We start from the raw sequence: 143,095 nt of genomic DNA on the forward strand, positions 1-143,095 counted from the left end.
CCGTACGCACCTTTTTCCTGGAGATGAGCTCAGCAGAGGCCGCCATATACCTTCTGACCTACATGCTCCTGCCAGAGGACTTACTCCTCGCGTTTGCCAACAAAAAAGACCAGAACGTCTGCTACAGGCTGCTTCGTTCCGTGTTTCGCGACTTCTGGGGAGGCCTAGCAACACGTCTGTCCCTGGCGGTAAGACACACCGGTGACGCCCTGTTCATCACTGAAGTCATCCTGGAGACGCTGAAGGATTCGCTCTCGCGTCTGGACGCTGACCACCGCCCATCAGTTTCTGTGAACAAAGTAGCGAAGGTGATGAAAACATTGACAGAGACTCTGGATGTCACTGGCGTGGCTGAGTTGGATGCCCTGGACAGCATGAATGTCCGAAGCCTGTACAAGAACCTTATTGAGGTGGGGATATTTCGAAGAGGCTATGAGAAAAACAACACTAACAACTCTGACAAAGGCAGTGGTGAATGCACTACAAGCTTGCGGATTCCAAGGGATGGCCTTGTGCCGCCTTCGTACTGTCAGGGGACTTACAAGTTTCTGAATTACGCCACGTTTGGCGTGTCTGTCGCTCGCGAGGTGATCAGGATGCTGGGAGACCCATTTGCAGAGGCGATGGGTCAAAGTGGTGGTTCACGAGGAAACGCCAGCTCGGTCAGGTCCTGCTTTGCCGGGATCGTCGCGTTTCTAAGATCTCACTCGGAGCCCGTCGAGTCGGATCAAAGCGAAGTTCTTCTGGACGAAGTGGTCTCGTGGGCGAGTGGCGTCCAGGTGGCGTTCGCTGCCAGCGAAACTGAGCGAGCCAGAGAGCCGAAGGAAGTGGTGGAGCCGGCCATGCTGCAGACGCTCTTCGCACGTTACTGCTACCATTTGTGTGCGCAGGCCGATGATCCTTTCTCTACGGATGACGAAGCAAGATGGTCAGACATTAAATGCAACGCTGCAGTTATGAATGTGCCGTCGTTTACGGCGCTGTTTAACTGCAGGCAAGGCCAGCTTCTCTTCACGGCTGAACATTGTTCCGTGCTGTGAGCGACTGCACGCTGTCGATTTTTTTTTTACGGGTTATTGTTCATAACCTCCATGCTGGAGAGCATTTCTGTGATTTTACCATCGTAGTTTTCATCATACTGCCGGCGCCATTTTGGTGCAACAATCGGTTAATTTTCTTGTTTATTCGGTAATAAGCCAGTTTCTGGAACGTGACCCGGTATTCAAATATTCAAATGGTAGAAGGCGTTGGGTTTATTTGCAGCCAGTGCTAATTTGGGTTGGTGTGATTTTATATACTATTAAGTTATTGTACCACTCATTGTGTTCTCGAGCTTGTGAAAGTTCACTTTATTTTATGAAGCAATGCACATGAAGCTTAAAATAGAGCGCTGTACTCGTGTTCGTGTTTTGTATTGAGCAAGCGACGCCTGTTCAGCGTGAAAAATGCTGTAGCGGCAGGCTATTAACAGTCGCTACATGAAGAAATGTGTAGCGGCCACAGAGAACAATAGTAGAGGAGACAGTTGTCTATTCTGTCTCCGTCTCTTCTTGTGTCATTATTTGTTGCCGTTGTTTTCTCGTGTTGAATCAAAACACTTAACTAGGGGTCTAGCTATCACAATCTATATTCCAGAGTCCTGTTGCTGCGTGCGGTGTAGATGATTAGGATAGAAAGTAGTGCACCGCACGGGCTTGGGCCGGCCCGAAAGCCCGGGCCCGACCCGGCCCGCGTGTCGGGCCGGGCCGGGACATGATTTGTTTTGCCGGGCCTGGGCCGGGCCTGGGCCTGAAGCTGCGGGCCCGGGCCGGGCTCGGGCTTAAAGCTGCGGACCGAGCCGAGCTTGGGTCCGTACAGAAACGGCTGACGTCCGACTTTTCATTCACTGTTGCAGAGTGAAGTACACAACTGCGGCATTGGAGCAGCGACACGGATGAGCTATGGGTTGTAGTACGCGCCGAGAAAAAAAAACTAAGCTTTATTCATTGACTTATTTATTTCCTTATTTCCACGCCGCGATGGCTTAGTGGTCAAGACGCGGGATTACTGAGCCGGGGAACCAGGGTTTGCTCCTAGCCTCGGCGGCTGCATTTCTGTTGAGATGGCAAGCATGACAGACATGTACTTTGTAGTATCATTGCTCGTTGAAGAAACCCAGGTGGTCGAAGTGATCCGGAGCCCTCTGCTTAGGTGTCTCTCACAGCCTGACTCCCCTTGGGCCCTTAAGCCCCCAAAACGTAGCTTCTATTTTAGAGCTATATTTTTCTGTTGTGAGAAAATTCACGAACTAAAGTGTGCTTGGTTTTCTTTTTGATCTGCTGACCGGAACGTCTCGTAAATGAAATAGCCACAAAAGCTCGCGAGAGTTTACAAATCTCGTCTCATAACCACATCTATCTCTCCTCGCTTCTTCAGCATGGTTGTCATGATAAGTGTTTTGCGCTGTAAGTTATCACGTGGTTTTCGCGTTATCTTCTGCTACACCAGTAAGAGTATAAAATTCAACCGGTCTTAATTGGCCATTGATCGTTCGTAATCTTAAAACATACCTGTACACTATTAGAAATACATTCGGGAAGAACGTAATACTATAGGATGCTTAATTATAGTAATCGAACACACACCATTAAATACTCAAGCCTTTTTCTGTTTGTTTCTGCTGAAAGGCGACCAGTTCGGCTATGAGTTTAACCTGTGAGATCGCGTTCACTAAAAAAATGTCATCCCACTGCTTGCTAAGCAGCTTTAATGTTTATACTTCGCGGGTGGCAAAATATAACTGATTAAAATCATGAGGGAATGCAAAGTCGTCTCTTACGCGCGTATGCAGCCCTTTTTATTTGGCTCTCGGAACTTCCGAGTTTAAATTTGCCCACTTACACGAGACCACTGTTCAAAAGACGGGCCTGGCAAGCACTATCACTTCCTTCTGGGTTAAAGAGAACCAACTTTATTCAAGCCAAACTGCGGTTTCAGAACCGTTGTCGGCCAGTTCCTTATCAATGTAGTAGCAGTGTACTTGCACAGAGTGAGCAGTACGAGGTCTGTTAGAAAAGTATCCGACCTTTGGCCGTAGAAAAAAACTTGCATAACTGGAGCGTTACAAACCTAGTCACCTTCAAAGTAGTCTACTTGGGACTCCACACACTTCTCCCAGCGGTGCTGCCATTTTGGGAAATATTCCGAAAAGGCCCCTTTCGGAATGGAGTTTAGCTCAGCTGTCGTTGCAGCCATAATGTTCTTCCTTGTCTGAAATCGCGCTTCTTTCAATGGCCTTTTGATTCTGGGAACCAGCCAGAAATCGCAGGGACCATATCAGGAGAGTAAGGAGTGTGTTGAAGTACAGGAGTCTGGTTTTTCGCCAAAAAAGTCTGAATCAAGTGCGAGGAATGTGCGGGAGCATTGTCGTGATGGGTGCGCCACTTTACTGTTGACCTCAACTCCGGGTTCTTGGGCCGCACAGCATCACGTAGGCAACAAAGGACATCCCTGTAGCACTCTTTGGTCATTGTTTGACCCTGTGGAGTGCGTACTCGTGGTCTGCCACACAAAGGGTGCCAAAGAAAGCAGTCAGCATCACTTTCACATTGCTGCGCACTTCGCGGGCCTTCTGAAGTCTTGGTGACGTGGAATGCTTCCACTGTGACGACTGGGATCTGGTTTCCGGGTCGTACCTGTACACCCAAGACTCGTCACCAGTTATTATGATGTTGATTAAGTCGGGGTCACTGTTTGCGGAATCCAGCATGTCCTGTGAGACTTCAACACGAAGCTGCTTTTGCTCCACCGTGAGCAGCTTCGGCACGAATTTCGCCGCAACTCTCTCCATGGCCAAATCTTCGGTGATAATAAAATGTGCGGAAAAATTGCTCATGTCCACCTCTTCCTCAATTTCTCGGATAGTCACGCGACGGTCCCGCATCACCACAGCGTTCAATTCGGCAATGACCTGGTCATTTCGGCATGTTGATGGCCGACCGGAGTGTGGCTCGCTCTCCACCGATGTGCGGCCATCTTTAAATCAATTGTACCACTGCTTAATCTGTGTGCTACTCATAGCATCTTCACCGAAAGCCGTCTGAATATTCCGAATGGTTTCCACTTGGCTGTCGCTCAGTTCATGGCAAAATTTGATGGAGTAGCGCTGCTCCTGTCACTCCGCATTTTCCTTGCAATAAAAAACCGACGAGAGCACTGCGCACCGCCTCACTCAAATGCTGCTTCCTAGCGACTAGCTCTGACCCCAGAACGCAAGTTTTGGCGGTGGAGTGGGCTGACAAAGTCGTCGAGGGCTATGTACTCTCGACCACTTAACGCGACCTCTTGCCAAGCTCTTCCCGGCGAATAAAATGTTTTACAATCAATCCCAGCGACTGACGCTATCGGCAGGCGGGAAAAAAATCGTGCATGCGCACGAAGGTTCAAGGTCACGTGATGCAAGCGCGCTTGTTTCATATCCATCAGGTGTTCGCAAAAAAAAAATAGACGGATACTTTTCTAACAGACCTCGTATACCTCAAGCGTTACTGTGAAACGGGCCCGGCCGGGCCGGGCTCGCTAAAGCGATAATTTAGCGGGCCTGGGCCGGACCCAGGCTTGAAGCCGTGGGCTTGGGCCGGGCTCGTGCTTCAGGTCTCGGGCCCGGTCCGGGCTCGGGCCTGAGATTGAGGCCCGTGCAGTGCTCTAATAGAAAGTCCTTTCTAGCTTTAAATAGGGCTATTTTGACCTGAGGCGAAGTGAACCGGTACTACAGGTACTGCTCGTTTATTGCACGACATAACCGAAAAGAACGGTTACACTGCCATCGCTATAGAACGACGTGCCTACAAAGATCAATATTCAAATGTCGCTACGGTGGAAGAATTGGCGGAAGAATACTTGCGAGGCCAACCACACCAGCAGCTAACAACACAGGCATAAGCGATTGAATTTTCCTTATGGCGAAATTGGGCGGATATGTTTGGGTGGATGGTTGGTGGCGCTGTCGGAGCAGGTAGGTGAAGTTTACTCTAAACAGAAAAGTATGAAGGGAGTAAAGTTGTCCTCTTGCGCACACCCTTTTTTAAAAAGGAGTGCGCTAGAGTACACGTTACTCCCTTTTTAGTCCCATATAGGTGTATTTCTGTTTAGAGTGTAGGGAGGTGCTTGCTGGTGATGCCTTTGAAGAGCAGCCGACTTCCTTAATGGGCCTTGTGGGGGGAGGCGGAAGGTTATTTGATGGTGGGTGCCGCTTCAGGAGGGTAAAGCTGGGTGGTTCGCCGATGAATAACGCCGCTGGAGGGTGAACTATGGTCGAACTAGGCGGAGATGTTTCGGTGATGGGTGTGACGCTACTGGAGGGTGTAGTTGGAGTGGGGAGGTGATGCTGGTGTTGCTTTTCAAGGGCAGCGGGCTCTCCTAGTGCGTCTTTGAATATCAGCGTCTCTGAATATCAAAACATGAATATCAGTTTGAGAGTAGTATTAGCTGATGAAGAAGACGACGTGCAATGCATAGAGCGAGAGTGCGCTGCAGTTTAGCGCGAGGCGTGACCGGCTGCGGCGATAGCCTAGTGCTCTCGCGAAGTGGCCAGCTAAGATAATATTTTCGCACCGCAGTGGCTTTGAATCACAGTCACGGCAATATTTATTTCATCTATTAAGATTTTGTACCGGGTTTACCCATCGGAATAATGCTTTAGCTATATTAGAAAGATAAATTCTTAACTCCTTAATATTTGCCTGAATATATCGGTGACTGAAAACACTGGAGCAGCTGTGCCAAAAATTCGCATTTACAGTATGGTTATCGTCGAGCGATTACTTTTCTTCGAGTGATTCAGCAGGCTGGGACTTTAGCGGGCAAATAAAAGATGTAGCTCTCTCTGTCTCCTCTGTTATTGTTCAGAAGTTTAATGGCAGACAGCTACATTGAAGGATCGTGCTCCTCTTCTCTTTTCAAATACGTTTTTTAACAGCCTCTGTTTTTGACTTTTGCTAATAAGGTCTCCACTGGGAGCTTTTCAGTATAAGTGCGGTAATGCAAGTCGCAAAATGTTGCGAATGGTTGAAATTAGCTCGAGACCTGACGAAAAAAAAGCGTCTCCAGGGTCGCCTCCAGGTCTATAGGAGGCTTAGACCAGGCAACGCGGACGTTTTCACGCTTTTTGAACTACACTGGCCTCGACTCGCGGCTTAGAGTGGCCGAGGAGATATTCATCTTTCCAGCCGACCTCTTTGTCCTTGCAATCGGTAAAGGTATCTATCTCATAGTCCTCTTCTTCTTTGTGTGCCAGGTGGCGGGGAAAGAACTTTTGCTACCTTGCTAATCATCAGCATCATTTTTGCACTCACGTTCTCACGAGCCGCTGGCCTCTGGAACACAGAAGAAGCAATCCAGGCGCGAGCGTGCTTGACGTTGTCGTTCCAAGTGCTAGACGGCCTCCCCTTCTAGGACGAGTAGCATACCCGACTCCACGACCCAGCGAGGACTCTGTGCTCCCGGCTGAGCCATTCTGTCTCCGGGAGAAGCTCCTGCAAAAGGCAAGACCACCAGGCTTCGGCTCCTGCCAGCCTAGTTTTTCTTTCTTGCGCGCACCTTGAATCTTCATCGGGGTTTCGGCGCAAAATCGGTCACTGCCGCAGGGTCACCCCACGCTTAGCAAGCTCACGAATTGCGGTATACTCCTGGCTAGATTAAGGATTTTGCTTCACTTTGCAGAAGCGTGTACACGATGCGTGGTCGAGCGACTGATGGAGGACGGCAGCGCCCTCCAGGTAAACCCGACAGTCGTTCTCAAGTCTCGGCGACGCCTGAGGAGACCGGCCAGTCTCTGGACGGAAACCTCCCTGCACCATGCTCGAGGGCACAAGACGCCGTGGTGAGCACCACGGACCTGCCGTCGGTCATCAAGCAGCCTCCGCTTGGGAAGAGGGCCTCCCAGAGTAGTCTTCTCCAGGGCAAAGGAATACTCAAGTCTGGCACCAGCTTTCCGACAAAGGAAGAAGCCTCGCAGAAACAAGGCTCCGTTGCTGAGGTCAAAACGGCCGTGAGCGGTATGTAAGGACCATTTTTACGCGTACGTCCGGGATTCTATGTCGTAGGAGGTTGCGTTATGCGCCGGCTAGTACCCGCAGACACTTGAGGCGTAGAGCGGGAAGCTCAAGCTTACTTTCCTTGAGGCTCTAATGCAACTGGTAGGTACGACCAACAGCGCAGTGCTAAGCGATCCCTAACAGCCTGATTTCGCTGCTGGGTGCCTCAGTGACCAAGGCGTTGTCGATGCCGGTTATGGCTTACTGTAAAGGAAGCGAGCCTTCTTCTGGTTGCTCCTCGCAGCCAGTCCACTCGGCCTAAGCCGGCCACAAACCCGAGGTTGGTGGTCCTTTAGCGGCCTCTACAGGCGTATTTGAAAGCAAATGGCCTCAATGCTGTCATCTGCCTTGAATCAGCATTGAGGAAAGCGGTAACCAATTGCGTGCGTTTCGAGTGGCGCGCGATCATTTATTTTAAATTGGTCGTCTTGTGAGTGGGAAATCATAACATTGGCTATCGAGGCCGAACCGTTTTGGAGGCCAGCATCAAATGGCAACAAGTGCTAAGGAAGAAGGCAGGTGCTGACGATCACGTAACAGCAGATCTCTTGAAGGATAGGGGGGGGGGGGGATTGTGCCAAAAAAACTAACCACTCTATATATGCAATGCCTTATGTCCTCGAGCGTACCACAATCTTGGAAGAACGCTAAAGTTATCTTAATTCATAAGAAAGGAGGCGTCAAGGACTTGAAAAATTACAGACGGATCAGATTACTGTTTGTTGCCTTCAAGGTATTTACTAAGGTAATCGCTAATAGCGTCAGGACAACCTCAGACTTCAATCAAGCAAATGATCAGGCAGAATTTCAGCAATAGACCATATTCACACTATTAGTCAGGTGGTAGATAAATACGCAGAATATAACCAACCCCTATATATAGCGTTCATTAATCACGAGGAGCATTTGACTCAGTGGGAACCTCAGCAGTCATGCAGGCGCTGCGGAACTGTAGAAGAGTGTTATGTGAAAATACCAGAAAATATCTATAACGACTGCACAGCTACCATTGTCCTTCATAAAGTCAGTAGTAAAATTTAAATAAGGAAGGGTGTCAGGCAGGCAGACAGATGTAGCCAATGCTATTCACCGCCTGTTTGCAGGAGGTGTTCCGAGACCTGGAATGGGAACAGTTGGGGATAAAAGTTAATGGAGAATACCTAAGTAATTTGCGATTCGCTAATTACATTGCCTTGCTATGACACTCAAGAGATGAGCTGCAAAGCATGACAAATGAGTTAGGCAGGCAGAGCAGAACGGTGGGGCTAAAAATTAACATGCAGAAAACCAAAGTAATATTTACCAGTCACGCAAGGGAACAGCAGTTTACAGTTGGTAGCCAGGTGCTGGAACTGGTAAGGGAATACATCTACTTAGTGCAAGTAGTGGCCGCTGATCTGGATCATGAGAGGGAAATAACTAGAAGAATAAGAATAGGGTGGAGCATATAGGAGAATATATGGCAGATTCTCTCAGATCATTAATCGCAGTTTACCAGTATCCCTCAAAAGAAAAGTATACAACAGCTGCATCTTACCTGTACTCACCTATGGGGCAGGAACGCGGAGGCTAACAAGGAGGTTTCAGCTTAAGTTAAGGACAACGCAGCGAATGTGCAAAGAAAAATGATAGGTGTAACGTAAAGGGGACCGGAAGCAGGCAGAATGGGTGAGGGAACGAACGCATGTTAATGACATCCCAGTCGAAATCAAGAGAAAGAAGTGGGCTTGGGCAGGGCATGTAATGCGAAGGCAAGAAGCGGCTGGTCTTTAAGGGTAACGGAGTGGATTCGCAGAAAAGGCGAGCGTAGCAGGGGCCGGCAGAAAGTTAGTTGGGCGGATGAGATCAAGAAGTTTGCGGGGATACGGGTGCCGCAGCTGGCAAAAGACAGGGTAAGTTGGAGGGACATGGGAGAGGCCTTTGCTCTGCAGTGGGTGTAGTCAGGCTGATGATGATGATGATCAAATGGCGGAGGGGCAGCTGACATTCTAGATAAGGGCGTTCATAGAGCGCTTATCAGACAGAGAGAAATAATTGTGTACGCAGATGTCATGCAAGGGTTCGCGTTCATTAGAAAGTAATAGGTGCAGTCTTCTGGAACAGTGAGCAAATGATGCAAGAGGGTACCCCAAGAAGAGGTCGCATGGTACTGACGGCTAGTCTACGCCTCTCTGCCAGGCTTGTTGCGGAGAAGTGAGTGGTTGTGTTGTGTTGACCCCAAGACATTTTCAGTGTATTTGTACACGTTTGGGTATCGAGCCGCTAAAGTTTGAGACGTGGTGAATTAGGGTCCTGTTGCGTTCTCTGCTGGATGATTTTAGTTGGTGCCGAGTATTCTTATTTGTCAAGATCAGAAAAGCGCTGTCGTGAGGTCGCCTGTATTTCGAGCATACAGCTGCAAAGCGTGGGACAGGTGCATTCGAGTGTTCGTATTTGTAAGTTTGCCTGCTGCCTTGTGAGTGAGCACGTTCTTAGCTTTCGCTCGATTTCCTGTGGCCGCAAATCTCCTTACCCTTTACGTTGAGATACTTGGACGTTCTGGCATATTGGGTGTGACATGTAATCTGGAAAACGAAGAACCAGCGACCTTGCAGTAGCAGGGGATATCACGAGCAGTTAAACGTAGATCAAAACGCCAGAAAGCAAGGTTAGCATATATATATATATGAATTTGACTTGACAGGGGGCGGCGCGGCTGTCTCATAAGGAGGCTAACTATTTCCTTGTTCACATTTGAGTTTGCTCATAAAAGTGACAGACTCACTGTATGGCACCGTGCGCAGCTAACGGCACCATCGAAGGTCCTTCCGATGGTCGTTATACTTGCACTGGACGCATCTGTTGCCTTTCAGAGCCCGCCAGGAAGACCTCCCTGCCGTCTTGCCTGCCGGCGGAACCAGCGAGGCGTCTCTCCTTTGCAGACGAGACCTCTGATCAGCGGCCCAACCGGGGGAAGCTCGAGACCGTCCAGCTGTACTCTGTTCATGCGGCCCCGGTTACCTCCACAGGAAGCAAAGAGAAGGCGATTGAGGCCAGTTTTTAAGAATTTGCAGTCCAGAGCGCTTGCTGTATGGGGTCTGCGCACATCAGGAACTCTTAAGTAGCGAAGAGTTGAAAGCGGCCACTCCCTTTGTCCTGGCGGGATTTCAGGCTCTGGGGATGCTGAACAAGTCACATTGCATGATCCTGCAGGAAGTCAGGGGCCTGTATACGTTTTACAATTGTTGTACGCTTCTTCAAGTATCCGGTGACGTGCAACCCAGGAAGGATATTTTTATCCTATTTGGATTCCTTTGGCGTTGCCCAAATGGGGACTGCTAGTGTGGCGTGGACTAAGCCGAAATGAAGGCTGATAAGTATCGAATAGATATAAGTCGAAAGTGCGTCACTAGTACGGCATAACGGTCAGCGTCACCTGTTAAGAGGTCATGCTGTGGGAGGAGGAGGAAAAACGTAATTTCGTCAAAAGCACGTGTAGATAGTTCCGTGCTAGATGGCAATTAGTCCTAGACCGGCGGCGACCTGGGCCGCCCACTCCTTCTGTGCGGAACTGGACGGCCGGGTCTAAGCTGGCCAACACAGCCGCCCACTTCTCAAGAGAAGGATCTTGCAGCAGAGCCACAGTGGGAGGCTCTTTCTTGCATTCCCACGAGATATGATCATAAGTCGCCAGGACCCTACGCGATTTAGACTCCGGCTTCACCTCTTGCGGATATATTATGCTGAGCATATAAGGACTGAGGAAAGATCTTGTCTGGAGTCTTCTCCAAACACACTCCTGCTTCTTGATCAATGCCTTATCCGGCAGCGGGAAAACCCTCCGGCTCAATTTGTAGGGATTTGTAATCTCATGGAAGGACACCAGCCCATTTCTTGCTAACCCTACCTGAACCGTGGGAGGGGTTCACGGGGCCATGCATGTATGAGGTGGTCGCGGTGACAACCAAGGATTTTAATCGCTCATGTTACCCGTGAACAATTATCTGCTCACACTTCTAATTCAGCAGAAAGCCTTAAGCAGACGACATAAATAGGTCATTTAGAAGAACTTTTTGTTGGGCTAGGTAGTGCATGTTGTAGCGTGTTGTTTAGCGCTAGTCCTGTGTGGTCCTCTCTTGTGTTCGTCTTGGTTGCGTTACTGTTCTTTTCTTACACAATAGGTCATGTGACCAGCTTAAATGTATGACTTGGTCATCAGTTACGTTCACGTGCTAATTACATAATTACATGCGAGGAGAGCGTTCCGCGCACAGCGAACCTTTAACAGCTTGCGCCGTAAGGAATAATGGCTGAATCATACTTGTCCTCCGGTCTGTTTCTCGCACCAGGAGAGGAACGAACGGGAATCTCTGCCCGAGGCGACCGTAGCGCCGCCAGCGGCAATAGTTGCCTCCGCACCGGTGCAGCCAGTCGGTAGAGGCAAGCGGGTGTCCATCGATCCCGTCCACATTGTCAACATCGTCACCCCGGAGATCACCTCGTCGCCGACGTCCGAGTCGCCCGAAACGCTGAGGACCCTGCCGCTGATGCGCCCTCCATCCGGCAGGGGTACTCCTGCGGCGACTCCGAGACATACGTGTGAGGAGACTAGTTCGAGCCCTTATGAATCCGAAGTTTCTTTTTGTATTTTCGAGGTTTAGAAGATGGCACCGAATAGCTTATGACAAAGAGTTAATGGATAGTTCTTTGGGTACCAAGTGTATTCTAAGAGTTTGGCAGTGGTTCAACTCTGCCAAACCGAGTTTCACGTAGCGAGAACTACATAAGCATGATTAAGCATGGTTTATCTTTGGTACACCTTTTATTGTTTTTTAATCCCCCTTCATAGCCGCTTATCCGTGTCCATCAATTCAAGGTCAAATGTCAAGGTCAAAGGTGAAGATCAAAGTTCGAGGTCAAAGGGGGTCAAATAAGTAGACCACACATGGCTAGGTATATGTGCATAGCAACACTAGCCATGACTTATCCCAAGGTCGTTTCAAGGTAATTCAGAGGCTCACGGCGAAATGCGTCCCAGCTATAGTAGTGTAGCTCTCGCCGCAAAAAAGGAAACATGGCCGGAAACGCGAAATGTCAGGCTGGGAGATGAGATTACGAATTCGCTGGAACATTGTACTCTAGGCTGGCACAGGCTATAGGATTAATTAGAAATGAACGCTAGATGCGTTTAGTGCTTGCAGTGGACGCATCACCCGGCCGATGGAAATTATGAAGCTTCCTGCCTTTTTAACCTCGAATCAGTCCCTATCATCGAATCAGTCAGTGTGCCGTGCGTGTTCTCGCCACCCTCTGCAAATTATGTGGAAATTCTCGCACATACGTGGCAGGATGACCCGAGTGCATTACTGGACAACCAGTGCTTCAATTTGGGGCTTTTCTTGCACGAAACGAGAGAAGCACGGACAGGAAATGTGAACGAACGTATATTCAAGAAAGGCAAAATCCTTCATGAGTTGGAAAACCTATACTGCACCACCTCGCCCAGCCTCAAGCCCGGCAGGGCGCTCTCCGCCAGATCAACGTGGGGCGTATGTCTAAAGGCGGCATATACCACGAGAGCCTTCGCTGCATTCCGCACGTTTATTATGACCGAGAACAATCTGAACAGCATTGTCTTAGTGTAGTAAGTTGGCAGTTTTAGGTTTTTACCACAGAGCTAAATATGGAGGGCCGACTCCTCCAAGAGTACGCCACTAGTGCTTCGTCGTTTGGAGCTTCGTAGCGGGCCCTCTTGATGGCTGGGCGATGGAATCGAGGTTGGGTTACTCTAAGCTTCCTGTAAGCTTGGCAGAAGTTGCGTAGTACATTGCGACCTGTATATATGTTATTATGTTAATATGTAAATAGATTTATTGCCAGTGTACCTCTCCCCCTGACCTTTCTACTATCCCCTCACCTCTTTCATTTCACTTCTGCACACTGCCCGCTATCCTTTATTTCCGCTGACCCAGCTGAGGTGCTTCCAGCAGCGACGGCAGATGCCGGGGCACCTAGCAACAATCTTTTTCCTTCCATTTATCATGTATAATAAAACCACTTACTACTACTACTACAACTACTACTACTACTACTACTACTAGTATACTACTACTACTACTACTACTACTACTACTACTACTACTACTACTACTACTACTACTACTACTACTACTACTATACCGCACCCGAAGGTCTGCCACCTTCTAACGCGCTTTGTCGTTGTGGCACGCTACGCTTGCGCAGATGCACCAGCGGCCACAGGCCACCAGGAGAAGTCGTCGACCTCGTCCTCCAGACGCTCTGATCCGGCTGACCAAGAGAACTCGTTCGCCGGCGCTCGTAGTGCACGCAACTGGAGCGGCAGAAAGTGGCCTCAGAACGCCAGCAACGTCTCGGCCGCGGGACCCTCGGGGACCAGTACCGCGGAATACAGTGAACGACCATCGCAGCGTGTGCAGAAAGCCATGCTCGACGACACCAACTCATCCGTTGGCAGGCGAGACCAACGAAGCTTTGTGCACACCGTGAGTGCTTCCTCCGAAAATAACCGAGTAGTGCGCGTTGTACTGTACAACAAAAATATGACAAAACATGAATGTTTCAGGGCTTGTGCGGACTGCATATGCATAGGGAACAACAGGGGCCACCATGTTTGAATCAGAAAGGCGCAAATGGGACGAGGAGAAGGAACGTGAAGCAACAGGACAGGCGCCAACTATCAACTGAGACTTATTGCACCTGTTCATTGATAGTTGGCGCCTGTCCTGTTGCTTCACGTTACTTCTTGCCCTCGTCCCATGTGCGCCTGTTTCAAACATGGCTAGGAACGAACTAGCCCAAACCAAAGTGCTTCTAGAACACGGGTCACACCGGCATGTTTACTAAGTCTCTAACTTATGATCTTATTGCTGACTTGAGTCAGGCACGGCATGGTTTTATCTTTATAGGTTGCTATCACTCATTATCGTAATGAGAGCTTTACTAGTTCTTGCCTTGCCGCCGCGGTGGCTCAGTGGCTATGGTGCTCGGCTGCCGTCCCGAAAGACGCGGGTTCGATCCCGGCCGCGGCGGTTGAATTTCTTTGGAGGAGAAATTCGAGGCCCGTGTACTGTGCGATGTCAGTGCACGTTATAGAACCCCAGGTGGTCGAAATTTCCGGAGCCCTCCACTACGGCGTCTCTCACAGCCTTAGTAGCTTTGGGACGTTAAACCCCATAAACGAACAAACAAACCTAGTTCTTGCCATCCTCATGCTCATTACTATGAAGGCATCATCATCATCAGCCGAATTAAGTTTGTTTCATTAAAAATACCTCTCCGACTGATCTCATATCTCCAGGTGACTTCCTGCTGCTCCCTGCGACATGTTTTTTCGTGATTACCCATAGAGATCATAAGTGTCGCTATTCGATTCGGCGTAAACTTTAACGACGGACATTAGCTTTGTGCAGAACGAGGTCTGGTAAGAAATGGCTCACTATCTGCGGTCTTTCTTATTCGACTAGGAGCCGACCGAGCACGGACTACTCACCGATCGACAACCGCTACTGTCGACGACGCTGGTGGCCGTGCAAAAGCCCCGCTACCCGCGGCTGCTGGCGGTGGGTGTGCTCGTGGTCGTGGCCACTCTGGCCGTGGCGATTGTGTCGCTGCTCATAAGAAACCGCGCTGTGGTGCCCGTGCTCACCAGGACCGCCGTGTGCGCCACCGACGACTGCTTAGAGCACGCTCGCCATCTGGTCGCCAGGCTGAACACTTCGGCGAACCCTTGCCACGGTGCGTCTGGACATTGGACGTGTTCTCGAAGGATTGTAGCGTCGGCCATCACATACGAAATCGGTATCACGATACAATCGTGCATTTGAGGACTGTGGAAACCTCGTGACTAATACACGTGAATGCAGTTGGAATCACTTTGTCTGAAATCACTGCAGGTATGCGCAACACAGAGTTGCCTGGTGAAGTCTCATACCAGAGTACAAAGCACTAATAGTACGGTGGTGTATACAGGGTAGGGTAGCGAGAGAACAGGATTAGTGCCGATTTTAGTACCGAAGCAGTGGCCTTGTGGTAGGGCATCCTCCTCGCATTCGAGAGGTGCCGGGTTCGATCCCCAGTGCCGCCGGGTACCCACCGGTTTTCTAATGGGGGCAAGATTTCCCCCGGCCAGATGCTCTGCTTTTCTGGAGTGAAATGCTTGGGAAAAGGGTCCTGGACCACAGTTGCCTTGACGGATCAGAGATAAGTTCCCCCGTCAAGCAACCCTAAATCCGCCCCGTACGGTAGAAGCCCAACCTGAGGCCAGCAAGCTCTCTGGCTACTGCTACTGTACTACTGGCAAGCTCTTTCAAGATCCGGAAGGCCTGATTAAGAAACGCCAAGGCATGAAAGCCTATAACCATAAAGATATGAGAGATGGAAGAACTGTCAAAGCTTATCATTAAGCACAAGATAAACGACGTTAGGAAGCGTAATACGGGGAGTATGTAGCAGCCTCTAAAGAAGGAAGGTAGCTTAAAAGCCTTAGCTTTCAGTATAACGGACTGGATTCCAAAAGAAGTAAACGTATTAGGAGGCTGCAGAAAGTTAGTGGGCTGATATAAGAGGAAGTTAGTCATTGTCGGAAATCACATTTACGCCCATAGAGACAAAGATTGCGGTATCAGCATCAATACGGAGGAGACAGTTATACAAGCGATTGAATCCTGCACAGATCTATACGGTAGCTGAAATATTCAGCAGGCTAATGAAGAAGCCAGGGATGTGGACAAATTGGGCATCCTGTCAGGAACGAAATGGAAAGCAAAGAAAGCCTTACATGCAATGCAAGGAGGGAAAGTGCTTGGTGACGGATAGCAGCAGTTATTTTGTGGGATACTTGGGACATTGTGCTAAATACAACTTGTCACGTTGTATACGCAGTGTCTTAACGACTTTGAGAGTACCGGAATCTTCAAAGATCGTTTATATCATTATAAATTGTCAAAGGGGTCGTCAAGGGCTTAATAAAATGCAGGTAAATCAGTTTACTGTCTCCTGGACCTTAAATTTTAGTGAACCAGTGAACCAGACTGGATTTCAGAAATGCTGTGCATATTCACGCCATCAGTGAAGGGATAGAGAAATCTGGAGAATATACAACCAACCTTTATGTTATTCAGCTTTCAGACTACTGTAAAGCACTTGACTCAGTCGAAACCGCAGAAGTGATGCAGGCACTGCGCAATCAGTGTGTAGGAGAAACCGATGTAAAGGTATACTGGAGAATATCTATGGCGGCTGCACAACGACAGTAGTTCACAGGGTATAAGCGATGGCTAACAAGGAGGCGCGATTTCTCCTATACTGTTAAACGCGTTTTTACAGGAGATATTGAGAGAAATGTATTGGAAAAACAGGGGATGAAAACTAACGGGGAGTACCTTAGCAGTCTCCGATGTGCTATTGGCATTCGCTTGCTATGTAACCTGAAGTTGGAATTTCAAAGAGTGATCGTGGACTTAGACAGGATGAGCAGAGCGGTGGGTCTAAAAATTAATGTGAAGAAATCTAAAGCAATGTACAGCAGCCAGCGAAGTTTTGTAAGTGGTAAGGGAGTACATCGACTTGAAGCAGGTAGTGACCTGATATCCGGAACACGAGAGAGTAATAATACGAATGGGGCGCAGTGCATTCTCACAGGAGTGCCTCAAGAGGAAAATGAATAACAGCTGTATCTTACCGCCATAAGGTATGACAGAAGCCAACAGCCACAGAAACCAAGGGGCACAGGGGATTTTTTTTAAGTTTTTTTTTTTAATTTTGTGGTGCTGATCAATTTAGAATATTACTGAATATGTTATCGTTTAAAGATAACTGATTAGAAAAGCAGAAGAAAAAACAACCACCTGCCGCCGGTGGGATCCGAACCCACGACCTCCGAATTACGCGTCCGGTGCTCTACCTCTGAGCTACGGCGACGGCTGTCAATTCTTCTGCTTTCGGGGGTATTTATGTTTACAAGTAACCTAACCTTGAGAGTGTTCATCAGCGCCACCCACGTTCACAAGCGGCGGACGTAGAACGTCCTGAGTTACCGCAGGTGTGACGTAGAACGTCATCGAACGGAGAGGGTGGAAGCTGCGTGAGAACCCTCTTATGCTTCCTAAGGCGTCAAGGCTGCCAGAATCGAGGCCCTCGCTAAGCAATTAAGCAAACAAGGGAAGGGGATGAGGGCTCGTTATAAATATGACAGAAGCCAACAGCCACAGAAACCAAGGGGCACAGGGGATTTTTTTAAAGTTTTTTTTTTAATTTTGTGGTGCTGATCAATTTAGAATATTACTGAATATGTTATCGTTTAAAGATAACTGATTAGAGAAGCAGAAGAAAAAACAACCACCTGCCGCCGGTGGGATCCCAACCCACGACCTCCGAATTACGCGTCCGGTGCTCTACCTCTGAGCTACGGCGACGGCTGTCAATTCTGCTTTCGGGGGTATTTATGTTTACAAGTAACCTAACCTTGAGAGTGTTCATCAGCGCCACCCACGTTCACAAGCGGCGGACGTAGAACGTCCTGAGTTACCGCAGGTTTGACGTAGAACGTCATCGAACGGAGAGGGTGGAAGCGGCGTGAGAACCCTCTTATGCTTCCTAAGCCGTCAGGCTGCCAGAATCGAGGCCCTCGCTAAGCAATTAAGCAAACAAGGGAAGGGGATGAGGGGCTCGTTATAAATATGACAGAAGCCAACAGCCACAGAAACAAAGGGGCACAGGGGATTTTTTTTAAAGTTTTTTTTTAATTTTGTGGTGCTGATCAATTTAGAATATTACTGAATATGTTATCGTTTACAGATAACTGATTAGAAAAGCAGAAGAAAAAACAACCACCTGCCGCCGGTGGGATCCGAACCCTGTTGGCTTCTGTCATATTTATAACGAGCCCCTCATCCCCTTCCCTTGTTTGCTTAATTGCTTAGCGAGGGCCTCGATTCTGGCAGCCTTGACGCCTTAGGAAGCATAAGAGGGTTCTCACGCAGCTTCCACCCTCTCCGTTCGATGACGTTCTACGTCACACCTGCGGTAACTCAGGACGTTCTACGTCCGCCGCTTGTGAACGTGGGTGGCGCTGATGAACACTCTCAAGGTTAGGTTACTTGTAAACATAAATACCCCCGAAAGCAGAAGAATTGACAGCCGTCGCCGTAGCTCAGAGGTAGAGCACCGGACGCGTAATTCGGAGGTCGTGGGTTCGGATCCCACCGGCGGCAGGTGGTTGTTTTTTCTTCTGCTTTTCTAATCAGTTATCTTTAAACGATAACATATTCAGTAATATTCTAAATTGATCCGCACCACAAAATTAAAAAAAAAAACTTTAAAAAAATCCCCTGTGCCCCTTGGTTTCTGTGGCTGTTGGCTTCTGTCATATTTATAACGAGCCCCTCATCCCCTTCCCTTGTTTGCTTAATTGCTTAGCGAGGGCCTCGATTCTGGCAGCCTTGACGCCTTAGGAAGCATAAGAGGGTTCTCACGCAGCTTCCACCCTCTCCGTTCGATGACGTTCTACGTCACACCTGCGGTAACTCAGGACGTTCTACGTCCGCCGCTTGTGAACGTGGGTGGCGCTGATGAACACTCTCAAGGTTAGGTTACTTGTAAACATAAATACCCCCGAAAGCAGAAGAATTGACAGCCGTCGCCGTAGCTCAGAGGTAGAGCACCGGACGCGTAATTCGGAGGTCGTGGGTTCGGATCCCACCGGCGGCAGGTGGTTGTTTTTTCTTCTGCTTTTCTAATCAGTTATCTTTAAACGATAACATATTCAGTAATATTCTAAATTGATCAGCACCACAAAATTAAAAAAAAAAACTTAAAAAAAAATCCCCTGTGCCCCTTGGTTTCTGTGGCTGTTGGCTTCTGTCATATTTATAACGAGCCCCTCATGCCCTTCCCTTGTTTGCTTAATCGCCATAAGGTATGGCTGAGAAATGTGGAGGCTAACGAAAAGGATTGAACTTGTATTGCGGACAGCGCAGCGAGCTAAGGAAAGGAAAATGATAGGTTTAACACTAAGAGACAGGAAGAAAGCAGACTGGTCAAGCTTTATTCAACTGCGCCGGACAGCATGCAGGACACAGAAAAAGAAGATAAAAATACGGCGCTGAACTTGCAACCGTACTTACAACACGTGTCAATGTGTACCATGGTTTGGTTATAAAGAATATTTTTTTCGTAGTGACCATGAGAGATGTTGCTGAGGCCTTCCGTATTATCTGGAAAATTTACGGATGCGTTAGCAAATTATATATAGTTTTGTGTGCAAGCTTCCAAAGGCCATGCTTCACAAAGGATAGCATGTTAGGAGAGTACAACACGTGCGTTTGAGCGGCTTTGTATTTTTATTTTTTATTCAGCGGATCTATGTGTGACAATGCACATGTGCGACGGCTTTATGCGTGCATAAATTGACTTGCTTACTTGGAATAAAATCCGTTATAAGTTAAGCGCCGTGTTTGTCTTTTTGTTATAAGCCCTGGCTTCCAGCGCTGTTGAAAACATGGTCGTTATTGATTACCAACTAGCCCAGTCTGCGGTTCTTCTAAAGAAGAGTGAGTCAGGGAACAAGCCCGAGTTAATGACATCCTAGTCGATTTTTAATTTAAGTTAGAAAGAGCAGCAACCAAAAAATGAAAGAACGAAAAACATGACGTTTCAGACCCTACTCGGTTGCTTCATCAGCTCCTACTCTAGGCGAGTTGCAGCACGACATCCGATATGCGATATCAGTGCTCGTCATATTCAGCGCTTAGTCTATGTGTTGGTTCGGAACTTAACCCCACCCCCACCCCCACATCCCCCAGTTGAGAATAAGATGACTGAGGGAGGGAACATGTGCCCAGCCTGGTGACCAAGATATTGAAGTTGCTTATCTACGCGATATTCCATCATCATCATCATCAGCCTGACTACACCCACTGCAGAGCAAAGGCCTCTCCCATGTCTCTCCAATTAGTCCTTTGCCAGTTGCGGCCACCGTAACCCCGCAAACTTCTTAATCTCATCCGGCCACCTAACTTTCTGCCTTCCCCTGCTACGCTTGCCTTCTCTTAGAATCCACTCCGTTACCCTTAAGGACCAGCGGTTATCTTGCCTTCGCGTTACATGTCCTGCCAAAGCCCATTTCTTCCTCTTGATTTCAACTAGGATATCATTAACCCGGGTTTGTTCCCTCACCAACTCTGCCCTGCTCCGATCTCGTAATGTTACACCTATCATTTTTCTGTCCATTGCTCGTTGCGTTGTCCTTAACTTAAGCTGAACCCTCTTTGTTAGCCTCCACGTTTCTTCCCCATAGGTGAGGACCGGTAAGATACAGCTGTTGTATACTTTTCTCTGGAGGGATACTGGCAAACTGCGATTCATGATCTGAGAGAACCTGCCATATGGGCTCCACCCAATTCTTATTCTATGCCATGGTTGCCACTAAGTGTCCAGAAAGGACTGCATCCAATGGCGTCTTCGGTGGAAAGTTGTGGCGCAACCTTGCGTTGGTCACATGGCTCGTCTTTGTTGCGGCGCAGACTTCCACGCTTACGTGTGTGGCAAGGGACCTGCTGTAGACGCCGACGTTCGACCGGCGATCCGGACAGCCCGCCAGCAGGGTCGGGAGCTGGTCCTGGCGCTCAGCCACGCCCGCTTCGCGCTTTTCGCGAAGCACCGCTCGACAGCCGCCTTCAACGCGCTGAAGACGCTGGACGCCTGCACGGGCAGGGACGTCGACCAGTCCCCCGAGAACCTGGCAGCCTTCATGAGAGACCGCGGACTGCGCTGGCCCGATGCCCCCGGCATCCCAGCAAAAGTAAGCGCGACCCACTGGCCTCTCTTCTTTGTTTCTTTGTCTCTTCTTTGTAAGCGCTTCGTCCTGTGTGTTCGTCCCTTTTCCGTGTTTTTATAGCGCTCATCAATTCCTTCAAGTATGTATTTCCAACTAGCCCCAGTAGTAGCTCTTTTGTCTCTTCTTTGTCCTCACATTTCTTGACGGGCGGAGTAATGCCACACCTCAAGCCACAAGTGTCCTAAAATCTACGAAATCAACGAAGGGTAAAACTGACTTTTCGGGAAATATCGACTATGATTAACTTTTGCATTAAGGAAGCAAGCACTAGCGTTTACTCAAGCGTAGCCATACGGCTACAAAGCTCCGGACCAAGACGAGTTATCAACTATGAATTGTTTCTCAAAGCTGTATAGCTTCGCTTTGCAGCCGTATGACTGCTCTTGGTAACCTTCCAGATTCAAGCGTAACAAGGACAGCACACAGAAAGAACAACGGGACATGCGCTATACTTGCAACACTTTATTCATTTCAGAAAGAGCTGCTTAAGCCAAGGGGAAGGGTAGAAACAAGTGACTGCTCATGCGCGCGTTCTCGAAGGCGGCAAATGGGGGAACGCAGGTGAATCAGCGAAAAGTAAAAAATATCTAAAAAATTGGCAGCAGCTTAGCTCGGCTATGGCAGGATATACGTAGCGAAAGCAGGCATGTGACACAGCTGGCGAAGCGAGCGGAGGCGAGCCCAACGACGATGGATGGATGGAAAAAACTTTATTGTCAATAAATTGGTGTTCTTGACCCTTACGGGTCACTGGGCGCCGTGGTCGATCCTTGGTCCAGGATGCCGCACTTGACTGCTGCCATTGTGGCTCGGCGCACAAGGAATCGTTGCGCTTCCTCGTCCTCGCTGGCCAGCAAGTGCTCCCACTGCATCACACTCGGGTTGTTTATTCTTGGCTCTAAGTCTGCCTTAGGGCAGGTCCATGTGATATGTTCTAGTGTAGGTTTACCCTGACACCACGGACATTCGTCTGCATATTGTGTAGGGAAAATCTTGTGTAGTTTGTGAAGGTGTGGGTAGGTACCGGTTTGTAGTCTGCGCCAGTCTACCGCCTCCTCTTTGGTGAGCCTTTTGTGTGGGGCTGGGTAGCGTTTCCGCTGACCCCTGTAATGATCGAGTATATCTGAGTACGTGGGGGTAACTGGGTCAAAGGTGCCTGTGGTGCAAAGTGGTGAGTCTGCTCGGTTGACGTATCCTCGAGCTAACTCGTCTGCTGCCACGTTGCCCCTCATCCCCTCATGTCCCAGAACCCACACTATACTATGTTTAGTGTTTTTGTGTCTTCTCGTCGTGTGTAGAATATGATTGGCGATGCTGTCGATCCTGCCTCTTGTGTAGTTTCTACATGCTTGTTTGGAGTCCGTCACTATAGTGAGGCTGTGTCCTGTTGCGTTCCCGTGCGATATTGCGAGAGCAATGGCGGCTTCTTCAGCTGCTTCTATGTTTGGGTTGTTTATCGTTGCGCTGGTTATTTCTTGCCCTCCTTCGGCTGCTACAACGGCGATTGTTTTGCGTTGGTATCGGTACTTTGCTGCGTCCGTGTAGACTACGTTGGGATTGTCGCTGAGTTCCCTGGTGAGTGCTCGGACTCTGGCTTGTCGTCTTTCATGATGTAAATTCGGATCCATGTGTCGTGGTATTGGTCTTACCCGGATGTTGTTTCTGTCTTCATTATTAATCTGTTCCTTGTCTCTTTGTGTACCTAGAGGTACCTAGAGGTACCTAGAGGTTGGGTACCTAGAGGTACCCAACGACGAGGCAAGCGGTGTGACGTCATACAAAACGGCGGCGCGGCGCGCGGTGTGACGTCATGCCAGATGGCGCGGCGAGCGCGCGGCGTCCGCCAGCGGCGGCGGTTGCTAGGCGACAGCTCAATGTCGGTCTCTGTGCCTCCTCGGAGCACCGCCACAGCGAAATCACAAGTTCGTTGCCAAAGTAGCTTTCGCTACAAAACTTGCATTCTTTCTCGTGCATCATGATGGAAGGGATACTAACACATGCATTCCCACTCTTTCTAATTTGGTGCGCCTGTACACATTGGCATCTTGGCAAGATGCCTATGCGTGATTACTCCTTTATTAGAACCATGCCTCACCAGTAGGATTCCCCTAAAATTTAACCAGTATTAATTTTAGTTTGTATAGCTTTTCGGGCTACGTCTAAGCTCGAAATTTAATACGGTCTATGGTGTAGGACAACGACCGGCAGAAATACACGAATCAGGATCCTTCGTTCAAACACAGTTTACGCGATGTCTAATGAATGTTGGGAGGCAAGGCCTGGGCATGGCTGTTAGTGATCATTGAAGGGGAACAGCGCAACAGTGGCTGGACATAGACAAGATAAACGCTGTCTACGTCCTGCCAATGTTGAGCTGTTTCCCGACAATGAATGCGTACCAAATCGCCGAAATTTCAGCTTTGCTGTTTGTGATCTCTGGTTTGGTTTCCCGCTGGCACACAAAGTTTATAGATTCCTGACACGACCTTCAAACAACTTTCTTTGATTACTCATGTTCACATCTGTATACATGTTTTGCTGCTCTTAAGAGTCATTCTATCGCTTGCCTCCTCAGGAGCACGCTTAGAACTCATGTAAGAGAACGGGACGTTGTGCGAGGATTCGATAAAACAAGGCTGACATTTAGACCAATTATTTATCCTGCAGTGCTTTGGATGGTACGGGAGATTCTTCTATTTTACGTAAAGGAAACCTGAATGCTTTTAAAGAGCCTGATTACTGAGATGCCGGTGCGTGTCAAAGGACCCCTCCTGGTCGAAATGTTTTCAGAGTCCTCTACAACAGCGTCGGTAATTGCCTGCAGAATTGCAGTTCTATCTGAAGTGTCAAAAAAATTCTCTGGACCTTCACCCTTGCGGCAAATGCTAACTTCAGTGAGAGCTGGACTGGTGCTAAGCGCTTATGATAGTCGGAGTGATAGTTGCTCTGTGTAACGGTGTGCGTCACGCATGCACCCTTCTGGAATCCATTTGACCTCCTACAGCTAGTAAATTCGTAGAACCTACAAAACGAGCCAAGGTTGAAATCTGAGCCACCTGTCTCCCGTCAGGTTCGGCTGGCGCAGGTGTTGGACACCCTGTTCGACCTGGCCGTCAACTGGCGACTGGCACTGTGGTTCGACGTGCGTGTCTCGTACCTCGGCGCGGACGGGAGGCTTGTGATGACTCTGGACGAGGCTGGACCAGTGCCTCTCTACCGCATGGAGCAACTGTCCGACCTGGCCGAAGGCAGTTACGGCAAACTTGTTCGCGCAGTCGCCACCTTGCTCACAAAAGGTGCGCTCGGTTATCGGATTTTTGATGCGCGACGTAGATTACTGCGCTGCATATCCGTTTCCCATGCCCATTTCTCCAATGCCCGCTCTCCTGATACCCCTTCTCACCGTGTCCGCTCACTTGCATGCATCGCCCTCCCGTCCATGCGTGGACGGACTTAGCAAAAGCGTAGCCCTTTACAACAGTAGTACTAATATCTTCGTTGAAGTACAGGGTCGCTCACGAAGAAAGTGAACATGGGAGCATGTGGGCTCCGTCCTTTGCGAAGCGCTGCTGCCGAAAGCTGGTGAAGCTGAGCGGCACCAGACACAGGAGCGCAAGAAGCTGCCGGTGGTGTGCATTGGGGATGTACCCTTGCCGCTGATTCTTGCCGGCTCTCGGCGACAGCTCTTAATGAAGTAAGGCAAGCGCGCTGCCGTGTTCTTTTTCTTTTTAACGAGCGACCCTGCGCTCCACATAGATTGGCGTGCAGGCGGGAGGCGAGGTTGCGTATGTTATCCAAGTGGCGCTAGGAAGGAGGAGAGTATGAAGACGAAGCAGTAGCAGACGAAGAAGATATATAGCCTGGAGAGAATACATGTACTTCTGTGAGAGCCTCTCGCGGCTTGATAACAGTACAGGTCCAAGCTAACCTGGATAGGAGATCACCCGTGTATTTAGAAGACAACCTTGAATACACCGGAATATACCGTGTGTGACACTTAACTTGAGCCTAGGATTTGAAATAGTCAGTGTACCACGCGTGAGTGGTACTAACAACACACTGGATGCTGTCGTGTGGCGCTCATCAGAATATTTTAATGCCAAAGCGTTAAGGTGCTTGTAAACATGCCGTCTGTCCCTTGCCATACCTTACCATACCGTACGTCATCCCGCCTAAACCACAGTAGCCCAATCACACGCATTAAAACCCGCACCTCCGCAATGAGCAGTTCATTTTTTCCCGACGCCATAGTTCTCTGGAATGCCCTTCCCGACAACATAACATGCTCCGATCGCCACCTTTTCCGCGAGGAACTGGCTAATCACTACTCATAAACATCATTCATACTGCGACACTGAAGTGCCAACCGTTCCCTGTTTTCTTTTTCTTTGTTTATTTCTTGCTTTCAGTTTGTATATTATTGTACTCTTTTTGTACTCCGTGTATTTTCCCCCTCTCTTTTTTTGTTCTCTGCCACTACCCTCCGACCTATATGTACGCCCTCCCCCTTATGTAATGCCTCCGGTCCTTTAAGGGACAAATAAATGAAATGAAATACCATACAATGCCATACCACACCATACCATACCATACCATACCATACCATACCATACCATACCATACCATACCATACCATACCATACCATACCATACCATACCATACCATACCGTACCGTACCATTTTATTGCGCCCAGGCGAAGCACAGCTTGAAGACGGCGCTATCAGCGAGCTGCGCTCAGACGAGTCGGCGATCAGGAACGCCGTTCTGTCCACCGACGACCCAAATGAGCACGACGAATGGCTGTCCACTCACGACACTGATCTAGGGTTGAACGTGTCGACCGAGGATTGGACGACCGTGGTCAGCAAGTACCTCGCCGCCAGTGGCTTTTCGGCCGCCTCGAACATTGGGATCCTCGTGGTACAGCGGCAGCGCCTCAAGGCGCTTGGCATCGCCCTGAACCGCGTGCCGCCCGAGAGGCTGCTGCGGGTCGTGGGCTGGACGTTTGCCTACGTCTACGCCTGGATCGTCGACCCGGCCCTAGACACGTTCGAAGAGTGGGGCGCCTCGTCGAGCTCCGAAGACTTCACGTCGCACGCCCTGTGCTTTCTGGCCGTGCACGAGTCCCACGGCATCACTATGGTTGGTGACTGGAGCTCGCTTATTGAAATGACCGTCATGGGTGCTAGTTAATGACATTCTTGACTACGGGCGTTCCCCAGCAGCAGCACAGCTAACTGGCCCAATAATGGAAATGTATTGACAAAGGCCGCTCCTACAAGAGAGCAGAGTGAAACCATCCATTTCCAGTATTGGGCAGATTGACAGATGTATTGGCAAAGGTTGCTTCTACAAAGGATCACAGTGAAATCATCCATTTGTAATATTGGGCCAATTACACGTGCTGCTTGAGTTGTAGGTCGTGTGCGATAATATACAGGTTCGCAATATACACGTGCGCCTGCAGCGAATGAGCAATTGATTCTAATGGACCTCATTCCCAGGCATGTGGAACTGAAGTTCGGCTCGTTGACGAAAGTTTTAGGGAACCATAGATACAGCGTCATCCAAGAAATGCAAAACACTGTGGCATCATTTAGCTAGAAGCTGAAAACACTTCACAGGCGGTTCGAGGGGAGCGTTGCTTTTCATCCAAGGTCGCTCTGAAGTCAGCATGAACTAAAATGGATCGAGAGGAACACTCCTTAATGCGAAATGCGTCGTGCACTTGAAGGGCAACTGAAGGTTTTAGAATTCTTCGAGCTTTAACGGGTAGGATGTATGAAAGCTGCGGGTAAAGCATGGCAAGCTTCGGCGGAGGTGAGGCTTCTCCACAGCACACACAGATGTGCAGCCCGAGATTGACGTCATCGATAGCAAAAAGGGGGGGGGGGGGGGAGGTAAATTTGCTCGACGAAGGAAACGAACGCCACCGGTGGTGAAGGCCGCGACTCGTTCTATGGAGGCATCGGGCTTGCCACGGCAGGATGCAGGCAAAGGCGATGGAAATCTCAAAAGTAGGAAACAATGACGTCACCGTCTAGCTTGCCCGTACACGTCCGATGGCTTGAGAAGAAGCGTGAGATTTGTCCCGAATTTAATCGGCGATTACGTCATCACTTTAAATGCTAGCGCAAACCAGCTTGGTATGCTTCACCTCCAAACTTCATACATTCGAATCCTTGTTTCACATCGAACTCTGAAAAAATTGTTTCAGCTTCCCCTTGACGAAAAACCAACAATATTTTCACATGGTGGGATACGTAGCTAATAACAAGATTTCTCAGTACAGCTAGATGGCGCCTCAGTTTGGTCTACTCGTGTACAGTAAATCGTCTTTTCGACGTAATTTCAGTGCTTCATTCTTACAGTATGAGGAAAGATCTTATTTCCACCATAACCTTGACACACTTTAATCAGTTGTCAGTCCGATTAAGATGACCCCAATATTTCACCTTAGTGCTTCATGTATCACCCTTATCTGTAGAGCCTCGAATTTTGAATGTACTGCTTGGGGCCGGGTCTTAGAGTCCAGGACACACTGCTGCTATCCATGTGGTAGATTTACAAAGCTCTTGCTGAACGAGATGTAGTGACTTCACTGTCAGGAAGGTTCTTGTTTGCGGATCTGACTGACGCCCCTCCTCATCTGTCTTTCGGACGTGTCACCACACACGGCTTGCTGGAGCTGTCTGTGAGCTGACTGACAACTGTAATTGTGCAGGCTGCTCCGGTGTTCCTGGAGACCTTCCACGCTGAGGAGCGGGGTCGTGTGGTGGCCGTGCTCAACCGGACGGCCGAGGCATTGACGAACGTCCTGCGTGGCTCCAGCGTCATCGCCACGGACACCAAGAAAGACGCGATCCTCAAGATCGCCGTGCACCTCAACAGAAGTTTCTGGCCGCCGGAGCCATTCTTACAGCTGGAGGTTAGAGGCTCGACCGCCGTGGTGGCTCAGTGGTTATGGTACTCGGCTGCTGACCCGATAGACGCGGGTTCGATCCCGGCCGCGGCGGTCGAATTTCGATGGAGGCGAAATTCTAGAGGCCCGTGTACTGTGCGATGTCAGTGCACGTTAAAGAACCCCAGGTGGTCGAAATTTCCGGAGCCCTTCACTACGGCATATCTAATGGCCTGAGTCGCTTTGGGACTTTAAATCCCATAAACCAACCAACCTTAGAGGCATCCATTGTTGCTAGATGGCTCAGGATGTCGGTGATTGAACCGTAATGTGAATTAACGCTGGGACGGCTTGAACTGATGAATTGCCCAGTCTTGAGAGTGAACACCGCCGTTGAGAACGAGGCTTCTGCAATAAAATTGTAGCCTATTTTTTGTCACGCTGATAATATGGATTCAACCGCAGGTGACAAAACGGAATAAGTTACCGGCACACATTACAGTTCGCTGGGGGCCACGTTAACGACCTGCACAATGCGCGTACGGAAAGAGTCCATTCTACTGTGGAAGTGGTCTCGTGTCCTAACCGTGGCAACACGTTTTCAAAGGAAATCACTAACTGCAGATAGAAGTGTCTTAAAACTGTGTTAATCAATGGTTTTGCGAATTGCTGCAAACTTCCTAATCTGCAACCGCAACTGGGATGACGTCTGTGCGAATGCAGTGTGCGAGACCTGGTAAGACGACAGCGGTGACCGACGACTAACTTTCGGCGCACTTTCGCAGGTGCTCGATCTGCTGTACGGTGCGTTCCCGAATGACACCCGCTCGTTCTTTGCCGCGTGGCTGGAGTCGCGCAAGGCCCTCAGGGCTTCCTCTGGAAACCTTTACTACGGGAGCCTCATGCTGGCCAAGTATGTGGTTCGAGAACTTTTTCACCCTAATGTCTGTGTTCAGTGGAGCGTGCTGGCAGTGCAGAGGGCGTGGGGACTCATACCAAACAATTCTGGGCAAAATAAATTTTGAGCTGGAAACCGTTTATGAACGCAACGGCAGTGTCGTATATTTTCTCTATCAACGCTTCTGCTATAGTAAAAAGCGTTCACCATTGGTTTTCTATGTCAGTCTGAGCTGTTCTACGTGATCGATGGAAACATTTTAAAAGAAACAGTTTGCTGCAGATAACAAGAATGGACCACTACCTTCAATATTTGCATAACTGTGTCTTACAATTTTACGATTGTCGAAATTTCTCTCCGAGAATGTTGGACATGTGAGAAACTGCTGGTCCGCCACCCATATGACGATTCCGATTTCACCTTTTCTCGATGACTTGCGCGTCGGCCTCCCGAGCACAGGTTATACAATACAATATTTTATTGCCCATACACGACGTACAGTGGTGGTGAAAAATATTTATGTGAAATTAAGTTTTTTTACAGAAAAGTGATTGAGGTAGGACCCTATTGGCCCTTTCCCCTTACAATACTGGGTGGAGCCCCTATTCCGGTGCCCCATTGGCAAGCAACGCCGCCCGCGTCCGTTGAACCAAAGCCTTTTGGCTCTTTAGGTCTTAACAGCCGAGCAGAGCCGCCTCCCAGTCCTCTCTGGTGGGGTTGGGGTTGGGGGGGATAGATGGGTTTTATTGACACGCCCAAACCATGTGGAAGGTGTCAGCCACCTCCCCACAGAACTGGCACGCGCCATCAAAGGATGTATTGAAATGTTTAAGCACCGCCGGGCACAGCACAGTGTGAGTGAGAATTTTGATGAGGAGGCGGTCGTCAGCGCGATCCAGACCCTTACAAGGGGCCGGGTAGCGCCGGTGCTCCTCCTTGTAGTAATCGGTGATTTGTTTGAATGTAAGGGCCAGATTGTCTGATTGGGAGTACCCTTCCAAGGACAGGGAGATAGCCCGGGGAGAGAGTGCGCGGGCGGCCTGATCGGCCTGTTCGTTTCCCTGGAGACCGGGGGCACAAAGTATGTGCGGGTAAATCTGCGGAGAGCAGCTTGACTTGTCCTAAAGCTCGTTCATGGCAGCAGCAGGGCGGGAACCATAGGGCCTTGGGAAATACAAAACAAAAGAAAAGCAATGGCAAAAGAAAACAAAGCAACAGAAAGAAAGCAAGCAAAAAAAGAACAGAAAACACAACAAGGAATTTACGTGAACTGATGAAATGGCTATTAGAAACAGTTATATATATATATATATATATATATATATATATATATATATATATATATATATATATGACATTCAGATAAATCCTGGGATACATACTAATAGCGAGGAATCTACATAGGAGTTCTGCAGCAAACCTGTATGTTGACAGACCTCTAAAAGAAAAAGGTTCGCGGTCTCGATCGCTGCTATGGTGACAGCACTTAAATGGAAGCAAAAAGAATCTACTTTGGTAACACCAATTTTTTTGTGCACGTTCACCTAATCTATCACCCTTTCTGCAACGGCCAGGGGCCATACCATTATAAAACCCAAGAAAGAGCATGCAGGACTTGCCATGCTAGGAATACGTCTACCGCCAGGCTCCGATCGAGGTATTCGTGTTTCGCCATCATTTTCAAACAAATTTTCAAGCATATAAATTCTCCACTTTCGTAGCTAGACACGCGTCATTCCAAAACTGCGTTCCGTCGTCAAAGCCTGTGGCATCCGCTCCGGCGTTCCAGGTACCGGTGGCGTTCGGCGCGGGTCATCTACCTGTACGCGCTGAACCTGGTGCTCTTGGGGCTGGCCGCAGTGTTCCCGCCCTCGTACCTGAGCAGGGGGTCGCACGTCATGACGTACGCAGGCCTGGGCTTCCAGCTGGCGCGGCAGCTGGCACGTGCCGTGGACGAGCGGGGACGGAGCCGCGACCACGCCGGCCGCCCCCTCATCTGGCGCACCAAGATCGGCACCGCCGTGCGTGTGCACCAGAGAGCTCTGACACCACGGCAGTTGTGAAACGCCCGATGCATCGATGCGCAGCACTTAGAGTGGTCCGAAACTGCGGTTAGATGACTGTCACGCGAATTACAGCATTCAGATGAACTGCTCGGCCTTCTCCACAGGGTGTTCATTTGGTCATCGCTAACGAAAAGGGTTCAGCTTATGTTAAGGACAACGCAGCCAGCTATGGAAAGAAAAATGACAGCTGTAACGTTAAGAGACCGGAAGCGGGCGGAGTGGGTGAGGGAACAAACGCGGGTTAATGATATCCTGGTCGCAGTTAAGAGGAAGAAATGGGCTTGGGCAGGGTATGTAATGCGAAGGCAAGATAACCGCTGGTCCTTAAGGGTAACGGAGTTGATTCCAAGAGAGGGCAAGCGTAGCAGGGGGAGACAGAAAGTTAGGTGGGAGGATGAGATTAAGAAGTTTGTGGGGATACAGTTGCCGCAGCTGGCAACGGACAGAGTTAATTAAAAAAACAAACAGGAGAGGCCTTTGCCCGGCAGTGGGCGTAAGTCAGACTGATGATGATGATGCATGCTTGCCCTTACCGCTTTACGCCTCCACTGTCGGACACACTCTATCAGTAACAGTTAATCGACTGACGTGTACAGCCATGGACACAAGTTTGCGGGATGCAGATTCGGATAAAGAATTCTTTGTTGTCTTGTGAAAAACAAAACAAAAAACAACGCAAACGACACAAGAAGGAACTCACACGAGCGCCTGTCGTCGTCGTGTGTGTTCCTATGTTCCCTGTGTTGTTTGAGCTGTTTTTTTTTTCACAAGCTGCAGCACCAGCTCGCCCGGCAGCATGCTCTCCTGAATTCTTGGTTGCCTCGCTAGCCAGTCAGATGGCATTTTTCTAGCGTATGAAAAATGCATGTCTCCTCGTACTTGAATACACTTCAGCGGCATGCTGCAATTTATGGTGCCGCAATTATTTTTTTCGCAAGTCCGCGCACTGCAAATCTTTTACCATGACTGTACAAGGGTCTGATTTGTGCTGTTTGGCAGAATATGCTTTCATAGCAGGTAGCACCACTTGGAAGGACGGGATCAAGGCGAGGGCAACACGAGCGCTGAAAATTAGCTAAACCTTTTCCTTTTGTAAACTGCGATTTGTGCGGGATCAGGAGAACGAAAAAAACATACAGAAAGAAAATAGACGAAAGCGAGAACGCAATCAAGAAACGTGTCTCCACTGGTAGCCTTAGTTAAAGCCCAAGCAGAGCTGATAATCGGCCCAATACTCCAAATGGATGGTTTCACTCTGGTCTTTTGTAGGGCCAGCATTTGCCACTATGTTTCCAATATTGGGCCGAATAGCTGTGCGATGTCAGTGCACGTTAAAGATCCCCAGGTGGTCGAAATTATTCCGGAGACCTCCACTATGTCAGCTCTTTCTTCTTTCACTCCAACCTTCCTCCCTTCCCTCACGGCGCGGTTCAGGTGTCCGCCGAGATATGTGAGACGGATACTGCTCCATTTCCTTTCCTGGAAAACGAAATTAATTTTTATTCCCGATTATCTCTGTTGCTTGGGAAGTCAGGGTTCTTGTTATCCGGCTTGAAAGACAGGTTTCAGGTGACGCCTTTTTGGGAAAAAAAATATTGGTGTGGTTTCTGAACCACATTGCATCACGTGACTTGAAATCGAAACGTGCCCGCGTCTTACTACTGCAGAGTCGGGAGTGCCGGGTGTCCAAGGCGAACAGTTCGGCCGAGCAGCGATTCCTGACAGACCTCTTCGCCCTGGACCTGTCTCTGGTGGCCATGAATACCGCGGCGGCCTTTGACCAGTCGCCGCTGCAACTGAAGTCTCTGGAAGGGCTCAGTGCTGCGCAGACCTTCTACGTGAGCTACTGCAGCCAGTTCTGCGACGAACAGCCGCCCAGTCAGGCGCGCTCCATGTGCAACCTGGCGGCCAACGCCTCGGCTTTCGCCGATGCATTTTCCTGTCTTGTGAGCGGCGTGACTGCTCACGAGTGCCTGTTTTTCTGAGCCGAAGGACTCACAGCATCGGGGCTCATCATGCGACGTCCTGTCATATTAGTGATGAATAGCGTCGTTCTTTTGGAACCGTTCGATTTAGCTTTAGTAGACACTTGTGACCTGTGTTAAATTTTTGTTCAGTGCAACGGCCGACACCGCGCTTGTATGTTGGCAATGCCTATGCGTCGCTTTTGTGGTGCTGTTATTTGCTTCTTCAGGACTCACGTTCATTATGAAGTGACATCACGTAATATTTTGTACGCGGTGTGACAAAATGCTATGGGTCGAGTTTTTGCGCTGGTGTTATTCGCTTCTTCAGAACTCACGGTCATTATGAAGTGACATTGCGTAATATTTTGTCAGCAGTGTGATAAACATAGTTGTAGCTTTGTGCCTTATTTGGTGAGTTTTATAGCGTTTTTTTTTGTTTAGATAATTTGGTGGAAATCACTCAATATCTCAGTCATTTGCTTGACACTTTTTTTGTCAATTCGTTAATCTACGTCGAAAGAAAAATGTTGCGGCAGCGCTCGAGGTTTTCGCCGGTATAAAGAAAAAATATATCTTCACTGTATGCGAAAACAAAGTGATGTCTGTGAATTTTTACTTGCACAGAGAAACCGAATAAATGCGAAGACAACAGAGTTGTTAGCGACCAGGACGTGACAGGTTCACAATAGTAAATAGAAGCAAAATAAATTTTCCTTAGAGAAATTTTCTCTGACGTTTGATGAAATTCATTGAACTATGCAGAAAAATGTTAGGCCGCAGCGAAAGTTAGGCAACGTCGTGGTTTGGTCGTTTTAAGTTATGATAGGAGGTTAGAATTAAATGCGTCTGCCCTCGTTTCAACTATAGCAGTGCACACGCGGTTCATTTCAACGATTCAGTGGACCTCCGAGTGTATTGCAATTTTATTCAAACTTTACAACGATTTCTGAAAATGGTTAGATGGTAGGAACACAGGCATAATGTGAGCAGACGAGTAATCAGATTTTATCTGCGTAGATCTCTCCTGACGACGATGTGGCTCGATGGCATATTGTTCTGTACAGTGAAGTGGCGTTATTACAACGTGTGTGCTGCTTGCAATAACGCACAGTCGATGAGTCGACTTCAATCAAAACTTGAGGGCGTGCGATCTTCAGATCTTTTCGAACTTAATGAATGGACCGTGCCGTGGCGTTGACACAGTAGCATGAAAGCAGAGCTCCAACTCGTTCTGCAATGAATTGAAAGGACACAATCATGGTGTGTATTGGGGCATTTAAGGCGCTGTATATCCCACGTCCGAATGATCAACTTGGCGCGGTGCCTTAGTAAAGCACAAGGAATCTTTGCGTATCGTTTAGTACACACCTGTTTGCCCTTCACCGTTACCACGGAGGAAGGAAAGAGGAAAGAACGCACGGGAGGCGGTTACGTCACATTTTTTGAAGCCGCTCCCCCCTGCTACCCCCCCCCCCCCCCCCCCCCCATTCGGCCGACGTCTCGGCGGGCTGGCGCATGCGCAGGAGACGATGTAGCAGACGACGCCGCTGCGCCCAATGTTGCCATTGGCTGCGCCGTCAGCCAAAGACTCCCAGCAGGCCTTGCGAAAGCGCCTGACTTCCGGCACACTTTTTGGCGTGCAGCGCGGACAGCGAGGACCTCTCCTGAGCTTCCTTCTTCCATGATCTCTAAAAACGCCGTTTCTAAGGCGAGAGGTCGCACCTAAACCTCTATAGACACTTTGTTTGCTTTGCTGTTCCAGAGAGAGAAATAACTATTACAACGCAGCGTTAAGCTTCGAGAATGCCCTGCGCAAGGGTAACCGAAGCCAGCATGTGCGTCTGCTGATCCCAGGTTAACCAGGTTCACCACGTTGGGGGAAAAAGGCATTGCCCCTCCTCGGAATTTGCTGTCATGGCATAGACGTCGTAACTGTTGCTGGCATTGATTGAGGTTAAGTTTATGAGTTGGTAATACTTTTACTCTACTGAGATTTGCCAGACGATTAGCCCCTCGTCCAGCTCAAGGTAATTAGCGTGAAAACTGACGTTGTTATTGGAAACTATGGTTGAATTTTCAAGGAAGGGGTTTATAAGCGTTGTTACGACCAGTGCTGTCAACGAGATCAATTTTTCGCGTTTGTAACGTATCTCATGACGTGCAGCAATATTTGAATCAGATGTTTTGGCCATTCGAACTTGTACGAAGGAAAATAAAATTGAATTTGATTTGATCTGATTCATGAGAAGGGAAGTTTACAAACGGAAAAGCCATCGATGCATCTTTTATATAAGATACTTGTGTACCTCTCGAAGTAACGGCGCAAGAAACATAGACAGGACTCATAGAATAAGAAGACACCACGAGCACTGACTTGTTGTAAGTCAGCGCTCGTGGTGTCTTCTTATTCTATGTGTCCTGTCTGTTTTTTGCGCTGTTACTACGAGATGGATCACCAACAAGCCCAAGCTGGTGTTCTGACTAGTGTACCGTTCAAAAAAGCTTCAGAAAGAAGTGTTGAATGTTTTTTTTTTTTGCACATTCAGCTGTGTGCATCTCTCTATTAGAAGGCTGAACTTCCTCACCACCTTAATTTAAAGTGTCATTTGCAACGAAAGTAACAATTGCCGAACTATCGTTACTTTACTTTGTAATGCAGACGCAGGCTCTAGCCAGTGTAGAGATTGTTAAAAGGCTCCCTCAGAGCTACATTGTGGACATTTTACCTTTTGGGACTCCCCGAGGGTACATCTGTACTTCTCAAGGATCCTCGCCATTGTGTACATGATTTCCAGCAGGGCGAGGCGCTCGCCAATGCAGTTTCTGGGCCCGGCGCCGAAGGGTTGGTAGGCGATAGACGATCTGGCTGCAGAGTTTTCTGGTAGGAACCTAAATGAATAAATAAATATGTGATCAATGAGGCAGTCAATGGATAAAAGACAAGGAAGTCAGTCAGTAAAAAAACAATTGAGTTAATTATTCAAACTCAACGAAATCTGATCATGCCAACTAGCCTCCTGTCCAAAGCATGTGTGCTTGCTCGAGCGAAGCACTTGGCTAGTTGGCGCATACTGACGTCTGAAAGCGGCGGTCCAGCCGAGCTCTGTGTCATCGTCCGTGTATTTCGCACTGCATTTAATCGTGCGGTAGAAGCATGTGACACTGGCATTTATGTGTGGTACAAGAAATCTATCCGCACTTCTCGGGGTGAAAGCCGCCCACACAGTGGCCCGAACAGTTATAGTTTAGCTCCGAAAACCTCAGCTGCCTTAACTCAGTGGAACGCGAGAGCGCTGCGCTAAGCTCGACCCTAGCGGTCCTGCACACAGCGCAAGCAGTTTCACCATTAGCGTGAACGTCAGTTTCTGAGTGTAAGTGACTCGGCCCGCCTGTGAATCCTCCTAAAGATTCGAATCAAAGAAGGAGATACACTGTTTACACTCGAAACAGAAAGGAGTAAAAAGGGAGTAACGTTGTCCCTTAGTGTTACTCCCTAAACGTTGTCCTAAGGGACAAACGTTCTCGTAAGGGAGTTAACGTCGTCCTAAGGGACAACGTTAACTCCCTTAGGACAGCGTTTAGGGAGTAACGTTGTCTCTGAACAGAAAGGAGTAATAAGGAAGTAACATTGTTCCTTAGAACAACGTTAACTCCCTTAGGGCAACGTTTGTCCGTTAGGACAACGTTTAGGGAGTAACGTTGTCCCTAAACAGAAAGGAGTAATAAGGAAGTACATTGTTCCTTAGGACAACGTTAACTCCCTTAGGGCAACGTTTGCCCCTTAGGACAACGTTTAGGGAGTAACGTTGTCCCTAAACAGAAAGGAGTAAAAAGGGACTAACGTTGTTTCTTAATACAACGTTAACTCCCTTAGGGCAACGTTTGCCCCTTAGGACAACGTTTAGGGAGTAACGTTGTCCCTAAACAGAAAGGAGTAATAAGGAAGTAACATTAGAGAGTTATAGCATATCGTTACCGTGTTTACGTTACCGTTTACCGTGTTACCGGACGCCGGAGTTTCCGGTTAGCGATGCGCACGCTAGAAGACGTTTTATCATATCGTCTCTCCGGTCTCTCCCGTAACAAGTTACCGTAAGGCGAAAACGAACGATGATGATGGTAGAAGCCCCAGCATTAATTACAAACAGAAATACGCATGCATTGAAAGCATTTCTTTGCAGTGAGGTGCTACATGCTCTTTAATCATCTTTTTGCTCTGTATATATAGACGTGCTCACTACTTTTCTGCTAGCGGCCGGCCCAGTGGCTTCAAAACTACCCTGACCAGTAGACAAGTTTACTACACAGAACGCACTAAGCTTGTGTACGCTGCGCTTACTGCGTTGCGAATGCTGTAAAAACGCAGCTACAACACCTTCTGTTTGCCGCGCGCAGCGTCGCTTCTTTGGATGTTTGGATGCACGACTTGGATGTAAACATAGTGGCGCCATCTGGTGACAGTAAGTCAAAGCGCTTGAACTCTGGACTGGAGAAACTTTTTTTTTCTGAATTTAGTGGTGAATATGACAAGCATTACCAGAATGTTTTTGTTTTTCCAGGAAGAAAACTATGCAAATAGAGAGAAAAATGTTAAAGCTGGCACAAAAGCTACAGTGTTGTTGCTTCCTTGGCTACGCGCTTGGAAGAAGGAAAATTTGCGACGCGGATAGTTAGGCTTAAGTGCTCGAAAATCACAGAATTATCTCAACAACATGGGCTAGTTGTCACTTAAACCTCGACGTATGGGTGAGAGTATGCGAAACAAAAGCGAACCGCTACCATTTGAGTGAGCTGTCGCATCAAAGAATCCAGCGGTGACATGCATTTATTCCGAAGCGGGCGAGCAGGGCGCCGCCATGTTTGTTTACAAGCGAACGCTAACTCTCTCCGCAACGCTAAAGAGTTTCTGTAAAGTGTTACCGGCCCGGTAATGGGCGCGCATGCGCAGATGTCGCCAGTCGAGCCCGGTAAACGGTAACGTAAACACGGTAACGATATGCTATATCTCTCTATTGTTCCTTAGGACAACGTTAGCTCTCTTAGGGCGACGTTTGCCCCTTAGGACAACGTTTAGGGAATAACGTTGTCCGTAAACAGAAAGGAGTAATAAGGAAGTAACATTGTTCCTTAGGACAACGTTAACTCTCTTAGGGCAACGTTTGCCCCTTAGGACAATGTTTAGGGAGTAACGTTGTCCCTAAACAGAAAGGAGTAATAAGGAAGTAACATTGTTCCTTAGGACAACGTTTAACTCTCTTAGGACATCGTTTGCCCCTTAGGACAACGTTTAGGGAGTAACGTTGTCCCTAAACAGAAAGGAGTAATAAGGAAGTAACATTGTTCCTTAGGACAACGTTAACTCTCTTAGGACAACGTTTGCCCCTTAGGACAACGTTTAGGAAGTAACGTTGTCCCTAAACAGAAAAGAGTAATAAGGAAGTAACATTGTTCCTTAGGACAACGTTAACTCTCTTAGGGCAACGTTTGCCCCTTAGGACAACGTTTAGGGAATAACGTTGTCCCTAAACAAAAAGGAGTAATAAGGAAGTATCATTGTTCCTTAGGACAACGTTAACTCTCTTAGGGCAACGTTTGCCCCTTAGGACAACGTTTAGGGCGTAACGTTGTCCCTAAACAGAAAGGAGTAATAAGGAAGTAACATTGTTCCTTAGGACAACGTTAACTCTCTTAGGGCAACGTTTGCCCCTTAGGACAACGTTTAGGGAGTAACGTTGTCCCTAAACAGAAAGGAGTAATAAGGAAGTAACATTGTTCCTTAGGACAACGTTAACTCCCTTAGGGCAACGTTTGCCCCTTAGGACAACGTTTAGGGAGTAACGTTGTCCCTAAGCAGAAAGGAGTAATAAGGAAGTAATATTGTTCCTTAGGGCAACGTTTGTCCGTTAGGACAGCGTTTAGGGAGTAACGTTGTCCCTAAACAGAAAGGAGTAACAAGGAAGTAACATTGTTCCTTAGGACAACGTTAACTCTCTTAGCGCAACGTTTAGGGAATAACGTTGTCAATAAACAGAAAGGAGTAATAAGGAAGTAATATTGTTCCTTAGGGCAACGTTTGTCCGTTAGGACAGCGTTTAGGGAGTAACGTTGTCCCCAAACAGAAAGGAGTAACAAGGAAGTAACATTGTTCCTTAGGACAACGTTAACTCTCTTAGGGCAACGTTTAGGGAATAACGTTGTCAATAAACAGAAAGGAGTAATAAGGAAGTAATATTGTTCCTTAGGGCAACGTTTGTCCGTTAGGACAGCGTTTAGGGAGTAACGTTGTCCCTAAACAGAAAGGAGTAACAAGGAAGTAACATTGTTCCTTAGGACAACGTTAACTCTCTTAGGGCAACGTTTAGGGAATAACGTTGTCAATAAACAGAAAGGAGTAATAAGGAAGTAATATTGTTCCTTAGGGCAACGTTTGTCCGTTAGGACAGCGTTTAGGGAGTAACGTTGTCCCTAAACAGAAAGGAGTAACAAGGAAGTAACATTGTTCCTTAGGACAACGTTAACTCTCTTAGGGCAACGTTTAGGGAATAACGTTGTCCCTAAACAGAAAGGAGTAATAAGGAAGTAATATTGTTCCTTAGGGCAACGTTTGTCCGTTAGGACAGCGTTTAGGGAGTAACGTTGTCCCCAAACAGAAAGGAGTAACAAGGAAGTAACATTGTTCCTTAGGACAACGTTAACTCTCTTAGGGCAACGTCTAGGGAATAACGTTGTCAATAAACAGAAAGGAGTAATAAGGAAGTAATATTGTTCCTTAGGGCAACGTTTGTCCGTTAGGACAGCGTTTAGGGAGTAACGTTGTCCCCAAACAGAAAGGAGTAACAAGGAAGTAACATTGTTCCTTAGGACAACGTTAACTCTCTTAGGGCAACGTTTAGGGAATAACGTTGTCAATAAACAGAAAGGAGTAATAAGGAAGTAATATTGTTCCTTAGGGCAACGTTTGTCCGTTAGGACAGCGTTTAGGGAGTAACGTTGTCCCCAAACAGAAAGGAGTAACAAGGAAGTAACATTGTTCCTTAGGACAACGTTAACTCTCTTAGGGCAACGTTTAGGGAATAACGTTGTCAATAAACAGAAAGGAGTAATAAGGAAGTAATATTGTTCCTTAGGGCAACGTTTGTCCGTTAGGACAGCGTTTAGGGAGTAACGTTGTCCCCAAACAGAAAGGAGTAACAAGGAAGTAACATTGTTCCTTAGGACAACGTTAACTCTCTTAGGGCAACGTTTAGGGAATAACGTTGTCAATAAACAGAAAGGAGTAATAAGGAAGTAATATTGTTCCTTAGGGCAACGTTTGTCCGTTAGGACAGCGTTTAGGGAGTAACGTTGTCCCTAAACAGAAAGGAGTAACAAGGAAGTAACATTGTTCCTTAGGACAACGTTAACTCTCTTAGGGCAACGTTTAGGGAATAACGTTGTCAATAAACAGAAAGGAGTAATAAGGAAGTAATATTGTTCCTTAGGGCAACGTTTGTCCGTTAGGACAGCGTTTAGGGAGTAACGTTGTCCCTAAACAGAAAGGAGTAACAAGGAAGTAACATTGTTCCTTAGGACAACGTTAACTCTCTTAGGGCAACGTTTAGGGAATAACGTTGTCAATAAACAGAAAGGAGTAATAAGGAAGTAATATTGTTCCTTAGGGCAACGTTTGTCCGTTAGGACAGCGTTTAGGGAGTAACGTTGTCCCTAAACAGAAAGGAGTAAAAAGGGAGTAACACTGTCCTCTAGCACACGCCATTTAAAAAAGGGGGTACGCTAGAGGAGAACTTGCTACCTTCTTACTCCCATATAGGCGTATTAGTGTTTAGAGTGTAATTGGTCTACGACTGCACTGCGTACCGGTACTGAGCAACATTTTTGCTACGCACCTGTCGGGGTCGAACTTTTCAGGCTCGGGCCAGTAACGAGGATCCATGTGGATCTGCAGTGTCGGAGCCAGGATAGATGTGCCAGCCTTGTACTTGATGCCGTTGTATTCGAAATCGTTCACGGCCCGCCTTGTGGTGAATCTGCACAGTGCGAGTGGTAATCGGAGTGTTTGTAGGTAGCAGAAACGCGCACACAAAAAACAGTGCGACGCAAATGCAGGCGCAAATAAGAGAAAAACGGTTGATGCTTTGCTTTGTTGCACGTTGAATAACGGTATTGTTCTCTTGGTACATTAATTTGATGCCTTTAGTTAAGGAAGTTGAGAAAAATCTTAATTGGTAGGCCATGTACTGAAATGGGGTAGCACCTGCGTAGGATGATTAACACAAAGGCAAAATGTCGCTAGATGGCGGCACGTGATATCATTTAACTTATTACTACAAGAATAGTAAAATGGAACAAAAAGGGCCAAAAGCCTTTATGCGTCTGTGTTGGCTACGTTTCTTTGCCACTTTTTAGTATGCTTGCAGGAGCGCGAAAAATGAAATGGTATCAAATAATTCACGCAGATCTTACATATGATCGCCAGACGTCACCTCCCTAATGGAATCTTATGTTCAATTCGTGATGTGATACGGATAAAGAGAATGAATCAACAACACTCGACCTGAAGTGCTAGTCTCCTCCGTTAATTGCCTTCGTCACGCGCTGCAGATCATACACGCACGTTCCAGCGCCATAATCCGAACGAAAAACACAATAGAAAACTTTCTGTCATAACAATACATGCTCGGCAGTAGTTTGGGACATGAACTTATAATAAAAAGTATTTCTAGCGTAGCAATAGAATTTTCTTTGGTACGGCGCTGCCCTTTGTCGTTGTGAGAGTGCAACAGTTGCCAAAAAAAAGAAAAATAGTGCAATACTACAGAAAAACATGTGGTTAGAACAGCACTACTAACATTACAGGTCCATGTTTGGGCACAATTCTGTGGTTTCTTTTTGACTGGGAATTTAAGCCACATCAGTGGGAGGCTATGGCGTACATCATGATCATAAGCATGATAATATTCATCAGCAACAGCCCAACCACGTCCACCCTCCCGAAAAACTAAGCATAAAGGTTTGCCGTCACAGCACATATTTTTAGTATTTATGATGAAGAACTAATAACATCAAATTTTTGCAGTAGCAGCAGGATTTTATGTATTAGTGTGCTGTCTGTTGTTGTAGTGACTTCGAAATGAGCCAAAAAAAGCGATAAAACTACAAACATATATGTCGCATTTAGGGCACGATTCTGTCGAATTTTTTTTGAATGGGCACTGCAGGACGACTGTTTCTTCCACACCCCTCCATTAGCCCTGTCCTGTGCCATCCGTGGCCACTTAATTTCCGCAAAGTTCCTAATAGGATCCCTATATATGACACTCTGCCACACCCTGCTACACCTGCCGTCCTTTAGACTCCACTGCGTGCCTCTTAATCATCATCGGTTATCTTTCTTTTGCATTACACACCCTGCCAATGCCCATGTCTTGTTATTATTGCCAACTAAGAGATTACCCTTATAAAATGGTATATAGACTATATACTTCTTATAACCTATTGCCTTCTTAAAGATGTTTGCTTGTCTATGCCCAACTTATTGACTGTCCGTATAGTTTGCCCGTAGACTTTCTTAGAATTCGTATTGTCTACAGACTAGTCATAGGATTTGTCGACATAAAGTTTATAGATAGAATTCTGCTGATAACCTATAGACTTCCCCAGAATTGGTTGCCCGTCTGAATCTGCTGTCTTCCTCTCTCTTAACGTTACAACTATCACTTCCCTTTCTATACCTCGCTGCGCTGTCCTCAACCTAATTTCAAGCCTTTCCATTGGACTACCAGTTTCCACCGCTTTGGTGAACAGTGGAAAGATACGACTTTTATAAAGTATCTTGCTGAGGGATACTGGTAAACTGGTGCTGACGATGTGATGGTACCTTCCAAGCGCACTTCAACAACATGAAGCTAGTATCAGGCACAAGTCAGTGCTAAACCAACGCCGTATTATATTGAACTTGGGCTAAAAGCGGCGCGCAACCTAACAGTAATGTGTCGCGCACAGCTTAATGTACGCAGATGTCAATTGACAGCTCGCATCGTATGAATGCAGGTTAACATCGAGCATCACTTTCAAAGCTAAAGTTGTCTACTTCGTTATCAAAACAAATGCCAATGTAATGCCAATTAAAATTATTACATTTGCTCTCTTACGGTACGCATATGAAGAAAGGGGATGTAGGCCAAATAACTGGAGTGACGCTGAATTCAGGGTGCAGCACGGAAAATGCTTCAGGGATTTTTATAAAAGTAGCTCGGCCACGTTGCTGGGAACGAAGCTAGGGCAGTGTTTTGGTAGCCGCTTTGAGAAATGGCTTTCAGTTCGTTCTCATATGAGGTTTATTTTTTGTTATGTTTTAAGTATAGTTAAAAACAGCGTAGTACTCACACTGTGCCTGGTGGATAGATCCTCAAAGTTTCTTGCACCACATTTCTCGTGTACTTCATTCCCTGCATGACCGCTGCGTAATCCAGTTTTCCCTGTAGGATGAAATATCAGTTAGTATCCTGTACAGGTTCGAACACAACACCGTGGCCTACAGGCCCCGTGCTTGTTACATTTGCATGCTTACACTCCTTGTAAGCGGGTCAGATCTTTAATTCGCCGCTAGATGAACAGCATAGAAGGAAGGTGCAGTTTCAGTGGTGGTATACTATTCCTAAATTTATATATTTGTTTATTTATTTAGTTAGTTATACATACAGGAAGCCAACAACTTTGGCCCTGTCAGGAGGGGCTTTGAAGGACTATTTACACGTTATTTTATTGCGCGTTTTCATTTCTCAAATGATCTGTCAAACATTAACATACGTACAGTCTTTTTGAAAAGTAACCAGGCTCCATCTTTTGCTTCTCATTCGTATAACAGCCCTCACGGCTTCCCTAAAGATAAAAAAATCTTTGAAGGTGAGAACAGGGGTTCTTCTTACCATTCAGAGATTTGAAGCTTAAGGGCTGGCATAATAGCTTTAATATACGACTTAGAAGAGAACCGTGCAGCCTGGTTACTTTTTACAAAGACTGTACATTAGGATCCATGGATACATGAATGGAATGCATGGCTTAGGGTACATGGAATACATAGAGCAGCCTAAGACCGCTAAATAATTTAAATTGATTTTCTTATCTCATGCTATTTCGGGTGTTTCATCAATCGAACAATGGCTGTGACCTGAAGTTGAACTTTAGGTCACGTGAGGCACGAAAAAAATTAGGCAGTGTTTAACTACGGTTATACCCAAAGGACGAGTGATTGCATTTTGGCAATGGCCCGGGGCAAACTTTGAGGTCGCCGTCGTGTCGGGCACGCTCAATTATGATTGGACATCGATTTTGGTTCAAACCGGCCAAGGTCAAATTTCGAGGGTGGGCCTGGTCAAAATTTCAGTAATTACGCGGGACAATTTTGGAGGTCACCGTCTTGTCGGGAACACTCAGTTATGACGGGGCATCGATTTCGGTTCAAGTCGGCCAAGGTCAATCTGTAAGTCTGTCACAGTAAATCCGTTGCTATTCTGTACTTCTCAATGTTAAACCAAGGTCAAATCGGACACGGAATGGTGAGCGAATTTTGCGGTGGGGGCACTACCATGCTAATAGGCAGCATAAAACAGCGATAGGCCGCTGTCACCTTCAGGGCATAAGCTGGCTATCCCATTGTTTCGCCGCGTGCAGTGATGTGTACACTGCTAATCATGTCACAATTCAATGTTGGATGACTATTAGTCCAGAGCTGAAAGAACGCTTCCTGGCCTTTTCACCACGAGTCTGAGTGGCAGCTGTCGTCGGTATCAAAGCGCCTCGCCTATTTTCGAAAGAGGCTGCACGAAGTGGCGCACAGTGGGCTTTGGTATTCAGGGAAACAAATAGAGATAAAGCTGGCATCTAAAATGCGCCGCAGCTATAGGCGCGGGTATACAAGCTTTGTGCACGAGGGAGTTTCATCCTGATGTTCACTTGAAATGGGGTATTAACACTTAGCCACACTGTGTGGAGTGTAGAGCTTTCGCATGAAGTCGATAACGTTTATTTCGAGTTGACGCTTTTGAACGCACTTACATATTGGTTGATGACTGAGGTGACTTCATCCCTGACCTTGTCTTGAATGTCTTGGTACTTGGCGAGAACGTAGGAGACGTAAGCCATCGACGTTGACGTCGTTTCAAACCTATCATAAAAAAAGAGATAAAAAATAGCTGTGGTTGAACCCGGCCGGACCTAGTAAGACGAGCGAAAACTCTTTTAAGGTAAACACACGCCACATGCTTTTATACAGCGAACGGCGCGTCACGCCATTTCCGACAGTTGCGGGAGCGCCGTCGGCTCTGCGTACGCAGCTGTGGCGAGGCGTGTCAAGTCACGTGGCATGACGTCAGAGCCAGGTCTTCGCTCCTCCTGGTTTCAAGGTCAAATTTCATAGCCACATGACCTTCAGCTTTTGACAAGAGGAGTAGAGCTTTTGGTCTAAATTGTTCGTAGATGAAAACGCTGATCTTGCGCATGTCGTGAACGCTGCGGCACTCTGCGGTTGATAAACAAGGCGTTGGTAGGAATTAAAATATCTATAGAATACTTATCTACACAAATTCATTGCTCGCACTGGCTTTCATGCTCATTTTAGGAGGTGAAACCCAATTAGATGACGCAAAAGCACTTCACTGGAGCGCAAAGGACTGAAAAGAAATATGGACAAGATCGATGCAGGGTGCCTCATTTATGCCAAGCGTTAGCGATTACTGCAAGCTATAGAGACCAGCGTACTTTCTTTGAGACAAGCGGAAACACCACCGCAATTCCCGGTCACTCTCATATTCAAATATCTAAAAAAAAACTAAAATTATGAGCTTACACCGATGCATGGGTGTCGCAACCTCAGTCTCTTTTTTGTTATGTGACAACATTCAAGATATTTCACCCACCTCACCGACCTGTTGCGCACATAGGTCAACACAGACTGCTAGTTACCATAACACTTTAAGTACTTACGCGGCCAGCATCGTCACGGTCGTGTTCATTTCGACTTCCAGCAGACTCATGCCGTTTGAGATCTTCCCATTGGCTGCGTCTTGGGAGAAGAGGAAGTTTCTTAGTGTGATATTCGGCAGTGAAACACTCGAGTGTTATTGCTTGTATCTGGCGGGTCAAAATGGTAAATGAAAAAAAAAAGAAAACGATTACCAGCATGAATTTAAAGGCGTATTTATTAATTTTTTTTTCAACATACAGCAGCCCCGCCTACGGTGTGTTGCAGAAGAAACGATGAGATATGCATGAGCATCACGAGCAACTTTAATTACGTCAATAAAAATGTTACAATAGATAATGCACATCTACGACCTTCAGTGGCTTCCAATGAATTGCTGAAATGGCAGCGAACGCATTTAAAGGGGCATAGAGTTTGAGCTTTCAACGATTGGTGGGAATACGCTGAGTCAGTTAGTGACAGCGTGTGCGAAAATGAGAGGAATATATATTCAGTACGTGGGGGCGGCTTGTGGACGGTTGTTCGGAAAAAATGACATAGTGTTCAGTGTAGTGAAACGTGACAGGTTATGCAGCATGAATGTGTACTCTGTGTATACCCAAGTATCTGGAGTGCTTTTTTCATGTTTGACTGGCATGGTTCGACCAAGATCTACTGCGTATGAAAAGCTCCAGTCCCAGGTTTTTTTAATTTGGCTACTCTTTCCGAAAGCAACGCATCAAATGAAAAAAAAAATATTCGCTAGAACGGGAGCTTTTGCCGGCACTATTGTATCCTGCAGAGGCTGCTTTTTTTTTTTTGTCTCTCCACATCGTTCTATTTTATCCTTCCATCAGACATACTACCGAGGCTACAGTGGACAGCAGATTTGTAGTGTACTCAGCCCCATAAATAATTCGCATTTAAAAAGGAGGTAGAACTAAGGCAAAGTTCTTTTTTTTTTCATCGACAGCATTGTGCAGGAGATTTCAACGCTGCTATCTACAGGGTCAACTTGGTGATCTTAAGCTTGCGGCTAAACATGTTAAATAGCTTTCGGTGTGAGAAAGAACAAAAAGTACCTTGCTTTTGCTGGGTATCTTCTTGACGCGCGTCGAGCATGACTTGCAGCAGGTCTGAGTTTCTTGCCTGAACATGGAAGGAAACCATTAGAGCGGTCGTGGCATCTTTCCGAGTAACGAGTTAGATCACGGGCTGGAGCAAAATGGTGGTTTGAGCTAGTTGGTACATCTTTAAAATTTCACCAGCGCTGCGACTAGGAACAAGAAACAGAGAAGGAAGACAAGGACAAGCGCTTGTCCTTGTCTTCCTTCTCTGTTTCTTGTTCCTAGTCGCAGCGCTGGTGAAATTTTAATCACGGGCTGTAAACGTGGTCATGGACTCAATGGAGGAATTCTTCGCACTGAACTTACATATGCCACTGACTCATGCTATATGAAGTGCCATTCGCAATTACGGCACGTTAGTGCACAGCGGGAGCTTGAACACTTCGCATTGGAAAGTAAACACTGCATCTACGAGAAGGATGCCACCTTCTACTGCAGTTTGGCACTAACCATCCTTAGGATGAGATCAAGGAGTTTGCGGGTACAGGGTGGCTGCAGCTGGCACAGGACATAGTTAACTGGAGAGATACGGGTGAGGCCTTTGTCGTGCAGTGGGCGTAGTCGGACTGATGATGATGATAGAAATTCAGGGGTTCAGCAGTGCAGTTGCGGCGTCTCTGCTTCTCGATAAGATGAGCTTATAGTTGCGATAGGTGAACGGCTCATAGCCTATTACACAAGCATACGAACATTTTTTGTCCCCACTTTCTTGAGACTGGCTTAAAGTAAGCATATTTGTGCAATTTTTTAGCAGCTTCAAACATTCCTTGCTGGCACACAACGTTTCTTTTATTCATCATCATAATTATCGTAATCATCACCATCATCATCAGCTTGACTACGCCCACTGCAGGGAAAAGGCCCATGTCTCTCCAATTAACCCTGTCCTTTGCGAGCTGCAGCCATCGTATCCCGACAAACTTCTTAATCTCGCCCGCCCACCTAGCTCTCTGGCACTCTCTGCTACGCTTGCCCTCTCTTGGAATCCACTCCGTTACCCTTAAGGACCAGCAGTTATCTTGCCTTCGCATCGCGTGCAGTGCCCAAGCCATTTCTTCATCTTGATTTCGGCTAGGATGTCATTGACCCGGACGCCAGTGGTTTCGACACATGGCCGACGAACCGACCATTGAAACTCAGTGCTCCATCCACAACACATCTCTTCCAATGCCACTTGTCCCCAATGCCACTTCCAATTCCGACGTAATAGTGACTCGCTTTCTTTTACCTTCCTTTTACGACTCGTTTTATGTTGCTTAACGTGTGTTGGTCATCAAAAGCGATAACGTTGGAGATCAGATTCCCGTCTGACCTGTGCCCGTTCTAGGCACCTGTGGTGTGGCTTTCCAGTGATGCAGTGTGCGTCCCTTTTATTCGAGCTTGACGTAACTGGCATCTTTACTAGCGATCAAGGAGGATGTTTTGACCAGCTGCACTAAATGTATTGAGACCGCTAGCCCTGTAGCGCATAGCGTTGCGCTCACGAGGCCCATTCGGTCTGGCTACCCGCACGAAGTGCCTCCATCTGTACCCTTCAAGCTGTTCGTTATTCCTTAAGCACATTCGTAAGCGTATTTCTCATTAAACATATATACAACGACGCTACCTCGTACAGTATTATTCTCAGAGTTTTTCATGGTGATTGGTACTGAAGAGCGCGTTCATTCTCTAATAACCAAGTTTATGTGCAATCCTTAGAGACAATAACATGGTTAGTTTCCTACAGGCTACGGCTACAAAAATGAGTTGCTTTTTTTTCCTCCTCGGCGGACAACATTCGATTCGGTGAAGCCACTCCTGGTCTAGTGGAAAGAAACCCTGCTCGCTCACCTTGGGGCTTCCAAGTCTAAGGTCCACGACCCTCGTGGTTTCTTTGTTGAAGGTGCTGTAGCTGAAGGAGCCGAGTTTTTCGTTCAGCCATAGGATCGGGGCTACCACCTGAGACAAAGTCGTTGTGGAGTCTGCAAAACAGACAGGAAAAAAAAAAACGACTTTGGGACCCTTAAGCTCCGCCTTAAAAGGATAGGACGCGATAGCGTAATGGATTAATTGTCATACGTGCAGAAGGTCATTCTCTACTTTACATTCATAGATACCCGGGAGTCCTCATACCCCTTCCGGCGCAGTGGTGCAGCGGTTAAGCGATGCGCCACTGCCTAGCGCTGACAGGTGCTCCCAGTGGCGGGGCTTTTGCGATCTCGGCTGCTCTTCTCGAGGAACCTCTCACGACCAGTCATTAATTTAACAGCCCCTGTCATGGCGTGCAGTTTGCTCACAGTGCGTTGGGCAAGTTGCGATGACGTCACAAGATTACCTGACCAAGGTGGTCCACCTATCTCCTAGGTTGCTTCTATGAATTTTTTTTTGTGGGTTTCTCGCTCATAGATAACGACGGCAACCCCGGGGACACCGACGGCGACGCCGGAGTTTCTGCGACACGGGCTCTTTAACGTTGTCGCGCTAATAATAATAAAAAAACGAAACCGTTCTTCAGTTAGGACTGGCCTAAATATCACCCAGTCCTTTTTCACCCAGCGGCATTATCCATGTTGTTTATAAAAATAAGTATACTCATGACATCAATCCGTAATAAAAATATTTAAATTATTCAAATGCAGATGGACAATCAGTAAGACACCAGAAAATGATCAAACGAGTCAGCTGAGTTCATCCTACTGTGGTATGATAAGCAAACGTACTGTTTACTTAAGCCTACTGGAATCTACTGGCTAGTTAGTCTTGATCTTACTTGTTTTTTCTTTGCGACAGTATTACGAGGGCCACGAAGGCAAAAACTGTCCGGCGGCGTTGGCGTCTGAGTGAAGCCTTTTCCTACTAGGGGGTGCTTAAGACAGTTTGCCTCTCTCCTGCCACATGTACGCTCTCCCTCTCCCCGCCTTCACTTTAGGGAAGTGTAGGGAGAGGCTGGACACAGAGTGACTCAGAGAAATCGAAAATTACTAAGAAAATGGCTCAGACTACAGCACGCCAACCTACCGGAGAACGATGTGGGCAAAAATGAGACAAAGGAATGGGAGTTGTTCCTTTTTGCATTCCTCAGGAAGAGCAAACTGGGTCTCACAAGCCTTACTGACGGCTGTGTTTTACGCAGCCTCCTGCTAGTATAGTTTCTCACCGCTCAAACACTGCACCCTGCGCTGGCAGTGGTATGAGACTTCGCTGCGATCTAACAATGTGATGCATTTTGCTTAGCTGCGTTGTCGGAATTGCAACAGAAGCGCAATCGTAGTAGATTGGGAAGTGGAAGACAATGGATTCAGAATCAGAATACAACCATAATTGGAATCAACTGGTGAGTGAAAGAAGAATGCTATCAAATTTCCACTGCGTCAATTCAGTTGATCACCCCTATTTTTTTTTGTTGCTTCATGTTTCTTCTCCTATGTTTGAACAATTCCTGTCGCGGCTGTTGTCCGGTTTCACCACTAGTTCGAGGACGAGACTGCCGTTCACAGCGAGAGCTGTTAGTGCCACAATTCTCAATTACGTGACGTTGGTGTCGTCGGTGCGATATACCAGGTGGAACGCGCAACGCTCACTGATCAGTATAGAGCGCCGTCATGCATGACGTCAAGACAACTTGCCACGACGAATGGTGGGAACATAATGACGTCCCTCATCACTTGACGAGGCATTCACCGGAACTTACCTGACGCTAATGAGAGTGGAGCGGTTTAAACCCAACAGGCCACCCAGACTCCCAGCCAGAGTTCCTAAAACCTCGCTACTGGCATCGGCATTTCACACCATCCCAGTATCTTATAGGCTAGCCGTATGAAGTTCGTTACCTCGTATGTATTCAGTTTTACCCACTGGAACCGGGAGCATCAGCCATTTTGCATGCCCGGAGGCTTGCTGCACATTTGTCCCATGGACTTACGCGCGAATATGTGGAATGGTCCGGACATGATGCCACGCAGGACATTGCGTGCGGTGTTCAGGAAAGGATGCGACAGGTTCCTCTGGAAGCAGCAGTCGAAGCCGAACTCCCCACGGCCGACGTAGTCCATGGCAAGTCCTTGGAACGGTTCCACCATACACCACTCCATCCCGGCGTTCGCCTTCTCCGCCAGCAACTCCATGAACAGGTCGGCCGATTCACTCAGTGCAGGAATCGTCTGCGTGAGGGCAATCGGTTTATGATGCTACGTTAACATCTCGGGATAGCGAGAAAATCCACCGCTGTAGGCGCAAGTTCCGGAGGAACGGCACGTGCTTTCGGTGTGGAACCTTTTCCGGTCGGCGGAAAAACCGGCATCTCACCGCCAAGGCTCCAAAGGTGGCTTCTAGCCGTTAGACAGAGGAGGAAAAAATGAACCTAGAAGCCACGTTTGATGACTGTAGAGTGATTAGTTAATTAATTATAGGCATAAACGTCGAAAAACGTCGAAATAGCGCGGACGTCGATATAGTCAGTGAAATGATGTGACATCACATTGAAACAGAATTCGCGCCAGCTGCGATTTTCCCCAGCGGCGGTTGAGCCCGGCGGCGGGGACTCCGTCCTAAGCATCCCCACGCGCGACCCCCCCCCCCCCCCCCCTTCCATTGTCTCTCGCACACACTTCTCGCTGTTAGCCCGTTGTGTCGAAAGACGGTGCGGGCAGGGCACTTTTTTCTTATTTATTTTTTAAGCCCACACTAATATCTGTCTAGTCTCCGACGGTGAGAAAGCAGTTGTCTGGCCAGTGACCTCCTGTACGCGGAATTCCGGCTCGGGCGTCTGCGGGGCCAGCCGGGGCTCGGCGCGGGGCGTTTCGGCGCGATGGTTTACGTTTCGTCGCCGCCTCTGATTCGTCGGTCCCGGGCCCCGGGCTGTCTGGAGATGGTGAGGGAGAGGGAGGGACACTGCGGGGGGACTGTGGAATGTGGCGGAGAGCAGTCGAGGTGGAGATCTTGGATGTGGCGGTGTGCTGGCTAACCGCGCGTGTGTGTGAAGTGTCAGCCGAGAGGTGGTCGGCTCGTCGCGAAGTGTCTGGGCAACGAGTAGCGACTCCGGGGACCCGACATCGACAGCCCGACGTCTATCTCGGACCGGACCTCAACCACCCGAACAGCTAAGCCCCCACCACTCCCACATTTACGAACTATACCCTAAATTCGTTCCTTTAAAAGTGCCTTGTGTTTGTATTTCCTCTCGCCTGTCATATTTGATACTGTGTGTCAAAGCTAAAGTTTGTTCCGTCTGTCCTGTGTCTATGCTGTGCTATTCCTGATGAATTGGGGAAAGTGTTGTTCTCTTTGTTAATTAAATTCTATCCACTCTCATTTACCGACTCCTGTGTCGTGCCTCCGGTCAGCGGCTGGCCAGGCGTGGACCTATCGCCGGTTAGCCGCTCGGTCCTGCTTAAGATCTGGCACCTGGGTGGAGGTGTTTGTCTCTCCTCCCCTAGAATTGGTAACAGAGAGTGTGGAGCCCATTGGTGGCGTGCTCCCACTTCGTGACACACATCCACCGCAAGTCATCACGGCATAATGAAAATTGTCACAGAATGCTTGGAAAAACGCCGGGTTTGTGTCAAATTCGATGGAAAAATGTGTAATTAAGCGTAATTAACACTTAATCTCCCAGAAAGATGTATAATTTGGGTATCGATATAGCCGCGGGAACGGTGTGACGTCACATCCACCGGAAGTCGTCACGGCATAGTGAAAATTGTCACAGAATGCTTGGAAAAACGTCGGATTTGTGTCAAATTCGATGAAAAAAGGTGTAATTAAGCGTAATTAACACTTAAGATCCCAGAAAGATGTATATTTGTGCATAGATATAGCCACGGGAACGGTGTGACGTCACATCCATCGTAAGTCGTCACGGCATAGCGTCCTCGGCTTTCGCCTCTCAACACTTTAGTTGCCAAAGGATCCTCACAATTTTTTTTCTTGTCACAAATCCGTGGCAGCACCGGCGGCGCGGTCACATCACGTGCAAAGGCTGACTCACATGTAGGCGACTGAGCGGCGCGTTGCGGCGAAAAATTTCTAACTTGTTGGAACCTCATCGCTCTGGCCGCTCGAACCGCCGCGGCGGCATAAATCGCGAGCGTTTTCGCTTGCTTGCGTAGCAGGCTCCAGCAGCGCCATACTTCGGTGGCGGCGAATTTCGATCACTCTTGATGCCGCACGCTCAAATTGCGTGAATGCACTGTAGCAAGTAAAAAAAAAAGATTATTACAAGTGATCCGTCACTGGTTCGAAACAGTGGTTTAACTATGGTTAAACCTGGAGAATTGCGAAAGGAACGGGGAGGGAGAGAGAGGCATGGAGAGCGCGCGGCAGCGGCGGCGGCCCCGGCACGCTAGCTATGCGCCGCTACTGCGCATGCGCAACTGGAGAGCGCGGCGGCGGCACCTCTGAGTCACCTGCGCAGCGACGGCAGCGGCGCGCCGTGTGACGTCACCACTCCTCGCGCATGCGCAGTGTCGCCTTTCGTTTGCTCCGTGAAATGGCTCGGCGACTCGCGTAGAGTTGCTTTCGCAACAATAATCTCCACTCGCGGCGCTCCAGTACAATAAGGTCACTACCGAGAATGATAGCCTTCCCCAATCCTCATTCTTGCGGGAGTCTCAGCAGAAATTCATCGTTAGCAAGGAATTTTAGTTTTAAATTTTTTCTGCCCACCCTCTCGTCTTTCACGTGCTGATAATTTTTGCTCGCTATTGTACCAGTGTACAAAAAAAAAGCAGTCTCGCCTGTTTTTTTTTGTGGCTGTGGCTAGAGTTCCGTCCAGACGGAACTACAATTTGCGCTAGAGTTCCGTCCGGACGGAACTACAGTTTGCGCTAGAGTTCCATCTAGACGGAACTACAATTTGCGTTGAAGTTCCGTCCAGACGGAACTGCATGTAGCGATGGGGTTCCGTCCAGACAGAACTGTATCTGACACCATAGAGCTCCGTCCAGCATTATCTGCCACAAGTTATGTCAAGACGGAATTAAAGCTGACGTTAGGGGTTGGGGAACCAGTTTGCTTGCAGACTTTTGCATGTCCATTTAAAAAAGTGGCAATCCTATTCCGCCTAATGTGTGACAGGATATTCTGCTGCATCATTTTATTTTCCAAGCAATCAGTGAGAAATGGCAAAAGAACGAGCTTTGGCTTGGGTTTGTTGGTGCGTTTGCATAATGCTTGTTGACCGTTTGTGTACGTCTTAGTCTTTTTCGCGCTACGTCATCGTGCAGCGCAAATAGCGACAGGGCTTCACATCACTTCGCGAAGAGTTTCTGCACTCTGCTTCTAACAGTGTCATTTTCCCGATCCTGCATGCATGCATGGAAGTTATGCCTTCGAGGATGCAACTAAACGCAATACGCGGACAGATATTTTGGTGCCGTATAAATGCACAGAGAGAACATCTGGATGCAGCTTTGTCAACTGGTTATTCCAGAGGCAAAGAAATGCTTCATGTGGGTAGAAATCACCCATTTTGTATAGTATTGACAGTACAGACATTCGACAGTTTTAGTTTTACGTACGTAGAACCTTCACGCACGTAAACGTGAGCAGTCTACGTAGCGTACGCTCGTGCCGCTTCGTACAGTTTAAGCTACACTTACGGGACGCAAACTGTGTGTATCTGCCATAGAACCTAAAAAATGCGCTAGCATGTTGTGCCGCGCCATCTAGTACAGATAAACAAAACTAATTTTGTTTAGTCACGGCTACCTGGATCGAGCGCGCGGCGGGGTCCACCTGGATCGCCGCGCGCGCGTGATCGAGACGGCCGGGGTTTAGTCGAGCTGCTTGGAGCGGAGCCAGGCCAAACCACAGCGCGGGCGGTAAATACTTTCCCCCTTTCTTCCGACAAACGTTGAGCAATTTCAGTCCACCGAACTGTATGTTGCATGCTATCTTCAAAGGGATTGCATTCCTTTACGTTCCGCAGCACATTTAAATCATCGCTTTTCGAGAAGCGAAGACGAGCTGGTGTCCCACTCATGTTGACGAAGTGTGCGTATGGAGCCAAAACATGCACCGTTTCGCTTTTCCCGCTGACTTTGCCGAGGATCTCGCGATATCCCGCGAGGTTTTGAGCTTCGCGCGGTCTCGCGAGACCGTCGGCACACTCGTTGCTATGACGACCACAAACGATTCTCCGTCAGACTTAGGAGCTGCTGAAAAGGATTTCTATCTGGAAGTTCTCACCTAAAACTTCATGCGAGATCAAGAATAGACCAACTGAAGGCAAATACAGCAGTTTACAGCACGATACCATGTCGCTCGAGGGATTAGCGACGAAGCTGTTATCGTTGTGAAGCGGGCGGACAGGGCGCCGCCAACTTGCCAACGCCACGTACGCAAGCGACGTGAAGGCCGCAACGCAAAGATCCGAATCTCACGTACGTCCGCGCGACCCACGCAGACACCTCACGTTCTGCGCATGCGCACTGGTGACCCGTAAGCGCTCTACGTACGTGAAGCTTCTGCGTACGTGAAACTAAAACTGTCCATTGTATGGACGGAACTCTAGCTGCAGTAAATATTCCGTCTGGACGGAACTGCAGCAGCAGCAAATGTTCCGTCTGGACGGAACGCTAGACACTCCGTTTTTTTTTGTACATCTCATTCCCATTGTATAGAAAGTTATGTTGGAAAGAAATTGCTGCAAAAAATTGGTGCGCGGCTCAAGCAGAAGTGCACCTGGCGCTTGTCGCGGGATCACCCTGGGCCGGACATTGATATGGTCAATACTCTGAACCTTCTGTGGAGGATTCTGTATAATAGATTGTCTGTAAAAAAAAAAAAAAACCGGGAATAGGAAAAGTGTGCTAATCACCGCTCTTCAAACAAAGCAGTCTGACATTCAGCTGTCAGGTTTAGCCGTTATGAAAAAGCAACAAAGTTCGGCTTGTTGCTTTGTTTGTCGCAACAAACTCGGCTTGTTTTTCTCTCTTTATCGTGCAGTAATGAATGGCTGGCTTGATCTTTACCAGGTGTTTTAAAAGGGATGCCAGGCGTAAAATTCCTGGTTTCTCCTTTCTTCAGCTTTCTGCGGTGTATTGTGTATGCAAGCCGCATTGTGTGCACGGAAGTCGGAATGTATCAATACAGCTTAAAAGTTAAACTGGCACTTTCTTTTTAGTGTACAAAACATTTCACAGCGAAATAGTGTAATAGATGCAAAGCACCGCATTTCAGGTAACGTTATCTGGCCATGCGGACACGTCGTTCGAGTATATTTGTGAATAATAATAGACTGACAATTAGCCTGTTTTGGTCAACCTCGTAATTTTGTAGCGAAAGCTACACTGGCCACGAACTTGCGACTTCGCTGTGGCTGTGCTCCGAGGAGGCACAGACACTGACCTTGAGCCGTCGCCTAGCAACCGCCGCAGCTGGCGGACGCCGCGCGCTCACCGCGCCATCTGGCATGACGTCACACCGCGCGCCTCGCCGCGGAGCCACCGTTTGGTGTGACGTCACTCCGCTTGCCTCGTCGTTGCGCTCGCCTCCACTCGCTTCGCCAGCCGCAATGAGACGTCGCTACCGAAATGTCATTAGACGAAACTGCTTACGCAAAGTATATCCTGGACTATCTGAGCTCAGCCACTGCCATTTTTTACAGTGGAGTGCATTGAATAAAGTGAAACATGCAATATATAAGGCACAGCAGGGGCGTTTGTAGCGTTATGATGGCTGCTAGAAGTACAATCTTGTGAGTCGCCTTTCGTTGATCCGACAGTTAGTCCGCATTTTTTCTCTGAGAGTGCCCATAGGCTTGCATAGGTTTTTAATTTCGAAGGGGAAAAAACTCCACGCACCTGTTTGATCTTATTGGATGTGAATGCCTGCGAGAGGCAGCTGCGCGTCCGTTTCCAGTGCGCGCCCTTGGCATGGATGATGCTCTGGCCTAGCGAGCTGTGCTCCTGGTCAGTGCGCATGATGGTCTGAAAAAGAGGGCAAACGAACACGTTTTCTACGCAAGCGTAGCAGAGCCGATGCTGCAAAATGTTGGACCCATACCCAACAATTCTGGACGCAAGCATTTTTGGGCCGGATACCGTTTATGAACACAATTTTTTTTTTCATATAATGTCAGATTTCACTATAACAATCAATATATCCGCATATCCCCCGATGGCACTTTGCATTTTTTTTCTATTAACGTTCATGCTGTCGTCAAAGGCGTTCGCCATTGGTTTTCTATGCCAGTCTTTCTTAACTGCTCGATGCGATCGATGGAAACACTTGAAAAGAAAGATTTTGCTAGATATCAGAGGAATGGGCCATTATCATCAATATTTCTATAACAGTGCGTTATAATTTTTCAGTTTTCAAAATTTTTGTCTGCGAATGTTGGATACGTTGCATTATTGCGGTTTCTTCCTTGAGAAAAAGCTGATCGCTCATCAGCCCTCCTATGAACCTTCATTAATTAGGCAGGATTTACCGACGCGAAGCAATGAAGGCTGTCATGAGTGTAACAAAGTGCATTTCTACACAAACAGTGAACAAGATAGGGCAAAGCCTCAAGGTGCTTGCCACAAGGTTTCGACAAGAGCACTTGTCTTTGTTTTCGAAGACAAAGACGAAGACAACAACAACAAGCACCCTGAGGCTTTCCCCTCTCTTGTTCACTTTGTGTTCGTCAACAAATCATCTGCCTGCCATCTCTCTACCAAAGTGCATTCCTACTGACTTCTACATATTTTACGTTTTTGGAAATTGTTCTCCTCATCTGTATTCACTCTGTACAATCCTTTGAAAGAAAACGCTTCGAATTCAACAGCTGTGAAAACGGTGACTGCAGAGATAATGACTTTTCGAAGCCTCTCATGGGGACTCTGTAAAAATAAAGTAAGCAATATGCAAAGCGTAGTGAAACCACCTGCTGAAGCTAAACCACTTAGAAGTTTATTTTAAGTTCTTTCCACTTAGACAGCGATCAATACCGAAAACATTGTCGCATCCTTCAAAACCATATATGATGTGTTAGTGTCTATAACGTGGATACGTACGCCTCTGTCCGTAAAGTTCTGGAAGTTCTTTATGAAGATATACAACAGAAAGTCCAAATCCTTGACGACCAACATAGGCAGATCGCCATTGTAGAATCTGCCGAAAAAAAATGAAATTCAATATGGTGTTTGGAGGTAAACAGCATTCGTGTTTCAGTGAAATCAAGCAAAAAAATGATTGGAATACATTTGCACTGACGAGAAAGGCCTGCGAAGAATGAGACATTATACTCACCCAAATACGTCTCCATACTTCTTGCACCAGTCGGTGAGCGCGTGGACAAAACCCTGCAAGGATGTTGAACTTAAGCTGAAGATACGTGCTTTGAGCTCCGTAGTGCAGGCGTAGAGTACACTGTGAAAACTGCAGCATAAATATCCGACGACTAGTCGAAGCCCATATAGCCGTGGGCATTGCTCCACAGCACATCTGAAAAAAACTGTTGACCTTCATTGGCTTGCCGCTTATGCTCTTTTTACTGGGTTTAATGAGTTCACTTTTGATTGAAATTAGACACGTTTCAGCTGAACAAGAGGGAGGAGTTGTTACGCAAGCATATCCAATATTATGGACAAAAGCATTTCTGACTTGGAAACCGTTCATGAACAAATTGTTTTTTCATACAATGAAAGATTTCAATGTAGCAATCAATATATTCGCAGATCACCCAACGGCAGTCTTCAATTTTTTTACTAACGGTTTTGCTACCGTCGAAAGAGTTCCACGTTGATTCTCTATGGCAGGGATAACTGTTCGATGCGATCGATGGAAACACTTTAAAACAAAGGTTTTGCTACATAACAGAAGAATGCACAATTACCTTCAATATTTCCGTAACAGTACCTTACAAATTCCCGATTTTCAAATTTTTTTTTCGAGAATCCTGGACATGTGTTGGCATGTTGCATCCATCGATGGAGCCTGGGTACAATGCTGGTGCGCTGACGCGCTTCAAGGCGGGTTTTGAGCAATTGTATTGATTGTCGGTATAATCCATGACAAGTCAAGCAATGAGCGGCGAATGCCCTCAAAGGACGCCTTCCATCTAGTGGCGGCGACAGACTGTCATGCAATCGCGGTCCCCTCGTACCTGCTGGTGCGATATCGCAGGGGGTTAGCAGGTGCACGAGGATTAAGCAGGGATTAACCACGACGCCATTACAATTAGTTGGAGGGCATCATTTGAGGGGTATTTGCCGCTGCGTTCTGGGGTTTTCCCCGGCTGTATTACCCGCCGATCGGGATTTGGAAACTGACTCATAGGTTAGCAGGTTTCCGCACCCCAAAAGTGAAGCGCTTTGATGACGTCAGCCATATGCTAAAACTTGTTACTGCAGTGCAACGAATTGTTCCCATGGTACTAGCAGAGTATTTGTAGAGGTTCGACTCTCTGGTTTTGATTTTTATTGCGAAAGCAATACTACTTGCACTTTCACGCCTTTACCGTGCCGCGGCGGTGACCACCATTGACCTTCATTTGACCTTGATTGCATTAGATTGGATTGATTGGATTAGATTCGATTCGATTCGATTCGATCCGATTGGATTGGACTGGATTGGATTGGATTAAATTAGATTAGATTATATTGCATTAGATTAGATTACATAGGATTCGATTGGATTTGTGTGGATTGGATCCGATTGGATTGGATTGGATTGTATAACCGATGCATCACCACAAGTCTAACCACAAGCACAACCACCAGCTACACTACCAGCTGAACCATGGCGTAGGTCCGGATAGTGCTTTCGCAATTGCCGGGCTTAACCAAGCTAAGCCACAGCGAATTTTCTTTTTTGGAAGTTAGGCGGAATTTTTTCGGTTTTTATTTCAGAACGCTACTCTCGTTTTTTTTTTCGGCGAATATTATTTTCGCCGAATGAAATACTGCCTATCAGTATTTTGTCATCCCGAACAATTAATTTGCCGGCAATTAACGTGCAGATGGTAGTACTTGGAGCTGTGCTTGTAGTAAAAATTGCTACCCCCGTCAGCTGCTGAAGCTGACGGGAGAATTTCTCCGTCAGCGGCTGGAGCACTAACGACAGCAACAGGAAATAACTACAGGGGTTCGGTGAATCACAGTGTGGATTGACTGATCATCATCATCAGTCTGACTACGCTTACTGCAGGACAAAGACCTCTCCCATATCTATCCAGAATGGGCTTGGCGACAGCAATACTGGAATAATGCTTATCCGTTGTCCGTTCATCACGCAGTTCGTCGACTACCTTACTGCCTTCATCATCCTGAGTGCTGCTGCGCATGTCCTGGACGTCACGCTGCCCTTGGTCTCGTCGTCTTTTCCACCCTGTTCACTCGATGTGCCAGCCAGCACGCGCATAGACTGCCCTATCTACCCTACGGATGACAGCCATGATTTGTCCTTCGTCACGACGGCAAGCGTATCGTGGGCTGTGGATATCAACGTTAACGTCACACTTCATCGTCCAGTCTTCGACAGACCGGGTTCTGAGACGTCAGGGGTCAAGGATATAAAAGCGCGGTACCTGGACGCAGCAAGTGGCAAGTCAGGTGCGGCGGTCGCCTCAGTGGTCGACGGCCGCGGTGCCCCCGTATCGGCAGCCACCATTAGAAGTCGCAACGCGGAAACAGCTGAATAAGTTGCGATAGCGCTCGCTTGCGTTGGAACGGAAGCCAATTTTACAATTAGCGATAGCAAAACGGCCATCTATAATTTTGGGAAGGGTAGGATCTCGCCAGAAGCGGCAAGGATTCTTGCCAGTAGACAGCAAAACAGAAAAGTTAGCCTAATTTGGACTCCCGCACACGCGTCCATTCCTGGCAACGATGCGGCCCACGAGTTAGCCCGAGCTCTCTACTTCCGGGTAGTTGTGGAGCCGCCCGACTGCCAGAACATGGACGAGCGTCTGCAAAATTATACGGAAATTGTTGAAAATTATAGGTTACAGAGGAGACTAGTGCCACCACCGGATAAAAGTCTAAACAATAGGGAGGCAATCGCATGGCGACGCCTCCAAGCTGGGAACTTCGTAAACCCGGTCTGGGCCTATCATGTTCATAGAGATAACAAAGAAAACGATAAGTGCAAGCGCTGTGGGGCGAGAGGGACCCTCGACCACATAATCTGGGAATGCGCTAGCTCGCCAGGGGCTAACGAAAACATAAATTGTAGAGAAACCTGGGTATCCCTGCTGCGGAGCGAGGCCCCTGCTCCACAGCAACAAGCCATCCGCCTGGCGGAAGAAGCCGCGAGGAATCAAGACCTCTTCGCCTGTTTCTAATCGCGGAGGTCCCGGCCCCCGTCACCAAGGCCTGCGTGCCGGGGGCGGGGAGTAGGGGGCTTCCTTATCTGGCGGAAAATAAAGTCGATATCATCATCATCATATAAAAGTGCGGTCGACGGATTCCTTCTTCAAGTTGGTTGGCGACAGCAGTACGCGCGAAATGCTTGTCCTTTTTTCTGTTCATCACGCAGGTATGTTACTTGGCCAGTTCTCGGTGCATTCATCCTGACGACCGATGTATGCTGCTGTTCCCTCGCCCACATGAATGCTGCCATGGTTTTATCTATGTTTTACTGTATGTTTCACTGTGTTTCACTCTTTCACCGCGGCGGCCTGTTTAGAAGTGTTATGCGGAATTCAGATGACGAAAATATGAGACGAGTTGTTTGCCTTTACAAGCTTTTCCAGCTATGCCTGGAAAATTGATGCCTCATGTGTAGTTTGCATAACGCCATCTGCCAGGCTAGTTGGTTGCGATCCATATGTATCAGCAGCGCGAACACAACACACGAAGGAGAAGATAGTACAGAGCGCTGTACAGAGCGATAGTACAGAGGTCAGCGCTCTGTACTATCTTCTCCTTCTTCTTCTTCCAGTGTTGTGTTCGCGCTGCTGGTACATACGGATGTTTAGTTTGTCAGCTGTACAACACGAGAGCTTTGGCGAGAAAAGTTTTGCGTTGTCTGTACCTTGGTGTGGTATTCGGCCAAGTTGCCCCACAGGAGGCTTGGTTCGGGTCCTGGCACGCCGATGTCCTTGAAGTAGCTGAACGTTTTCTGGCGGAATCTGCGCGGGAGAAAAAAAGAAAAGTTGTGGATATAGCAATGCCTTTTAATACCGGAAATGGTACCTGCGTAGCTCGAAAAATAAAGAATTTAACTTTTCATCTGTGGTCTTCAGTAATTATGTATACTTGCTCAAGACAAATGCACTTCCATACCACTTTCGATGCCTCGTTGCCAGTCACAAATTCTGGAATGCATGAAGGAATAACCGAAATTTCGAATTCGAAGTTTGAATATAATGTTTGAATATTTATATTTCTTTCGAAATATGGGTCACCTATGCATTTCGGATATTTTAAGGCCACGAATACACACGAACCGAATTTTCTGAAGTGCATTAACTGGCAGCAATTTTCTTAGCGGACAAGGCATGGCGAGGGTCAGAAACAGCCACACAGCAGAACAGTGACACTGCGCATATTTCTGTAGGTAGCGCTATTCGGTAGAAATTTCCGGTAGAAATTCCGGTAGACGGTAGAAATTTCCGGAGCTCTTCACTACGGCGTCCCTCATAACCTGATTAGCTTTGGGATGTTAAACCCCAATAAACGAATAAACCAACCATTAATTCGTTAACCATTGAGGTTATAGCTTCCCTTGAAAGCTGATAAACCGTTAGGGATTACGCGACAATCGACCGAGGTCGCAAGATCTCGCCTATTGTTAACCTGTTATCAGTGACGCCCTTCAGAGGTAAGCACAGTATTGCTTTGTATTCTTTTCACTCGACGACAGTATGTGAAAAGCTCAGGGCCGGGAGGATGCTCGAAGTTATTTACTCTCGGATACCTTGTTTGCAGATGTACACGACCTGCACCATTGTTTGAAGGGCCAGTGCACTGTGGCGGCCAGTGATAGCTGTATGCAAGTGAAAAACAAACAAACAAAAGATGCAACCGCCCAAGGTCAATGCCACGCTGTGGCGAATACTGACAAGACTCAGCCTCTAAAGTTGGCTCCAGTTTAGAGCGACTTGATATCACTACATTTTCTGATAATATGTTCGGATTGGTGAAAGAAATAAAAGCGGAAAACACGCCGATTTATGGGAATGGATATTTCAGACAATAGGCAGCTTCTTTTGAGAGAGCATGCTGCTAAGGTTTGTCTGCAGGTTGTACAGCAATCGTTTGCGCCAAGAATGGATTACAGAGAAGTGCGGCTTCAGTGTCTCCGCTCTTTTATAACCACTGTAGTGGCCACGACATAAGTGCATCTTGGGAACAAAGTGGGACGGAAAAGCACCTTGCAAAGAGAGAGATGAAGCCGCACGGCGGTTTGGTCGAGGTTCATTGCATTGCCAAGCTATTCCGGCAAAGTTGCTGCGCTGGCTTAGGTAGGGCTTTTAGCACCATCTATGTGCGCGGAAGCTTCGGGATTGAATTCCCAGTGCTACTGGGAACCCGTAGGTTTTTCAAATTTGGTAATAAGGGAGTGATTGATCCCTAAGATCCACCCAATCACAGCCTAAAGAGGAAAGGTGTACAGCTTTAGAGCTTCGAACCTCTGACCGCGTCAGATTTTATTGAAGTGCGAAGTTTCTGTGAAAGCTGCTTGGTTTCCTTTGCAGCCGTGTTGCTGCGCTTGGATAGGTCCTAACGTGCAATCACTCCTTCATTGCAAAATTACTCCTCCTTGGGGTTCCCATGAGTAAGTTCGACTAACACCGTTCCCGCTTCGAGCTGTTGATCAACTCGCCCTCGTTCGGCCGTCTTCTAGCCCTCCTGGTTAGCTGAGTTGATAGAGAGATTGTCCCGGACAAGCAGTGACCGCAGGTGTGCACCCCGGACAAAGAAAAGTTTTTCATCAACTGCAGAGTTTTTGTCAAAGCTGTATAGCGCTCTCTTATTACAAGTTCCCTTCATCTTGGGAGATCCTCCTAAACGCGTGGGACTACAAATGGTTGCATGGCTTCCCGCCCGGCTTCTATTTGGCGAAAAGCTTTGTAAACCCAATCTTTCACCCCAGCTTGGGCAGACCAAAGAAACGTTACCCATACGTTCTTCAGCGCAACTGCCCTCGCGGCACTAAAGTAAAATCCACATTTTGACGTTAGAGAAGTTTAAGACGCCTGCTCCACCCCGTCAAGTGCTCGTTGGCGAAGTGAAAGCTGCGACGGGAGATTCCTAAACGAATCCGCTCCAAGCACAGTCCTTGTGCGTTACTAGCCCTGCCCTGACGGTGGTCAGAGACATGGGATATATGGATGGAACTCTGATATGGCTATCACTAACGTTTTCATTGAATTGAAGAACCACGTTGCGCTATAAAAAAGACAGCCACAGGAAAAAGCCAAGGAGACAGAAAGAGCGCTCTTTCTGTCTCCTTTGCTTTTTCCTGTGGCTGTCTTTTTTATAGCGCAACGTGGTTCTTCAAAGCAATGCACCAACTCGCCCAACAAGAAGTTCTTCTAAACTATCACTAACGACCGGCTACAAATCTGTAATTGAAACTAGGCGCCTAACTCTACTAGCTAAAAGGTGAATTATTAAAAGCTAGTTAACCAGCTTACTACTTAAGATGATTCAATGTCTTCTGGTGTCTGTCAACACTGGTAAAACTAGGCCGCAAAAGCCATATTTTTACCCCAAGTAACTATTCATGGAAAATTTTTAAAGTGTACGCTGGAACACCCGGTATATGCAGCGGCAAAAAAAAAAAAAAAACAAAACAACGGGTAGCAGCTCCTTGTGGCTCCGATGTATAACATCCGATAATGGACAGCGTTCGCTTCGCACTAATCTTAACAGCCTAGCGGACGACGTTCACCCCAGCAGTAGGAATAGTGGGTTGTTATTGTTGCCTTGGTGGCATGTGGGTACGCCTTTGCCCTCGCCTGCTTTGTCCTCTACTTCGTATTCCGGCTGAGTAGCGCTGGACAGTCGACACTTTCGCGATATTATTATAAATCCGAAAGGCTGTTCAGTTGCCACACTGCTTGTTGATAGGCGAACTATTCTTCACGAGTGGAAAAAAATCCTCTAAGGGTAGCCCTCTAGCCAATAGCGTCGACCGACTGTCATGGCGTCTCGGGTAAATCCCGTTCCACTGAGTCAGCCACCCGCGATGGCACGCTATGGAATTGACTCCGACGTCATTATGAATGGCCGACTCCATTGGCTGAAGGTCCTGCTTTGAGGGTTGTCTGCCGCTTTTGTATCCACCTATGGGCGAGGCGATCGCCAGAGGGAGAGCTGCTGTTCGGACATTGCACTGGACGCCGTAGTGCCAAGCGAATTTATATTCACGAGGGGCACAGGTTATGCCCATTACTGTGAGCGCAGGAAAAGAGCACAGTCGCGGCTTGCGGTGCATATATTAATGCAAGTATCTTCAGGTGCTTTAGGCTACCGCAAATGAGCTGTTTGAGTTGACAATGTCATGCACGAAGACGTCCTCAGCGATCCAGAGGGCGTCCACAGTGAGAACGGACGGTTGCAGTGTGGAACACCATGAACTAGTGGGCGAGTTGGTCAGACACACAAAGAAAGGACAAATCTCGTGTAAATCGCGCGTGTAAGTCGACCTGGAAAAACATGTCGCGATGTTCCTATGTGCACCAAGAAGCATGAGAAGAAATATGTGAAGAGCCTAGATAACTTGGTTTATTCGATTCCTTCGGGTTCAGCTTAAGTTAAGTACAAAGCAGCGAGGTATGGAAATAAAAATTATAGGTGTAACGGTAAGAGACCGAAAGCGGGCAGAGTGGGTGAGGGAACAAACGGGGGTTAATGACATCCTATTTGAAATCGAGAGGAAGAAATGGGCTTGGGCAGGGCATGTAATGCGAAGGCAAGATAATCGCTGGTCGTTAATGGTGACGGAGTGGATTCTAAGAGAAGGCAAGCATAGCAGTGGGCGGCTGAAAGTTTGGTGGGCGGATGAAATTAAGAGTCTGTGGAGATACGGTGGTCGCAGCTGGCAAAGGAAACGTTAAATGGAGAGACATGAGAGAGGCCTTTGCCTTGCAGTTGGCATAGTCAGGCTGATGATGATGATTCGATTCCTGTGTCCTGCTGTGGTTCGTACGACGGCCAAACTGGTCGTTGTTTCAATGGGAGACTTAAAGAGCACAACGATAATGTGAACAATGACGTCCGCCATATCGGAATTATTGTCGTGATTGTTCATTGCGACCGATGTTCGAGACGAGCCAAATTCTAGCAAAAAACATATAGCCGCTCTCCAAATAGATAACTGAGGCGTCAGAGATTATGAGGCTAGGTGCGCAATGCACAAGCACGCCTTCTGTTGTAGAAAGAGCACGAATGGTTGCTATCCCGGATTACGTCACATCGACAAACTTCTGCAATGTTTCAACGCGACAGCTTTAGGGGCCCCGTGTCGCAGAAAAGCCGGTGTCGTCGTCGGCGTCGATAGGCGTGCTCGAAAAATCTCATAAGCATTAAAAAATAAAATTCTCCCGCGTTCGCCGGGTGCCTCTGCGAGTTGTTAAACATTATGGGGGGATGCATGCGATCAAACTGGACACACTGCACCTTCAACCAGTTGCTTTCACATACTCATGCCCCTGCACCATGATGTAAAACATGTAGAGTGCCCCGGCCATGTTTTAATTTCTACTTTCACTGTTCATCTGCATCCTTGCGACCGAAGGCTAGCACTCCACGGTCGTGTTTGATGCATCGGTACCCGCATATCTCTTACTCTGGGGTCAAGGTTAAAAAAACAAATGACATTACGGTCACCACGTGTGAACGTGATATTCAGCGATAGCTGTTAATGCGATAAGCTGTGGTTGAGAATTTGAGCGCGACCTCTTATCTGTGAAGTTCTATGGCGCTATTTTCAGAATCCCGCACACAGTCGTTCACGCACCAGCGTATAGAGCTCGTTCGGTGGAAAAGCAGTCGGCGTCGTAGTTGTAGTGCCAGCACAGCTCGTTGGAAAAAATCGCATCATGCCAGCCGTTTTCCGCAGAATGTTCCAGATGGCGTAATACCATTCAGCCTTTCGAGCAGCATAAGCTCACTAGGTAAGTCAGAGAACTTGCGGCAGGAATTCGAACCGGCGACCTATAATCGGGGCTGCGGGTGTCCACCGAGGTGTGTGAGACAGTTACTGCCACTTCCTTTCCTCAAATCCAATAGTCGTTTCCCTCATTACGGTACCTCTTTCTCTCTCTCTCTCTCTTCTTTCACTCCCACTTACCTCCCTTTCCTTACGGCGGTGTTCGGGTGTCTACCGAAATATGAGAGAATTACTGAGCCATTTCCTCTCCTCAAAAAAATTCACGGGGCACTTTGACTGTCTAAAGTGGGTAGAGGCGGAAGCGTTTTCCGCACTACCTTCGCTGTTTCTGTGGCACTGGTGGCGTCACATATATTTGAGTACTAATTACTAAATGATGGCAAATCACTAATTAATTGTTAATTACTGATTAATGTCTGAATGCTAATTAACTGCTAATTAATGACGCTTAAGCTTCGCCTTTAGGAGTGGAACGCGACAGTGCGTTGTAGCGCTGCCAGGGAGTCCACGGAACGACGCCATCCGTTCGGCGCGATGCCTTGCCCTTTGAACGCAACGCTTTTTGAAGAAAGGAAATGGCGCAGTAATTATCTGTCATCTCGGTGGACACCTGAACCGCACCGTAGAGGAAGGGAGGTGGGAGTGAAAGAGGATAGATAAAGAGGAGCCGTAATGAAGAAAATGAAAATTGTATTTGAGGAAAGGAAATTACGCAGTAACTGTCTCACATATCTCGGTGGACACCCGTCAAAATTCAGGGGGGCACTTTTTTGACCTAAAGTGTGGTCACTGATATGTGGTTAAGATGTTAAGCTTCGCCCCTAAGAGCGGAACGCGACAGCGTCTTGCAACGCTGCCAAGGAGTCCATAGAACGCCATCGCCATTCGGTTCTACGCCTCGCTCGTCGGTAAATTGGTTTTTGAGGAAAGGAAATGTATCTGTATCTCATTTGTCGGTGGACACCTAAACCTCGCCGGAAGGGAATGAAGGAGGATGAGAGTGAGTGAAGACACCGTATTCACTAGACGCGCCTTTGTTCATTCCAAACCATCGAGCTGGCATGGCGGAGTGGATAGCGTGCTCGTCTCTCACGCCGAAGACCGGGGTTCGATTCCTGAGCTCGACCAATTTCTTAATCGCTTTTATTTATTTATGTGGCCTGACTAGTAAAGCTAATTAGGCTAATTGGGTAATTAAGCAATTAACTAAGCTCAGTCCCACTTACTTGGAGCATCACTATACGATCCCTTCAATTGGTTGTATAGTTACTAGTCAAAGTGCAATTGGCCCCGTTTGAAATTCGCGCACTGTGACGTCACGACCGTTTCCACCAATTGAAAAGCGTGACATTTTCTGTCGACAACTACTGCTTACAACGATGAGACATTAAAGGCTTCCGCCTTAAAATGCGCTGTGTTCAAAGCTGGTTCCAACGGGCAAGGCGTCGCGCTGAACGGGCGATGGCGTTCCGTGGTGGTGGCGAAAATATTTTAATGAAATACTTTAGGAGGTTGTAGCGGCGGTTGGAGTTCTCAGTCCGGAACCCCATTGGCGTAGACTGCTGTCCGGGCTCTTTTGATGAGTTGCTTTTGACTCGTTTCGTCCTAGCTGGTCAGAGCTGCCTCCCATCCCTCTTGCGTTGGCTGGTTATTAGCAGTGATCGCTTGATTTCGTTGGCAGGCCCATACCATATATGGTACAGGTCCGCCTTCTCCCCGCAAAATTTGCATTGTGAGTCAAATGACTCCGGGTCTATGGCGTGCAGTCTTCGTGGGTTTTTGTAAGTGTTGGTCTGCAGCTTTCGGAGGTGTTGTTCCTCCCCTTTATCTAGTGTCTTATCCGGTGGAGGGTAGACCCGACGGGATAATCCTAAGTGCTGAAGTATGTCGTTGTAAGTTAGCAGTGGGGTGGGAAGTTCCACGGCATCCGCACTGGGTGCCCGGCGGAGAAACGCTCGGGCTGAGGCATGTGCGCTCTCTTTCCCTGGGATGCCCTGATGACCTGGTACCCATATTAAGTGTTTTTGTGTGGGTTGGTAGCCACGGTTTTAGCTATCTTGCAGGATTGTAGCTGCTAGCGGTGCGACCCTGCCCCTGAGGTAATTGCGATACGCTGTCTGTGAATCTGTGAGAATGTATTCTGAGCTAGTGTGTGTTGCAGCTAGAGCAATCGCCACTTCTTCCGCAGCCAGTATGTCCTGGCTAGCCAGTACTAGTCCGTCCACTGTTTTATGTTGGTGCACTACCGCGACGGCCGTCATTCCCTGCTCGTGGACTCCCTGGCAGCGCTGCAACACGCTGTCGCGTTCGACTCCTTAACGCAAAGCTTAAGCGTCTTCCAATTTTCAGCCATTTTTCTGTTTTCTGTGTTACCAGCGTGTAGTTCAGCACTGGTGTCCTGAATAAAACCATTCTGTCGTTAGTTCTGCGCTGTGTTTTATCCCTTCCTTGTTGGACTTCGAGGCCATTGCGCTTGTTTACAAGAACGTAGTGTGGGGAGAGAGAGAGAGAGAGAAATTTATTATGGAAAGTATGTTTAGACCCCCCTTGGGTCCCTGGACCACCGCATGGTCCCAGCATATACGAAGAGCTAAATAAGATAATTGTGCCTCATTTGCCTTCTCAGAAGACTTTCGAAGAAATTAAACAGCTTCTGGAAGCTCATTTCAGCCCAGCTCATTCAATTATCGCAGAGCGTTGTAAATTTAATCGCCGAATGCAGCAAGAAAATGAAAGCGTCAAAGATTTCATCACTGAACTGAAGCATCTTGCAAGAGATTGCAATTTCGGCACGTTTTTAAATGATGCCTTAAGGGAAAGGCTTGTAGCTGGTTTGCGTGACGAGGAAACGCAACGGGCTCTTTTTGCACAGCCTGACTTGACGTTCGAGCTGGCGTGCCAAACGGCGCTAGATAAAGAGCTAGCGGCACAACAGGCGAAGCAAATGCATGAGTTTGACACAAAACCGTGCAGCGTCAACGTCATTCAGGGCGAACGTCGCCGTGATAAGGAAAAGAAATCGAGGACGGTTGCATGGCCAAAAGATAAACGCGAGGAAGAGCGGCGAAGTGCTTGCAAGCATTGCGGAAAGAGTCATGCGGGAGAAAAATGTTGGTATCGCAACCACACCTGCAGAAATTGTAACAAAAAAGGGCATTTGCAAGCCGTCTGCAAAAGCGGAGCCAAAGCAAGAGCTGTCAGATACGTCGACACCACGGACGACGAATTCAAGGACTTGAGTTGTCAGACTGTGTTCTTCTCGGGCAAAAGTTCAAGGGGCTACGGCGTCGACCTGAACATTGAAGGGAAGACTGTTTCGATGATAATTGACACAGGTGCAGCGGTCACGATCGTACCAGAGCAGTTCTATAAGCAGTATTTCCCGCATGTTAAATGTGTGCAATCCAATGTGTCGTTGCGCACTGAAGGTAATTGGAAAAGCAAACGTCTTAGTCAAGCAGGACGCAAGTGAAATCTCTTTGCCTGTAGTGGTAGTGAAGGGAAACGGAACGCCGATGCCCGCTCTCATGGGACGAGACTGGCTGGAAAAACTGCAGATAAACTGGAAAGCAGTATACAGCCTGTCCACGGATAAGTCATTGAAGCAGAGGGTAGAAGCCTTACGGAAAAAGTATCCCGAGGTTTTCAAGAGCACCCCGGGAGTCGTCAAAAACTTCGAAGCTCGCATCTTTGTAAAGGAAGGGGCTCAACCAGTGTTCTCAAAAGCACGGCCAATACCATTTGCCATCAAAGAGGAAGTAGCAAAGGAGCTGGAAAAGCTCGAGTAAGCCGGAATACTAAAGAGGGTCACGAAAAGTGACTGGGCAACGCCTCTGGTGGTGGTCGCGAAGAAAGGCGGCGCAGGATTAAGGTTATGCGGCGACTACAAAGTCACAGTTAATCCTGTTCTAAAAACTGACCATTACCCTTTGCCATTGCCGGAAGATTTGTATTCCATGCTCGCAGGAGGTAAAATCTTTTGCGTTCTGGGTCTATCACAAGCCTATCAGCAAGTGCCGCTTGCTGAGGAAAGCAAAGCGCTGTTAACCGTAAACGCTCATCTCGGATTATTCCAGTTTCAGCGCCTACCATTCGGTATCTCTAGCGCACCCGCTATCTTTCAGTCGTTAATGGATGAAGTCTTAAAAGGGATTCCAAAAGTGGGTTGCTATATCGACGACGTCATCGTCGTAGGCGACAATATAGACGACTGTCAAGGAACTGTGGAAAAGGTACTTCAACGACTGGCAAAGCACAATATCACTGTAAAAGAACAGAAATGTGAATTTTTCAAGCAGTCCGTCGTTTATCTTGGACACAAAGTGACAGCTGATGGCATTTTTCCAACATCAACAAAGATAAAAGCCATCACGGAAGCACCTCAGCCAAGCAACGTAACTGAGCTACGAGCCTTCTTGGGTCTGCTGAATTTCTACGCCAAATTCATCAAAGATTTAGCCACAGTACAGTAGCTGCACCAATGTACGATCTGCTAAAAAAAGACACGAGTTGGGCGTGGACGGACGAATGTTCAAGATCATTCGTGGAAGCCAAGCAGCGTCTTGTAGACAGTCAAGTTCTGACTTTTTACGACGTGAAAAAGCCAATCGGTTTAAGCTGTGACGCGTCGGCCTACGGTCTTGGGGCAGTAATTTTTCACGTCATGCCTGATGGTTCAGAAAGACCCATTTCATTTGCCTCCAGAACATTGAGTGTAGCGGAGCGCAACTATGCGCAAGGCGAGAAGGAAGCCCTAGCATTAATTTTTGGTCTGAGCAGGTTTCATAGATACCTGTACGGGCGCAAATTCACGCTGTATACAGACCACCAACCACTGTTGGGGATCTTGGCATCAGATAAACCAATTCCTTCTTTGGCTGCAGCTAGGATTCAGCGTTTGGCTATCACCTTAGCAGCTTATCAGTACACACTGCGCTACAGGAACGGCAAAAACATGGAAGTTGCCGACGCTCTTTCAAGGCTTCCACTTCTGGTGAAGCATAAAGACGACACTGAAGAATGCCTTGCAGTGTTTGAGTCAACGCCTCTCACTGCGAGCCAGGTTGCTGCTGCGACTAAAAGGGATCGCCTTCTTTCCAAAGTCGTTCAGTTCACCTTATCTGGCTGGCCCGCGCACCACGATGATAAATTTCAGCCCTTTTACGTTCGTCGAAACGAACTATCGTATGAGCAAGGCTGCATCACGTGGGGCCAGCGAGTGATCATTCCGGAGGAACTTCGAGAAGCAGTATTAACATTGCTACATGAAGAACACCCTGGAATGCAAAGAATGAAAATGCTTGCTAGGTCGTTTGTTTGGTGGCCGTTGATTGACAAGAACATTGAAGACACTGTCCGTCAATGTACAGTGTGCCAAACGACCATGCCTGCGAAGGCACCAGGGCCATTGCACCCATGGACTTATCCAATTCGTGTTTGGCAGAGAGTCCATGTCGATTTCGCCATGAAGGATGGCTCGAACTTGTTCCTTCTAGTGGACTCTTACTCAAAGTGGATAGAAGTAAAATGCCTCCGCACTACGACGACGTCGAAAACAATCGACTGTCTCATGGAGATATTTGCAGCGTATGGCTACCCGGAGGAACTGATCAGTGATAATGAACCTCAGTTTACTGCGCAGGAGTTCTCCAATTTCACCTCTTCTCACGGGATTCGCCACACGCGTACGCCACCCTACCACGCTTCGTCGAACGGGGCAGCGGAAAGGCTAGTTCAGACGACAAAGGCCACTCTACTCAAGCAAGTGCTTCACGATAACCTAACAGGGCAGAACAGAACTCTACACCAACGACTTAACGACTTCTTGCTTGCTTACAGGAACACCCCGAACTCCGTAACAGGAAGAACGCCGGCTGAGCTGTTCCTGAAACGACAACCCCGAGTGAAGCTTTCGCTCCTGAAGCCAAGTTTTGTGCAGGACATGCGCAGCCGCTAAGGCGCAGACGCCACTCATCGCAACGAGGGCCGAGGAAGGGACCCGCAGATGAAAGCCGGTGATGCAGTTCTCGTCAAGACTACGAGAGGGGAAACCCTGTCATGGGAGGAAGCGGTCGTAATGCAACGTGTAAGCGACTCTACGTTTGTAGTCAAAGTCGGTGACCAGTTTGGTTTTGTGCATATCGACCACTTGAGACCCAGCTGGATATCGGGTGCAAAGTCATCACTTCATCCGGACGTCGCAAAAGAAGCGCATCCTGAGTCCACTCCAAGTGCCGCTGTTCAGCGAGACTTGCCATCAGCTCCCTCGGAAAAAGATTCCCCTGCTGGCTCCGTGATTAGTGGTCCCACTGCGGACAAGCTTGAGGATGTTCGCTTAGATGACGCCACTTCAAATGAGGAACCGTCATCGCAGCCTGAAGCAAGACACATGGCAGCGCAGCCTTCAAGTTCCACCGCATTAACCATGGCTACACCCGAAGAGGCCCCTTTGCGAAGAAGTAATCGAACAAGACGTCCTCCTGATCGCTATCAAGCCTCTAGTTATGAACGCGGAAAGAAACGCGTGTAGCTTTGATTAAGGAGGAAGGAATGTTCTGTATCAGCCAGTCAGTCTGATAACATTGTAACGGAAATGACGTGTGCCTGACCGGCATGCAGCGTTGCCTATAAAAGGACGCTGCTGCCTCGAATAAAGAGCTTTTTGCGTTGCTGCCACTGAAGCGTCTGTCTGCTGCTTAGAACAGAACATGCTGCATACTGAGAGATATCCAGTATCACCTGTGAAGCGCGTGTTTTTCACACAGGAGGACACCGCTAAATCGTTAGTCAAACGGACTGTTTGCCCTTCACTCCTGACTGCCTTTCTCCTGCAGTATTGCGCTAGATAGCACTGTAGGCGGCCTTAGGGCACCCAGCCAAACAATGTAGCTAGTGCCGAGGATTGTACGATAGGCTCTATAGCACACGATGAGACAATTGCGGGAACACTTACAAGTTCGAACTGGGAGACCCAGAGGAGAAATTCTAGAGGCCCATGTGCTGTGCGATGTCAGTGCACGTTAAAGAACCCCAGGTGGTCGAAATTTCCGGAGCTCTCCACTACGGCGTCTCTCATAGCCTTAGTCACTTTGGGACGTTAAACCTTATAAACCTAAACCTAAACCTAAACCTAACCTGAGTATGAATAAACTACACGTGAATCGAGGGCATGTGGGCGGGTGTGTATTATTTGCTCGCATGTTAACGATCATACGTAAATTTTCACGAGTTTTAAATTCCCCAATCTCTTTCTCCTCATTGTTAGTGATCATGCCATTATTTTTCAGTGTGCCATTTTCTTAGTATGTGCTATGAATTGCATGTCAGTCGATTTAAACATCTGTGCATTGTCAGAAGTGCGTCTGTTCTTGATTTTGTTAGTTTTATTTCACTGTTGCGCTGATTTCAGCTTCAGTGTGCTGAAATGTCTTTCCGAAGCCAGTGGCGCTAGGCTGGTCTCGAATGTGCGAAACAGTTGTTTTTTGATCTCGGCAACGGCGGCTCAATTTCGATGGGGGCGAAATTGTAGAGGCCCGTGTACTGTGCGACGTCAGTGCACGTTAAAGAACCCCAGGTGGTCGACATTTCCGGAGCCCTCCACTACGGCGTCCCTCATAGCCTGAGTCGCTTTGGGACGTAAAACCCCTATAAACCAATAAATCAAACCAATTTATATTTATTTAATGTCTTGCCTTCTTTCTTGTAAGAGTTAGCCTTTTCAAAGGGAAACTGAGGGGACGAGAGTATCGAGTTTTCGTTTTCAGTAAAAATTTTTCCTTTCGCTCTTTCTGGGCATGTAAACGCCCTTGCTTAAGCGAAAAGGCAATTTATGCGGAGAGAATTGAGTTTTAAAAAATTCGCCGCTCCTCCATTCAAAGTCGCACGTTCACACCGGTAAAGACGGGCTGCCGCGACTGTTTGAAAGACTGGTTGCAAGACTTAATGAAGAGAACGGCGCTGAAGCGTCGCCTCTGAGATCCAGGTCCGAAATTCGGTGTCTGCGCATGCAGTTTAGTTGCGAAATCGACCGGTAATGGCGACATCCGTATTTAGTTCCTTTTTTTTTTTCGCTATTTTCAGGCGAAAAAAGAAGGGCAAATGTTATTCCGCAGCAGCATATAGTCCTGAAAACGATGGTGACGAGACGGCCAAGTCGACAAAATATTTTGCCCCATTCTCGCGCTGAAGAGGAGAACAACCCCGCAAACCACCCACGATATTATAGGAATAGGCGGCGGGACAGAAAGCGGCGATCAAGGCAATCTGTCGACGACCGAAGTCTTCGTTTTCTGGGCGGCGCCTGATTGGCAGGTAACGATCCTTGTTTACTCGTCGGACTACTTATCACAGTGACAAGGCACGGTGACAAAAGCCCGTCCACTTTTGCCTGCTGCCTAGCTTTAGCTACAGTGCCACAGAAAGTTGACATCGAGCGTAAAACCACATTGTGAGCTTCGAGAAGCGAACATTTCGGGAAGTGCTGCTAGATACCACCCATTGTGAGCACATGTCAACGTTCACGATGGACTAGAAGGCAGCTAATCGCTGCTTGCTCTGTTTGCTCCGGTGTACCTAAGGTGCTACGCTGTTTCATGACCTCCGTATTTTGACTCATGACTTGTAGAAGTGGTGCTCGCGTTTGTAGTGCTTTCGTATTGTGTGTTCATGTGTTACCTCATTCTAGTAATTCCCGATTTGTGAAAGAGGCGACAAAAGCAGCGATTGGTTGGAATCGAGAGCTTTTCATGGAAATGACGAATTGCGGATGAATAGGAGGGAGACTGGTTGATTCACATCACTTTAAAAAGCAGATACAGCGAAACAACCTTATCCTTGCTAGAATTGTAACAAAGGGCGCTCACCCGCATACCGCAACATAAAGTTTCAAGAATCAGATGAGCAGACTGACGACCTCTGGACGCAAAGAAGAACTGTTCGCAAGCTTTGTCAGCAGCTGACCATGAAGGTTAAAGAGATAATAGCTGGGAAAAAATTGGGCGAACACTTTGGCAACTAAAGTGTTGAGAGGCGAAAGCCGAGGACACCATGCCGCGACGACTACCGTTGTATGTGACGTCACACCGTTCCCGTGGTTATATCAATACCCAAATTGTACATCTTTAGGGAATATTAAGTGTTAAATACGCTTAATTGCACATTTCTCCATCTAATTTGACGCAAATACGACGTTTTCCCGACCATTCTGTGACAATTTTCACTATGGCGTGACGACTTCCGGTGGATGTGACGTCACACCGTTCTCGTGACTATATCGACGCCCGCGCTATTTTGACGCAATCTCGACATTTTTGCCTATAATTAATTAACTTATTAATCTACAGTCATTAAACTTGTCTTCTAGGTTCATTTTTTCCTCCTCTATCTGAAGCAACCATTGGTTTTCTTCTCTATTTTTTAGTTCCCGAGTTAAACGCGTGTGACACGCTTTGTTAACGGACGACAGTATGAGCCATTAAACAACTACGTACGCGTTGGCAGGAAGTAGGGTAGGCATTAGCACGCTCGGCTGCGGAATGGAAAGATGGTGGTTTCCATCATCGTGCACAAAGGTTTTTTTTTTCTGGTCTGACTAGAAAAGCATGACACCTCTGCTGACAACCTTCTGTCGACAACGATGAGGCATCAGTCTGTCGCTCTAAAAGCGAGAAGACTCTTCTGGAAAGGGAAGAGGACAAGCTGTCATCCAATCTATTCACCACTTGTCACATAGGCTAAAAATGCCTCCTAACACTTTGAAGCGGAAGTTGTGGTATGAGCTCTACAAAAACTAAGAGAAATTCCGAAATATATTGCTAACTTAAATAAAACGAGGGGAGCAGAAAATTAGCATGACAGATTGTGAGATAAATGAAAGCGTCCATCATTGACATGTAAGATGGGAGCCACCTGCGTAGTGCGGTAAATTGGACGATGCATCCGGCAACGAATCGATGAACCTAAATATGCTAGACCCAAGCCGAATTTCAGGATAATAGGTATTTTATCGCTGCAAAACATGAAAAAAGTGCAAACCATTATTCTACAATACCTTGCGGAGGCAACGTGCTCAACTAACATGCAAAACTGTAGAGGATCAGGCAATAATTTTACAAAAACAAAACTCTATCAGCCAACTATCAGAAGCATTACAATCAAAATAAGTAGAGTGTGTTATGTGTCGTGAACCTCTTAGGGAGTTTCGGTGTATAGTACCCCTCTCACAAGGCCACATTTAATGTCACTTTCACAGAGCGACATTCGCCTTGTGTGTCATCCGCCCAGAGTCACACGATGAACTTCAGTGGCACTCGTTCTACAGCGCACTCTCTCCGTAGCGATTTCGGTGGTCTCACTCCACTTTGCCCGGTGAGGCAAGTGTGCAGTCTCAACAGCAGTGCTCTCACATAGTTTTTTTTTTAAGTTTTTTTTAAACTAAAAGCTTTCATAACCTCTATTTTATTTTATCGAACGTGTCTTTCAATGGGCACTTGTTTAAAGTCATCCGGAACTAAAAATAATGCACTTGCTTGAACGCCTACCCTCGCTCTCCATGCTAACGCGGAGGCTTAGGTCTTAGCAGGTCTTAGGAGTCTTGCCAAGCTTATGTTGCGCTGATAGAGGTCGCGGGTGGAACTAAATATGCAATCACTTCTTTCTACATATTTCTTTCTCCAAACTGATTTCTCAATACTCTAGCTCTAGTCTACACGCTAGCTGATGAAAGGCGACAGTCTTTCGGACAGGCTGCATGCACTTTCGGAATATTTTCGGACATCTTTCTAGATACATCTGTGACAACACGATGCAGAATGTATCAAAGACCTACGTGATCTGCCTTACGTATTTGAGCCCATCCGAAGCGAAAGTGATTGCTCAAGCGGTAGAGAACACCTGCAGCATTGAGAAGCGAGACAAGGCGGAAAAGAATGCAGTACGAAAGATAATGCAATGGGTGTTGCAAGAAACGCCAACGTGCGATATGTACTGTTATCCCGCCCAAACGGAGAGCCTGCGACGGGCAGGAGATTAAATGTGGTGGCATGCTAAGCCTCGCTGTAATTGCGTAGTTCTCCGAGTCCACCTAAAAATGACCGAATTAATGGCCCATCTTTCTGGTGTCTTCTATCTGTGAAACTGCTGCCAGTCGCAATTAGCAATTAGTCCTTGCAGATGTCACAGTGCAATTCAGAAATATTTATTAGACGGATAGATTAAAGCGGCATAAGATCACAGCACAGTTTTACAACAAACATGGGAATCAACGCGGGTTAATGACAGCTTAGCCGAAATGAAGAGGAAGAAATGGGCTTGGGCAGGGCATGTAACGCGAAGGCAAGATAACCGCTGGTCCTTAAGGGTAGCGGGAGTTTATTCCAAGAGAAGGCAAGCGTAGCAGGGGGTACATGGCAGGAAGTTAGGTGGGAGGATGAGATTAAGAAGTTTGCGGGGATACGATAGCCGCAGCTGGCAAAGGACAGGGTTAGTGGGAGAGACATGGGAGAGGCCTTTGCTCTGCAGTGGGCGTAGTCAGGCTGATGATGAACACGACAATGTTACGGGATGCAATCGGTCAATAAAATCAGGCACCTGGTTTTGGCTTCCACCTGTCGCTCGTACGAATAGCTACGAATAGCTACCGCTTGAGCCTCAGTAGACCCGCCCTGGAGGCTCAATAACTTCAGTGTTTTGGAACTGAGCGTGAGCCATACAATACGATGTGGCTCATAGCTCGTAGCGCCGCCTCAGAGCTTAACAATTAATCTTTATATCCCATTCAAAATAGTCATACTTGGTTTGCATTCAAAAGCTACTGGAGCCTGAAAGACTTAGGCAGCCCCTTCGCACGAACTTCACAGCTCACCGTCGTCGGGATCTGCCGTGCATACTTTCGCCTGACCATACAGCATCACACGCGTAGCACTGGAGACGTTCCTGTCTACACTTACATGAACACGTGCCTATCACGTCTGGCTTTCCCTGAAGACTGGGAGACGTGGCGAGAAAGTAACCAACGACCTAAAGAAACGATGCCATACGAGGAGCTGGCTGTGAGCCCTCTGAGACGTGGTGCTCTATCAGTGTCACAGAAGTGGCGGCAACCTGTAAATTACTTTTGTTTGTATAAAACTGATGCGTCCGCGTTTCTTTGTATGTGTCTCGGGAAGGGCAAGAATGCATGCACGCTTTTTTCAGTTATGTAGACCACCCCTCGCGTTGCGAAAGCGGAGGCGGCTCAAACTCGTCCCCGATACTGCCGAAGCCTAGAGCTGGCCATTAGCGGGAAAGAAGTTGCGGCCTACGTGACTGGCTTTTTGGTTGTGTTTTACTTTTTTGCGTTTCCAAGGTCACCGAATCGAGAGTCGAAGCCTGGGGCTTCTTTTTATTTGTGCGTTAATTTTTTCCTCCTCCAAGATGGCGGCCATGCAGAGTCAAAGTGTAGGTGCCTACGTGCTCTCGTTGCGCTTTTTGGTGTTTTGTTTTTTCGACGCCGACGCTGTGGCGCCGCGAGTGCTCGCTCGCTAGCGCCCGAGGGCTTTAAAAGGGGGCCGTATGGAAACGAACTTCAGTCCGCTCGTCGGTGGAAACGCTGCCGCCGCGAACTCCCGGGTCTCCGAGCCGCCGCACCGCATCCTCGAAACCGCAAGCTGCCCTGGACGGACGTCGCCTTCGGGGGCCGCACTGACTGCGTGTTTGGGATGGACTGCAGCCGCGCTTCCCGGTTGACTGTATGTTTGTTCACCTTCTGACTTTCAATCGACTGTATCTTATTGGCCTCTCACTTATGTTCTGACCTGTGTAGAAATATTCAATGTATAACTTAATTCAGTGTGTTTACTGTTATGTGCTTTCCGCAATTGTTTTGTAGAATGTAAATTACGTGTCTGTGAAAGCTGCCACATTGTTCAATCGAAGCTATAAACTTTGTTTTGTTGTTGTTACCTCTTAACACGCCTCGGTCTCAGTCACTACGTTTGCTTACCGGCTACGCCGGGCATCAAACGGCCACCCCCTCATTGTCCGGACTCGGTGATGATGTCGACTAGTCGCCGAACCCGTGACAATCAGATAGACTAAATCGGCTGCTGTACTCTCTTTAGTAGCTGCTTACTCCTCCCAGAATGCCTTCGGAGTTAAAGGCATCATTCGGCAAAGTATAGAACTGCCAGTGCGCTTTCTTTAGGGGAAAAAGGAGTTGGAGGACGTTTGTTTCCTTCGCTTCTGTAACACATCGGATCTTAACTGTCGCCTTTGACCCGCAGCTCACAGAAAATAGGCCCAACACTGATTTTGATGAACTTAAATGAACAGATCCCCTCTTGAGCCGCCCCCCCCAAAAAAGCGATATACCTCAGCAAAGGTTCTGAATCAGTACTATACAGCGAAGGCGTGAACTTGCTTAGATGAGTACGAAAAGTCCCTATATTGTAACTGTCGTCATTAATACGAAAAAATTATAGTTCTATCGCGAAGTGAATACATTTTGTTCCCTTCGGGGGTGCCATTTACTTTTTCGGGCATCTGCTTCAGAACAACTATCTTCTGAAGAAAAACACTTCGCAAAAATGAGCGGCGCTTTGGTTCAAGGAAAGCACTTGCGCCAGATGCCCCTAAACCTTCGCGAAATATTCGCCGTTAAAGATCAGTTAAATTTATTCATTTATTTATTCAAAGTACCACAAAAGGCCCTCACTCGAGAGTATTACATGTATTACGGGGGGGGGGGGAGTGGGTACAAGGCATTGGTTAAAGGTTAAAACAATGCACTAAAATAAAATAGAAAACGCAAATATTCATGAAAAATTTGCATCCACAAAAGAAGTCGGAAATATGCACATTGCAGCAAAACTTCACATATGAATAACAGCAGCACAAAAAAAAGACTACACCGGAAAAAGTGCGCTGAAGTACAAATCAAAAATGTAAAATATAAAGAAGACTAGGCGGAAGAAAGTAGGCTGAAAAAAAAAACCCCTCTTAGTTGTTGAAACATGAGTGAATATGGTGTTGGAACTTGTTTAGGTCAGATTCTGTGGCAGTGTCTGCTGGTAAAGCGTTCCATTCGGTTACTGTGCTCTTCATTTTGCACTGATACTACAATGTGAATGCTAGAATTTCGCGCAAGTGAAGCTACACAGTATTTGTAATGCAACAATTCACGCACGAGGACGCCAGTTGTCTCCGTTCTCGAAGGACAAGCCCTTAACATTCCGTGCGAAATTTTTCTGCGGTGTACAGCTGTTCTCCGGACTGCTTGGCCGTTTACTGAGCTGCACCAGCTTCAACGCGGCAGCGATCTGTGAATTTCTGGCTGGCTGAACCAGCGGAGTTCGTAAAATGTACACGGGACGCCAGCATGACGCTCAAAGGAAGCATGTGTTCAAAAAATTCAGGTGGCACTTTGGATCTCTAAAGTGCTGCAAGGCGAAAGCGTTTTCTGGCGCACTGTTCGTTTTTGTTTAGTTTTTATTTTGCATATTTTGTTTTGTTTTTTACTTCTTTTCTTATTTTTATTGTTTTTATTTTATTTTCATATCTTATGTTTAGTTTGTTTTTATTTTTGTTTATTTTCTTATTTTTATTTTCTTTTCCTTCACTTAATTCCGTTTATTTTATTTATGAAACGCATGCATTCACTAGATGCGCCTTTATTCATGCTCGAACCTTGAGCCTTCGTGGAGAAGGCCCTGGTTCGATTCCCACCCTCGGCGCAGTTTCTTTTTAAGCAGTGACGCCGAAAGGCGGACAGATCTGCCGACACGGCTGCCGACGCGTCTGTCGACACTCCTGCCGACGCGTCTGCTAACGACAGTATGAGGCATTAAAGGCTTTCGCCTTAAAAACGATGATATTCAAGAGGTAGCGCGGCCGGCTCATGACAGGAAGTTTAGCAGTGTCATGGCATGCTCGACTTCGACTTTTTTCTCAGAAAGTTTCGGAATACTTCTGCGGAGGTGGATACGCTGTACTCTGGCTTAGCAGGAGTGCGACGATTCTGGGAAAAGGAGTTAAATGTGCATCCCCCAGTCTGCATCGAAGGGAGTTGCCAGCACTCCTTTCCTTCTAGGCGGGTAGGTTATGTTTCGCTACGACGAAAGGAGGACGCTCTTTTATCGCTGTCATGGGTAGGCCATCTTCATCACGAATATCGGTTGACCTCCCACAGGTTCAGACAATACCTAAATTTAAATGGCCATCGCTTGTTGAAATAAATTCGGTACACTGCTTGTTATTACTCAAACTAGAATGGATCGGCACCCTTCAGAGACCTGTGAGAGATAATACGTCTTTATACTTCTCAGAGAGATTATTTCATATATCCGCCAATGCTTGCCAGCGCCAAGAGTAGCGGTAAGGCTGCGAAAGTGGTGTAACATTAGCTCGCTGGAACCTTTCTGTACGTATACAACGGGTAGAGAAACCTCGATGTGGCAGGAGCGGCAAGTTGAGGGCACATGATGTGGCGAAGAATCCTTGCGGAGGGGAACCTTCCTTTGTCTCGGGTAGCTTAAATGAATCCGGACGACTCTACGGTGGCTTACCTCATTGGCAGCGGAATTGGCTTGACACGTTTGACACCGCCAAGTAATTAGTGGTGCACAGAGCATGTGGAGGTCACTACGAAAACTCTGCACTGCAGGGACTGCCCATAAAATGGATACATGCGAACTGTGTACCCGAACCCTCGTACCCGAACTGTACCCGAACTGTACCCGAATTCTCCTTCTGCTAAGTAACGCCGGGCTGATGCAGTGGGCTGATTTTTTTCTGAACCAAAATAGCCGCTTCACAGAAAGAACATAATGTCCAAACTTGAATACAGCTAATAATTTTGCTATTACTTCGCTTAACCAACGTACTGATATAAGATTGTAGGGAGACACATACCTGACGAGCTTGAAGAGTACGTAGACGATGAGAGCCACAGACGCCGTCCAGACGTACGTCTGGAAGTTGGACAGGAGAACCTGCCCAGCCATGACGACCGCTTCGATCCGACTGCGGAGAAAGAGTGGACCCGAACCGGTAATAGCGTCTGCCTCTCCCGGCCTCCGTTCTTTGAACTGACAATGCTTTTTATCTGCTGCTCCGCACTTCGTCCTTATTATTTATAATTCCATGGGGTCTTCTTATCTCCGATGCGTATACAGTGTTAGCCTTCGATTCCTCTCCTTGGGCGGTATGTAGGGCCACATTCTCCCTGATAAGATCTGACTGATAGTAGCTTTATTTACCTACAGATTCAGAGAGCGCGCCGATTATTGTGTCAAGCTTTTCCGCTGTTTTCCGCCAGCCGGCATCCTAAGGTGTGGTGTTCCTTGGTTGGTCCTGAGAAAACACGTCAGGTTTTCATGGGGTATTCAAAAAACTGCAGTCAATTTCATGTACAGACTGAAACTGTGACAGGACATCTATCACATTTGTGTGCATGAGTAAATGAGATCCTTGTGCATAATAGTAATATTCTCCGCTATCCATTCTTACTATACCTTCTGTCTATTTATTCCTCGTTATCATCCTGACTATCTTCAGGCTTCCAGCCTTCTGTCCGGCAAACATCTTCAGCCTTCCTGCGTTTTCATTAATGTGTTTTTTTTTTCTAGTAAAACACTACCGCTCCAGAACCAATCTGTTTTCACCGAAACGAAGACAGAGTACTAGAAGCTTGAGATAATGAAGTGATAACTTCGACCCCATTTGTATGGCTGCCCAGGGCGGGGGAAAGGGTATTCTTGTCGCACACGTAGTATGTGCAATTTACATTCGCTCTTCTGCATAGTGCGCAGTGGATACTAGTGCGCTGTTTCGATGCGTAAGTGCTTTTTCTTTGTTCTTCGGTCTTTACACTCTTTGTCGCGCTTTCGTCTCATGACGATTATTAAAATTACATTCTACTCTAGCGGGAGCTTTGCTTAGTGCTGTCACTTGAGCTAATGACAACGGGAGAAAAATGTAAATGCTGTAGGATAACAATGGAATTGTTATGCTACTTCGTTCCAAGATGAGTGGCTGCCCCAAGCCTGAGTGCGTTGAGATATTTTCGAACTCAAGTGTGCTTCGTTTGCCTGAGGCAGACATGAAAGACGCGACGTCCTATATCTGGCATATGCCCTCAGCCTCATTCCTTAACCCACTGAGTAGCCCTATCTCGTACCCCTTCATACAAACCCTTTAGGACGCGCCGGTATATTGAGACTGCGTCGAAAGCAAGCTGATAAACCCGAGCGAAAATAACAGGAGAAGCGTCGCACTAACGTGCGTTATCTGGCGAAGGCCCGCCTGAAGGATCACCCGAGGGGACACATCTTTGGAGATAGTTAGGACGCAAGAACCGGTGCCAGCACACGAGCGTCGGGCATATCGTGCGCTCTGACGTCTACAGCGGGGAGTCTTGAGCGCTTGCTGCTGTCAGTTTTGCCGATAGGTTAGAACCGGTCGGGGCGCCTTTACAGTGGTAAGAAATCGTAATAAGAAGAAGAGGATGTGATGGGCGACGGCGAGAACCCCGACAGTAACGTTGGCATCAAATTCACCCATTGGCTCGAGGAAATTGACGTTACCAGGCCGGATGATTCCCATCGGCTGGAGAAAACTGACGTCACTATAAAGGCATAAAAAGCTTCCAATGCTATCAGTACTCACCTATGGGGCAGAAGCGTGGAGGTTAAGAAAAAAACTGCCCAGGATTAGCTTGGTTAAGCCAAGAATGCGTTGCATATTGCGCGGTCTTTTTGCTCGAGGTATTGCTTGGCGGCACTCGATTTTCTCAGCAGCTTTTCCTCCGTGTCGTATGGATGGATGGATGGATGGATAGGAGCGCCCCCTTTGAAACGGGGCGGTGGCTACCGCCACCATGCTCAGCCGTCTTTTTTTCCCCTTTTTTTCTTTTTTTTTCCTTTCTTCTTTTTTTTACGTGGTGACGTGACGTCACCAAACCACGTGACGTGACGTCACGTGGTTTGGTGGCTGCCCGGCCGCGCCCAAGGGCTGAACTGAGTGACTGCAATATGCTACGCATAAAAGGGTTCACCTTAAATTAAGGACTACGTGATAGGTGTAACGTTAAGAGACAGGAAGCGGGCGGAGCGGGTGAGGAAGTAAACGCGAGTTAATGACATCCTAGCCGAAATCAAGAAGAAGAAATGGGCTTGGGCAGGACATGCAATGACAACCGCTGGTCCTTAAGGGTAACAGACTGGATTCCAAGAGAACGCAAACATAGCAGAGGGTGGCAGAAAGTTAGGTGGGCGGATGAGATTAAGAAGTTTGCGGGAATACGGTGACCGCAGCTGGCAAAGGACAAGGTTAACTGGAGATACATGGGAGACGCCTTTGCCCTGCAGTTGGCGTAGTCAGGCTGCTGCTGCTGCTGCTGATGATGATGAATGCTATCGCAGTGCCAACAGTTAAGTTGAGGGGTCCGTGCGATTTTTGACTCGACTGTGTTAAGAATCCGGTGCTGCAGAAAAACCTGCGCCGTCGGCACCGTTGGCCGTGAGAGAAAAAATTCATATGAGAGAAAAGGATTGATAAAATTGACCTGGAAAGAAAATTGGGTTGATTTGGATTCGGGTGGGAATTCAACCCTAGACCATCGGATTGGAGACGGACGCGTTATCCATAGCCCATGGAGGCTCCTTTTTTTCTTCATTGCATGGAAGTACAACAACGCTGACACGCTCCTGGTTTGGTTTGTGGAGTTTCAAAGCGAATCATGCTATGAGGAACGCCGGAAAAACTCCGCTGACCCGGACCATGAGAGTGAAATAACTAAGAGAAGAATGATGTAGATGGAGTGAATTTGGCAGATGCTCTCAGGTCATGAATAACTGCTAGCCAGTATCGGATCTCAAGAGAAAAGTATCTAACAGCTGTACTTGCTGTACTGTAACAGCTGTACTGACGGCAGTGGCCTGTGGGGCAGAAACTTTGTTTATGGTTTATGGGAGTTTTAACTTCCCAGAGCGACTCAGGCTATGAGGGACGCCGTAGTGAAGGGCTCCGGAAATTTCGACTACCTGGGGTTCTTTAACGTGCACTGACATCGCACAGCACACGGGCCTCTAGAATTTCCCCTCCATCGAAATGCGACCGCCGTAGCCGCGATCAAACCCGCGTCTTTCCGGTCAGCAGCCGAGCGCCATAACCACTGAGCCGCCGCTGCGGTCGACAGGGTTCTAGCTTAACTTAACCAGTCTATATCCCGCGAACCCGTTATACATAGCCGCAGCAAAATCCTGCTGTCACTGTGCCGGCACATCAGAATTCCGGGATACGTACACATGCATCGAGTAAAGACAACCAGACAGAATGTCGCTCATGCGCAGCATATACCCGCTCACCATGCACACTGCTATCTAAATAGAAACTTCGAGAACGTGGCGGGTTGCCGCAGGCTAAAAAGGCCCATGAGCAGAAAAATATCATGTGGAACGTTAGAACCTTCGATCGTAAGCAAGAATCTTATGGCATAGGACGTGATCTCAATGTCCTTTTTGAGAGTCAATTGAAGAATGGCCCAAAGAACAGAGCATTAGGACAAAACACAAAACAATGATCAATAACATCTGGCTGCTGACACAATCAATCAATCAGTCTTTATTTTCGCATACATTGTACAGCGAAAAAAAGGTGCCAGTTCACTGAACATGACACAAACGTTTCCTTTGCACGAGGTCACATTTTGACACGTAAGGTCGACGCGTGTGATGCTTAAAAAACAAAGTCTTTGGAGCCGATTGAACACACTCCTGTGGGCCCCGCCGCGGTGGCTCAGTAGTTACGGCGCTCGGCTGCTGACCCGACAGACGTGGGCTCTATCCCGGCCGCGGCGGCTGAATTTCGATGGAGGCGAAATTCTAGAGGCCCGTGTGCTGTGCGTTGTCAGTGCACGTTAAAGAACCCCAGGTGGTCGAAATTTTCGGAGCCCATCACTACGGCGTCCCTCATAGCCTGATCGCTTTGGGACGTTAAACCCGAATAAACCAAACCTAAACGCTTCTGTCGCACCTGCTTCAATGCATCGTTGTCTAGAAAGGCGAGGTAACGCTACCGATACAGGGGTGCGGGAAATAGCCTCTCAATCAGAAATTTTGTCATCTTTTTTCTGGAGGGACTGTACCGGTACTCTAAGGAAAAACGTACAGTGAGGTAATGTAGTGTGCCGGAAACTTTGTTATGAAAAACTACTAAGGCTTCCTCGCATATAATCAGTGGCCGCAAGCCGAATAGGCAAATGGGCACTTAATTGCCTTTTAAGCACAGCTACGAGGAAGGAATGATTTGCCGCTTGGAAAAAGAAAAGCCTTGAAACAAGCTTATCGACAAACATGCGCTGAAGACCATCTCCAGAGGGCGAAACAAATTGTCTCGGAGCATAGACTCCCACTAAGAGCCCCACACAAAAGTCGGAAAAATTCTGTGCATCGCCTGTACTTCTTTCCTTGCCCAATGTAACACCTGAAATATGTAGATGGGGTTCGAAACCAAGCAGATATTGCATACTTGTGCTCATGCAAACAGAGATAGCTTCCTACCCATTCAGGCTTGTGATTGTCGCATAAAGGCCGATATTTCATAATCCCGCTGACGCCCACTATTGCGATACCAATGCAAGGGAATGCCCAAATACTGTAAGTCCTTGGAGTCCCGCCTGATGCCTCCGAAAAGGCTTGATTTTTTACCCCAGTGTCCTAGCCAAAACACCTTTAATTTACCAAGCTTAAGAGCTGCACCCGAGCTCTCACGTCATCACCATCATCACCATCGTCGTCATCATCATCATCATAATTTATTTTACCCTTCAAGGCTTCTGTTGATGCATTACATAAGGGGGGGGGGAGACAAAGCAAATACAACTGAGAATAATACGTTAATACAACAAAACATAATGCAATACAATAAAATGAAAAACGACACATCACAATACAACGTTGGTCAATAATGAATGGCGAAAGGCTGAATTAGGCGGTAACAACAACAAGAAAAAGAATAAGTGTAACTGGGTGAGGTTTGAGACAAATGGGCAGTTGCATGCAAAACATCGAGCGCACTCTTTTTATCATAACAGAAAAGGGCAACGTCATCAGCGTAAGTAAAACATTTGATTTCACATTGCGATAGCGAGATGATACTGAGGCATAGGAGCTCAAGATATAACGCGAAGAAAAAAAGGCGAAAGCAAGTTGCCCTGTACAACCGATGATGTAAGTAGAATAGGTGTGGTAAGCTTTTCATAGAAAACGTCAGACTTTATTTATTTATTTATTACCTCAAAGGCCCCGGTTGTGGGGCATTACATGGCGCTCGCACTTGTAGTGGTGCGAGCGCCAGAGTAGCTTCATCTTGGTGTTCCCGGTTTCGGATCCAATATCATGCATTTCAGGTCTTTTGCGCGCAGCCCTACCAAGTCAACGAGCTTCTGTTTTGATACACTATTCTGATAAATGTCCACATATCAGCAATTTTGAGGCCGAGATTTTGAATATAGACATGAGCGAATCAATCGAGAGGCGACTAGAGGCTTGCAAGTAAATACTTTCAACAGCAACTCGCACCTTTTCAACGGTCTAAATCACTCGCCTGATTTAGGAATGACGACAAATCTTTCCTCACGCACGCCACAGCTCTGCTCAAGCGAGACCGGTGTGATGACTTGTAAGACACATAGTTCGAGACTAAAATCGTCGCTCACATCAGCTACGTGTAAACACAACACAAGAAAATTATTTTGCAGAAGGAGCCTACTAAAATGTGCACTTCTTGTTCTTTAGCTGTTGGCATTCGAAAGAAGAACTGCGGCATTGTGATAACGATTATGCATAGACTGCTTGCAGATTTGCTGACCTTGGTAAATGAGCCAATAAAGGCTCCGTAGAAACAGAGCCGTTACTTCCGAGAGGGTACTTGCGTGCGGAAGGGCTGACAAAATCGCTCGTACTGCTGCAAAGAGCATGGGAAGGACCAACTGCACCACTGAAAGGGAAGCGTGGTCTCCAGGTGCTGACGCTACGCCAGATGCTGCTGTCGAAGGCGCGCAGCTGAAAGGACACTGAAAGTGCACAACTGGAGGACCCGAGGTTGCAGCTTGCACGTGACTAACAAATCTTTGCTGAGCAGGCGTCTTTAACTAGCACGTGCACACAAACGAAGAATCCGAAGAAGGATCTCGCGGTTTGAATGCATTCTCGTTGTCGAGCAAGACTCTTGAACGCCGGCAGGTGCGACATAGCTGAAGCCCCATCCTGCTCTTTGGTGCTAGAATTCTAACGAACAGAGTTCTTTAACGCAGACAAGTATGTCTGAGAATTGAAAACCTGCGATTGATGACTCTGCCGCACGGGATTCGCTGAGTCTAAATTAGGAAGCGTAGCATTTCAACGAGTCAGTCGTTCATTAATTATTTCGTGTCGTTGGAGAGATGAAGCCGCTATGTCATTAGGGCATCCAGAAAAGGAAGCAGCATGGTCCCCTACAACGTTCGCGCACTTGGGTTGCAGTAGTGATCTACGATGATTATCTTGATGACAACAGAAAGGCTACTGAAGCTTTTCTGTTGGCGGGCTCACTGGATTGCCCAAGGATATCTATATGCCTTTCTTATCAGGACATTGGTTTTCTTCTTACATGCTTCTTTAATTCTCTAGTGTGGCTCGACGTATGCAATTCTACTGATTATGAAAGCCTGTAGAAGCTGTAAAGTATATTCTGTTGGTTATTATGCCAATCATTCTTGCTATTTGTTCTGTCTTTTCTGCTGGTCGTCTTATTACCTCTCGATCATTGCTGCTGTTTTGATAGTCAGCTCAATGATTTTGGCCCATGGGACTTCCTTAATTCTCGTTCCGTCAAGCCCCACCTCGAGAAGGTGGTCGTTTTTCCTTTTCTTGGCTATTAAAAGTTCTGAATTGTTCGGGGCGCTTGCTATCCCGTATTCTTCCGCATAGCCTGTGCTGTGTTTGCAGCCTTGTGAAGTCGATGTTCTATTTCTCCTCCGTTGCTGCTGTTCGTCCATATTGTAATGCCATTAGCGTAGAGGGCATGCTTGATGTCTTCTATGGCGTGGAGTCTCTGTGGGAGCCCCAGCATGGATATGTTAAATAGCATTGAGGATAACATTGCACCTTGGAGGGTCGCCCCGTCGCCTATGCTTATGGGTTCTGCTTTAGTCTTGCGTGCGTTGAGATTGGCCGTGCGTTTGGCCAGGAAGTCTTTAATATGTCTGTGCGTTCTTCCACCGCAGTTCGTGTTATGTTGGTTGTTTAGTATGGTCTTGTGGTTAACATTGTCGAATGCCCCCTTGAGATATAATGCAAGTATAGCTTAAATTTTGTCGCCTTTCGGCATGCTTTTATTTCCTCTTTCAGCTGGCGGAGGATGTCATGCGTTGACAGGTTCTTTCTGAAGCCAAACATTTGCGGTTCTGCGTGCTCTATCCACGTGCTTGTACACTCTTTTGTAGATTATTTTGTCAAGTTTCCCAGAGCGCGATGTGAGCGAGATTGGTCTTATTTTCGCTATGTTGATTTTTGCTTCTCCGGCTTCGGTACGAAGTGTACCTCTGTGTCTTGCAGGCTTGGGGTGTTTTCTCCTCAGCCCAGCAGCAATTAAAAAAAAATTGTTGGTCTTGTTAATGAGGCTTCATTGAGGTTGGCCAGTATCTTGACTGTGACTGCACATAGTCGATACCAGTTGGCCCTAGCCCCCTTGAATATCTTTCTGCTCTTTTGGTGAGTTCCGCTATTAATTTCTTTAGCTTCTCGTAAAGCCGCTGCTTCAACCACCTCTTCCTAAAGCTCCTTGTGGTCTAACATAACAAATACGTGGCGTTACGAACGACCTTTCATCAAATTATAACCCACGAAGGCGCGTTGATTCAACATAAGGTGGACCTATGAACCCGTTGTGGTCATTATCTTAGTGAAGTGTCTTAGACACAGGTACTGATGTGTAGACGGATGATTATCAATATACTAATTAGGAATTAGGTAACTGAGTATGCGATGCGAACAGTACACGATAACGCTATCGGTTCTGGTATTAAAGGCGAAGCTTAAGCGTTCTCCAGGTTTTTTTTTTTTTTCGGAATGCGCCTGAACGCCTATCGCTGAAAACGCTCACGTGAAGACATCCTCTTGAAAATTGCGGCATCTGGGGATGTTATGGCCAGCCAGTGCCGATTTTGTCCACGAAGGTAAGATGATGTTTGGAGGAAAAGAAAGGAAGGATTCTGTAATGGTTTTCCTTTTTGTTCTGTAAATTCGTGCTGTATATCAGGATCAACGATATATGTGTCATTCTAGTGCGGGTCTGGTGCTGCTTGAGCCAGTTTACGAAGTACAAAAATATAAAATGGGTACATTTGCAACGTTATAGCGGCTCCAAATAGCTTGCAAAAAAAGGGAACAGAGCGCACTGTGAAAACCACCAGGCTGCAGTGCTTGCCTTTATTCCATTATTGCGTTTATCACTTTTTTCTCATAAAGCGGTGACCGAGAGGTCAGTGCAGGCGTGAAGTGCGCGTTTAAGCATGGTGCCAAGTGAAATCCTTAAGTTCGTCCTCGTACTTACGTCACGAGTGGAATTGTTTATATGATCGTTGCTGGCATTCTCGTAATAGGGAGGGGTCATGTGCTACTACGCACCCTGTAAATACGTTAGGTAGAGGGAAACATGAGGGAGTAGAGAGACGAAATTTTGGTAGTATGTTTGTCCTTGTAGTGATGCGCATAAATGGTCACTTGAAAATCACTTCTGCCCGAAAAATTTATTTTCTTTCCTTATGATGCTTTTGTTCCAGGTTCTGGACCGAGAAAGTAATGTTAAAGCTTAGTTTAAAACCAACCAATAAAGATCAGGAAGTGACCAACCGGAAAACCTTAAACTTGCTGAAGATATAAAAATGACGAACTCAGGCACTCTCATGCGATTCTGTGGCCTCATTCAATCGAAATCCTCTTTGATGCGCTTGCGTAGGTACGTTGCACAAGAGATAACGAACGTTGTTGATAAGGATTGCAGTCCTTATCCATACGACGATATGGAGGTTGCAGACATTAAGCGATAGAGCGCCAGACGCTTCCTGCAGAGAGCAGATACAGCTGAAACAAAGAGTAGGACCAAGACTGAGAAGCACGACACGTGCTAGTTTTTTGATCATCGTCAACTTTTTTTTTTGCTTTTTCTGCGCACTATATCAAAAATGTTTCGCTGCGGTTTCTAGTGACGTCACTGATAACTGCGCAGGAGTGAAGGCGAGGAGCTTCCGGAAAGCAACCTTGCCTACACAACTTTGTGCCGACAGCTGCACCTCCAATTTGGCGTGAAATTGGTACTGCTGGAGTGGTTTCTGCTTCCCAGCAGCGTGCTTATATATATGCGCACTTAAATCTTGAGTATTGTTTTTGGATATGCCCGCAATCTTGGATTCATCATTGACACGATAGAAACTTTAGACGCTGGAACCGACGGAATCTTTGCAATGTGCAGCAAGAACGCAGTGCTTCAAGCGGCATAGCAAGGACTTCTGCAACGCTTGCCCAAGTTTGGGATTGGTTTTTGCCCCAACCGTTCAAACCTTTGTTTTATTATGTCGCTTATTATGGCGGAAACTTGGGCTAGCTGGAAAGCGTTTGGAATCATATTTGCTAGCGCTTAGGTAACACACGGGACAAGAACACAAATACACAGGACAGACGCTAGTCTTCAACTGCCGTTTATTCGAAAAACAATCAATATATGACATCTCAAAATAGCTGAACTCACACATGCGCAGTAGCAACACCACGCCTCAGGAACATGATTTCTTTTTTTGACAGATTAACAGACGAGGTGCTGACGCATTTGGAACCTTCACTATCAATACACATAGCTTCAAAAATTTCACGCTCCGCTTGGGTTTTCATTGTACCTAGAAAGAATATGAATGTTTCTGGAAAGATTGGTGTGCAAGGTACAGGGATAGGGTCGCCAGGGTACCGTTCGATAAAACAGCGTTTGCAGTGCGCAGCGAGATTCCCCCCAGCCGATATGGATTCCGTTGCCAAGCGGTGCTCTCTCAGTCGTTCATTTATGCATCTTCCTGATTGCCCAATATACGCCTTGCCACAAGTGAGCGGGATTTTGTAGACAACACCGACTTTGCATGAAACGAACTTCTTTTGGTGGTTCTTAGTGCACACTGGCTTTCTTATCTCGCCGTTCACGAGCGGGCACAGGCGCAAGGGCGTCCGCAGAATATTTTGCAGGGGGGGGCCCATTGGTTGTTGGCGCCGGAGGGGGGGGGGGGGTATATTCGTAGCAAAAAGGCACTATTTGCGGAGTAAATTTATTTATTTATATATAAATAAAAAAAATAAGTAAAATACGCACATGAAAGAAAAATTACAAACAGCAATTAAAGCGCGGCTAGGAGAGATACATTAAAGTTTATCAACGAAAAAACAATTAAAATTAATAAAAAATACAAAAAGATACTATCACTTCGTGGAGAAGAGTGCTCAGTCTTGCTGCATACGGGTTCTCGACTCACCCGGATTGATGACCAGCACACAGCACAATATGTTCACAAACACGCAACTACAGTCACTCAGTCAGTCTTCCTTGAACAGCAACTGTAGGCGCCTCGGATTTTTCTGGGCGAATTGTGTAATTACACAGGTGATAAATTCATTTCTGTGCTTCACTACACGCTCTCGGTGCATACTCATCATACACATTGAATGGAAAAACGGTTGAACGCGTACGTTGAAAACAAAAGACAACTATATATTGTCACGGACGCCGGTAGGACGTTCTATCCCTGGCAGAACAGTACCTGGCGAGCACACTGGGCAGAGCGCAGCCGGCAGGCACTAGCACCGAGCAGAAGAGGACGAAGTCCGGCGCGCGACAAAGGTCGAAGACAGACCGCACGGGGGCGCCGGTAGAGTGATGGCTAAACTAAGTGCGGCATTGCCCCTCCCCTCTGGAAAGGCATCAACTCGATGCCTGAAAGTGAGGGGGAGCCACGTGTGGGTGTTAACAGAATCCCAGGCACCGAAGGTGGTGAGAGTTGTCCTAGCGGGCATGGTATGGCTTGAGTCTTGCGACGTGCACAATTTCGGATGTCGGCGGGCGTCTGGAAGAACGAACACTCCCTTGCGGGCGCACTTCATACGTAACGTCGCTGAGTTTGCGGAGGACCTCGTAGGGGCCGAAGTAACGGCGTAAAAGCTTCTCGGAGCGACCGCGCAGACGGATGGGGCTCCAAACCCACACTTGATCGCCAGGCTGGAAAATGACTTCGCGGTGACGGAGGTTATAGCGGTGAGCATCGACTTCTTGCCGCACGCAGGTTCGTTGCCGAGCCAGCCGGCGGGCAGCCTCTGCATGGCGAACGAATGCATCAGCGTCGGCAACGGATGGGCGTGCAATATCGGGCAACAACATCGTGTCCAACATAGTCACGACTTCACGACCGTGTACCAAACGAAATGGCGTGAACCCCGTCGTCTCTTGAAGGGCAATATTGTAGGCAAACGTGACGTACGGAAGGATTTCGTCCCAGTTCTTATGGTCATCGTCGACGTACATAGAAATCATATCAGCGATAGTCTTATTGAGGCGCTCGGTTAGGCCGTTGGTTTGAGGATGGTAAGCAGTGGTCTTACGATGACTTGTGCCACTGAGCCGCATAACTTCCTGAGTAAGCGTGGACGTGAACGCTGTGCCTCGGTCAGTTAAAACAACATAAGGGGCGCCATGGCGGAGGACTATGCTGATGATGAAAAAGTCAGCAATTTCAGCAGCAGTGCCGCGGGGAAGGGCTTTCGTCTCACAATACCGGGTGAGGTAGTCGGTGGCAACCACAATATACCGGTTACCCAATGATGACGTGGGAAATGGGCCCAGTAAGTCCATGCCGACTTGGTGGAAAGGAATTCTCGGCGGAGCAATGGGTTGGAGCAAGCCAGCCGGCCGGCTTGAAAGGTGGTTTCTTCCGACGTTGACACTCGCGGCAAGTGCGTACATAACGCTTGACAGCCGCAGAAAGCCTGGGCCAGTAATAACGGTGACGAACTCGTGCCGTCGTTCGAGAAAATCCGAGGTGGCCGGAAGGAAGCTCGTCGTGGCATGCCTGCAAAACGTCAGTGCGGAGCGTCGTTGGAACCACGAGCAGGTAACCAGAGTCCGTCGGGCCGTAATTTCGTTTGTAGAGGACGCCATCTCGCAAGCAAAACGACGACAAGCCACGCACGAATAGACGAGGCGGTAACGAGGCGGTACCCTCAAGATAATCGATGAGTGGCCGCAATTCCGTGTCGTCCCTCTGTTGTTGAGCGAGGGCGGACGTGGTCAGAGCACCAATAAAGAGAGGGTCATCTTCGAGGTCATCAGAGCTGGACGGGATAGGAGCACGGGACAAGCAGTCTGCATCGCTGTGTTTGTTTCCCGACTTGTAGACAACTGTTACATCAAATTCTTGCAAGCGAAGGCTCCAACGAGCTAGCCGGCCCGAGGGGTCTTTAAGATTCGCGAGCTAACACAGTGAGTGGTGGTCACTCACGACCCGAAACGGGCGACCATACAAGTAGGGCCGGAACTTCGTTATCGCCCACACAACAGCTAGGCACTCCTTTTCAGTGGTTGAGTAATTGGCCTCGGACCGAGACAGCGTACGGCTGCCGTAAGCAATCACGCGCTCAACACCATCTTGCCACTGGACGAGGACAGCACCGAGGCCAATGTTGCTGGCATCGGTGTGAAGTTCTGTATCCGCCTCCTCGTCGAAATGGGCAAGAATGGGCGTTGTTTGTAGGCGTTTGCGGAGCTTTTCGAAGGCGTCCTGCTGTTACTGTGCCCAGACGAAAGGCTGATCGTCTTTTGTCAGCCGTGTGAGAGGCTCAGCCAGCCTGGAGAAGTCTTGCACGAAGCGTCTGTAATATGCGCGGAGGCCAAGAAACCGGCGCACAGCTCGCTTATCAGTGGGAGTCGGGAACGCAGCTACAGCGGCCGTCTTGTCGGGGTCGGGGCTGACACCCTCAGGTGTCACAACATGGCCCAAAAACTTCAGCCGTTGGTACGCGAAGTGGCATTTTTCGGGTTTTAGAGATAGACCGGCTGATCGGATGGCCGTCAATACTGCACTCAAGCGTTTGAGAAGGCCTTCGTAGGTCGCAGCGAAAATAACCACATCATCAAGATAGACGAGACACGACTGCCATTTGAGGCCAACCAGGACAGTGTCCATCATTCGTTGAAAGGTGGCAGGAGCGGTACACAGGCCAAAGGGGAGCACCTTGAACTCGTACAAGCCGTCGGGGGTTATGAACGCGGTCTTTTCACGGTCACGTTCATCGACTTCGATCTGCCAGTACCCACTGCGTAGATCAAGAGAGGAAAAGTATCGGGCATGACGCAGGCGATCGAACGAGTCATCAATTCGGGGCAACGGATAAACGTCCTTTTTAGTAATCTTGTTGAGGCGACGATAGTCGACGCAGAATCGGAGAGTGCCATCCTTCTTGGCGACCAGCACAACGGGCGAAGCCCACGGGCTTGTTGACGGCTGGATAACCTCGTCGCGGAGCATTTCCTCAACCTGCCTCCGAATCACCTCCCGTTCTTTCGCAGACACTCGATAGGGGTGGTGTTGTATAGGCCTCTCGCCTTCATCCACTACAATGCGGTGTTTAGCGACCGATGTTTGCCGAACTTTAGAAGTGGTCGCAAAGCAGTCACGAAAAGAGTCGAGGATCATGTGGAGGCGGTGTTTCTGATCGGCGGTTAGGTCGGGGTTCACGTTAGTCATAACGGGGGCGTCAGACGTCGATGCATGGGTATCGTTGAGGGACAAGGCGCAGTGGGAGACTGAGTCACTAATTTCATCGAAATAGGCTATGGCGGTTGCTTGCGGCAAGTGGCGGTATTCGGCGCTAAAGTTCGTAACAAAAAGCTGCGTTCGCAGTCCGCGGAGGGAAGTAACACCCCGCGCAACGCAGACTTGTTGACTCAGCAGTAACGACAGGTTACCTTCCGCAACCCCGTGAGGAGTGCGTGGGTTGGAGCACTCCACCGTAATAAACAAACTGGAGCGGGGTGGTAGCGTGAAATTGTCATCACACACGCGAAAAACAGGCCTGTCGGGCTCGCTGCTGTCGGCTATGGCACAATGAGGTGAGAACGTCACGACAAGTTCGCGGAGGTTGATTATCGCACCGTGTTCCCGAAGAAAATCTAACCCGAGGATGAGGTCCTTCGAGCAATGAGCCAACACAGCGAAGCAGGCAGTGAAGGTGACACCACGAATCTCCATTCTAGCGGTGCAGACGCCAAGCGGTGTCACCAGATGGCCTCCAGCTGTCCGGATGTGCGTTCCAGGCCAAGGTGTCAGTACTTTCCTCAGGACAAGCGTCAGACCACGACTCATGACGGAGAAATCGGCGCCGGTATCTACGAGAGCAGTCACGCGGCGGCCATCAACGATGACCGGGATTTGAGCCGAAGCTTGGTCACCTTCAGAAAAACGCTGTGTGAGGGAGGTCGGACTAGGGGATCGTTCTCGCGGTCGGGTTGGGGCGTCAAGCGGAGGCGTCTCCGTTCGTCGAAAAGTCGTCGGTCTTAAGGGTCGTTCAGATTGTCCAATTGAGGCGTCAAGCGAAGGCGTCTCTGGGCGTCGAAAGGTCGTCGCGGCGTGGGGTCGGAGGTCGGGTCGCATGCTAACGTCGGTGAGCGGAGGATGTTCGTCATTATGTCCGATGACGGCGGCCCTACCTCCGGGGGTCGCTGTCCTCAGTTTTCCCGGCGCGGGCTGGAGGACTACCGGACGTAGGACTGGCGGGCTGGTGAAGAAAACTGTCGAGGCGACGGTGACCTGGACTGACGTTGGACAGTGGGTGCAGGTGGGACGTTGGCCGCCAGGTACTGATCGATCTCGCGGGGTCGTTCACCATAGCGTGGCAGGGGTGCGTCGGGCGAAAAGCCGCGCAGGCCAATCCGGCGGTACGGGCAGTGACGACGGATGTGACCTGCTTCGCCGCAGTGGAAGCACAGGGGCCTGTTGTTCGGCGTTCGCCACATGTTTGCCTTCGTGACGGGTGGGCGGTCGTCTGGCAGCGCTGTCGTATGCGGGAATCGGTAGGACGGCGCGGTAGGGGCAGGAGAGTAGAACGCCGGCGGTGGTGGCGCAGGACTTCTGAATGCCTCGCTGTATGTCATCACATAGGGCGCTGGCGGTTGAGGAGGTGGAGTGGGCTGCACCGTGCTGCGTATCTCGTCACGGACAGCCTCCGAGATGCCGGTGACACTAGGAGGCTGCTCCACAGAGCGAAGCTTCTGCAGCTCTTCGCGAACGATGCTCCTGATGAGCTCTCGGAGGGAGGTGTTCTCATCCCCGGGCCTCGGAATGTGGCACTCCACAGGAGTGATGTTTGACGGACGGCCGTAGTGCGCAAACCGCTGCTGCAGGGCACGCTCCATGCCTGCCGCCTCCTTTGCAAAATCGGCGACTGTAGCCGGAGGATCGCGCACGAGCCCAGCGAACAATTGCTCCTTCACGCCCCGCATCAAATGGCGCACCTTCTTGGCTTCCGACATCGAAGGATCAGCGCGGTTAAAAAGCCGGGTCATATCCTCCACGAACATCGCCACGCTCTCGTTTGGCTGCTGCGCTCTCGATTGCAGGGCCAATTCAGCACGCTCCCTCCGTTCGTTGCTACTGAACGTATCCAGCAACTGGCGCCGGAAGTCTTGCCAGGTGTGGATGGCGGACTCGTGGTTTTCGAACCACGTCTTGGCGGCGTCCTGGAGGGCAAAGTAGACGTTCCGAAGCTTGCGGTCCTCGTCCCACAGATTAAATTCAGAGACCCTGTCATACCCGTCCAACCAGTCCTCCACATCTTCAAACTTGTCACCATGAAACGACGCGGGCGTACGAGGCGAATGAAGAAGCAGCGGTGGCGAACTCACAGTTTGCTGGAAGGTCTGGCTGGCCACCGTAGAGGTCATCTTGCGGGATGGCGCGGTGAGGGGATTGTACTCGGGGGCTAAGCCTTTCAAGCGGCGGCTTGACTTGTGGACAGGTGTCGTGTCCAGGGGGGGTGGCTGAGCGCTGGAGGTTCCTGGGACCTCTTCGTACATAGATCGTACCCAGCACCTCCACCAAAATGTCACGGACGCCGGTAGGACGTTCTATCCCTGGCAGAACTGTACCTGGCGAGCACACTGGGCAGAGCGCAGCCGGCAGGCACTAGCACCGAGCAGAAGAGGACGAAGTCCGGCGCGCGACAAAGGTCGAAGACAGACCGCACGGGGGCGCCGGTAGAGTGATGGCTAAACTAAGTGCGGCAATATACAACAAAAACTTCTTTACAAGATAAATGCACGCTCGCCGCTTCATACACCTCGCTCCATCTTGCTCGCGCATCCGCACAGTCGAGCAACCGCACACACACTGCTCGCCGCTCGTCGTTTTCTCGTCCGCTGTCTTGGTTGTTCTGACCTTCGTTGACAACCGGCCACTAAAAACACCGAAGCACAAACACAGAGGCGCGCACACGTGCAAGGGCTTACTTGCTGCAATATCCCCGAATGCGCACTTTGGGGGGTGAAAGGAACGCCGCGCGACTTCCGAGGGGAAGGAACACTCGCCACTCCGGTCGGAAAATTTGTTGTTGTGTTTTTATGGGGTTCAGAGCCCCAAAACGCATCAGGCTATGAGGGACGGAGTAGTACAGAGTTCCGGATAATGTCGACCACCTGGGTCTGGGTCTCTTTACCGTGCACTGACACGCACAGTACATGGGCGCTGTTGTGATTTGAGACCCAGCCAGAGGTTACAGGCGAGCCAGGCAGGCGCCATCGGTCTGCGTTGACCAAAGGCGCTGGTTTTCGGAGAAGACGCAAGAAACGCTGGTGTGGGGGCGCCTCTGGAGACTGCGTCGCCGTGAACAAAAGCAGCTAATCCCCTTTGCCGAAGATTCTGAAAGCGGCGCTTCTACCGAACTGCGCTCTCCCGTGGATCGGAGGAGACAGCGAGCGGCGGCTGCGGCGCCAACCCACCGCCCGCTTGACCCTGAGCAGCCCGACAAAGCGGGGGTGGATACGGCTGATTTGTCCTTCCCTCCTGAAGAATTCATCGGTGGCCGGCGTACGAACGTATCCTGATTATAGCGAGCGACGAAGGCGAAAACAAGATGCTCTGTGCACTGTCTGCCTCCGTGCCGCTATCTCTCTAGAGATCAAAGAAACAGACACCGATCGTAAGAAGGCTCAAACACATGCTCGCCGGTGCTGCTGTATGTCTGCAACAGGTCGCCTTTTAGTAGAGCTAACGATGGCGTGGTTTGAAAACGGCGGACCGACGCCCGCCCGGACGCGGCATTTCGCAGATGTGAACCAAAGCGTGGAAGCGGGGCTGCTTTTACCCTTTTGGCTGAGCGCACCACCGCCCCTGGCGTGCGGCCATCACTCACGGTTCGATTGAGTGATTTTCCAGGGGGGTGCAGCCGCCCCCCTTTGCCCCCCCTCCGGACGCCCATGCATAGGCGTACAGGTTTCCTAGGGGCGGTCAATACAAGATCGACGCCACACTTCTTCGCCACCTTTTTTAGACGGTGCGACATATTGTGCACATACGGCATAGCCACAAGTTGAGTGCGTCGTTGGGTGCGTTATTATGTCGTCTGAAGATAGTGAGACTTCAAAGTCAGTATGAATGCTCAACGTCAGCTAATACCGTTGTAATAAATTGGTAAACTGGTTTTTGAGGAAACGAAATGGTGTAGTATCTATCTGTCTCACATATCTCGGCGGAAACCTGAACCGCGCCGCAAGGGAATGGAGGAAAGTGGGAGTGAAAGAAGGAAGAGAGAAAGAGGTGCCGCCGTGGAGGTCTCCGGAATACTTTCGACCCCCTGGGGATCTTTAGCGTGCACTGTCATCACACAGTACACGCGCCTATAGAATTTCGCCTCCACCGAAACGCGGCCGCCGCGGTCGGGTTCGAATCTGGGTACTTCGGCTTGGTAGGCGAGAGCCTTAACCACTGAGCCATCACGGCGGGTGCCGTAGTAATGCTTTATCATGTTGACTCAGTTGCCGTGTAGAGAGAGAGAAAGGAAGACAGACAGACAGAAAAAAAGAGAAAACAAGGAAATAAGTATAGAAAGAAAGAGAAAAAAGGAAAAAGCTAGAAAAAAAATAAGAGATCAAAGAAGGAAAGAAAGAGGAAAAAAAAGCAAAGAAAGATAGAGAGTACGGAAGAAAGAGAAAAAAAGGAAAGAAAGAACAGCAGACTAGTGTTGAGAAACATGGCCAGAAGCATGCTAGCTGCGTAAAGAAGCAGTTTATTCAGTGCCGCTGACATTAACGCTGTATGCATTGGAAAAAACAGGCAGACGTTTAAATGACACAGCGCATGAGCATTGTTAAAAAAATAAAGTTCAACTTTCGGGCCACGTAAACACCTACTACTGTGGGGCACATAACTGCGCACCAGACTAAAGACCTGAGTTCTGGAAAGGGCTGAAAATCAGTTAACAACCCAAGCAGAGCAGTTAATCTGCCCAATATTGGAAACGTATTGGCATAGGCTGGCCCTGCAAAGTAGCAGAGTGTGTGGGGATTGTGTGTTGTGCCTCCTGTAAACACAGCATTTTAGTCGAAGTGGCCCGAGAAGAGGAAGAGGTAATCCCCCAGTGTGGACCTGGACCTAAGTTGACTGCAAGGTTGGCGTCTTTCATCGCGTGCTCCGAAGCTCGCGTGCCAAAGCTCAGTTGGAGACTCCGAATCCAACCTTACTATTTCAAAACTCCCCAATATCTTCATAGTTTCCTCAATCGGTCCAAAGGCGACTAATACGGTGCACTAAATAGGAAACCAGTAAGTCATACCTGGAAGACTGGGTTGACGCAGATGTTTTCAGTGCCACGAGTAGCATTGTTCTCTATACTGAAAGGCCGAAAGTTGGGCTAGTTAGGCGCAATGTAATAATACGGCAAAAGCGCAAAAGACTACGGGCTGAGTAAATTCGAGGCAACGCTGAGCGCTTTTTTCTTCTTTTCATCTGTCAGTTGTCTTGTCGCTGTACCAGTAATGTGCAATTCTTTGCATCTTTGTACAGACATCTCTACTAAAGTTCCACGCGTACCTTTTCGGACTTTGTCTCGTGGAAGTTGAAAGGAAAGCTGCCATTACAGCTTATGAGTGGTGATTTACGTCAGTCCTGCCGATAAATAGTTTCAAATGGCTATAATTCTGGTGGTTTGTACAAGTGATCACATTTGCTCGTGATGCGGATATGGATGCGTCACAGCCGGTGGAACATGATGTACGGACCGTCGCCTGGTGATGAGACCATGGCGTAGTAGCTCATGATCATGCGGCCCTGAAAAAGGAGAAAAATGAATACGTGAACAACGAGCAAAAGTTCCTTCATAAAGCGAAGACGTCACTGTCGTAGTTGATTGATCCTGGAATAGAGGAGCGCTATTGCGTTCATTGCTAATAGCTCTAACCGTACGCATTGGTTTATAGTTTTTGTTTCACGCTTTTTTTTTGCACCGGTAGCAGCGACAGCGGCACTTGTAGAAAAATGGCGACGTTATCTGTATGAAGCCCCACAGAGAGAAGCCTCCCACTTCAGAAGAACATCTTAAGAACCACCACCCCCAGCTGGGTGGATGCCTGCCCACTCACCGACCCTCTTCATTCACTTCCCAAACCTATCCTCGCCCACTTCACCTTCCAAAACCGCCATCCATAACCCTTCCACCCAACTTTACCTCCTTGGAGCTCCAACCACAGTTATCCCTCCTAACTGCACCCTCCACAAGGCATCCCCCACTAGGCGGACCACCCACTGTTCTTACCAAAACCCACCACCATCATCCAGAAGCGCCACCCATCTCTGCCCACGTTCACCCTCAGAAAAAATTCTGTTGTGCGCGTGGAGCCTTCGTTTAGAGCAAAAGCCTTCATAAGAGCAAAGACAACAAAGTAATCACCGAACACAATTAGAAATGCAGTCATAGCTTTCTCACATCCAGTTGAATTATCGCCTTGTCACTTTTCTTTATCGAAGTCTTGTACAAATTACTCTCCTGTCTGTAAGGGACCACGCAGGAGGTCCTCATTACTTTTATGTTACTCATATATTTATTGAACCCTCAGGAACGAAGGCATTAAAAGACGGGAGTCTTTACAAATTACATAATACATGCTGTTTCCTTGGATGGCCCCCGAAAATTGCATTTCTCCATAAAACCTTTGGTAAATTTAAATGTGGATTTCTAACTTTGAGGAAAAACCAGCATCTGGGTGACCACGGTGAAACGCAAGGTAAATTTTGAAATGTTTGAGTATTTCGCTGAGAACTTTGGGCTACAACTCAGCATTTTAATTTGTGGTGGTTCTTGCTCTTGTTAAATGCACGTGAAGCAGTTAAACGTAGCGGCATCATAAATATAAGAAGCAAGTGTAGAAAAAAATATGCGAAGAGTTAAGGCCCAAACTAGTATGCTTCCTATGATTCCGCTCTTAAAGCATACATAATGCTCAATGTTGAACAGGGGTTATGGAATTTTCTCACAACTTGACGGCTGCTGCCGACACGTTGTATTTCTTTCTTCATTTTTTATCCTTAGTGTGCTTAGAACCTGAAAGCAGCTATTGGGCAAAATTAAGAGACATTCGTTCTCTTTCATCCCGGAATCTAACTGCAGTGCTACCGTGATGAGAATAAAGCTGCGAAGCCGTCGGTCGACACTTTAGTCGCCACTGAGCGCCGAATAAAGTGCTTCATGTAGTTGTAGTTTTAGCCTCCATGTTTCAGCATTGAAACTGTAGATATAGGCGCGTGCAGTTGCTCTCGGCTACCTGAAAGCCTACTTGCGTAACCTTAATACCTAAGCGTTTTGTGCTGTAGTTGTAAAAATTCACATTTTGGTCATAAAACGTTTTATATCCCCCCCCCCTACCCCCCGTCGCGAGGTTATTTTATAACTCTTTAAAAGTTGATAATAAACAGACGAAGCGCAAGAAGTGTGCGCCCACCTTTTGAGACGCTCCCAGAGTGAGCTTGAATTTCTCGACCATCCTTGCAGCCGTGTACATGATTTCGAGGAGCGCCAGGCGCTTGCCGATGCAGTTCCTCGGACCGTCCCCGAAAGGTTGGTACGCAACAGCCGGCCTTACCGCTACGTTCTCTGGCAAGAATCTAGAAGCATTAGCAAGGAAAGGAGTGTTTCAGAGGCCTGGAAGGAGTACTTTGTAATGTAAGTATTTTGTGGCATTAACGCTGCGTTGTCGCTTTTGCGAGTTACCGCAAAAATACGGCAAGGCTGCGTAGGGGATCTGGGAGGATCTGGAAAATTTAAAAATTTTTTATTTTACTCCGTTTTGGAAGATACGAAAAGTTACAGCCTTATGAATTTGAGGATATCAAGACTCCACAACCTATGAAAAGTGCACTGGTCTAACGTAATGAGAAGTTCACAAAAAATTATCTCAGGAAGAAATTTTTCCTCAAACCCCCGATCAGGCGGGACGAATGGAATGCCCAAAGGGAAGAATGGGGCTCACTAAAAATAAACAAAAATATTTTTCTAACCCCCATTACAGGAAACATATACTACTATTTTATATAGGAAGACGGCATCGAGTCGTTCTTGACCTCGATATTTTACAGACACCTTCATGCGTCTGATAGTGGCCGTTTCTACTGTCCATTTCTTTTTTAACTTTGAGCACTTTGAGCTGTAGTCATAAAGAAGCAAACTGATGTTTACTGCCAATAGAGACTTCGAGACGGAATAGGACGAAATCCTATTCTTCCTTCCACTTTATTGTCCCACTCCTCCCAAATGTGTCATGGACAAAATAAAGATTTTTCCCGGCAAAACAGCAGCTGCACGTCAACTTTTGGTGGCCTGCAGCACACTGAAAGAGTCTATTTCAGATGCTAGAGTTCAGAGAGTGCTAGAGAGAGAGAGTCCAGTTGTTAAAAGTTTTGGACGCTTACTTTTCAGATGGTTTTGAATTGAACATCAGACAAAGTTAATAATATACGCATACTTGTGAGCGCTGAAACCACCCATTTTTTTCACAAAAAGTTTCGCGCAACAAACAAGGCGGACATTTCAAAAAAGGCTGTCATTATCTCTGTGCCATTCATTAAGCTATTCGTCGACTTGCTGAGGCTACTCGTTGAAGAATGCATTCTACTGAACCACTGTACCCGCTCTCCTATACCTCCCGGATTTCTCCTACACCAAGCTGTTTTGTCGAAGCTTGTTTACATAGGAACCGGTGGCTTTGGCGCCACGTCAAGCTTGGAGATGTTCGTGACCGCATAAGTGCTTTTCGGCAAGAGTAGCTGTGTTTTGGGAAACAGGCATGACCGGCCTAATAAGCGACAGTGCACATAAAATAGCGTTTCCGTAGTGCTTTCCATGCACTTTTCTATATACCACGTGTCCCAGCCGAAACTAACCAATTTTTTAGAAAGGGCGGAGTTCCTAGAAGAGGGAAACCTGTTTAGTGCTGCTGAGATTCACGTTGCATAGTTTTCAGTATTTATTTAATTCTCGAAAAGAAATTAATTACTAATGATTATTTAGCGAAGTTAATATATACTGGCTTCAGAAATAAACTTTTCACGCTAAAGTTGTACATCTACCTGGAATACAGCTGGCTGAAATGGTTTTCACTGAAGTATTACAAAGTTTAATTTACTGGTATTACAAGAAAGGTCGCGAAATGTAAAAGCCAAAACGTGACAGCTGCTGGCATACATTCATCGCCCAGTAAAAGGGAAAAAAAAATCCGGCGACACGCTGCAACTCGGGAAGCTGAAGTAGCACCACTGTCATGTAGTGCGTTTTTAATTCGAGGGCTTTCTTTTAAGAACGGTAAAGGAGCAGTGCAAATGGTAAATTGCTGCGAACACTTGGCCACCTGTTCTTTAAGCCGATCCACAGCTTCCGCGCGAACGCTTTATTCCTGACGCAAATACTTAAAAAGTTCGCTAATTATCCTTGCCACTTAAGTTGCCACACCTAAAAATACTGTTGACTGGGACGCGCGAATCTCACCCGTACTTCATTGTATTTAGTCGCTTAGCACACTACTTTTCTAAATCCTCGTCTAGTTTAAGCTGGAACACCCAGTATGCAGGTATCGGTGTTTTCTGGATAATTTCCCCCAGTCTATTAATAGTATACTATAAAGTGCGTCGCAAAAACAGAATCCGGGGCTGCGTTCCTAATGACATCGCAAGGCGTGTGCATGTGTATTAATTAACCAGACAAGCACCGGCTTTATCTATCAGCAAAATGTTGACGGTGATCTCTACTTACAGTTTGCTTGTACCAGGCGTTCAAAAGGGATGGGGAGAAAGAATAAAAGAAAGAGAGATTAAGCAGGTGCAGTGCAGGGGAAGAGGATGAAAGGAGCGACAGAGAAGAAGGAAGAAAAAAAAAGACGTTGGGCCTATCCTATTCACGGTGCTTGACCATGGACATTGGTCCGCCGTGATTGAAGGGCCTTCTTTCTATTTGAGCTCATCTCAGTTGTGGAAATTTGTCAATTGATATTTTCTGAACGTATTCACCTGTCGGGGTCAAACTTCTCCGGCTCAGGCCAAATTCGGGGGTCCATGTGGATCTGGATCGTAGGCGAGAGGATGCTCGTCCCGGCCTTGTACTTGATGCCGTTGTACTCGAAATCATTAACGGCACTCCTCGTTGTGAATCTGTGTGGTCAAGCACGTGAGATCAGAAGAATAAATGTACCACTACTACCTTCCCCAACAAGAAAAGAGGAAGTTACGGGCTCGATTGAAACTCACGTGACAACCGGCGGAAACATGCGCAGGGTTTCGTCAACAACTCTGGCCAGATACTTCAACCCTTGGGTCACAGCCATGTAATCGAGTTCGCCCTGGAATTTCGAAACGAGAATCAGTTAACCGTGAATAGGAAATTATACGCAGCTGTTAACCCTGCTTTTATAGCGACAATGCGCGACTCGTGGTTGTGGTACATATAAAAATATAGCATGTAAGATTTTGGGCTGCTAGTTTAGATTAATGTAAGGAAGATTTCAGGATAGCAAAATATCTTTTTTTTTGGCGGGTCAGGGCGCTTACTTTCGGGTACTCATGTGATTCATGCTACAGGTGTGAGTGTTCAGGGTGATCACTCAAGCTGAGAACTCTTTGGTTGACCTGATGCCACATGCAACCCAGAATCCGCTCACTGCAATTTTTTTCAAAATATTCCGCAATTTATTTGTTGCTCATCTTGGGTCGATTGTTATAAAGGTGCAGTTAGTAGAAATTTAAGTTGGCCTGTATCGGCAGGCTATAGCAATCTAAGAGAAAGAAATTGCTGCACCGAAGGCGGAACTTTTGTAAGGAAGAAAAGAACAAAAAAAGGGAGTAAGTTGTGCTGTAAGAGGACACAAGCTCCGCCTTACGAGTATGACGCAATAGCTTTAGTGGAACGCCCATATGTCCGAAATAATTGACAATTCCCTACTTTACATTAATAGATCCCTGAAAGTCCTCCTAGCACTCCTGGCGCAATGGGGGAGCGGTTAAGGGATTGAACTGCGATAGTAGGTGTTGCCATCGGAGGATCTTGCGTTACCAAGGCTCCTCCTCCTGGGAAACTTCTCGCGACCAGTTATTAATTTAACTAGCACTTGCTATGGTGGTCAGTTTGCTCACTATCCGATGGACAGGTTGTGATGACGCCACAAGGTCACGTGACCTAGATTGCCCACCTAGGCTGCTTTTCGGGGGATTTTTCGCTCACAATGCCGACACAGACGTCGAAACCGTACTTTATGCACAATGAGAACCTTAACACTGTTGCGTTAAAATGCAAGGTGTGCAGGCTCAATGCTTTGCGATTTCGTGTCTTGATCCTTTTCGTCCTAATCAGCTCCTAATATCAGCCAAAAATGCCTTAACCCTTACGTATCGCTCCTTGACAGACTTCACTTCCTCCCGGACCTTCTCTTGAATATCCTGGTGTTTGGCAAGGACGTAAGTGAGGTAGCTCAATCCCGTGGCTGTTGTTTCAAATCTGAAACGGAGCATGCAGTATAAAAGCCTGCATACCTGTCTGATGTGAAGAAAAAATGGCAGGCGGAAATAAATGTCATCCTTTATACACTCTTTTCTCAGGGAATGCAAAAATTTGTACATATAGAAGGAACGTAAACTATTCCTAAAAAGATTTCTTCCCACATTCGCATCTTTTTCAACACGCCCACAGCTTCATAGTTTGTAGCCTTACGGTTTCTTTGTTTGCTGGCATCGGCAAAGCGCAACGACTTTAAAACAAATTTTGTGGATGGCAGGAGGTTAAAGGTGTGATGTAGTGGGGGAAAACGTAAATGTCGCCGAATGCTCACCCGGCAATGAAGAGAACGGTGGTGTTTATGCCGACTTCTGCAGGACTCATCCTCTTGCAAAGCTTTGCGTCCGCTGCACAGAACAGTGAGAGAGATAGTTGGCCACTCTGAAACTCTCAAGTGACAGGAGGCTATAACGCGATGGTTGTATGAAAATTGGTGCGCTCCGAAGCGATGCCCATCATTCGTGGAAAAAATTTTGAAAACTGAAAAAGCGTTAGATGCTTGTATAGATATACTCAAGGTAATGGTCTATTCTATCGATATCTAGCAAAAGATTTCTTTTATAAGTTTCCATCGTTCGCATCAAACAGTTAAGACAGCCATAAAAAAACAATGGGGAACGCTTATGACAACATACAAAAACGCTAATAGCAAAAAAAAACAAGCCTACCAGCGGCAGATCTGCGGATATATTGATTCCTATAGTGAAATATTACAATATATGAAAAAATTGCGCTAATAAACTTTTTACTCCAAAAATGCTTTTGTCCAGGATTCTTGGGTATGTGAGAAAATTGCACAGTGCCCAGGAGCGGACTTATTCTCTCGCGTCCGACAAGTAAGCTTTGGTTTGGTTTGGTTTATTGGGGTTTAACGTCCCAAAGCAACTCAGGCTATGAGGGAGGCCGTAGTGAAGGGCTCCGGAAATCGCACAGTACATGGGCCTTCAGAATTCTACTTCCATCGAAATTCAGCCACCGCGGCCGGGATCGAACCCACATCTTTCGGGACAAGTAAGCCTTATTTTTAAGTATAAGATGGTTTTGGGTACCGCGAGAATTGGACGGAATTCAGGGCGAGCTTAAAGTGGAACGTGAACTCGAACTTATCCGTGAACGTTCGAATTTTTGCGTGAGATTAATATAAAGCGGAAAAAGAATGCTAGCCATAATATCGGCCCTGTGCGAAATTCCAAGAGTCGCCGGTGCAAGCAGGTATGAGCTACGTCCTGATGCCTTCTACCAGTCTACCAACACCGCAGCTTTTACATTTTCTCTTCATTATTTGGACGGAAAACAGCGCTGAATCTCATCAAGCTTCACATGAGTGGGCCGCCGCGGTGGCTCAGCGGTTATGGTGCTCGGCTGCTGACCCGAAAGACGCGGGTTCGATCCCGGCCGCGGCGGCTAGAATTTCTTTGGAGGAGAAATTCTAGAGGCCCGTGTACTGTGCGATGTCAGTGCACGTTAAAGAACCCCAGGTGGTCTCGAAATTTCCGGAGCCCTCCACTACGGCATCTCTCATAGCCTTAGTCGCTTTGGGACGTTAAACCCCCATAAACCATAAACCAATCACATGAGTGGGTCGCATTATGTAAACGCGTCTTGCGTTCTTACAGCATTAATCAGACTACCGCTTCTCGCGTCATATTCAGGATGCGCTTTGACAGCAGTGCATTTCATGCTTACTTTTATTCTGGACGGCGATTAAACTATCAATTTTTCTACTTAAAGCGAAGCTGTCCACTCTATCGGCACTTCCACAAAATTGAAGGATTGCAGTGTATGGAGCCTGTAAGTAAAGGGCGCCAAATCTTTTGGCGCTGGCATTTTAAATATTCACGCAATAGCCGGTTCAAAAAGCGACAATGTTCAGGTCTTCTCGCAGCGTCGCAGGGATGGCTTAAGATTTGAGATTTTCGCATCTTTCGTCTTCGCTGTGTCATGTCACGCCGAATGCCGCCAGGGAACGTTTTGGGGAATTTATTCTCGGCAGCGTTTGTTTCATTTCTACCCATAAGTGTTTCTACGTCGGAAATGTAAACCCCTCATTGATGACGCCACCATGTGGCCTTCTACTTGGAACTGCGCGGAACGCCAAAATATAAACACCGTCACGGTTTTAATGGAAGATTACGCCATCATTTTAAATACTAGCACACAATCGTTTTGCATGCTTGCCCTGCAAGTTTCACATCTTTAACGCCTTAAAGTTTGTGGAATGTTAAAACCTCCTGAGTTATCGTTTAGCTATCATTTTCATATGCATATTTGTCATAATAAAGGGCATCGGTAGCAACCAAGGCTATGTAAAAAAAATGGTGCCCCCTTCGGAAAGAGGACGATACCAAATTTTAATATTTTATTCCAGAATCTAACATCTTAATCTTTGATTCCTTAATGAGCTAGGCGAAGACCAAGAAGTAATTTAGACATGGCAGTTGCGCGAAACACACACACACAAGACAGGGTACGGGACGAGCGCTCGTCCCGTACCCTATCTTGTGTGTGTCTGTGTGTGTTTCGCGCAACTGCCATGTCTGAAGAATTGAACCAACTAGCCCGACAACACGTTCTACTTAAGCAAGAAGTAAAGCTTACCGAACATGTCTCTGCCAGTTGCAACTCCTGCAAATCGTGGTACGGGAGACTATATCTGTGCAACATCGGGCCTTATTTGATAAATGATTTAAATAATTTACAGGGACACCTAATTCCCTTTTTGTAGTGACAATGCGGTATCATTAAAAGCTGTTGATGCCGGACGTGATTCCACTTCCGGTAAGGGCATCAAAAGCGGAAGTTACATTACTTCCTGTCTGGTGACGTCTCTTCCCTCCAACCAGTGGGAATTATCCGCACTGGTGACGTCATTTCCGTCCAGCCAATGGGCAACTGCTATGACCTACAAACCATTTTTTTCCCGACAAGGCTCTTAATGCTTGAGCATGAAAACAGAACGTACCGTCAAGGAGTTTTGTCTCTTGGTGCGCCCCCATGTCCTCGCTTTCCACGTCAAGCATCGTCTGCAGCAGGTCCGGCTTCCTTGCCTAAGGGCAGACAGAGGAAGCGGCGGCAGGTGATAAATTATGCTCGTGATTTAAATGCCAAAGCACTACATAACGCGTCCTGAACAAGAATATTGTGTGAAACCTCGGAGTAGCTAGGGTAAGCTCGGATAAGTTCGGAGGAGCGTTGCGCACGCTGTAGCCAATGGGACGAAAGTCGGGTAAGTTCGAAAGAGTGTCGCGCCAGCTGCAGCTAACGAGAAATATGACCTTGAGGGTGTCCCTCTCAAAAACTCTCGCGAGTATGCAGGCGTGAAATTAAAAACTGCTCCATCCCCTGGCAATGCAGCATTAAAACCACAGCAATTTTAAGTTTCTCTTTGTAGTTAAGAATAGCTTTTGCACGGATTTACAATTGCACAGGGTTCGTACATTTATGGTATACCACGTTTTCAGGTTGCTTTGATAAATATTGTGAAGAAGACCGTTTCTGGAAATATATATGCTCTTATTAACTTCATTTGTTATGCTGATATTTCATTTAGTTCTCCAAGCAAAAATGAATATTCTTTATTCAAATGTGTACTCTGCACATCCGACATGATATTGCTGGCAATATAGGCGGAGGGGTAGGTAAAAGACTGCAAGCTAATAAACCCTCAAAAACAAAGTGATTCTGGAAAACGTTCTGAAAAGCTCAATTCGAAGCCTGGCTACATTTAACGAAATTTTCGGGCACCTTGACAAAGAGAAATTGTCGATTAGCCATCATCTGCCGACCCCTGTTCTTAGGTAGGTAACCTTTCGAAAAGCGTTTGGGCTGAAAATTGGTTCATCGGTGTTGCTACGTTAGCCCGCCTTTGAGCCGATATTGTTCCGCTTTTTGGGTTGATATCACAGGCGATCGGGGGCCGCCGCGGTGACACAGTGGTTATGGCACCCGACTGTTGACCCAAAAGACGCGGGTTCTAACCCGGCCGCTGCGGTCAAATTTCGAATGGAGGTGAACTGCTAGAGGCCCGTGTACTGTGCGATGTCCGTGCACGTTGAAGAACCCCAGCTGGTCGAAATTTCCGGAGCCCTCCACTACGGCGTCCCTCATTGCCTGAGTCACTTTGGGGCGTTAAACCCTCGTAAACCATAACCATAAACAGGTGATCGGGACCACTCTGTAATGCAGTTGAAGGGCTACTGTAAGGAATATTAGAGAACATCTCCTTACCTCCGGGTTTTTCATGCGGAGTTGGACAACCTTGGTAGTCTGCTTACTGAATATGTCATAAGTGAACGAGCCTAGCTTCTCGTTCAACCAAAGGATGGGTGCGACGATTCGAGGCATTGTCGTGGTGGAATCTAGAAAACGGGAAGTAAAAATACACTTTTTATTTTATATTGCTTTTAGCAAAGCAGGCTACAAGAAAAAGTCTGTACAGCTACACAGTATTCCCAAAATCCTGGAAAACGCATGGCGAACGTGCCAAGTAACTCCTATATATTTTTTCCAGTTCAATTAACCCGAAATTTCCCCAGTTTTTCTCCAGTTTCTGCATTTAATGCGTAGAAAAATCTGTCAAGTTTTTTCATCACTCGCATCGAACAGTTAAGACTGCCAAAAAAACCAATGGGGAACGCTTTTGTTGATAGCAAAATCGTTTATGGCAAAAAAATGCGAGCCTGTCAACAGGAGCCTCTGCGGGTGTATTGATTGCTATTATGAAATCTTACAAGATATGAAAAATGTCTTTCATTTTTCTCTCCCGTTGAAAGATGCTTTTGACCAGAATTATTGGGCATGGAAACAGTGGGAACCGGGGCACCCTTGCCGTAAACCTTCCTGTATGTACATACACTTCCTACATGCACTTTAGCCCTTCAAGTCTTTTGCACTACCATATCTTTGCATACTGCACTTATCATCCGTATTACTTTGGAGTCTAAGTGTGCTTCCGTTCGACATTCCAGGTGTAATGCTGGTATGATAGTGTCACATGCGCCTTATATTTCAATAAAATCCAACCGTAGTGGCCTCATTTGCGTCAAAGCTATTTCAGTGACTGTGTTTCGACAAGCAAATTGACCTCCAGACGTCTGCCCAACCTAAATGCATTTCGCAGATCCAGCTCTGGTATTCTTAGGAACCCTTTCTAGCGTTCTCTTCCAGTCGGAGAACCCCGAGCTTAACTTTTCTTCAACCATCTTCAGCACTGGATCAAATGCTGGCCTATACACTAACCCTCCATATGCCTTAAATTTCTCGCTAATCACCGCAGTGATATAGAGGAAAGCTGAGTTCCCCTTTAGATTATTGACTTCCTCGACCTCTATGAAATCTAGTGAGGCTTCGGCCTTCTTACCAAAGTGATTCACGCGATTTCAAAGACTCTCAAGCCAGCGCCATCAGACTGAGAGCTCGCACATTCTCCCAAATAGTCCGCGGTGAAACTCACGGGCGAACATGTGGAAGGGCCCCGTCATGACTCCCGGAAGCACACTCTGCGCGGTCTTCAGGAAGGGGTGCGTCAGCTCTCGTTGGAAGCTGCAGTCGAAGCCGAATGCTGACCTCCCGATGAAGTCCATGGTGAGCCCTCTGAAGAGGAGCAGCATTGGGTACTCCTTGCCCGCATCCGCCTTCTCGCCCAGAATCTCCAGGAATGTGTCCGCCACTTGCGACACGCACGGCATCATCTGCGTGAGTGCGTTGCACAGGAAATATTTAACCAAGGGTAAACAAATAAGTGTGGATGACTTAAAAGGCAGTTATCATGTGAGCACCATGATCTTTAGAGAACAGTTCTAGAGCAAAAAAAAAAAGGTTGCTTACGCTTGTTGCGATAATCACGAAAATCAGCAAAAGCTAGAGAACACGTTTCCATGTTATTTTTACCTCTCTCTCCGCTTACAGATGCCGACAGAGGGTGCATGTAGCGCGAAGCTCGAAATACGTGCGGAAAGTGGTCACGTGATCACAGGTGAGCGCGTGTCCCGCCAAAATATAAAGGCAGCTCAAGGCACCATTCCTCACACCCCCTGCTTTCCTTGACACACATTTCAAAGCGTAGCTACGAGTAGTTATCGGTCGATTGTGTCTCACTCGGTGTAAAGTACAATCATCCTTTCCATCTCCGTGTCCGTAGCCGTGCTTCAACTCCTCATCCCCGTTGGGCTTCGAAGGATCACCCGTCTGGGAAATTTACGCCATGCGTTTCCAAGGTATGACGTGGCGTACACCGTGCATTTCTGATTGCGCACGGGGCTAGGATCACTTATTTCACCCTTAACCGCATTATAACCTCACAATACTACCATCTCCCTCGAGATATTTTTAGCCGACGGAAGTACAACGGCAGGTGTGACTTTCGAAGTCGGCGTGAACATTACAAACGACGGCTTGTTGAAGCTTTTGTCATCTAGTGTGCGTATAAGCGACACAGCATTTCGGGGGTCGAGGCGTGCACAGGTCGTGCTTAAAGGGAACGATTGCCTCACATCTGAAGGGAAATCCTTATCAGGCACCCTGTCCACTCATATGTACGACAACTTTTGAAGTGCAGCAAATGGGAGGAACTGGGACATGTCAGCGTTGTGGGCAGAAGCACAACATTTTGTCTGCGTTGCGCCGGCATCCACGATGGACATATGTGCACAGTGAGGGAGCAGAAGTGCGCTGTGATGAAACACATGAGACAACCTCGAGGGAGTGCCCCAAATAAAGACAAATACGCAGCTACTCGAGAAAAAGGTGAGAGGTCACTTCCCACGCAAGGAGGCGGCGACGGCGGTCCGTCGCAGCAGAAGACGCTCACTGCAGAAACAGCACAAGTTGGCATTGTAAATGTTCAAGAGACACGTGCAGGGGAACTGGTTCGGTAGTTTTTTGTGCAAAAGTCATCGCTTGCGCGTCCACCAAGGTCGTGTCTGGCAAGGACTCGGCTGACATCTGCGCTGTGGCGATACAGAGTTCCCACTTCCGTGGATATACAAGCTGCACATAGAGAGGACCGAGCGCAAGACCCATGGAATTCAGCTATCATAGAGCCGGGAATGGCACTCAACAAGGACGACCCAGCGGCGTGGTTTTGACTGTCGTCCCGTTCTCCTGGCGTTGGTCAGTGTCGGTCAGAAGAGTTAGCAGGTAATCAAATCAGAACGATGCTCAAACAGCTGACTGGTGCCCTGCGCGTGGATATTGCCGGAGTACATACGCTGGTTTTCAGGGCAGCCACACTGATCTTAACCTCGTTTGAACCCGTTCTCATTATTATTACGTAGCGACCACATATTATGACTATTCTGTCGCTATTACTACAGGAGGTCGCACTACATGTGCAGCTCAGTACACCAACTCACACTAAACCTTATCTCTATTTCTGTCATTTCCTCTTTTCTTCCTTATCTTGGAGTAGTAGGCTAGAGACTGTTAGTTCGGTCGACATATCCACTTTTCCGTACATTAAAATGGACTCTCTGTCTCTTGCACCGGTAAACCAAACATCACATATTGTTTTCTCGAATACACAGAAAGGGAACTTCAGTAAATAACATCGATTAACACAAAAAAGCAAGGAGCAGCTAAGGGATGGCAGCTGCTCGAATTAGCAGATCAGAATAAATAAAAGCAAAATAATCTTTTCGAAAACAAGCTCTCAGCACACGAACATTGAGTAGTAACGGAAAAGGACTACGAATGAGAGGGCGTACATGTCTCGCCAGAAGCTGATAGTTGTGCTGGTATAGGCGCTGTTAACGTTGAACGACGGAATTCTCTGAGGCGAAGGCCGCCGGGCTCTTGTATTGAGGAGCCCTCCGAGTAAGGTTTTTATCCTTATTATTACATATAATTTATCCTCCTGTTATCTGACGAATATGCTGACAGTCTGCCTTCAAACCCAGCACGTTCACCTGCTTCAACTTGTTTGCCGTAAATGCGGCCGAGACGCAACTTCTGGTACGCTTCCACTGAAGCCCGCGTGCGTGCAAAATGCTCTGGCCCACGAAGTTGTGCACCTCGTCCGTCCTCATGGTGCTCTGTGCGAGAGGGAGAGAGAGAGAGAGAAAAAGGTACGGTTTGGCCCGGACTGAGGTCAGTGCCTAACGCACCATTCAAAAGATGAAAACATGTAACTAGAAACTGGGTGTTCGTGCTGAAAAGAGCAGGTGGCATAAGAGAACGAACTCAAGTAAATGAAATCATACACTCTGTGAAGAGTAGGAAAGGAACTCCTGCGATGAATGCACAGCACACAGTGGATTACAGATGACCTGCTGATGTTACAAGATGGCTTCTGAATGAAGGAAAACTAGGCAAAGGGATGTGGTAGATACAGGGCAGGTCGATGGGTTTCTTGACAACACAAAGCGAACACTGGGGAGAGGGTTGGGGCAGCCATATACTGCTTGGTCAGTGTTTTAACGAGAGCACTTGTCTTCGACAGGGAAAGTCTTGTTGTCGAAATGTTGCGCAAGCATTCTGGGGCCCCGGCTTCTCTTGTTCACTTTGTGTAGGCAGAGGCGAAGAGTCACTTAGAAAGATGATGTGAAGTAGATTTGCTGGGTTAGGTTGCCCTCCGCTCGAGAAGAAAGGTCGAGTTGGGGATCATTGGTAATAGGTCTCTCTTCTACAGTAGACTTAACGTTGCTTCTGCTGCTGCAGCTGATGATGATTATGATGCTGATGATGACCATGAGTCAGTGTCCGTCCACAGAGTGCACTGAGATTGTTAACTAGGGGAAATTTACAATTAAATAGGCTCGATGAGAACGATCGCTCTCAAAGAAACACGACTCTGCAGAACAATACCTGCTGCAAGTTGCAACAACAGGCTGCCTTTTGGCGTTCTTAGCCCAAGCAGCAAAAGTCACCGGCCCAGTACTGGAAATGGCTGGTTTCACTGTGGTACTTCGTAGGACGGATCTTTGCCAATACATTTGCAATATTGGTCCGATTAGCTGTAATGCTGGGGTAAGTAAAAACAGCTTAAATATGGCACTTAACAAGAAAAATCTTCATTTATGTTTATGGAAAAAACTTGGTTTAACAGACTCTTTAGTGTGATCATGTACGAAGACGTTAAGCGAAATCTCAACTTTCACCGAGGAGCGCTGGAATGTACATTTTTTTATGCGCTGCCGCGCGTACGTATCAGCACTGAATGAAACGGTTGGTTGGTTGGTTTATGGGGTTTAATGCCCCAAAGCGACTAAGGCTATGAGAGACGCCGTAGTGGAGGGCTCCGGAAATTTCGACCACCTGGGGTTCTTTAACGTGCACTGACATCGCACAGTACACGGGCCTCGAATTTCTCCTCCAAATAAATTCAGCCGCCGCGGCCGGGATCGAACTCGCGTCTTTCGGGCCAGCAGCCGAGCACCATAGCCACTGAGCCACCGCGGCGGCTGAATGAAACGTGTTACACTGTTATTGCTTAACCGTTATAACGTATGGTGTCTACCAGTTGCAAAACTTTACTGTGTGCAGCGATGCATGTGTAAATTCAAAATTTCCTGCCCCACAGCTACGGTTTTTCATCGTTTCGTGACCCGCAAGTATTATTTTACGTACTATCGGGGACAAAAGTGGCATACTCCACGCGGCGGGAGCCGGAGCAACGGAAAACTGCGTTGTAACGTCATCTACAGGCGCAATCTCGGACCCAGATAGCCAATCTTTGACCTTTATTATCAGCAGGTGTGTCGCTTGGCTCGTTTCTGTTTCGAAAATGCGCTGCTTCCACGAGAAGTTAGCCACGCGCGCGCGGGCATTTGATCGCATCATGACGGTGCGAACGCCGGCTCTGAAGCCATATCACGAACGCGCGTTGTTAAAAAGAAGACAGAAAATGAAAAGAGGGCCACCAGGTTGCTACTGCTGCGGTGCCGCTGGGCATTTTGGCGAGCAAAAGCACGAAACATTGAAACGAGTCAAGCAACATGCCTGCTGATAATAAAGGTCACAGATTGGCTGTTTGGGTCCGAGATGCCGCCTGCAGATGGCGTTGCAACGGAGTTTTCCGTTTCTCTGGGTCCGGTCGCGTGGAGTATACCACTTTTGTCCCCGATAGTACATAAGGATCACATCTCAGGAAAGAAAGTCCACAAAAAGATGTATAACCGTAAAAAAATGAAAAAAAAGTGCGGCATTATCTGCACACTGCCTAATTTAACAAATACTTGCAAGTCCTTGTTGATAGTAGTCGATAAAAAAATAGTAGAATGTACAGGCTTATTAACAGAAATAAGACACTTCTTTTCAAAAACCAGCCTTGTACTTCAAAAGTTTTCTTGCGAACTATGTAGGATAGCAGAAATGTGGCTATAAGGTCAAATGAAAAAGTGGCCGATGCTTTGCGATTGCAATGGAATATATGCTTTAGTGGTGAAATAGAGGCTGAAGCTTACCCCTCGGCTTGAGAAGTTTTGAAAATTCTTGATGAAAACGTAGGTGAGAAAGTCAAGGTCTTTTGTGACCAAAGTGGGCACGTCACCGTTGTAGAAACTGCACAGGAGCAAAAGGGGTTGGATTTGTCAGTTGACAAGAATAGAGAAAGGTTTGAGCTCAGAACCGCAAAAAGGAAGTGCAGCTAAAGAAAGCAAGCTTTCTTTAAAAGCTGTACGCACCCGAACAGGTCTCCATACTTGTTGCACCATTCAGTCAGCGCATGAACGACGCCCTGTCAAGAGGACCATAAAAGAACAATACGCAATGTCAGCGTCGTAACAAAGCACAGAATGTCAACGCAGCAGCATTTTTGGTCACATCACATGCTTGCACCAGTAATTGAACAGACTATCAGATGCGAAGAGAAGGAACATATAATATTTGCGAAAATCTCTCTTTACATCAATGCGTCCGTTATGCTTGCTTATCTTGAGAGTAGGAGAACGAAATAACGAAATTTTCTGAGATTATTTATGAAATATAGTTGCTGAGTGGCCGAAATGGGAGCAGAAAATTGACGCTGCTTTGATTTCTTAGCACAAAGTAAAAGGTGTTAACCAGCTGTAAGCCTAGGCGTGCCTCCCAAAAATTATCAATTCAAGGCCTGTTACACCTTTCTTGTAAAGGTTTGTGAAACTAAACTAAACTTTCTGTCCGGAAAATATGAACAGCACGACTTTATTAAAAAGTTATCGCAGAGGTTAAAAAAAAGGAACACCTTTTCGTGATACTCCGCCAGATTTCCCCACAACAAGTTCGGCTTCGGCCCAGGGATACCAAGTTCCTTGAAATAGCTGAGCGTTTTCTGACGCCACCTAAACAATAAAGATTGGCGTTAAAAAAAACAGTAGGAACAGGCGGCACTGGGAACTCATGAAAAGAGTTGCTGGCTTGAAACGAAGTAAGCTTAAAGTTGCAGTGCAATGTCTACACCCTACCCACTCCAAGTCCAGCAAGAGCTCAGTTGAACAGCTTTGATTTTACGCCAGAAAGAATAAGCACAAAAAGTTCACATGAACAAATTCTGTTCATTTTTATCTTATAATGAGATTCTGTTTGAATGTTATATCATGAAATCCCAAAGAAAGCATCGCAGGCTATGCACGTAAACTGAACTACACACACTATGCCATCAGAGAAGTTCTTGCCTTTGCCATACGTCTCTCTTTGAAAGCTTGAATAATTTACGCTGCTCAAAACTTGCGCATTGGAACTTAGATATACGCGATTCACGTAGGAACTAAGCATTAAGGCTCCTGTTTAACGGAGAAGCCGGCGGAGCCATCCGCATCCGTGCGAGAAAATGTTCATTGGTCTAAAAGGTAGTGACATCGCACGTGAGCGGCGGATTTGAAAAGTTATTAAAATATCGCACAGACTGTTCATATATGGTCGTAACATGACTCAAACATCATTATAACATGTAATAATGCAAAGTAAATTAACTGCACTGAAATGAGAAACTGTTCATCTTGGATCCTGAATCAGACGAGGTATCCTGAATCAGACGCCGATACGTACTTGATTAAAAGAAGGCCTTGTGTGTCGTCTCCGAGAATGTCCGTGTCTGCGTTGTGATATGCATAGAAGACCAGATGCCTCTGAAGGGAGCTACTAAGGCTATCGCGTCGTACCCTTAAGGTGGAGCTTAAGTGTCCCTCGAATTTTTTTACACAGCCTTTATAGCGTATCGAATCGGCAAGACCGCTAGCTAGTACAGCTCAGACTGGCCCTCTACACGGAGACTAATCAGAAAGTGCCAACTCAGTCTTAAAAGAAGCAACAGAATCGTGTCAAAAAACAACAAAATATTTTGTAGTTTTTCGTAACGACAGCGTTTTTTGTTGTTTTATAGGTTTTTAATAATAATTTTGTTTAATATGTTGTTCTGTGCTTTCCTGTGGTACCTACACAAAATTCTGTAGTCACTGCAAAAATGTCTGTTGTTAATACAGGTTTTCGGTCAAAAACATTGGGAAAAATCTGTTGTGATGACAAGTTTTTTGTTGTGCTCTTCGACTGAGAACGACCCCCCCCCCCCCCCCCCCTCACACCCAGAAAAAAAAACGCATGATAATTCCATAAATAACTCCCTTTCCCCGCCTTCTATGAACCTTAATATCACCTCCACCAAAATACGATGCATGATATCAAAGTGATAACAGCTGCATAGCCTCAATGAGTACATTGACGCCGACATTGTTCTGTTCACAGTAGCGTGGCTGCATGGAGGCGTCAAAACAACGAAATCGTCCGTCTGAATCTGAACTGCGTATCGTGTCGTCCTGGTCGGCATGAACCAAGGTGTGTGCTTGTGCTCATCCCCATCCAGGTGACCTTATCATCACCTCTGATCTGTGAAGACACGAAACAGGAACTAACTTGGATGTGCTTGTACAACTTCGGTTTGAAAGAAATTTCCTGCATTTAGTACAGAACACCAGACAGCAATACGTATGTCTGCCATTCTGTGACTTGCTCACGAACATTGAAGGTACCGGCTGTGACTAGCGCAATTTTCTGTACTCACATCTTAGCTATCCACATATAGGATGGGCTCCCTTTTATTTCTAGGCATTCTCTCTCCAACGAATGAAAATAATTTCGCGACTTAGAGCTGCACTTTAACCTGGCATCACATACTCCACAATAGGGGCTCACACGATTTAGATGATGCTGATATCTTATTCAGGTAATAGCTCCAGCGTCATTCCGCTTCCGTGTCTTAACTATCACAGTTCCGTGTCTTAACTATCTTAACTATCACTGTCACATGTAGCACATTGCATCTGAATAGTGGACCACCTATTGAAAAGTCATTCACTGACCATAGTGGGGTACCTTTCATTGCCTGATCGATGAACTCAGGCTTTCTCGCAGACTTCAAGAATTTCCATCTAAACCGCACTGCCCATGAAAAGTGGACCTTTAAAGTGATCAGTGTTTCGATTAAAAAATTCCAAACCTTCTCGTCAAATCAGATTCCAACAATCTTTGGTTTAACAAACGTCTGAAATGCCAAACAATACAATAAACACAGTATTGATCCTCCGAACTATGCGAAAGACGAAAAACATCAGAAAGATATCGCGCTTGTGCGAAAAAGTGCATATCCGAACTAACTGCTTTGAAAGAGGAACTCCTTTGTGCTGACCCACTGTCTTCTTAGATCAAATCGCGCCAAATTCTGTGTTGCGTTGTGTTGTGTTGGGTTTAATGGCGCATAAGTGTCTAAGGCTATCATGCGCTAAGCTCAGGGTATAGAAAATTGTTTTATATAGGATGTTATAAAAAAGTGTAAATCAACAGTAATGTAAATGACCTAGAAAGTTCATTCGTGCAACGTAGTAAAAAATAAGACAAAATGTTAGAAGTGACTTATGGTAAAAGCTTTAAAGAAGGTCAGGTAGCCTCTGCAACCATCCTTGGCGGCGCAAGGATGTCAAGGCTCCCGACAAATCGAATAAAGACCTCAGCCTTCTTCTCACGACGAGAGAGTGGCTGAGGTGTGGTTCAAAAAAATCTCCTTGTTGTAAAAAGCTGACCATTATTTATTGCCTCTACAGTTTGTCTAAAACACCTGCTATGTTTAAAAACTTAAAAACCTGTGAAATGTCAACAAGAGCATGTTCACCTACGAGCAATGTCGGGCGTCAAATTCTGCCATATCCTCTCCCATAAATATAAAATTAATCGGCTAGAGCTTACAAACAGACGGCCAACCAGTTGGCACTCAGGAATGCATGATATTTCTAAACGACTTCTGGTCAGTAGTGCTTTCGTCTGCTAGCAGCCCTACAATCACGACCTTGCAAACTCATTCATTAAACGGAAATGCGATGGGCCCTGATCAACTGTGCGAAATAGTTCGCCTGCATTCAAATAGATAGTTAGCTCCTGAAAAACATTATTTCGCTATCAAAGCAGATATTGCACATTACTCATACCCTGTAGAAACCGCAAGCTGTCTTATTGAACGAAAGAAAGCCCAAATTGCTCTCATTTTCAAAACAGCTGCCCCTCCATGTTCAGCTAGCTATCGCCCAGTGTCCTTTTTAAAAACGAGCCGCTGCGGTGGCTCAGTGGCTATGGTGCTCGGCTGCTGGCCCGAAAGACGCGGGTTCGATCCCGGCCGCGGCGGCTGAATTTCTTTGGAGGAGAAATTCGAGGCCCGTGTACTGTGCGATGTCAGTGCACGTTAAAGAACCCCAGGTGGTCGAAATTTCCGGAGCCCTCCACTACGGCGTCTCTCATAGCTTTAGTCGCTTTGGGACATTAAACCCCATAAAACCAAAACCAAACCTTTTTAAAATCCCTTCCAAATTTCTGAAGCCCACTATGTCATTAATATAAAGTCTGCCTGCAATCAATTATTTTTCTTCCCTTACCTGCGCGCTTTAGGTAATCACTCGCATATGCCGAATACGCACATGAGATACTTGAGCTCATGGATGAGAACCTCTAGATGTAGTTTCTATGGGTTCGTCCAAAGTATTCGATCGCGTACCTTATATTTTTCTGCTTACAAGGCGTTTATGCCTCGAGACACCCGCAGACCTCATACGTTGGAGACAAGATATTTTAAATGCTCGCAGTTTGCATTTGCCAGTCACCACCAGACACCCCTCTTAGATGGGGGTCCAACGTGAGGTGTCCCTCAAGGTGCCGACCTATCCCCATTACCTGTCCCAATTTACGTTGATCGCTTGCCTTCTAATATTAAATGTTTGCGAAGGCTCTTTAGATGTGATTGTTTCATTTATAATGAAATTCATAACCCAGCTGCCCAGCTTACTTTGCAGCAGGACCTTTGCATTATAGCGCTAAGGTGTGCAAAGTTGCAGATTTCTTCGAACCCCATTAAGTCCAAATCAGTTTCCTTCACTGGAAGACACGCACTGACTCATCTAATTTAGAGCATTTATTTAGTCCCTGTCACCATAGAGCAGACTCGCAAATATCTCAATGTAGAGTCCCCCCATAATAATGCGGCGCACAATTCGGCGATCACACTCTTCTTACGCCTTACCTATCAAAACTTAAGAAATACTTTATGCATATGTTAGCACATGCCGCTGGTGCGCTCACGTAGGAGTCCAAGAAAGCATCACATCTTCCCTACTGAAAATATAAGAAAATTTCAAACGCTGAAGCATGCTACGCAATATTGTGGCCCCCATCCGTACATATGGCACCGTCAGCTTCACGGGTCGCCCAAACTGACACTATTTGCATTCATGTTTCTCTTCCAATTCGCTACCGGCGACGAAATCATAAATCAGCCTATACTGATCCTGATCTAGAGCAACTGGCGTAGGAGGTCGAAATTTCTGGAGCCCTTCACTACGGCGTCTCTCATAGCCTGAGTCGCTTTGGGACTTTGAACTCCACAGACCAAACCAAACCAAACCAGTGTCACCGCACTCAAAGAGTTCCTCTGTCTCCCAACACTCCGATCGTACCGTGTTGTTTCTCACCTGTCCCTGCTGTGTACATTTTATCGTAACGCAAAAATATTACAGCCATTGTTAAAAGCCCTTCTAAAAACATTCTCCTGTATGAACCAAGATAACCCTATAACAGACAGGTGGCCACACATCAATATCCAACAACTGCATCTTTCCTAACGCAATAGATATCTGGAATTCACCGTCTAGGGACATCGTTTACAAATCATAAAACATTTCGTGAGAAGTCAGAAACTCAGCGTTTATAATTTCGACCACCTCTGTGTGCCTTGTATCGAGATTCTTTTAGATGGCAGTTCCGTCGTTGGAGACTCTAGAATTCTGCATATTTACGGAAAGGATGCAACAGCGCTTAGAAGACTGGGCAAGAGAGGATGATACCTACATTTGCAATCCTTCTCTCGTACATACATTTTTGCCACAATTCGCTGTCGCGGTTGCCGCCGCGGTGGCTCAGCGGTTATGGTGCTCGGCTGCTGACCCGAAAGACGCGGGTTCGATCCCGGCCGCGGCGGCTAGAATTTCTTTGGAGGAGAAATTCTAGAGGCCCGTGTACTGTGCGATGTCAGTGCACGTTAAAGAACCCCAGGTGGTCGAAATTTCTGGAGCCCTCCACTACGGCGTCTCTCATAGCCTTAGTCGCTTTGGGACGTTAAACCCCATAACCAAACCAAACAAATTCGCTGTCGCAAAGCAACTCTTCCACCTCTTTTATAAGGCCTTTGCCGTAAAGAAAAAAATTAAATGAAGTGAAATCACTGGATCGCTCACAATTGCTCCATAAAACTATCAGCTTATTTAACGTCTTTCCATCCTAAACAGGTAGAAGTTACACCGAAACTTAAGGCTGCCTAAAATCACGGCGTCTCTCATAGCCTGAGTCGCTTCGGGACGTTAAACCTCCATAATCCATAAGCAATAAATATTCACCTCGTTAACTTGAAGAGCCCGTAAACTGTTGCAGCCACGAGGGTTGCCCACATCGAGATCTTGAAGTAGAACAACAACGGTAACAACTCCATGACGGTCCACTGATTCAGTGAGCGTTGTGCCGCTTAGTGATCGCCACACTCAGCTGCGCAAAGGAAGAAACCGCTGTGTATGACGTCATCTGTTATCCCCGTTCTACGCTGGCTCGTCGTTCTGTGGACGCGGCACAAAGACAGTACTCAGTAAACACGGGGCTATCAGGTTTCGTCGTCTGAGCTGGCCGATAACCAAGAGCAGAGTTCACATGAAATCTAAGACGAATTAGATCCAGCAAAGCAGAAAAGCTTAATCGACACAGCTATGTGTCGGTCACTGTACTGATCGCTTCTCTAGGGGATGTTGCGTCTTTTCTCTTATCGGGCTCTAGTTCCACGGTCGCCTTACCGCTGAGCGAATGGCCCTGATAATGAGCGATAACAGAAGGAGTTGGTCGGCGGTTCGGCACGTGGACGAGTACGGCAGAATAAGGCGAGGAATTTCTCTCCCCTCATTTCCGTAACCACGTTACGCCCATTTTCCTATTTCGGACCTTGTCGGTACGGACGTCAGGCCCTTCCAAGTCACGTCTGCAGAGCTCTTTTTCTGTCTGTGTTGTTAATTTACGTTTACAACAAGACAACTAGGAACTTCGATGTAATGTTGCACAAAATCAGTTCACATGTTGTTTCTCTCAACAATCTACTTCAGTATTGTCACTGGTAACCGGCAGGGCATTTAAGGGAGAGCTTTACTAGCCTGGGCCACAGAACAGGGTCAGTGAATAGGTGCAAGGTAGATGTACAGTGATATCGTAGCTTGCATAGAAAGAAGCCCATATGTTCAAAACACGGAGGCTGGTGGTGCGGAGCTAGCGGCAATGCCGAAATGGGCAGTCTCAACATCATCATCATCAGCCTGACTACGCCCAGTGCAGGGCACAGGCCCTCTCCCATATTGCTCCAAAGAACCTTGTCTTGTGCCAGCTAGACCACCCTCTCTCCGCAAACTTCTTAATTTCATCCACCCACCCAACTTTCTGCCGCCCCCTGCTACGCTTTCCTTCCCGTGGAATCCAGTTTGTTATCCTTAAAGACCATCGCTTATCTTGCCTTTGCATTACATGCCTTGTCCGCGCCCATTCCTTCCTCTCGATTTCGACTAGGATGTAAATAAATCAGTTCTGTTGCCTGATCCTCTTTGCCCTCTTTTTGTCTCTTAACGTTACACCTCTAATTTTCCTTTCCATAGCTCGTTGAATTATCCTTAACTCAAGTTGAACCCTTTTCTTTATCCTCCAAGTTTCTGCCTCATAGGTGAGCACCGGTAAGATACAGCTGTTGTATACTTTTCTCTTGAGGGATATTGGTAACCTGCCACTCATAATCTGAGAGAACCTGCAAATGCGATTCAGAGAGTTCTTATTCTTCTAGTCATTTCATTCTCGTGATCCGGATCTGCGCTCAGTACATGTCCGAAGCAGACGTGTTTCCTTACCACTTCCAGAGGGTTCAACATTACTTGAGTTGACTGCATAATAATTTTTAGACCCACCGTTCTGCTCTTCTTGCATATAGCTCATTTATTATACTTTGAACTTCATCTCCTGAGTAACTTAGCAATACAGTGTCATTAGCGAATCGCAAATTACTAAGGATTCTGCTAACTTTTGCCCGCAACTCTTCCAAATACAGTCCTTTGAATATCTCCTGCAAACAGGCGGTCAATAGCATTGGCGAGATCGTGTCTCCTTACCTGACACCCTTCCTTATTGGAATTTTATTGCTGACTATATGGAGGACTATGGTAGCTGTGCAGCCGCGAGATATCTTGCAGTATTTTTCCTGAGGCTCTTCAACACCCTGATTCCTCAATGCCTGCATGTGGCTGCTGAGGTTTCGACTGAGTTAAATGCTTTCTCATTATCTATTAAGGCTATATATAGCGCTTGCTTATACTCTGCACGTATCTTCGTCATCGTTATTGATAGTCTCGATATGGTCAATTGCCGAGTATTTTTTACGAAAGCCTGCCTAATCATTGGGTTAATTGACGTCTAAACTGGCACTGATTCTATTAGCGATTACCTTAATAATTGCCTTACAGGCAACGGGCACCAAGTTGATCGTTCTTTAGTTTTCAAGTCTTTGACGTCTCCTCTTTTATGCATCAGATTATTTTAGCGTTCTTCCAAGCTTCTCATACGCTTGGGATCATAAGGGATTGAGTATTCAGGATGGCTAGTTTTTCTAGCACTCTCCCCTCCGTTCTTCAACTGATCATCTGTTACTTGATCGTCACCAGCTGCTTTCAACCTTTGATTTGCTTCTAAGACTTTCATTATTGCCTCATTTTTAATTGGCCACATGTCCCATTGCTATGCAATACTACCTAACTTATTTAAGTCCTGATTACATTGGATACCGTACATATTTGTGGAACTCTTCGGGTGCATTTACTATCCTATACATAGTGCTAATGACATTGCCCTCTTTGTCTCTTAACGCATGCATCTTATTTTTGCCTATGCCCAGTGTCCTACTGAGTGCTTTTAGGGCACCTCCCTTCGGCAGAGCATGCTCAATTCTATCCATATTAAACTTCTTTATATCAGTTACATTGCGCATGTTCTGTTCTCCCTGTGGGGTTTCATGTTTTCATGCTTTGGCGTTTCTTGACGAAATATTTCGTCTCCTGAGAGAACTTTCCGGTGTCCTGTCGAACCATTCTACCGTCTGCCTCTACTGCGCACTCCTGGACCTCGTACCGTATACGAATTTATTCTACTATTGTTGTGAAAGCAACACTACGCGAGTCGCCGAGCCATGCGCCGCCGCCGTCGTTGCGCGGGTGACTCAGAGGTGCTGCCGCCGCGCTCGCCAGTTGCGCATGCGCAGTAGCGGCGCATAGCTAGCGTGCCGAGGCGCGCACGGTGACTGAAGATTGTCACAACGGCTTACCTAAAAGGGATAATGAATCCCTAAATAATGCTTAAAAGTCTATACCAACCTATTGTTATTAACCATGTAATATTTAGTCTGAAATCAAAACTGATCGCTGTGAATGATGTGTATTAAAGTATGCAGAAAATGTTTTGAAAATCTTAAACGGCGTTGTATGCCACTAAGCATCAGGATTTGCGACCTAAAAGGCAAAAAATAAGAAAATGTAATAAAAAACAATAAAATTACACTACAGAGAGGGGAGTCGAACGGTCGACCTTCCATACGCAACACGTGCCTCTAATTCACTGCGCCATAGCGGCGATGTCAAGCCGTCGTTCTGAATGAATATTTATAACCAGCCTTAATGTGGCTGCTACCTGCCGGTGGGCGGCGCTGTCGTCGCTGGCTGTAGTACACCGGCTGCATTTGGCGAACAGGCTGCCGGGGCCGCCGTGCGCTCTCCGTCGCCTCTCTCTCCTCGTTGCTTTCGCAATCCTCCAGGTTTAACCAGAGCTAAACCACTGCAAGTCGGACATTTTCATCAGTGTGATCTAAATGTACGCAGCTGAAATGAAGCGCACAACCAAGCGCTCAGGCAATAAAGAAGAAAGAGGTGGTACGAGAGAATAAACAAATGCGAATTGTGAGCTTGCAGTCACAGGAAATGTTCAAACAAGCACTTTCTCCAGGAGGTTATCCACGAAGATTGCAACGAATTAAGTTGCTCACTAAAGATAGCTCTGTGCTTAATGGTGGATGGTAGCAAAGTTGACCAAAAATAGTTCTTTGGTTTTTCACTTTGGAATGTCTAACTTCCTAACAAACATGTTCCCCAAACAGCATGCTCGTTTGGGTGCTGAAAGATATTTTAAAGCGGTTCTAGCCACACCAATTCACTCATTTAATCAAGCGCAAATTGAAGCGGGATGCGTTTACGTATTTGTTCTTTTTTCTTTCAAAATAATAATGAAACAATGTTTTCAAACGCGTCAGTTTCCGAAACCTGGTGGTTGCTTCCAGCTTCCGCATTTTGTATGGCGGTGCTGAGCGACATGGGTAACACCCTAAAGCAAGGGTATAGTGTCACGGCTCTGCCGAATGCAAGAAGATATAGAAGATAAAATAATGTGCCCGGAACGGTTTTATAAACCATTTCGAAATGAAAGATGCCGACGATTAGGCCCCAGGCACATTCTAGGATTGTGACCGCGCAGCCGCAGTTTGAACGGCGATTCCCGAAAAAGCAGTTTTTGTCTATTGAAGAAAAACTTCTCTCCAACCTTGTACAGGAAAAATGAAATGAAGCTCTGGGTTTTTTGAATGTACCCCTATTGCATCTACTCAACCAGACAAAGCAAGATACAAGAGTTTTTTTAAATAAACGATTTATGTCACTTAAAAAGGTGCGATAAATTAGTTGCAAAAATTATTTTTTTTTCCCCGTAAAACTAGCATGCATGCACAGTTATTCTAGTTCAGTCAATACAACACATAATAAAGAACAATGATGTGAGTTTTCGTGATTCCATGGCGACAGTTGGTTTTCAACTCGAGCCTATTGACATACCTCCCGCTCCTTCCTATCGTGTCGGTCTCGACCTTCTTGGCCCTTTCCCGCTGACCCGATCTGGTAATAAGTGGATCAGCAACCGGCTATGCCATAAGATATGCCATCTCGCGTCCGTTGCCGACGAGCTGCGCTACAGATGTTGCAGACTTTTACCTGCATAACCTCATCCTTCATTATGGTGCACCACGGTAACTCCTCACCGACCGCGGCCGCTATTTCTTGTCGAAAGTCGTCAACGACATCCTTCGGTCCTGTTCTACCCAACACAAACTCTCCACATCAGACTAATGGTCTTACGGAACGTCTCAATCGAACACGCACGCATATGCTATCCATGTGTGTCTCTCTCGACCATCGCGATTGGGACGAAGTTTTGCCTTATATCACCTTCGCTTTTAATTCGTCCCGCCATGACACTTGAGGCTTTTTTCATTTCTATCTTTTGTTCAGCCGCCATCCTCACTTGCCTTTGGACACGTTGTTACCGCCTGTTAAGGTAGAAGCCTACGGCGCCTGTGGCTCCTTTCCCCCCTCTCGGCGGTAACTACCGTGTCCGTCGGAAAGTCTGGAGGGGTTAGGAATGGTGACAGAGCGTCGCGCGCTTCGGACGCTGTCCAAGGCCGCGGAGATTGGGAAAAAAGACCGCGAACAGCCTTGTCGGGGTCGCAAGGGGCCGACGACCGTTTTCCATTGAAAAGAGATTAGCTGTCAAGTGGGTGGGGGTCAGTAAGGTCGGCGACTTCTGAAAACCCCGACTATCTAGCTAAGCAGTAGACTTTACTGGCGCCTCTAGAGTCGGGCTGTGGCGAGCACTGGGCTCCGCCCACTTGTATGTACAGTGCCATTGCAGCAGTATTGGTTGAAATTGGGCGAGAGTAGATTTAATACAGCTCCGCCCAATTATCGAAGGTATTAAAACCCGCCGCAAACCAAGAGGAGAAGCGCGCCGAGTGCCAGCCGCGGCCGCTTTTAGACAGCCTTTCTTTAAACCGCCTTTTTCTCCTGTTGCCTTTATTACTAGTCTCGTCTTCAATAAACTAGTTTTGTTGTCAAGAAGTTTGGAGTGGCTGCACCAACCGGCAACGTGTCGCCGGACGAGTGGACGAAGACGTGGTGCCCAGCATTCGATCAGACCAACCGGCCATTCCGACATTCTACGGAAGAAACTTAACTCCGCCCGTCATCGCTCCGCCCACAGAGTACGCACAGGATGACATTACACAGACCACCATGCCGCGCCAAGTTGCTCACGCTTGTCTCTCCGCATCTCAAGTCCAGCAGAAGGCCATTTACGACCACCGACATCGGGCCATCCACATCTCCCCGGGGTCCCTCGTCCTCCTGTGGTGTCCCTCTCGCCGCGTATGACTATCTGAAAAGCTGCTGCCCCGCTACATCGGCCCTTATCGAGTCCTCCGCCAGGCGACCGACATCACGTACGAAATTAGCCGTCTCTTCTACGACGTCATCTACCCACCCCGTGACTGATGTCTTGCATGTGGCTCAGCTTAAACTATACCACGCCGCTGATACGTCTTCTCCTTAGCGCCACGACGGTGCTTTTGTCGACGAGGATTACGTTACCACCAGCTTGGACAAAAAAGGTAACGAAGTATGGCACTTGTGTGTGATAGACGAGGAGGACGAAGTGTTTTCGGGCACTGGCCCTTCTAGTAAGGCTCCTTGGATGTCTCGTGCTGTATATACCTGCTTTCCGCGTTTGTAAATATATACATGTATTTCTACCCGTTACGATAGTGTTACTACTATCTTGTCGGAGAAAAACGGTAGTCGATTCGCGTAGTTAGGTGAAATGTGAATTAGCTGCGCTAGCAGTTCGGCTTTGTTTTCGGTCTCAGTGTTCATATCCAGTGTTCATGGATGACAGTTGTTCGGATAGCGATAAATGGTAATTTCCAAACATGCGGAACTGGTCATTCTCTCCATTCATAGATCCATGGGAGTCGTCGTACCATTCCACTCTCTCACTGCGCCAGGAGCGGTATGAGGACTCCCAGGGAACTATGAATGTAAAGTCGAGAATGATCAACTCCGCATATGTGGGCATTAACTTACTAAAGCTGTCACGCCAAACCCTGAAGGCAGAGCTTAAGTGTTTCATCCTGTTTTCTCGAAAAGAAGCTTAATAAGCTTCACGGAAACTTTTGTTTGCATGCTTTGTTTGCTTTTGTTTTTTGACGAAACTGGATGGGACACTCAAGCTCCGCCTTAAGGGTATGGCGCAGTAGCGTAAATGGATAAATGTCCATATAAGCGGAATAGATACAGACAAAAGAAGTTTCAAGAATTTCGTCGCAACAAAAGCTGAGATACATTAACCGGGTGCTACTTTAGATGTTTACATTTTTATAGTTACAGTGATGTGTAGAGGTAGAAAGCGAGAACAATGAGGTCGCTTTTTTCCGTGCCCAGTTCTCTCGTAGTAGTCAACCGCTCCTTTTCTCCTCAGTTTGTTCGTAAGCAGCGGATGAAACGCATTTATGCAATATAAGGCAGTTGTGATGCAATTATTGTGGTCTTGTTCTGTTCTAGTCTTTCCATCCTCCCGTCTACCTGACTAATTCCTGCGGCTTCGAGCCAATTGCCAATAAAATGACATTCTGTAAGGTGGGGCGACCTAAAACAGATTGAAAAAATAAAAGCCCCTGCCTGCGCCACTTACGTACAGCAGGCTTAATTCAATTGTAATACACAAGAGGTGGCCCAAGGGCAATTGTGATTTTTGGCACCTGAAGATGAAAAAAAAAAATTGGCTGTGGTTTAGCTCTGGTTGAACCTGAAGGATTGCGAAAGCAACATCTGCGCGTATCCATATATTGGTGCGTGAGCTACATTGCCCACAGTCTCTCCGTTTCGCGTGCTCATGCACGACCATACTGCGCATGCGCGAGGAGCAAGTGACGTCACTACGTACAGCTGGCGTGCCGGCGGCCCCGGCACGCTAGCTATGCGCCGCTACTGCGCATGCGCAACTGGCGAGCGCGGCGGCGGCACCTCTGAGTCACCCGCGCAGCGACGGCGGCGGCGCGCCAGCTGTGCGCCATGTGACGTCACTGCTCCTCGCGCATGCGCAGTATGGCCTGTACTCGGCTCCACGAAATGGCTCGGCGACTAGCGTAGTGTTGCTTTCGCAACAAAAAAATGAAGGTGAGGAGGAGGGGGAAGCCGCTGTAGCGACCCACAGCCGGGGCGATGGGCCCGGGGAGACTCCCCTGATCTCCAATCAGATAAGCGGAAGAACGAGATAAAATGGAATCTGAATAAAATAGTTCCACCACAGTCCCCTTCTTTTCCTTGGATAATAAAGGACCATAATCGTGTCGTAAGAAGGCCCGCGATTTTAGGGACAGTCAGGCCGGAAACTCTTCGCGCTTTGTATGTGCCTGTTAGCTTTATGTGCTCAGTGATGTTTCCTAAACAGCGCCTCGTACTTACATAGACCATCGTAGTTCAGGCAAATCACCCGTTTACAAATATACTGGCTGTTTCAGCGAACACTTTCGGAAATTTTCAGTAATAGGCTTCTTGGGCTAAAAAATACTGGTTTTGCGGCGCAGTATTACCTGTGTTGGCGGACAGCAGAAAACCGGTGAATCGTCTTAAGTAGTGAGCTGCTTAACTAGTTTTTAATATTAAATGTTTTAGCCTAGTTGCAATTAGAGATGTGTAGCCATATCAGTTTTTAAAATTTCGGAAACGAAATTACCCTCGCCGCTGTGACTCTACAAAATTTGATTGCATCGCGCGAAAATACGTGCGCTTTCGAAAGCGTGCAGGCAAAGCAACCTCTCCAGTGCACGCAACAAGTCGAAAAAGACAAATTTTGTCCAGCCATAGCGCCAAGGGTAATCGCTTTCACGGTACGATGCTTTTGTACGCTACCCGGTGCGCTATCTGGGTCCTTGCTTTGCTTTAGTAACTCTTCTGCATTATAATTTATTAGCTTAAATCAGCTGCTTAAAATGTACACAAAGGACACCTTTATTCAATTATTTTTCCCGGTAACAATGAACTCTGAGGATCTTTTTGGCTGTGATCCCGTTTTCCCGGTAGCATAATTAATGCACACTTATGAGCGCGAAAATTCGGTATAAAAATTGTGCCGTCCGTCAATAGAAACTCATGACTTCCATGCAGAAGAGGACGGGTTGCCACCGCTTTGTATAGCGAACACCGCTGTTGCGTTTCCTGTAAAATGCGCGGCCGGAATTCGGTGTCGACGCGTGCAGTTTAATTGCAAAATCGACCGGTGGTGGCGGCACCTGGTTGTTGTTTTTGTATTTTCAAGTTTATAATAACTCTGTTTTGGTGAGAGTGGTTAACCAACGCAGGTTAACCTCTAGTTAGAGTGCTTTTATAGCATGTTTTTGCTAGATGGGGCAGCTGACATGAACCTCTTTTTAACCTCGTGCGACTTTTACTCCGAGGGGATTTGGTGACTGTAAGCAGATGGACACTCCCACAGTGGTGTAAAGTTGAGCGGCCGTTCCGGCCTTATTCCTCCGTTCAAAATCACATTAGTACTCAGACAATTTTTGTTGTTATTCTATGGACCTACTATACACGTTATGGTACGGAACAACCACAAAACTCAGCACAAGAGTTGTGTGAGCGGTCCGTATATTGAACAAAGCGAATACCTGAAAGGTGATCCTAATAAATATGAAATGAGTGGAAGGAAAAGTAAACAATACCTAAAAACGAAGAAAAAACAACCTAAAAACGCATAGAATTTGGTGTATTTCTATTATTCCACTTCTTGTTGAAGTGTTCTAATTGCTTGTTTGTGCGAACGCAAAGACCTATCTGACGTAACAGTTTGTACTAACTTATTCCACTGATTTGTACAAAAACAAATGAAAATACGGATGAGGATTGGAGCTGAAGTGTTGGATGAAATTAATCGAAGTGCATGTGTGCCTGAGTGAGCGAATACTGGTTCATCGATCCCCGACATGAGCTGGAAGTTAGAACATCAGGTTTTGCGCACGTTAATTATACAGCCGGCACTAATTCATCGACCGTTGTCTGCACAATGGCCAGAATACGTGATGATTAACCATACCATTGTGTTTAAAACTATGCCGCTACATTCTGCAGCAGATGTATACATGGCCTGGAAAGAAGAAATCATTGCAAACAGTTCCAATGGTGCAGATGAAACGGAATGCGGCGAGCTGAGGATCACCCAAAGAAAACTTTATTATATCAACAACCGTAGCAGCCCGAGCAATAAAGCAGAATCTTAACCAAGTCGCGATTGTTTCTGTCTAACTTAAGGAGCAAATAATAAACACTTTGTTCAAAGTACGCAATTAAAAGTCAGAGAAAGGCTCGCGTTAGTAAAGGAAGAGAAGAACAGAATCTCGGAATGCTTCAAGGTCATTCAGCTGAGTAGTTATAAATTGGAAAAGAAATAGAATTTCAATAGAATATAAACTGCACTGGCACAGAGGGCAAGGCGCTTCGCTTCTGTCGGAATGTTGTGAAACAGCCGTTGTGCAGTCGTTCGTGTGTTTAACACCCGCGGCCGTGCGTTCGTTAACGTTTCTCCGCAGAAATGCGTCATGGGTTGACTGTGTTTGTTCCCCTTTGAAAAATATTTGGAATGGATATTGGTGCCAGTTTAGAGGAGAACGTGTTTCGAGGGGGATATTTAGTGTCACTAGCAGGCATGTTCACTGAAAAGCGCGAACGGGCTTCACGTCGACTAAAATTTCAGAAAGAACGATTGCACCTGCAACCAATGGCGTCACGCCGAAACTGCTGACATCGCCACAGATTCTCCGTCTAATCTAAGACTAGTGACTCTTTAAGAGCGCGTCCAAAAAAGTTAGCAAAACCTGTTGTTTTGCCTAAAGTCGTTCCGATGACGAGTCTTGTGGATATAAGACACTGTGTTTTTAAAGAAGCCTTGAAACGCTTTTAAATTCAGGTAGGCCATGCATTAGACGTTGAAAATTTCCCCATCAGTCTACTGCGCACTGAATTTTTGAAGCCTTCAATAAAAGCAAGGCTAATTAGGGATTGAAATTTACCCTTTTCCTTCTTCGTATTTTTCCTTGTCGTCTCGTGATACCTAGTACGCTCAGATCTAGGCGCCTTCTCGCCGGCCCCATCCAATTAAACGTAATCGCTGACATTTTTTATGTCCTTGTTCATTCGCTTACTTTGTTGTTTTTTTGTGTTCATATCGTGGGGCAGGTACTTCCAGACATGTTGCACGAAACTAGCCCAAATTTCGACGCTAAGCGGCAGCGGTTCGCCTACTCGTTATTTAGATTGTTTTGACTCCTGCCGGACTTTCGTGTCCCGCCTGAAAGTACAGTATGTTCCACACCTAGAGGGGACACTAGGAATCGTTAAACCAGCTCTTAACGTACAGAAAAATAAACTTCATCAATAGGCAGGAGGACGGCTTTGAACTCGTCCTCTTGGACTCTCTGCGCCTTTTTTTTCGCTTCTTGGTAAAACGTACACTTTTCTCAAGTTAAGAGCCGGTTCAACCACTTCAGAAATGGTGTCGCATTATTAATGTTCATACAGTTGTTTTATTGGAACATCTAAATATTTGATGCACAAGTGAATAGCAAATAATGGGTGGAATTGATTATTTAAAGCTTTGCTGTTCGTAGAAAGATTCCTGTTAAGTCAATGAGGACCATGTGCAAAGACAATTGCTAATTGATGTCGACCATAGTCAACAGCCTGCATGCCGCTCTTCAACTCCGTCCTTTCCACGCGCTCCAAGCTTCACTGGGGTCTCGAAATCAGGGCTTTGTTAGAGAGCACCAAATTGCCCTTTTTTATTCACCCCTGCATGAATAAGGCATTGCGAACTGCAAATAAATACAGGGTGTTTCACCTAAAACTTTACAGAATTTTAAAAAATAGGCTCTTTGAGTTAGCATAGCGCTTTTTTTCGGCATAGCATTGTCGGTGGTGTAGTTCATCAGAATACAGCTAAGATTTGCTAACTAGGATGGTTAACTAATATTTAACAGTTAACTTTCTAAACATTACTGTTAGGCTCCCTAACTAGTTCGAGGTGTGTAGCTAGCTGTACGCAATATCCATATAAGTTTTTAGAATTTCGAAAACGCGGTTACCCTCAGCGGTCTGGCCCAACGAATTCTGCCTCCATCGCGCCAAAATACATGTGCTTTCGAGAAGCTTGCAGGCAAAGCAACCTCTCCAGTGCACGTAACTCGTAGGAATAGCCAAAATTTGGCCTGCCACAGTGCTGAGAGTAACCGCATTTTTGAAATTCCTAAAAACTTATATGGACATTACTTTCGGTGGGCCACACGCATCACAATAATTAAGGAGCCCTAACAGTAATAGTTGAAGTTAACCATTCATTATTAGTTAACCAACCTGCTACTTTAGCTGTATTCTGATCCACTACTCCGCTGACAATGTTATGCGGAAAACAGGTCTCTTCTGAATCAAAAAGCCTATTTTTTAAATATTGTGTAGTCTTAGCCGAAACACCCTGTGTATCGGACCTGCGAGCTCTGGCGTAGGAAGCTTTGGCTTCTGCCTCACGATATAACTCTTGTTCTGGAGAAATTCTCAGGTAAAACTGATGATTGAGTGATATCTACACTACTGATGAACGCTTCCAGCTTTCATTCTGGTAGTTTGTACAGATGGCGACATTTTCTCGTGACGCGGTTGTGGACTGGTTACAGCCGCTTGAACTTGATGTACGGACCATCGCCTGGTGATGACACCATGGCATGGTAGTCCATTATCATACGGCCCTGAAAAAAAATGGATACGTTAACAACATAGAAAAATCTCCGCCATGCAGCGAAAACGCCACTCTTATAAGTGGTTCTTGAAAAAGTGTTCTCGTGCTCATTTATAAAGGTGCTAACAACGAAGAGAACGTGTCAAGAAATTATGGTGGTGATGAAAAGATCTTTTCGCACATTCCAGCAATCGAGCAATTTAAAATCAAAGAAACTGGTATCTATAATTTTAATTCGTGATTAAAATCACATATTACTACTAGGTCCGAGCTATCGCTGTGAAATCTTGTCCTTTTCGGTGTATCCCATCAGGCGACCCCATATTAGCAAAATATTAGAAGTTGTTAAGTCTGTATCTTTTTAACCAATTGTTCATCATGAATTTTTTATTGCCGTTCACTCTTTTTCGAATATGCCCTTCGATGAAAAACAACGTTGCCTTTTTATCGCCGATGAAGTGCTTTGAAATTTTGAAACTAGATGGCGCCAGAACACTAACGGAAACATTGGTAAACCGTAGGTAAAGATGATGACGAATCTTAATGAGAATTGACAACACAGTTGAACAATAATAAAGAAAGAAAAGCTGAGCATGGTGGCAACTGCCACCACCCCGTTTCAAAAGGGGCGCTTCTATCCATCCATCCATCATCCATCCATCCAAGAGGCTCACATCACTGTACCATAAAGGTTTTGGGTATGGAAACTAAGACCGATGCTGGTCTATACTAAAGCTCTCACATTACTGTCGGGCGGCTGTGGCCAGTTTGGGTCCTCACTTTTGCCGGCGTGCAATTGTTATCGCGGAAGCTGATGGCCGTTTCTAGCATCAGAATATATAAAACCTGGCACATCCACTTATAAACAAATTTTTGATGAGGATATTCTCAGAAAAAAAATAATCGCGAAATCCGGCTCATTAGATAGTAAGGTTTTTGTTGCGCCGAAAAAAATTGCATCTCCAAAAATTCAGGTTTTTGCCTCTTAAATAGGAATGTAATATTGCCGCATGTGGGAAAAGCTTGCTCACCATTCTTTGCGCATGCTTCTTTTGTTCCGTTTTTAAATTATTAACGAATTGTTCTCACAACCAGCTATTTTGATTGTGAGTCGTACAACATGAGGCTTTCATTATGTTATGCTCATTGTGATCTCCTCGTAACAATTGTCATAAGGAGCTTATTTGTGCGCCATCACTAAAAACCACCATCTCAGATTTCGCCGAAGTTTGTCAGTCCGGAGCCTCTCACTGTGACCATGAAGCACCTGCCATCGCTGGGCATTGGAGCATCGATTAACCACTGCACCAGGATTCGCAGGAGGACTCTCACGGATCCGTGAACGCAAAGTCCAGAATGAAAATTCCAGACATATGGGCATTAATCTATTATCGCTATCGCGTCGTACCCTTAAAGCGTGTATCTTTTGTCGGAAGCCAGCTTGACCTTGAAAATCAAGCCTCTAACCGAAAGCGAAGTGAATACCGAAGCGCCTAGCGCCCGCAATTTTCATTCGGCCTAGCCACGCTAAATCGCCCACCATTTTTTTTCGCGAACTGGAGAAAAACTTTTTTGGATTCTGGGTCTAGGGCTTGAACTATAGGCACCATTTTGCAAATGCTTTTACCCAATTATAGTGAAGCGCAGAGTGGAACTTGTTTTTAAAACTTCTGACCGTTTCTGAACACGTGGGACTTACGGCTGTGCATTTTCCAGTGGCGCTTCGGCATGCATGATGGGGAAGAAATAAATTTGGTTGCCCAAGAAATGTGATAACAGAACACATGCCGAGCTGAGGCCGGAATAAGTTTTATCCAATTAAGTTCGTTTATCAATTACACGCGCCCATTCTTATACTCATGTCTCATAGCTTGTCGGTTGTTTCGCGCATGCTGCAACGCTTAATTTTTTACTTTAATCGGCTTTGCTTAAAAACTTTAAATATAGGTTTTGCAGAGAAGCAAAAATATCTCTTTTCCGAGAGTTTTGTTAACACCTTAGCGTTTAACTGTAGCATTGTGGTAAAATGAAAAAGAAAACAGCAAAGGGGATTATTTCAGTTTAAACCGCCACTTACCGATGATGCCTACAGTTAATAAGGTTTTCCCTTTTTTTTGTCAGCTTTCAGAGGAACTGCATAAGCATACGCAAAAACACTGACGACCTCTAACAAAAAATTCAGGGGGCAATTTGGCTCTCTAAAGTGCTGCAAGGCGAAAGCCTTTCCTGGCGCACTGTTTGGCACTGACTGCGAGACTGTTTGTGCTGTACTAGTGCTTTATTTGACTACACACTTTGACTACACATTACAACTGTACACTTTGACTGTCGACTTTGACTGCTTCTTTAGCACGACTCTCTCTCCGCTTCGATGAGTTCGGTTGTACGTATCCATGGCTCAGTTCGCAGTAATTAGGTAAGTAATGTGGTCACCCACGGATGCCTTACGCCCCCTGTCGGAGCGGACAACTATTATATTAGTTTTCGTCTTCTCCAGAAAGGGGGGCAGGCATCCGTGGGTGACCTCATTATTTCGAATACGCGCACTCTGACGTCATAATCATTTAGACCAACCGAAAAGCGTGACACCTCTGCTGACAACCTTCTGTCGACAACGATGAGACATTAAAGGATTTCGCCTCAAAACACCCATTTGGACAGCCTGGCAACAGCTGAGTCCGCACTGTTTGTGACCGCCAACTTTGGTTACTGAAGCTGCGTTGTATCCCTATCTTGCATGAGCAGTATCAGGGTTGTTTGCGTGACCGATAAAGAATAACTGAGTGCAGAAAACGCGTCCTCACCTTTTGAGACTCTCCCAGAGTGAGCTTGAACTTTTCGACCATCCTTGCACCCGTGTAGATGATTTCGAGGAGTGCCAGGCGCTTTCCGATGCAATTCCTCGGGCCATCACCGAAAGGCTGGTACGCAATAGTCGGCCTAGCGGCTACGTTTTCTGGCAGGAATCTAGAAGCATCAGAAATGAAGTGCTGTTGGGATTCTCTGAAATTCTGGCTTATAATGCAAAAATTCTGAAACTCAGTCGCTGCTCTGCCGCTTCCTTCATGATTGCCCGGGTTGAGTGCATCAAGCAGTCCTGTCTACTGGATTTATTTATTTATTTATTGTACCCTCAGGGCCAAAGGCATTACAGAGGGGAGTGGGTTAATTAGGATAAAGAACAATGAATACAATACAGTGAAAAGAGGCAGTAGAAAATAAATTTTCTCCTGAATAAAACCAACAACATTCACAAAGCGTAAATAACATAAAATCAATGTACACAACACAGTGGAAACAGATATAACACATGATCAACTTCCTTCTGAATAAACAATATCAGCTATTGCGTCGTGAAAGCTTTTGTTGTCTGCAATCGCTTCAATATCGGGGGGAAGGCGGTTCCATTCCATGTCTATAAGTCGAGCAGAACACAAGTTTAAAGGTGCCTGCGACATCTTCAGTGCTCGTTCTGCCGGCAAGAATTGCTTTTAGAAAAAAAGTCTATTGATTTGCATAATTGCTTCATTTCAGGTAAATATGTGAGGCAAAAGAAGGTCAAAAACAACAAGAAAAAAGAAACACTGCCCCGCATTGCAGTCCATGCGCTTCTGATTTATGTGTACCAAGTAGTGCTAGCTCCAGTCATACCTAACAATTCAGGACAAAATCATTTTCGAACGGGAAAAAGTTTACGAACGCAATTTTTTTTTGCATATTGTAAGCTTTCACTATAGCAATAAGTATATCTGCAGGTTCCCCATCGATAGGCTTGCATTTTTGTTTTGCTATTAACGTTTTTACTATGGTCAAAAACGTTCCCCATTGGCTTCATATGGGAGTCTTAACTGCTCGAAGCCAGCGATGAAAAAACTTTAAAAGAAAATTTTAGACACATTGGAAGAATGGACCACTACTTTCAAATTTTCATAAGAGCACCTTAAAAGTTTTACATATTCAAAAATTTTTTCAAGGATTTTAGACATCAATTTAGTTTTTGTTATGGCACTGCTGAATGCACGGCAAAATCTACGCTTTAAACTGTACCGCAAGGCGTGTGAACATATTGTTACCGATGGACCGTGAACGAAGAAGTGGCGGTGCGCTGAACGACGACGACGTTGACAGTTGGTAGCTGGGCCCTCGGTGTCTGAGCTGAGTGCTGGCCATCTCAGAGCAGCCGCCAACACAGACTTACCGCCGTAACATCCCCGTAACATCTTTTGGTGGAGGTCGCGGGTTCGAGCCGACATACCGACGACCCGACGAGACGACGGGCCGAACGGGCGAGATGACTACCGACCCGGCCCCTCCGTCTGCGCCTGCCACGCCAACTGTCGTCGTAGCCCACCCTCGCGACCCGGGCACATTCTGCGGTACAGATGGCGTGGATGTCGAGGACTGGCTCTCGCTCTATGAGCGTGTTAGCCAGCACAACAGGTGGGACGCCACGCTGATGCTGGCCAATGTGATATTTTATCTTGCCGGCACCGCACGCGTGTGGTTCGAAACCCACGAAGAAGAGATTGCCACGTGGGATGCCTGCAAGCAGAAGCTCCGCGACCTGTTTGGGAAACCAGTTGGCCGTCAGCTTGCTGCCAAAAAAGAACTTGCAGCTCGCGCCCAAACGGCCACCGAATCATATATTACATACATTCAAGACGTCTTGGCACTGTGCCGAAAGGTCGATCCCAACATGACCGAGGACGATAAGGTAGGCCACATTCTTAAAGGCATTGCCGACGATGCCTTCCACCTTCTTCTATGCCGGGACTGCTCTACGGTTGACTCCGTTCTGCAGGTGTGTCGACGCTTCGAGCAGGCCAAGCACCGGCGCATTGCACACCGCTTTGATCGCCTGCCTAACACCGCTGCCAGTTCCACGTGCGAGGATCTGCCGACACTGAGGCAGCCTTCAAATCCCGACAACGTGACTCTCATCGTGCGCCGTGAACTGGAGGCCCTGGCTCCTGTTACGACCAACGCGCCCTTGTCGGACAACACCCTGGCCACAATATCCCTTATTCAAGCTGTCGTCCGCCAGGAGGTCGCCAACTTGGGCATGCCCTCCAGCCATCGTCCCGTCGAACCACGGAGTGCGAGCCCCATCTCTCCCGTGGTCGCTACTGCTACGGCCCGCAACACCTTCGTCCCAAGTTACACAAGGTATCGCAATCCCGATGAGTGGCGTACTCCTGACGACCGGCCGATCTGCTTTACGTGCTCGCGCGTAGGCCACATCTCTCGCCACTGCCGCAGCCGTTGGTCCGCACCTCCCCGACCTTTGCCCTACGTCGACCGCCGTTATGACTATGGACCCCGTCGCTTCACGCCTCGGAATGACCCACCCAGCGCCGAGTCCACACCGCCTCCTCGCAGAACCAGCCGCTCTCCCTCTCCGACAGCCCACCGTTCCCGCTCACCTCTCCCGCACCGCAGTTACTCACCGTCCTCTGCAGGCCGCTTCGCGGGAAACTAGCCAGTGCAGCTCCCGGAGGTGATGCTGCATTGGTGCCCCGACCTGAAAATCCTCTACTGACCCAGCCTTCGCCCTGTAATCTGCTCGACGTTTTTGTGGACGGTGTTCCTGTTTCTGCCCTCATTGACACTGGTGCCCAAGTCTCGGTTCTTAGCTCATCCTTTTGCCGTCGCCTCAAAAAAGTTCAGACCCCTGCCGCTTCGCCCACCGTTCGCGTTGCCGATGGCAGCACTGCTGCCGTCACTGGCTTGTGCGCTGCCCGCGTCACTCTTGCCGGTCATAACATCCCAGTTTCGTTCACCGTCCTCGAACACTGCCCTCACAATGTGATCCTTGGTCTAGACTTTCTAACCACTCACTCTGCCCTTATCGACTGCTCCAGCAGCCTTCTACGATTGGACCTGCCTCTCAGCTCAGCCGACACACCCTCAAGCTCCACGCCCCGCCTT

At 47.3% G+C, this 143,095-nt stretch overlaps 6 protein-coding genes across 13 annotated transcripts in view; 3 read left to right on the forward strand and 3 right to left on the reverse strand.

Annotated features, from left to right (window-relative positions):
* Window positions 1-6,712: 6,712 nt before the first annotated feature.
* LOC149346970 (uncharacterized) lies at window positions 6,713-34,087 on the forward strand. The gene is made up of 12 exons (XM_089541452.1): window positions 6,713-7,034; window positions 9,926-10,104; window positions 11,402-11,621; window positions 13,296-13,576; window positions 14,558-14,828; window positions 20,615-20,886; window positions 23,999-24,224; window positions 25,624-26,072; window positions 27,655-27,858; window positions 28,617-28,744; window positions 30,519-30,750; window positions 32,358-34,087. Exons 1-12 carry the CDS (start codon window positions 6,713-6,715, stop codon window positions 32,778-32,780), a joined length of 3,207 nt encoding a protein of 1,068 aa, XP_089397578.1. The 3' UTR covers window positions 32,781-34,087.
* LOC149346971 (cytochrome P450 3A8-like) lies at window positions 33,668-84,627 on the reverse strand. Of its 2 annotated transcripts, XM_089586785.1 has the most exons (15): window positions 84,519-84,627; window positions 82,764-82,874; window positions 61,791-61,887; window positions 58,065-58,117; window positions 57,830-57,926; window positions 56,633-56,758; window positions 50,752-50,989; window positions 48,681-48,811; window positions 46,806-46,872; window positions 45,747-45,825; window positions 44,820-44,928; window positions 43,149-43,240; window positions 40,649-40,789; window positions 35,489-35,651; window positions 33,668-33,993 (listed from the first exon to the last, which is right to left on the reverse strand). In XM_089586785.1, the coding sequence occupies exons 2-15, from the start codon at window positions 82,853-82,855 to the stop codon at window positions 33,916-33,918; spliced, it is 1,563 nt and encodes a 520-aa protein (XP_089442911.1). In that variant the 5' UTR covers window positions 82,856-82,874; window positions 84,519-84,627; the 3' UTR covers window positions 33,668-33,915. The 2 variants fall into 2 exon arrangements, with proteins under 2 accessions (XP_089442911.1, XP_089442910.1); XM_089586784.1 differs by lacking the exon at window positions 84,519-84,627 and having other exon boundaries at window positions 82,764-82,952.
* A 16,557-nt stretch (window positions 84,628-101,184) lies between these two features.
* On the reverse strand, window positions 101,185-125,228 carry LOC149346972 (cytochrome P450 3A5-like). Of its 2 annotated transcripts, XM_089586786.1 has the most exons (14): window positions 124,840-125,226; window positions 119,160-119,256; window positions 118,621-118,673; window positions 118,402-118,498; window positions 115,906-116,031; window positions 113,454-113,691; window positions 112,229-112,359; window positions 110,964-111,048; window positions 108,276-108,348; window positions 107,836-107,944; window positions 106,702-106,793; window positions 106,465-106,605; window positions 103,908-104,070; window positions 101,185-102,240 (listed from the first exon to the last, which is right to left on the reverse strand). In XM_089586786.1, exons 1-14 carry the CDS (start codon window positions 124,929-124,931, stop codon window positions 102,163-102,165), a joined length of 1,575 nt encoding a protein of 524 aa, XP_089442912.1. In that variant the 5' UTR covers window positions 124,932-125,226; the 3' UTR covers window positions 101,185-102,162. The 2 variants fall into 2 exon arrangements, with proteins under 2 accessions (XP_089442912.1, XP_089442913.1); XM_089586787.1 differs by lacking the exon at window positions 115,906-116,031 and having other exon boundaries at window positions 124,840-125,228.
* Window positions 125,229-130,812: 5,584 nt separating this feature from the next.
* The window catches only part of LOC149346973 (uncharacterized), a 51,870-nt gene continuing 39,587 nt past the window's right edge, over window positions 130,813-143,095 (forward strand). For all 3 annotated transcript variants that reach the window (XM_089586795.1, XM_089586794.1, XM_089586796.1), the window contains exon 1: window positions 130,813-130,994. In XM_089586795.1, the coding sequence (XP_089442921.1) occupies window positions 130,878-130,994 (117 nt within the window). In that variant the 5' untranslated portion in view covers window positions 130,813-130,877. The remainder of the gene's footprint in view (window positions 130,995-143,095) is intronic.
* LOC149346974 (cytochrome P450 3A8-like) overlaps window positions 137,029-143,095 on the reverse strand; it is a 32,501-nt gene continuing 26,434 nt past the window's right edge. For all 4 annotated transcript variants that reach the window (XM_089586791.1, XM_089586789.1, XM_089586788.1 and 1 more), the window contains 2 exons: window positions 139,972-140,134; window positions 137,029-137,177 (listed from right to left, as the gene is read on the reverse strand). In XM_089586791.1, the coding sequence (XP_089442917.1) occupies window positions 137,100-137,177; window positions 139,972-140,134 (241 nt within the window). In that variant the 3' untranslated portion in view covers window positions 137,029-137,099. The remainder of the gene's footprint in view (window positions 137,178-139,971; window positions 140,135-143,095) is intronic.
* Window positions 141,246-142,888, forward strand: LOC149346975 (uncharacterized). Its single transcript, XM_089586793.1, has one exon. It carries the CDS (start codon window positions 141,459-141,461, stop codon window positions 142,644-142,646), a length of 1,188 nt encoding a protein of 395 aa, XP_089442919.1. The 5' UTR covers window positions 141,246-141,458; the 3' UTR covers window positions 142,647-142,888.

The sequence above is a fragment of the Amblyomma mixtum genome, chromosome 4 (assembly GCF_055824585.1).
Source record: "Amblyomma mixtum isolate Tamu chromosome 4, ASM5582458v1, whole genome shotgun sequence".
Classification (NCBI taxonomy): domain Eukaryota; kingdom Metazoa; phylum Arthropoda; class Arachnida; order Ixodida; family Ixodidae; genus Amblyomma; species Amblyomma mixtum.

Coding starts and splice junctions, on each gene's coding strand:
- LOC149346972 (XM_089586786.1), bottom strand. CDS start 124,931: ATGGAGTTGTTACCGTTGTTGTTCTACTTCAAGATCTCGATGTGGGCA. Junction 119,257..124,839: donor GGGCTCTTCAAGTTAACGAG/GTGAATATTTAT, acceptor TTTATTGTTTAG/GTGGCGTCAGAAAACGCTCA. Junction 113,692..115,905: donor CGGCAAACAAGTTGAAGCAG/GTGAACGTGCTG, acceptor GCACTCACGCAG/ATGATGCCGTGCGTGTCGCA.
- LOC149346971 (XM_089586785.1), bottom strand. CDS start 82,855: ATGGCTGGGCAGGTTCTCCTGTCCAACTTCCAGACGTACGTCTGGACG. Junction 46,873..48,680: donor TTAGACTTGGAAGCCCCAAG/GTGAGCGAGCAG, acceptor TTCCATGTTCAG/GCAAGAAACTCAGACCTGCT. Junction 35,652..40,648: donor GAAAAGTTCGACCCCGACAG/GTGCGTAGCAAA, acceptor TTATTCATTTAG/GTTCCTACCAGAAAACTCTG.
- LOC149346975 (XM_089586793.1), top strand. CDS start 141,459: ATGACTACCGACCCGGCCCCTCCGTCTGCGCCTGCCACGCCAACTGTC.
- LOC149346970 (XM_089541452.1), top strand. CDS start 6,713: ATGCGTGGTCGAGCGACTGATGGAGGACGGCAGCGCCCTCCAGGTAAA. Junction 11,622..13,295: donor GCGCCCTCCATCCGGCAGGG/GTACTCCTGCGG, acceptor ACGCTTGCGCAG/ATGCACCAGCGGCCACAGGC. Junction 26,073..27,654: donor AGTCCCACGGCATCACTATG/GTTGGTGACTGG, acceptor GTAATTGTGCAG/GCTGCTCCGGTGTTCCTGGA.